We start from the raw sequence: 144,179 nt of genomic DNA, 5'->3' as shown, positions 1-144,179 counted from the left end.
TTATAACCTTCCATTGTCATTCATTTTTAGTTTTTCTCTATTTGTACTCATTCATGCCCTAGTTAATATGCGTACTCTCGGACTGAGATTGAATTCATATAGGTTTATGTATGTGCACCATTATTAATTTATTTTGGAAAAATTTTAGCAATGTATTTCATAGCTCGTACGACTATGGCAAGGTTTCGGATGGCAGAAGACACAAAAAGTCTTAACCAGGTACAAATGAAGACCATAATAGATGAGTGCCCGCCATAACCATTTATACCCGTTTCCCGACACATCACACACGAAATCTCACGAACCCTCCCGAGCGAACTCTCTGCGCGCTGTGACCGGGCAGGCGTCGCTCACTCCGCAGACGGAACGCTAACGTCAGGATCCCTTGACGCTCCCTCGCAAGCTTGATATCTAACCTAAGGAAGGAGCGGGGGAGGTGGATGGAGAGCCCCGATAAGTCTCCGTAGTTGCAACATGGCCAATTATCGCGGGCACTCATCCGGGATCAACGGTAAGCTTACGAACAGACGAGCATCACGATTGCAATATAACGTCAATAGGGAGAGGGGAGGCATTTGATGTCAGTCGATTGGTGAAGGGTAAGGAGAGGGATAGATGGCGGGGAGGAGAAAAGAAAGGAGACGCTAGATCAACGGAGTGAGTTGGAAGGGGATGAAGGGTGCGGGTCGCCCGCGAGGGGATGCAATCGCGGTTAAAACCCAGGCCGGAGGGGGGAGTGGGAAAAAGGGGTGTGCACTCGCCGTGGGTGAGGGAGGGTGGGACGGCTTTAAAGGGGAAGAGACGACCCGGGTAAAGGACGCTCGGAGAATCCAAAGCGAGTAAGAAATGAAGAGGCAGGGGATTAAGCTGCACAAAGGGATGACATCCAAGGGAAGAAAGACGGTGGCCTGAATCATAACGGGCGAGTGTGGAGATTAAGGACTGGAAGGCTAAAGTAAAAGAGAGAGAGATGATGATGATGGGAAGGGTTCAAGGAACTCCTGGGACAGTTTCCTTACATCCGAAATCTACACCGAAGAATATGAACTTCTATGGCAAGACAACGAATCAGGCCAGTTTATTTATGGTATAGTAGTTCATGGATAATATAAGCAACTGGAAGGAGAAACCTTTTACGGTTTTGGGCGACACACCAGAATCATAAAACTTTACTGACACCAGAGAAAAGTCAAACATTCCACGTTCCCAGAGCTAAAGCATTTCACTTTAAGTTAGCTGAGGCACAATGGTTCATTTTCGGAATTATAAAAAAATGAGGATCAAATCCCGAATCACTACGTCGAAAAAAGTCACACATTCACAAATCCTTTTAAGTTAAAAATTTAAGTAGTAAAGTTAATTTTTAAATTCTTTAAGTCGTAGAGTTAATCCAAAATGAAAGTTCTTATTTGTCTATTGTAATTTCCCTTTTTCCGATTCCAATCACAACCGACAGTGGTATAAGACCTTACGCCTTTTCCACATGACACACGCATTTGCTTTTAAGACTATTGCTCTTGGTATGGAAATTTAAATACTATTACATTACGAAGGTTTGCACACCAATGTCCCTCTCAGTCTTCTCTGAAAGCTTTGTGGGCATATTTCTATAAAATCAATACCCAATATACCCAAGGGAAAGAAGCTAACATCATTTATTTTATCCACAGTATTTCAGCTCAACGCCCGTAGATTCTGATGAAATTCGCCCGACGGTTGACGATCGTAGCTCTAAATAATAAAAGGCTCCGAATGAGTGCAATGGAAGGCATTAAATTTATATCATTTGTCTAGCAGACCAACGACTTGCATTGTGGGTATCGTCAAATTGCTATCCAGCAAATCAAATTTCCAAATGTTCCGGAACGATGCCATCAAACGAGACTTTAATATTGATCGTTCAAAATGTTTTTAGGACAAGGCTCCGGTGGCGTAACCCGGATGACTCTGATGTCGAATCATTTTTAATTTGTTGGAATCGCATAACTCTGCCATTCGTAATTAGGTCACTTTGTAATTAATTATCCACTAATACGTATCGCATCTGTTATTCTAGAGCGACAAGACTTTGTTATTTATTAGAGTGGAACCTAAATGTCAAATTACAGTACTAATAACTTCACAGCACAATTAGAAACACACGTTTTTCTCAATAAATCATCAGACTGCAAAAAAAATGTATTACGAACTGTGATGCTGAGCTCATTCGACAAAATTTTGAATTAGAAACATATGACAGAGTAACGAATGGACGGTACACATTTCAAATGTTCATAACAACCGAATTCTTATCTTAATGATTCCAAAGTCAAACGGCTGAGTACAAAAATAGAATTATTCAATCATTTTATTCATTCCTATAACAATTTTTCAATGGCAAATATTAACTTCCTATGTATTTCAATGCATTGAACGGATATAAATAATTGGAAATCGATGGCATACAAGTTTTAATATTTTATGAGCTTACGAATTTAAGCTTATAAGCTCGTATTTATACTTATAAAAAGACTGTTCCAAAAATGTTGCACTTATCGCCCAAAGCCATACAGAAATATTTTATTATTCTTACAACGAAGATCAAATTATGCATGACTTCATATAAATTCATTTGTTTTTTATATGAGAGGTTTGAAAAGTAAATATTTTACGATGCTGGCTCCTCTATTTGAACTATTGAACCTTTAATGCCAGGGCGAAGATATACTTAAACTATCAGCGGAATGCCAACAAACAACATTAGTTTAATTAAAATAGAGAGTTGTGGAAAAAATCCTTTCTATTAATTCAAAATGTACCCCTCATTGAGAGTTTAAATGACTTTTTTACGAGGAAAATTGAAAAATGAAGTAGTATTATGCCTAAAATTGCAAATTTGCTCAGAAAAATTTTTCATTTCATTACTGTCACACATTTCAGGCTGATTCCTAGCGAACAGTTTCATCGATATGTATCAGTATTGAATTACATTCACCATCGTCATATGAAACATTTTGAGATCGGAAAACAATATAATGTGTTTAAGTAAGCTAGATGACGACATCTTTATTTCGATTTCCTCAATATTATCCGGGTTTCGAAAACGGATTCCCCTCGGAAAAAGGACTTGGAAGTACGAGGAAGTCTTGGTTTACAAGATACGTAGATGTTTGCGAGAAAGAAGAAACGAGAATTAAGAGTTTAAGAGGGTGAATGCTGACATATCTAAGCAATGCACTCTGCAGATAAATAATTAAGGGCATGTAAAAAAACGTTTTACGGATAATCAGAAATATTACAAAAAAGTTATATAGCAAAGGTGTCCGGTTGTACCCACTAGAGACCTTAATTACATACAAAAACATATCACATACACACAAATATATGTCACGATTTGGCACAAATAATTATACGGAAAATCTATTATAAATCTAACACGTGGAGCGCCAAATATAAGTTTAAATTATTGAAATAAAATTTAATATAACAAAGATACATTGGGAAAAGAAGGTTTGAGATTTCAGTACGCGATTATTATATAGTATTCAGAGATATCTTTGAAAGAATATGCCGAGTTATAGTCCCTTACAACACACGAGATATTCTTTTGCCACAGCAAAGCACCTTTCACGCACTAAAAAAGTGATTTTAATCGGCAACTATGCATGGAGGTATTTAAAAGATTGAAGAGTCATAGACAGTCAAATGTTGTAAGATATTGAGTAGTTTCAGAGGTGATGCGGTGGATTTTGAGCATAGTAAAGAACAAACAGTAACAATTTTCCACTAGATAAGTTAAATTGTACGACCGGGTTTTGACGTACAATTAAGCTTATTTAGTGGTAAAATGTCACAATCTGTTCTTTATTAAAACGTTTTAAGACCTAAAATCACCTATAGAAGCACCAAAGGGCCGAAAGGATAGGAAACCGAAATCTTCATCTGCCAGTGTCGGCAGACCAGGCAAAAGCATCAACGTCGTCCAGTGATTTTGAAAGTAAGTCGAAACTTCCTCAGACTGCTTTGAGAAGTCATCTCGCTCAATATGTACACCAAATGGATTCAACTCATGGGAAGCGAACATACGGCCTAATTTTAACTGATTTTTGACAAAATTATTTTTTGAAAACAATTATCAATAATTGGGGAAGAAATATATTGCCAATATTGTAGACATACACAAACATTTCCTTGAGAGGGGGCTGGACTGAAGAGAGGTCACCCAGAGTTCACTCTCATACTCGCACAAAATTATGAAATAAGGGATGGAAAAATATATTTAGTTGTATAATAGTCATTGAAAAACAAGTTAAGAGTCTAGACAAATGGCTTTCTACCAAATAAGGACCTGTAAATCCAGGTATTTGACGAATGAAACTTTGATGATGAAATGATGCACGCTTTCAATCCATCTTAGTTTTCAAACGGTACTTGTCACATCATTTCAAGTTTTCTACCACATATATTCCGAAAAAAACAGCTAAAATCCTATTACGTGAAACAGTTTCATTCAGTACAGATTGACCGCATTAAAAGAGGATTCTTAGGGCTTTTCCAATACGCAAGCATCCTTAACTTAAAATTACTTAACCTCAAAAATTCCTATAATGGATTACAAATATTTCACTAGGAGTAGCTTAACTCAGAATAAGGGAAAAATCACTTGAAAATAACTTGGCCAAACTTCAGTTCAAGGCAAGATACGACAAACAAAACGGATATCAAATTATTTTAAGATAAATTATCACTACACCAAGGTCAACGAAATTACTTTAAATGCGCAAATACTTCATTCAGCGGAGAATTATAATGAACAGTTTAAATAGATATTCATAATTAGATCATTAGGCAACTAGAGCCAAAACTACTGACCAATAAGAAATAATTAAGATAAAAAAACAATGCAACACTGGTGTGATTGATGGTTGAGGCCGAGACTTTGTGGAAATCCATTGCGAACAGGAGTTTCACTAAATAACTTTAATAAAAAGACTACGACGGCAAACGAAGTAAAGTTAAATGGTCAGGTCGAGTGCCAGCGGACATTTTTGTGAAACTGGAAAGGAAGATGGGGTGGAAAGACATACGAAGCAAGCATGGGGGATTAGAATGTCAGAGGCATAATCGAGTGCCCTCTCCCCGTCTCCGCGCTGGGAATCGACGCCGGGCCCTGACAATGAACTCCTCTTGATTATCTCCCTTCAGCGAAGTGACGGCAGTATTTCGGCCGCCCTGTGTCGAATTGAGAGTGAGAAATGGGGTGCAGAGAGGGAGGCGGTGGGGTGGCCTGGATGCAAAAATATTTCCAGTGAGAGGTATGGCGGGGGGGTTATTCTATAATAACGAGTTTCATTCGAGCGCATGTTCTAGGGGTGAGGGTTGCAAGGGGTGGGTGGGCGTAGAATCATTTTGAATAGAGATAGGAGGAGGAAGAGGTGTCGCCGATTCCGGGTACTATGGGCCATAGGGAGGTAGGGTAGACCAGGGGGGAGGAGAGGGAGAGAGAAGAGAGGAGTATGGCCAGCAGTCTCCGGCGCCAGCGAGCCGTGCGGACGTGTTCGGCGTTCAATCCGAATCCCCAACCACGTTAGACCCGAACCCACTCTGCCGCTCACAGGTCCCCCGCATTCTCTCTTTCCCCCACCCCTTCCGCCCCCCGAACGGTGATCGCCAAATAAAATGACCCGCGTGCACCGCCGAACCAAAGGGTAAGGGAATCCACATGGCTAGCGCGGAAGTAACACCGCAATTTTGTGCCCTCGCAGTTGGGCATTAACGCCGCCCGAACGGTGTCAGGGGATAAAAAAGATAGCACTGACTCTAACGGGTCAGATGAGTAGCGAGGGAGAGGGAGCGCGGGACCGATGAGGATGTCACTAAAATCATGGTCAGGGTGGGATTATCTGGGTGCCAGGGGATAAAACAAGGAAAACGAATGAACAAACAGAATCACGCGCGAGGATCAATCGATTGGTTCCCACGCTCAAACGGCCCTTAGTGCCGTACGTACCATCTACCCTTCCCCTCACTATCTCCTCCTAAATCCCTGTGGAAAATGAGGGTCTCTTTCCCCCTACCAGCGTGTGAATGTAATTCTAATCCAAATACCAACGCTGTTAGAGCATGTCGTGAAAGTTAATTAAAGACCATTTCACGCTGCTTTTCACTGATACCGATCTCTTCGGTGAGCGCAAATATTTTTAAACGGCCAAAAGCGACATTCTTTCGGCATAGTCAAAGCCTCATCAGAGAAAGTTAATTTACTGCGGATGGCTGCTGCATATGTTGGCACGTTCAGAAATTGTCCCTATAGAATTGGAAATGCGAGTGAGCAGGGATATCTTTCAGGATAAGATTTAATTAGTTGAATATAATGTTATCACTGCATTATATAGGTACATTGCAGGGCGAACGAGGAATTGTGCGCGATACATAGGGCAAAATAATTACTAGGGACCGCCTAAACCTTACCTTTCATTGTAATGTTACATTTCAATGTGACTTCGTTTTTCGGTTTCGAAGTGACTTCGTTTCATGGTTTAAGATATTAGGTTCCTAAATTTTCTCATTCATGACTATAGGACTCGTTTCGGAATAGTTGAGTAACCACCTTTGTTAATGGTATAGATTTTCTTCGATCAGATGAGCCAGATCCAGAGCCCTGAGATTCTTTTTTTATCGAAATATGACCGTAAAAAATACTAAACGTTTTATAATAGCCTACGATGATGGCGGTAATCCGGCCAAATATTAAATACTACAATATACAGGTATACCTAGTTACATACAGGTTAAAACGGTATACCCTGTATACCAGATAAATGACTCAAAATTAAATTATAAAAAACAATTCACCCAGAATGCCCGTTCTTGAATGAACGGTTTGATATTTTCTATTACAGGCCTTTCTACTTTTTACCGAAAATATACGAAGAGTTATGTACACATCGTATTGGTCACACATTTAGAGTTGTAAGTTGAATACTGTTGGTTAGCATGCGTGTCATGAAAGATACCTTATCCCACGGAGAGGACGATAGAATGTACATAAAAACAGTAGTATTTCGTGAAAAATCTGTCCCCTTTCTTAATTCATTTATGTTGATTAATGGAAGGTAACAAATGTAGGTCAATGATTAAAAATCTATTTAATAAATACTATGTGTTCGGGATCCTAACGGCCAAATCGTGATTTTCACCTTCGCAATATACTATGCAATTATAAAAATGATATTACTTGAGTCATGTTACGATATAAATGAAAGCTGTGTCATGGATTTGAATTTAGAGTCTGTCCCCGGCACAAAGCATAGTTTATAGAGTATGGAAGAACTAGATTGAAATTCTTGGTCATGAAAATGGCACGACTACGACGTAAATCCTTTTAGCAACGACCGACATTTTTTGAAAAGGCGAATAACCTTAACATAACAGGCATTAGATGGATTGAGTCAAATAAGCTAATAAGTTAGCAGGTATGTCCACTACCGAAGGTTTTAAAACATCTTACCTTAATTTTAATATCCTCAGTAGGCTTATTCCATCCCCTTCCGCGTGGTTTAAACCACCTGTTTGCATAAATCTTAAATTTAATCCTAAAAGTAATAAAAACCTTTCATATAAAGAGTCAAGAGGAATACTTTGAATATATGTGCTACGCATACAACATGTTAAGTTCGTGCATGCAGTTACTGATTGGACTCTGAACGTAATTAACGCGCTAATATAAAAAAATAATCAAGAAATACGGGTGAATTTGCCTGAAGAAACTTTCAAGACAGGGAATTAAAGCAATATATTTAAAGGAGTATGAATGAAACAACGCATGAAGGTAATATAAGCGAAAGTATACAGAGATAAGTAAGTATGAAATAAATTAGACAATGATTATTTTGATATTACCAAATCTCAGGCTTTAATAATGCAGCAACCCGTAAAGGGAACGGAGTTTAGGGGTTGGTACATTATATAAACGGAGGGAAAGGTAAGGTACGGTATTTCCGGTGACTTTCGGTGCACTGGAGTTTTCGACTGACCTAAATGCGAATTAAATTACACGCATAGAATTTTTAGAGAAGAAAGAATAAGAATTTTTCCCCAGCAAATTAACCATAACCGTCTCACTAACTCTAAGTAAATTTCAGAACCATAATAATTAGGTCAACTTATCGTTGATTCATGAACTGCGTATTACTAGAAAAAAATTCCTACAGGCTGGAAAAGGTTTACCCACACATATCCCCATTCCCATGAGAAAGTTCCCGACGGCTATATAACGAAGAGTTTTCATTTCAAAAGCTTGCTATCATTAGTAAAATCTATTGCAAAAAAATTTTATTTTATGTTCCTAGTTTGATGTGTGCTGTATACGTAGCACAAGTTTCATTAAATTTAACCAAGTAATCCGGATGCGTTCAGTTCACCTGCGGTAGTGATGGAACAATAGTAATGAATATTATAGAAGAATAGTGTAGAAGAATGGTATAGTAGAATAAGAATGGATAGTAACGCCCGATGCTGCTTTAAATTTTGCTTTTGCATGAATTAATCGTCCACCGAAGTCTAAGTAATGCTTCAGCAGGTTTCTGGAGATTCTACTCTTGCCTATAGCACAAAGAGGGGACACAATAGCAACTTGAAGGTGACCAGGAACTCACTGCTTATTCTGAAATAAACATCACCACTCCTGATTTAGTGTCAGGATTTCGTTAATCAACGATTGAAGTTCTATCTAACTTGGCTACCTCAATAGAAAACTTAGCTACATCATTTTGATCCTTAGAGTAAACCTCAAATCTCAGTGAGGATATTTCCAGCATCATTAACACCAAAAAGCCAAAGAGCTGCTGGAAAAGTTGTCGCCATATCACTTTTTAATATTCAGGGAATGATGTATCAGTATGTCGTATCGGCACCAATAACATAAGGATGAATTGAAAATTCTCCAATTCCAAAAAAAATCAAAGTGATCAACCCAAATGTTATAGGTGAGGATAGAGTCCACTTCGCACTAAGCTCTAAACGGTCGTTAAATTACATAAATTAGGGTCGAGGGGGGGCAGTTCCTTTCACTGTACCGCCTGTGGTTTCCAAGGAACATGTCGCACTTGAAAATACACACAGCTTGAGTGAAGCTCAGGGAAGCTCAGAGGCGTCACCTGGGATGAAACCTAGACCCTCTGGTCAGTAGCTGTGCCCCTAAAAGGCCATATCAATCGTAAAAGGCCACATTTCAAAGCAACCGGCTGGATACTGCACCACAAAAGTGCATGGTTGCACATTGCAAATTTTGTAGCTGAGTATCTCGCGAAAATCAATGTGAAGTGTTCCTCATCCTTTTAGTCCTGACCTATTCCCATGTTACTCTTTACCGTTCCCCAATGTGAAGAAACACCTTTGAGGAAAGTGTTTTTCATTTTCAGAAGCAGTGTTACAGAGGTGATATTGAATGCTATTATATCAAGGCTACTGCGGCGATATTGAAGGATCTATCAAAAATTAACTCCCAGTATGTGGCTGTCAGCCATTTTTTCTGCCTCGAACGCTGGAAAAAAGTTGGACTTTCAAAAGACCCGCAATTTTATTCGACATATTGAAATCCACGAAACCCTTACGTAAATACTCTGTTATCCACAACTCCACACCGACACCGTGTAATAGACCCCAATTTAAAATGTATCCCATCTTCATCACTCCTTGCCTCCCATCCTACTGACCAATTTTCTCCCATCACATTCTACTTTTTTAGGCACATCTTACAATATAATTCAACTGAATCGCAAAACCAGCCACCCATCAACATCCGCATAAACAATCACCGCACCTCTTGCAACCCTCAGCCTCTCTACTAGTGCCTAGTCATGCCTTCTTCCATATTTTTTCTTTTAATGACTGTTTTAACGTATGAATTATCGCCATCCTTCCCGCCACAAACACCCCGTTAAAGCTCAACGCTCAACCTTAGGCGGGATGCGTTTGGCTCCTAGGAGCATGCTCGGATCCCGAATTGAAGCTTGAACATTAGGGGGTACCCTACCACTTCCTGCCGACCCCAACCCCAACCATTCACCCCCCCCCAAAATTCCCCTATCACCTTCCCCTTCTACCTCTTCCCTTCTGTCCATTACTCATGCGATCAGTCTTCTTCCTTCCACTAAAATGGTGATTGTGCACCAAAATATTCAAAGGAAAAAATCTTGAGTGTCCTATTTTCGTGTATTTTAGCGTTTATGTATTCATATACAAGTATGTAGATACTACTTATATATTACTATAAATACTACTTGTATACGCCATAACCACTTGGCAGGGGTCTAAAACTCAACCTATTATCCATGCACGAAAAATTGCAGGGAGAACCAATTGATACGGTGGTTTTTGCAAAGAAACCCTAGTCGAAGACTTAGGATTTGCTCTCGGGCCAATGTCCAGGCATCTCACCCCGAGGGACCCGGTTTAAACCCTGGTGGAGGATGAATTTTTTAGTAACCCAATCCTTACTAGACTGCCAACTTGAGAACACTTCAAGTAGGATGGAACGTTAAACTGAGGACCCTTTGGCGTATTTCGTTAAGAGTAGGCTAATACCGAAAACAGATTCTTCACCCTTCCCCATTCCCTGAAAATCCTACCCTTAGTACCTACCCATCACTAATGCAACACGCAAATTATCTCAGCTGTCGATCACTTCCCCCTAATAACTACTCTTACGACTACGACCAAGGTTTTATTACCGGGGAAAGGATCACTCAAGGTTACACATTTAGTTAAATTTCCACAAATGAGCGTTAGGGGAGGGATATTCCAAGATTTATTTTACCTTCAGTCACAAATAAGACTATTCCAAAACCTTTTCTTTTAAATATTATTCTAAAATCCATCATTCCCTACCTCGATTTCTTGCCCATGTTATCACTTCTACGCAAATTCGACAAGCATATGCTATCCCCTTTAACATGAAATATCACTTTAATTGTTATTTTTGTCCTCACCTTTTTACCATAACAGTAGTGAACCATATTTTTACTCCCTTCCTGTGAGGCTGGACATCTTCACCACGAAATGACTAAACTTTCTCAGTGAAAGTATTCAATGTGCGTATTAATGGTTAGAGTGATTAAAGCGGTTGCTTTTTGCAAATAAGTACTACTAAACAATACATGTACCCTGTACGTGGTTACATTCGTATTTAAACACGACGACAAAACTAGAACGTAGTAAAGGGCCATCACGTAGCCGCAAAACCAAATTATTGTAGCTGCTTGAGGAATTTGAATTCACACTTTTCCATTACTCTTATGCAATCAAAAACCTTCATTATTCTGCCTATTTTCCAACTACCCGATGACAGGTATCCTTTAACGTATTAATGACATTGCCACACTTTCAAAAACTTACCAATATAAACGAAAACTAATCACTCAGGACTACATAACCACCATAGTTACATGGTTATATACTTTATACCTGATTTTTCTTTATATTTATAGTAAAATTATATTACATTAAAAATTTTAAACTTCAAATTTTGGTAATGGGCCGTTCTAGTTGAATTTTACTGGAATGACATTAAACGCGATAATAAGTATTTAAAAAAATATTATGCGATTTAATTAGGTTTTTTCATATTTTAAACCAGTACAATACCACTTATGGAAACAATTCGTGGTCAACAAACACTAAATAATGAAACTTCTTTCCATTGAAAAATACCGTTTAGCTGTGATGGCTGCACCTCCCTGTAATTTGGTGGGAAGAGCATCTCGCGTGCCGGACATACTCTCTTGACGACTTAGGTAGCTTCACCCCGCACCTCACTTCAACGAAATTTCAATTCAGCACGGTTATCCAGAAGTTATGAAGGCCAGCAAAGCTATTGGTAACGCCATGGCCATCTCCTTGTGGCTGCAGCCTTGGCTAAAAGCATTTCCGCAAGCCGAGATGCGGGATAGATGAGAAAGATGCATAAAAATACAAGGAATCTCGATCTGTCAGATAGAAAAAAGTGAGTGAGCGGTATGTAAGATGATAAAGGGATGAGGAGACTCGAGTATTATTTCCGAGTGACGGACGACGGGAAATAAAAAGAAGCGAAACGAAAACCAACGAGTGGGAGAGCAAGGATCTCCGCCTGGCAACCAAGTGAGCACCTCTTCAAATCCTCTGTTTTACTTTTTTTCGCTCTCTCTCATTTTTATCCCTTCTCCTTCTCACCCCCTGGGACGAGGCCAAATGGACGGTCGATGAAATAGTGCCCTCAGCAACGCTTTTATGACAGAGCGGCAATAAAAACAAGAAAGGGTGAAGACATTTAAGAGGAGGAAAGAGGAAAAATGAAGCAAGTATGAGAGGCAAAAGAGGTTAGAGTAAGCCAACCATATTCTCGATCGAAAGTGCAAGGGCATCTGCCCCAATAATGCCGCCGCTCCTCTGGGGTTTTAACGCTGAAATATTGTACAAATTTACTTCAAATCAAACAGTAGCCACCAAAATTGCTATTAACTTCACAAAATCTCGAACAGGGACAAAAAATAATTAGCCATTTTCAAGGGTACAAATCGTCAACATCCTTCAACGAGTCATTTTCAGTTAATTTATTCCTGCGTTATTTTGAAGGAAGGAAATAATTACAGAACCTAACAACAATATTCACTAAGCTATAACCTGTAATTCGATGAAGCATTGCCTCCAGAAAACCATTGACTTGTATTTTCACGTAGGTACGTATTTAATCATCTATATGGCATATTACTCGCAGCGCAAAGGTTGATCGCTAATTTGCTGAAAAACCATGCCCAAACCAACTTCTTCTAATGTTATTTCCCAAATGAAATCCATTTATTTAAATAAGGAATCATCAAGAGTAAAACCATTAAAAGGAAATTTGTTGCTTTTAAAGTTTTTGCAATAGACAGATAAGACAAAGAAATGTTGGTTTCGATGCGACTGGTGGGATTCAATGAGGTGGCTGATGTGAAGCAATGGCCTTTCAAATTTAATAAGTATTATTTCAATTACTGGGATGAACTTTTACTACCAAGAAACTCTCACGATGGCCTGGCTCTGGCCAATACCTCTCGAGCACATTAAATGTTAATCAAATCTTTAGTTTTTTGAATTTATCAAATAAATATGACGATATAGGCAGGCACATAAAGTCAGCTTGAAACGCTTCGCTTCAAATAATCAAAGGCTAATCCAAATATTCTCTAAAAATATATGAACAACGATATAAACCCACATAAAACACGACATCGTTGTCAAAAACCTTGAGGAGTCACTTCCAAGGATGAGGAGACAAACCATGCTATATTCTGGAATTGTTAAAGGATTGAAGAGAGAGCTTAAAAAAGGAAATCACTAGGTAACGGATGAAACAGGTTGACTTGACAATAGTTATCTTAAAAGTGAATAATTCTACAAGAGTGTTAAAAACAAGACGGGAGATCAAGGTTAATTAAATAGCAATAGAAATGTGTCCGTTAAATTTTCAAGTGATGTTTCAAGTGTTAGAGTGCAAGTAGAAATATTTAGCACACACGAATCTCCCATTGCATACAGCGCATAGACATGTCATATCCAAAAACTTACTGAAACAAGACGGGCTGAAATGATAATGAAGCAAGCTCATGAGCGACATCTTAGGTTATTCAATGTTCGTCAATTTAGGTTATAGACTAAGCGAGGTATTTAACCTAATAAGTTCGACAATGATGTTTATTAGTATAGCTTCAATTTGAAATATAATATGACCTTCCGGTTACTAAAACATTTTCAAATATGTCCTCTACAGCGCTCGATACTTTTCCTGTGTCCCACATTCCATCAATTCGAGATAGTGGCAGTTCATCACTGTAAATCCGTGTTAATTAAGAGGCAGTGCATTGTTCCAAAAGTGTTTAAAATATAAATTAATGTATACGGGTAGAAATCTAAAAGAAATATTGCGCGAAACTTCAGCATGAAACAAACCGTTGCTTTTCCTGCCGAAGGAACTACGTGGCGAAGAGCCGGCGCATTATTTACCTCGTATCGATCAAAATTCCCTTATGAATATTCTGCCAACAGCAACAACCCATTACATCGTTCTCCTCTCTGAGAGGGTCGGAAAATTTGTCGGATCCCACTCAGAAAAGCTCCTTACTGCAGTGGCAGGCGATACGATATTCCGATCGAACGAGGAGGAAGAAAGCCCCTTTCAATAACACCCTTCCTACTCTGAACTGCGTCCGAGACCACTCATCCTACTCCCACTCCACTAGATCGCAGTGTCCGCCAATTAAGGCGTCTGCAGGAGTGTTTGGCAAGCAAACGGTACTAAACGAATCAATACGACAGAAACTTTCGACTTATATGAGATCACGAGACGTGTGCGACCGTGAATTTCCCGAGCACTTCGTCCCGGAAGGAAGGAAACGTTTGGGGCCCCGAGATAAAAAAATAAACGAAGATAAAATAAAGAAATAAGGTCGCATGGCCGACGGGGACCAATAAAGTTGGACGACGACTTAGCAACGCCACGCCGGACGGACGGAAGGAAATAAAAGGGGACAGGAAATCGAGAAATGTGGGGGAAGGAGCCCCCTCTCCCCCAGCCACACACCCTCTGGTGTCCAGGCCCCCACGCGAACCCTCTCTACATCCCCCCATTGCCACCTATTCTTCCTGCTCCGACACCCTCAACAAACCTCCGCTCTCTCTCCTTCTCAGGGTTCCTGCATCTCCCTTCTGAAGCTGCTGTCTCCCCCTCACCCCCGCTGTCTCTCTCTCCGCCCTCTACCCTGGAGGCCATGCACCAATCTCAACCAGAGATGGGGTTGGGACCGAATTCACGGCCCTAAGGCCAATAATAGGATTGGAATGGAGCAAAGGGGGAGACGGCGGAGGGTCGCTCGCTGCCTAGCGGGACCAAGGGTGCAGACGGAGTCATGCGAGAGGGAAGGGTGGAAGGAGAGGGGGTAGAGTGTTGGTGAGAAGGGCTTTGGGCGTGAAGGGAGGAGAAAAGACGATGGATTAGTTTCAACGAGGGTGACGGCGGGGGTGGCGCGGAGGAAAGCCCGTGTGACTGGATGAGAGGGAGAGCGGGGAGCTTTTCCTCCGAACCCCAATGAATGGCGCCGACGACGGGCAAGGACTTTCCCGACGCATTTTCCACTCTCCCCTCCGTCAGAAAGTTTGCTCTCCCCCACGTCAAGACTAGGCCGTTGTGCGTGATGCGACGCTCAGCAGTTACCATGCCAAAGACAGTGGTACGCCGAGTGAGCTTAATTAATAGAAAGAAGGATACATTCTTGGTAGCCATTTAATTTCCGATATATTGAGGCCCTCGTGCCACGATCCGAATCGAATAAACACGGTTCCTTGAAAGGAAGTGCCGTAAAGAGGAAAAAACGGGTCAAATTTTGACTGCGGCTAAAAATCAGTTACTGAGTCAATTCACAACCTTGAATTGGCGGATGTAGTGTATACTCGAGATATAATAGGGTGACTAAAATTCCGCCCTTAGACGGCTTACAATGGTAATTCATATTAACTTAAATAAAATAACTTGGACATAAATAAATTACTTTAAGTTCGAGGTCACAAAACAATGTGAAACCACTTACTGTTGTTCCCATAATGTATATTCGATTCCCTGGAATATTGAGTTTCCTTTCAATGGTATTCGATTTCCAGCAATAAAACTTCGTCAACTGTTTCTTCTATGTCAAATAAAACTCAGACTTTAACCTTATAGCAATATAATTTATGAATGAATCACCTTTAAATATTCGCTACATAATTCTTTTGCAATATAATAGAATATAATAATGAAAAAGAATGGATAGAAATAAAATGAGAATAAATATTACTGCACTACCTGACTCGCAAATATAATCGCATGATACTGGATATATATTGCATTTTATTTTACTATTTTGAAAGTATATTCATGAAAGAAGATACATTATATTGGTAAATTCTGCCAGGTAGCCTACGGTTATGAAGTGCATTGTACATGATAAACCACTTTTAATATCGATACTTATAGCGTAAGCCTTTAGATTAAAACTAAAATATAATCCACTGTCCTTGTAATGTGATTAAATATCATTTTATTAATATTATGAGGACACCTTACCTAGAGGCAAGTAACCAGTCGTTCGAGGTTACAACGGAACCACATATTGAGAGGTTGCAGGGATATTATTAATATGCAGACAATATGATAACAACAACTCCTTTCCCAGACTAAACTCACCATCAAGTCCACGAGAGAGATGGTACAGTCGGCTGGGAGAGACTAGTTCATGTGCCCATGACTAATAATGCAAACTGTTCTGCGATTTTATGCAACCCGCCAGGCCTCTGTATAACTTTCTTTTCGACTTCGCGTCTCTGTCGCCAGGAAACGTAACACGACCACGAGGGAGGGGAAGGAAATAAGTGAAAATGTGCGGAGTAAAATGAACCAAGGTTTCGAGGATGAAAAACTGAAAAAAAAGACAAAAGCCATGGACGCGGAAATGAGGGCGACGTTGGATTGGTCGATCGCGGAAGGGGGACAAGGGTGGAAATTTCGGGGGTAGGAGGAGGAAAGAGGATAATGCAGACGGCGTTGGAGACACCCGACCGATACGACGATACGGGAGAAACTCGGGAGTATCTACTGATTGAATTACGGCGTCGGGCCATCGATTGCTGATTCCGCGAATGCAAAGTCGACAGGACGGGGAGTGCGGGAAGGTTTCTCTCGTCGCAGAATGAGACGAGTTCATTTGCATGCCCTTTTTACTCATTCAAATATTGGGTTTTAGAAACTCCAAAACTTCATCACTCTTTCCCAAATGGTGTAACTGATTTACGTTTTTGCAGAGACTTGATACCAAGGCGAATTTATGACGAATTTTAGAAATAGGGATAATTTGTAAGCAAATCCTGTGCTTTGCTGTTTTATGAACATTTTATTTTGCAAATAATTAAACAGTTAATGCTTTGATTCCTACCTTCCCTTTCACTCGTGACTGTTAAATTATTTTTACATTCACAGTGCCATGCTTACACTGCGTCAATTAGCGTTGGTTAAGAGTAAGAATCAGAACGCTACTGTGATGAAATTGGATGCAATTGTTCGGTCACCGCCTATTATTGGCTCTTATATGAACCCCTTTACCCAAGTTCGGTAGAATTCTTCATGAGTGCCCTAGATTCTTTTCTATCTCCGCATCTTCTCGGAAGCTCATGTTATGATTTCGTTAATTATGTGACGTCGTGGAAATCGAGTTTTTCTGTGTGATCCATTCGGAGGAAGGGAAATTTGGGCGCACAAGCACACATTTCAACCGTTATAGGTTCATTACACCTGCCCTATTTTGCCACATTTGAATTGCGAATTTTGAACCAGAGAGTTCCGGCCAAAAAGTGCCACCGACTGGACATCCTTAACTCTATAGCTTTTATCTTCCATGTGCTATCATTTCCAAAAGTCTATAACCTTATACCACAAATACGCAGAGAATTGGGGAAAGATGAAAACATTCGCAGTGTTGACATCAATTGGTCAGCAAGCAATTCGGCATTTAAGAGAGATGTAAACCTATTGCAGCCTTAGAGTCTACCAGTCGTTGAATACTAGCATAACGAACGATTTCATCTTTTTCCAATTCTTTGCATATCAGGTCGGTGACTGAAATAAACTTTTGCAAATGATAATACCAACCACCCACCTAGTCCTTCACTCCCTTCCTCATTCTCTGACTTTAAGTTTTGGTCGCGTGTGGACACGCGACAATCCATGCCAGCAGAAAGATTAAAAGGATTAGGCAGCAGGTATACCCGTACATTCTCACGTATCTTAACAAGCGGTGATCAAACCGATATTTGTAGTCATAAAAGTTGAATAGACAGGCAGAAGATAAAATGGAAGTTAGATCTTTCCCGATCTCGATACAGACAGCAAAGAATGTTTTATTAATTACAATAAAAAATTGTTCATTAATGAAAGTACATGAATTACCTATTTAAATTAAGTGATTTAATTATGAACCTCGATGGCTCCAAGAGGTCCGCAGATATTTTTCCATACCAAAATTCAGACTGCCATTCGTTGAAATAAAAAGACTTGTAGTGTTTGACTGCCATTCATACTCAAAGTTACACAAACGGTGCTCCGTAATAGACCAAAATAATTCCATACTATCAGCTATACACTAGTTCTAAAAACCAAATGAATCATAAAAATTAGCTAAATAACTAAATCCAACATGAAAAGAATTATTTATGGTCCGTGTGATTAGAGATATACACAATTATAGGTGCATATATACATGGCTTTGTGGCATGTCTCGCAGACTTAAAGAATAGTCAAAATAAGCAGCACACGCGAGTGACATTTCAGAAAAATCGTCTGGAACTTTGTTATTCTTGAATCTAGGCGCCTCCAATTCTACAGGATTAACTACAGTGAGTAGTGATTGTTTTTCATAGTAGCTATTTTAATTCCATTTAGAGTATTAGTGGATTTTATGAAACGAAATATTTTTTATTTTATTGAGCAGGGTCAAATTTCCCGTTTACTAAAATAAATGTCTCTAGTTCGCATTCTAACAATAAAAACTGAATTACGCCGATACTGCCCTGTAGAAACAATGAAAACTATAAAACTAAGACTATAAAGTATTATATATTGTATAATAATATATATATATATATACACACACACACATATATATACATATACATTATACCTGTATATACATGTGTTACATGCAACTATGTATCCAATTAAAAAGTGACCGAAAATTCAAAACGAAACGATGAGTATCACTTTTTCAATATGCTGTAAACAATCGAAAGGGTAACTGCTTTATCGTGTTTTGGTTGTAGGTGATAATGGATACAAATTCAGTGGTCGTTCATTGATAAATGGTTACCAAATATCTATACCAAAAAATTAGCATTTTTACTTGAAAGCACAGACACCAGAGGCTTGTAACGAGTAACTGAAAACGTGATTCTAATTGTCCGGAGTATTCATGGTCAAACTTATGATTATCATCTCGGGAATTGAGATCTTAATTCTACGCGGCTGAGTATGCGGTTTGCGATAAGTTTTCATCCATTTGAGCAGCATAAAATTTAAATTTTGTTATCAATACTATAAGTGAGTTGTTGAATTTGAAGGAAATGGCTCAATTCTATTCCATTATAATTTGCTTGCCGTCATGTGTTGTTATCCTCTTATACTTCTGCTCCGATCGCGAACATTGCAAGAGGAACAACCTTTTTATAAAATATGCAGGGTAACTAATTTCCACTTTTTATCGTTGCTTACTACGCTTTAAGCTAAATTTGGAATTTGACTGATTTCTCAAATTCCAGCAAACAAAGGAAAATAGTACATTTCTCTGGAACTGGTTTAGCAATACTCCCCGTGTGCCAATATACACCATAAACGTCTACCAACGATTGCGTGACGCATTCTGTTTCACATAAGTAACATTTCTGAGGCCTAACGATAATTGGTCCCCTTTAAAACTAAGGATCTCCTCGATGAAGGATTGTACGCGCTTGGTTAGCTGGAGACGGGAGGGTCCCGGGATAGGAGGAGGAAGAAGCTCTCCATATCTCTACGTAGCATGTAGATGATGAGTTTGGGAGATGATTCCCTATATTTTGAGAAGGGGAAGAAGAGGCAGTGGGGAACAGGAAGAGACGAAGACGGAAACCTGAAACTCAGGGGAGTGAGAGTCGATAGCGATAGTAGACGAGCTTAGGGGGAGTCGCTCTGGATTGGAGAAGGCGCTCGAGATGAAATGAGATGCTTGGGAAAATTATGCCCTAAATCTCTTCCTCCTCGGAAATTTTTGTAGACTAACGATCAAATTTGATAATTTACAGATTACTCGGCTCACTTTTTCTACCGAAAAATAGAATGAGAAAATTCAGGAAAAAAAGTACATGCTACCTAATCTACGTTCCACGTCCCTAGGTTAGTTAACTGATGACCGTAATCTTGATTATAGACGCGAAGAGAAATTCAGGCAGGAATTTAATGCATAGTATGCATGCTTATAGAAATTTGGTTTTTGATCAAAAAAGATACGCCCAAAACAGAAGCATCTGAGATGTGATTGAAGTGATATGAAAAAGTTCGCCAAGTAGAGAGGAAAAATGAACAAATATTAATCGCCTGTCATTTTCCGTTTAAGTCCAAGATATACCTACAACTAAAATAGAAGCAGGGACGTAGATTTATCTGTAAGCCACATTCAAATATAATACCAAATAACGTACGAACGTTAATACACACATTTTTAGTCCAAGCCTAAGTTTGAGTTCACGCGTTCATCGGACAATATTGTCGTTTTAATAGATTATGATGTATGATTTTATTGATTAAAATACGCGGGTTTATATTTTTTATTGGTGAACGGAAGATTTCATCAGCGCTAACTATATGCATTTTTATCACAAAATACTGTTCTCTAGCAGCGTGCCTTATAAAATTCACCAATGATAGCTTGGCCAATCAACAAGGAATACACCGGTGCGTTGGCCGAATGGTTTGAGCAGATATTTGTAACCAAAGGGCTCAGGTTAAATTCTGAGGGTATTTCACATAAAATCAGCAAAATACAAGCCACTGATAATTCAAAATAGGTAAGATATCGATTGATAGCTTAACTTTAGGATAAAATGAATTATACACAAATGATGAAACATTTAAAGTTGAAAATGAACATACCCTACAAATATTTGTTAATGTAGGAGGCAGGTAATTGTAAATGAGGCTTAGGATAAATCGAACAAAAATTGAATGATTTTATTAACTGGCAACAATCGAGCGGCGTTGCACAAACGGCGTGATGAGCAAAATGTAAGAATTTAAGCATTCATTTATCGGCTAAGTCAACTAAAATATATTGAGAGACAACATCGTAATTTAGAATTTAAGATTTGCATTGAACAACGTACGTAAACTTGTAGTTGAAAGAAAAATTGACAAAGACGGAGGATCAAAAATTCAATATTAAATTTACAATGAAAGATTTGAAGGTGAATATAAATAAGTGAAGATCCCAGGAGTAAGGAGAAATAAGTGGAGGGGATTCAACAGACTGAACCTGGTATTGATAAGAGATGGTGATTTTTGTCAACTGTGTCCGTTATGAACGGCGGAGATGTGAGAAGGTGAGCTCATGCGAGAAGGGTCCATGCCACAAAGCTACATTGTTGTTTCAACCAATCACCGCATTCAATTCGATGGCAAGCGAAAGCTTAAGCATTCGATAAAATATCACGCCTGAATAATTGATGAAGTTTCAAAACTTTCTGAGCAGAGAAAAACCTTTTCGAAGACCAATATTAGGTTAGCCAAGAGAGACCCACGCCACAATTTTGAAAGCTTATTCACAATTAAATTATCCGAACTTTTACATCGCAAATTGCGGTAGGAAGCTCTGGGAATTCAATCGACGTATGTACATTTGCGGTAATGTGCGAGAGTTATTTGGCAAATAAAGGTGCGGTAAACAGTAGAGACCATGGCACTCTCTCAAGTCCACTAGCCCAATTACGATAGGAAAAATTAAATATACACCTGAAAATAAGTTTTACTCGAATATGAGCTAAACTATAACGAATGTTTTGCGAGTGAATGAAAGGAAAAAAATCCCGGTCGGTTTCTTTCGGAGAAAAGACTTCTGATGAAATAAAAATGAAGACTGTTTCAATTCAGCGATATTTAGTAAGTATTTTTAAGTTAAAAGAGGATATTTAATGAGTACCTTCCATGACTTAGATTAAACGCAAATGAGAGTCCTTAAATCTGAAAAACCGAGCACTGAAACGACATCTTTAATATTCCAAAAGGAGTCTAACTTTAAAGGCTTTTGGCAGTTCCACAAATATTTCATCCGCAAAAATACATTTTAATTGCACTTTTTACAATGCATTTTATATTATATTAGTCATGTAAACGATACAATCCTTATTAATGAAGTAGGAAAACACCTAACCTTAAAAACAAACACTTGTTACTTGTTTAGCTTTATGCTTATTCCAAATTTACTTTGAAATTACCAAAAATCATTCAGAAGAGAGATTAATTTCGCCGAAAAGTCACCATTAAATTTTTAAATTCTCATTTCTAAATGAATTAAATAATACCATATTCTATACACTTCTCAAAACATATCTGATAATGCTCTTCTTGTAAATATTTACGTCGTAAATATGTAGGGGTACTTAATCATAAGACTACCCCTGTTGTAGTTCAAAATAACTCCGAGATCAAAATATTCAGTCAAGTCCTAAAGATGCGTGAAATATTGATGGCCAATGTATCCTACACTATAAATAACACGCTTTACTCTTGTAAAATGTCGTGACACGTTTGTCTGACATATAACGAACGAAAATACCAAAACACTATAAAGTTAGATGCTTGGAAGATAATTAATGTAAAAATTACATAACTTTTAAGGTACTGACATGGCTCTGAATGTCCGAAGTTAATTAAGAAATACAAGTACTGAATTCATAGATGAAAAAAATACGGTAATAGGATACATCCAATGACATACTTAAGTCGTCTAAAAATAACAAAAATGAATCAAAAACACTTATAAAAGAATGAATTGAATGAATCTCTAATACTTGGTTTAATTAGAATGAAAACAGAATAATGGGAATTTTATAAAAGGTAAAAATGACCATCCGCTACATAGGTAATGTTTATCTTCTGAAATTTCTCCTCTGAAAAAATGTAATTTTTCAGAACAAATAAAAATCCTGATAAGCCATTGCACTATGAAGTAAATAGATTTACAAAAAGGGTTTTTAATCCAGTATTTTCACGCGAAATAAGAAAAATGAGTTAATGACACGCAAAAACGATGCTTGCGCCTATACATATGACTATAGCCAAGAGAAAGTCCGGGAATATTTTTTGCGTTCATAGCCATTCACTTAAGAAAGGTATTGCTCCTCAGAATTTGAGTGAATAGATGCAAAAATTATACATGAAATGGAAAATATGAAGAGGTTATACAAAAAGATACCCATAAAAGACGATTTCTTGAATAATTCTGCTGGTACAATTAGTCGACAAGGCCATTATATATAATACTTGTATGATAGCACAGTCACAACATTCAATAACATTAGTTAAGTTAATGATGATTCGGAACGTCTTTTTCCTCTAAGGTACTCCAAATAGGGAATTAACTCCAGATCAAGGACCGATAACAGCAAAAGATAGGATTAACATGTCGCCCACGTATTACATTAAAAGCAAAGAACGAAAGCGGTGAATCGTATCCACTACAAGCTATGCAATGCAAATAAGATTGTGATAACTTGATGTACTCAGACGGACATGAACAGACGCCGATGTATTTTAATTTGTGGTTGACTATAGGAATAAAAATTCTTTAGTTGTACTAAAACTGACATAAAAATGATTTCTTGGCTATTATGTTCATGAAATGTCACTATAAGTATACATTAACATAGTAAATGACGGCAAGAAAAGGTTTTCAAGTTAAAATTGCATAATGGGGTCCCTCTAGATCTGAGTCATTTATGAAAATTACATTTATTCAGTTTTGCAAACCAATTTTCATATATTAAGAGATAAATGTAAAATACATATATCTAGTGATACGAAAAACGTTTTTTGGTCTTAAGGAAATAAAATGAAAAGTACTGAACTAGTAAAACTCGCCAAGAAATGAATGTATAAAAATTCTTGAGAAACTACTCAAAAATATACCAGACGATCTATCTACGTGCTTTATAATAAATACGATAAAATATCCACGACAAGAAAAATGACGATTACTCGAAACGACCGAGCAGCACATGAACAAAAAGAAAATCGCAAACAACCATAAATAAGGTAGGCTTCAGGCCGAATTTCCCAGGGAATAACGACTTGTATGTACCGCACAAGAACTTCAGTCAACTCAGCCATTACAATCAACGAGAATAATAAATATTTACCCACATTAAAACGGGGATGACGACCGAATAAATCATTGCTACCTGCATAGGAAAACAGAAGACGAAGGAAGAGCTACCGCCAAGCCAACGAAAGTATAAAAATAAAGACCATAATTTCCGGGATTCAGAGCAGTATTATCGCCAGTAATAAAGCAACTGTAAACAAACCGAGAGCACTAATAAAAAAAGTTTAGAGGTACACAGGGGATAGGTGGGAACCAAGATGAATTTGGGAGACTAAAAACAGCTAACCGTCACCCGAAATAGGGAGGAAAGTGCTTTGGATATCTAGGTAGGGAGATTTATAAGGGGCGTCGGTGACGGAGAGCTTGGTGCTCGAAAGGTACTTAGAAATAAATTCCAGCGAGAAGCATTTAAGTAAATTTTTCCCCAACTAAGTCTCCACTTGTTTAATTTTGAACTCTTCTGATCATTGGGCCTTCCGTAATGGACAGAAGGTAGGTGGCAACAATAATTAGGAATGATAAACACCGGATCGGATATCTAATACACCAATATGAGCAATAATTGTACCTATGTATTTAATATAATACGAAGGTAAGTCAATATACAAGTCGCAAACATCTCTTACAAACTGCTTTAAGATGTCACAAATATTTAATTCGGAACGCTTGAAATATCCACCGTTATTTTTAACCGTACGCCCCCCGTGATTTTCAACCGTCCGAGCCCCAAAAACATCATTTAGGTGGCGGACTTTTGAAAATTATGGTGCAGAAGTCCGAGAGGCTACTCGTAGCTGCGACAGTCGAAAAGAATACTTCTTTGCTGCCGTCTATTAAGGACTTGTAAAGAAATGGGATAACTGTTTAAATGTAGAGGGTCAATATACATTGACTTTAATTAAATTTAGGAATTTACTTTGATATTTATCGCCTCTATCCAGTTTTGCGAGTTCATTATTGACTTACCCAGGTATAATAAATCGACTTAATAAGGGGAAAGGTTGAGACTAATCTCTTCTTCAATTTCAGAATTTTGCAAATGGTGAATTACGAATACCTAAGTAATTTTTCCCGAGGGCGTTATCAATAGAACCCTTAATTTAACAGGAGAGGCAGGCTTCATATGCTTTCAAATTAAAATTATTCTTCATTTTTATGATCTATGATATATACATATATTATAGCTTTCGTGAAAGATTTAACTGAATGGAAGCAGTATAAACTTAAGACGTCGCAGTTTTCTTTACAGTTGAATGTTCTCGGTCTTATCTTAAGGACCAAACTTTTTTCCTTGTATCCTTATAATTTAATATGATAAATAATTACATGCATGCATATTTACATACAATTCTGTAAATATGTATACATACATGACAGTAAACCTTTTCTCGAAAATGTCCCGATACATTTCAATAACTCCATATTTTTCTGTGTCAGCTCTAAAAAATTCATTCAGCCTGGTCTAACCTTTGGGAATATATATTTAGGTAGCGAAATCTACAGTGCAGAGGAATTTTAACCGTGCAACTATGCATGACTGTTTTTAATAAAATGGCACCAAGGATGTGCACAAAACTCATTATCGTCCGTAAGGATTCTTATCATAAGAAATATATTGAGCCAGGTCTCAAAATCAAGAAAATTATTTTAAGGAGTGAAATTTTCCGACCGTGTTGGTTGGATAATGCGCGTGCCTCCTAGCTCAAAGGCGGCGAGTTTGAGTGCCATGTAGTGACATCTCTTGTGGCTCCGCCCCGGGGTAACTCGATGACAAGTCAAAAGATTTTCGGGATCCCAAGGGTGGTCGAACCACCAGATGGTGGTGAGAAAGGGTAGTGGCTGTATGTGTGTGAAAATTTATCGAGAATAGCTCAAATTTATTTAATTAAAATGTCGTACCTTAGTTTCTGGGCAAAATAAATTCATTGAACTAGGACTCATGTTTGCGAAAATTCATCTATGGGAGAAATCTACCGCAAAATACATACACCATGCATGGTATATATGAAATCGGAACGCCCGTTTACTTCCACTCACTTCATGCCATTTACGAGAACATCCCGTCCTGGGTAACGTAAATCATTAATTCATTATTCATTTTTCGAGAAATGTTTTATTTCCGAGTTTTGAAATATTTCTTTTTAAAGTGTAGTTTTAAAAAATTCTTTGAACTGTTCCTGATTTTTATGGCACTGAATTCTGAATTAATGAAATTAAATAACTTACTCGATCATAACTTAATAATTTATGATCAAAACATTTCTAAAAATTGTTAAATTAGGAAAATAAAAAAATAAATTATCAAATACAAAATTCCATGCCTAAAAAAGTGACTATATTAAATTTTCTATTTAAAACTGGTCCACCGACTTCGATGAAAAAAATGAATCCTTTGTGCTCTGGTACAGGAAGCTATTTACTGGGACCCCATTTTGAGAAAGGTGGTTATTAACTTCCGCCAATAAGTTAAAGTCGTTACCTTCAGCTTTTCTTAAAAAAGTAAATGGCATTGATGTGCCACTACGCTGTGAACTCTTGGGAACTTAGAAATAATAGTGAATTAGAAGATAAAATTTCCCGTACCCTCTGGCCAGGAAGGATTTTAATGGTTTGGGGTGAAATGACCGTTTCACATTAAGAGTTAGCTTGTCTTGACTTTCGAGAGTCATGAGGGATGTGAGAAAATCACTAAGATAATCATTACGTTTACTATTACTAATAAGATAATATCGTAGTCCCGCTACTACGCTCAGAGGTATAAGTAAAATTTAGACATTGATAATTATAGGCGTGATTCTGTTCATACTTTTGGATTTCTAAACTTTTGCATGATGAAAAAATTGAAAAAAAAAATTTGTTAAAAATGCTCTCCAATGCATTCGAATGAAAACTCTCATTTATCTAAATTTTCGAATCCCTACTTGTCTCCAATTCATTTAACATCATTAACAGAGAAGAACTTACTATTACGCAAAGAAGACTTACTATTACGCTCTTTGAGAAAAATAAATTCAAATTTTTTATGGTTGAATGTAACTATTCGTTTAACCAGAAAAGTTGAATTTTCAATACACCTTTTTTACATACAATGTTTATATAGCTTTTGCGATTGATATATGAAATTTTGAATAACGTTCATGGTGTCGGCAAACTAATTAATTCCTCTCATAAAATCGCCTGAAGAAGAATTATCAAAACCTCTTTTATTCCGGTAGGTTAGCGCCAAGTTGAAAAATAATGTCATAAGGTCCCTCCAAGGGCTGGTATGATTTTCTGGAATTTATTGTCCATCGAAATTTGTTAAAGGTGTGGTATTACCACGTGAGTCAGAGATGCCCGATATTGGATTTTTAAGGTGCTCCAACGGCTGGGGTCACATTGCAACGTAAAACTGGCAACAGAAAATCAATTACCGGAATAGACATCATCCGGGGCCAAAGAAGGATAAAGTTGGATCCAAAGGCTAAAAATTGTATCCCACGTGACTTGAATATAATCACTCGGAACAAGAGTATGGGCAAGTCTGTTAAGGTCATAATAATGCTTTTACTATATTGGAGTGGACAGAGGTGCGCGTATTGTTAGACATAAGGGCCAATCGGGGTTTTTTATACAAGGAGAGGTAAAATGGAAAAAATGTCATTCTACTCTTCTCAACAGTTATGCTGGCAATTCGCTCCGAGTTGTCAGAAGGAAAAGATATTTTCCCAAGCAAAACATTAAATTCTGTTGTTTGACGTTCAAGACTTGCGTAATAATCCGAGCCACTGAAGAGAGGTAGGTACTTGTGAACAGATGGGAATCAGAGAGAGAGATAAGAAGAAAACTGAGTTCACAGCAGCGTACTCATTACGAATTATGATAAGACCTCATCGCTTAAGAACCCATTGCAAGCGAAGAAACAGTGAACCTGAGCAATAAACATATGCATCCTCCAAAGGATACCAAATTAGGTACCGGAAAAAGCCGACAGCTTTGGGAATAAACTAGACCCTCAACGCGGGAAGTCCTCTGAATTATACATATCGCTCAATGTGTCTCCAATTCCGACAAATTACGATCCAGTCAACAACGATACAGTCGTAAACACTTGTAATTCTACAATCACTGGAAGGTTTGTAAAGTAATCACCATCCAACCCAGTAAATCCTTTCATATTTTAATAGTTAAATTTCACTTCGGCGCTTTAAAAATATAATCAAATTTCTAGAGTTTAACTCAATTATGTTCAACCAACACTTGAAAAAGAATATCGTCACGATCAGGAATTTCTCATGAGGTCTCTACGGAGAAAATTTTCAGGTCAGTCGATAAATAATTTGGTTTTATTTACAACCCACATTGAAGGAGGAAGAATTTGAAAGTTTAATGATGGTAACATATGCATTCGTCCTTAGTCCGAATCAGGCGTACGCGTCAAGGAAATGAGATACGGCAAAGCAAGTTCCATCCTCGAACTCGTGAAGCATCATTCTCGAGTAGCCCGACTCATTCAAAATATTTTCAACAGAAAAAACTTAAAGAATAATTCAATAATAATCTTACAAGCTTTTCAGAAAAAGAGAAAATAAAATGTAAAAAATCCGTGATTAATGATATTTTTTTAAATTTGATTAAAAGCGGGTGGACTACGATCAGTATGTGAAGGGTCAAACTCACCCCACCCTACTTATATATGCCCAAACATTTAAGTATCACACTCCCGTTAACTGCCGCGTGGCTTGAAGTGAGAACAAGTCTATGTAGATATAGTACTGTCCTTCGATTAAATATACAGGCACTATACAAAAATCATTAGTATGCATTTAAACTCTCGTCATGCTAAAATAAAAGATTTACCTAAATAATCACACAATAAAGATAAGCGCAAATAATCATCCCGTCGAGTATTATTTTCACCCAACTGTTCTAGACGTCTGCACTCTAATTCGTTCAAGGAAGTAACACTTGCGATTTTCTTTCAAGAATCGAGCGGGATAGGAAGTTGGAGGCATGTTTCCGGGGTCAAACCTTAAATCCTCTCTCACACTACTCCGCCCCTTTGGCTGGATGCCTGGAGGGGAGAGAATAATAGGGAATATTCTTGGCGCAAATTGCATGAGGTAAGGTGAGGTGAGGGGGAAAGAGGATGGCGGGCGGAGGGAGGGGATACGAAAGCGGCTCTGCCATGGGAGAAAAGGAGTGTGCAGCGCAGGGTTTGAGGATCTGACATGGGGAAGATGGGCTGCGGGAATAGAACGAGCGAGGGGGGAAAAAGAGGGAGAGTGCCGAGGTCTATGGCGGGACAGGTGGGGAGAATGTTGGTGGACGAGACTTGGCCGGGAGCTGAGCGAGAAAGCAGGATCGAGGAAAACCAGAACAGGTACACCCACACACACCACTGGCGGTCGTCTGGCCGAGGGGGTGGACATCGGATGGAGGGAGAATCTTGAGGCAGTTGAGAAGTTATGGTTCTCTCTTGGGAACGGTCTGAGAGGGTGCGGGTGGAGGAAGGGAACGAGGAAACGGGAAAGAAAGGGGAGGAGGGGTCACCCGGATACGCGGCAGGGGAGAACGGAGGGGGACGGTGGGAGGAGTCTTGATGGGAAATTGAGGGAGATGTGAACGGAGAAGTCTATTTCGGGCACCTCGCCGAATGCGCCGCCGAGGAACACATATAGGCGTGGGAGGACTGGAGAGTTTTTGTGGCACAGCGAATTGGAAGGACAGGGGAAGATGGGAAGAATGTCGGGCCTTAGAGCAACACATCCTAGCACGAGACGTTTTTATCACTTCTCCGAATGCGTCATTATTTTTAAGATAAGCAAAGTAAAGAATTAATGCCTAGAATGGCGTCAATAAGGTTAGTCCAATGGGTAACACATTAAACGACCAACACAAAAGTAATAGGTTTAAGAGCAGTAATAGTAGATATCAGTTGTTATATGGTCCAACGGCTAACATTAATGCATCAAACTAGTCAAGTAATTATTTTACTAAATATAACAATCCCGAATGCGGATTTTTCGAACCGTCTATCGTTTCCCAGGTCTGGTGTCTCTTTCCACGCATTTATCTCACTTTTCGCTCGGTTTAGTGTAGGGGTAAAAAAGGATATCTCACTATTTACATCATTAAGCAAGAAAATGTATTGGTGAGCTCTGAGCTTACTTTAAAACACCGATTTTGAGAGTCCACTTTTCTAACAGCAGAAAAATCTAACAATTTAACCTACTCCGTATTATACTCATTCTTAGGCTTCATGCACATGCAAATAAAAGAAAGTCCTAATAAACCATAATATTACGCCAACCTTGCATAGCTAGAATGAATGATTATTAACTAGGTGAATATATACCCTGTGTGCGCAGAAGAAGAAAGTAAAACAATTTTCAAGAGCAAAAATAAAAATAATTAGAAAACTCTTTTCTTGAAGGGAACACTAGTTTCATCACCATTTTACGGATTGAGATGATCCATTCAACAGCATGGAGGAAATATTTATCGGTAGATTCCTCGAACATGGTAGGAAATTTGGGATTTCAGAGTATATTGAGATCCAGGATGCTATTTTTGCAATTTACGATTTACAAGGACACCTACTCTCAACTACAGTAACTTTATTAACAGACATTGAAATAATTCAATTTATATATCCTCCTCGTCCTAATCGCATTAAAATGGAAGTCCTGTCCAAATTTGATGTACCGCCAATATAGAGGGTATTGTAGTATTTTCGCCTCACTGAATTTCATCCCATAAGATTTTCACTCTCTACAATAGGCTTGATGTACGATATAGAGGTTGAATTCGGGAACCTTTCGATCATTCTGGTATTTAACGTGCAGTCACCAATCTTCTATAAATCATCTAGTAAGGCCGTAGAGAGATTTATTTTCAGAGTTCAATGTAAATAAATCTCTCTACGGCGAATCTTAGGAAGTCATATTTCCTTACTGATTAAAACAACATTACATTTACCTATTCATTTATTTAGTCTTAGTCCGAAAACGGCACTTCTTGGCCTTTACATCGGACTATTAACAGTGGAACCAATGGAGACGATTCCCTGGGGGAAGGAAAACCCACCCAGGCGGGAATCAAACCCGCGACCCTTGGATTAGCAGACGAGGACGTTAGCCCGCCGACCCCGCCGCATACATTAATGATTGTTATCACATCAGAATACTGACCACGATAATTTTTATCTCCATTGAATGTTTCTGTTCATTTCTATTACTTGTTAACAAAAATTTAATTAAATACCACTTACAATAATAAGAACATGTCCATCATTGGAAAGATAATTGCGTGTAATAATTTTTAATGGAGGGAAGTATTATCTGCACCATTTAGTCGCATAGGTAACTTGGTCTCTAATTATTCACTGGAATCAAATGGCGAGTTATGAATGCTAAAATTGGCATGTACGAAACCCTGAGGTTATCATTTATGAACATGACAATGCAAGAGAGCCCTAAGCGATATACCCTCCACACACCACGGGTTAGTTCGCGAAAGCCGCGATAAAGCGAGAACATTCTGTGGACGAGGACTATCGTCTCTAAATCAGAGCTCAATCAAACGCAGAGGCGACATGCCGAGCTGAGAGTGGAGGATAGAAGAAATAATAGAAGTAGAAGGGGACGAGCCGGAACGCCAAAAAATATACGATGAACTGAGATAGAAGATCCTCAACTGCGGGGAGAAGTTGAGGAAGCCATTCATTTAACTTTTGAGATAACAGTGAAACCAAATATCCGGAATCGACACGTACCGAAACGTGGACATGTTTAATACAACAAGCAACGAACTGTGTTACTTTTTTCCTAATAAATTATGAGAGTCAGAATTACCACCGTGTGCTTTCCAAATAATTCCTTTAATCATTTACGATAAAAATACAGGAAAAGTGTTCTAACACTCTTTTCTCCTTGGCCTTTCAAAAAAAATTAATCGAGCAACTGCCATAAACTTGGTGATAAACACCTACAATCAAGTGATGCAATCAACAAAACCAAAACAAGTGATGCAAGCTCCAGTGGGACGAATCCGGCAAGATACAAAGATACTGTGCACAAGAACCACCGCGTGTGATTTTCTGGGCACCAGGTCTTCATTGGAAACGATAACCGGCAGAGAAAAAGGATATGGCCGCCCTATCCTGTGTGAATTTTATATGCCGTTGGGTTCGGTACCGGGTGAACTCTACCATCAGCTACCAAACTGACCATCGGGTTGATTATTGTATTTATGCTTTTAGAGGGATAGACTTTGGTAATTACAGTACACAGCTGCTTTTGTAATCGTGCAAAAACAGAAATTATAGAAGTGTGTGGCACCCCATAACTTCATTATTTGGCAGGCCAGGCCTATGCCCAAAGACGCTGCCATTCCACCCTCCAGTATTTTATTTTACACATTAACCGAATGAAATTATTCTCACCACACTCGCCCCATTAATACCACGGTATTGTTGTGTAGAATTGAAGGAGTTACGAGGAAACACGAAGGCATTTTCCAATACCCTCATCGATTAGGAACATGTTGCCAGGGGTAAGAGTAATTTCAACACAAAGAAATATTTTTTGAATGTGTATTCCTTATAATAACAGGAATTTATAGAGTACTAACACATTTTAATTATTTTTTACTAAGAAAGAAGATGTTGAATTCCAAAAATCCTTCCTTCCAGTAAGTTTTTCGATAATTTTCATGAATGTTTTTCAGGATATTTTACATATAGGTACTCGGTGAGTCAATATCGAAAAAAATCTTAGTTGAAATCTAGTTTACGAATTTGAGTCAAAAACTACCGAGGCCAAAATTTACTGTTACTTACAGAAATTCTCATTAAATACTAATGGACTCTTTTAAAAATCAAGCCTCATGTTTGCAAGGGAAAAATATTTACTGCGGCCTGAAAGATACTATAAAAGAGTAATTAATGCAGCTTCCGGGTTTGCGTACAACATAAATGCTGGGTGAATATATTCCAACATGACCTCACCAAAAAGAAATTTATGGCTGTAATATTATAATTAATGAAACGTAAAAGATTATTCTATTCTTACATAAACCTTCTTTTACGGAATGATGGAACTCAAACTGCTTCACTTTAAATTGCAGATCATCTAATAAATAGAAACCAAACACATACTGACCCCGACAGCACTTGTGGGTAGGGTTGAAGGACTCTCCCGCCCAGATCAGGTAGGTGGGTCACTTTGATCTTGATTTTCTATTATTTGTAAGCTCCTTGGCAAGCAAGCATGAAAAACTGATTTAAAAAATTTTTATCAGATACACACATTTCGCTAATTATAAGATATTATTACGTAATCATAACAAAGCTAACAAGGTACTGTCAAAATATACAATCACAACTATCACCCAGCTCCAGCATACCACAGAATTATTCTCATTGAGAAGAAAAAACTCTTCCTTCCCCTCCCTAATTGCAGAAATCCCAAACAACGTCAAATGCATGCCCTTTAATGTTACTTCTTAAGGCACTAATAATTTAGCATTAAATTACCAAACGTTACCATTTGAAAGAAAAGTCATCACTACTTACTAAGTGAACATTTGCTTGGGTAACACGGAATCAATGTTATTACCAAGGGTCTAGAATGGAACGATAAAGTTACTTTCAGTAAATAATTTAATAACACCACATACATTCCTCATTTGCCACAGTACTGATTTAGTGTTTACACCCTGCGTCAAGATTGATCAATTATAAATCGACTGGCTGGTTCATAACCGATGTCACACACACAAGAACAGCATTCGTCCAATCGCATACGGCACAGGGTAGAAGGCTGAGTACGTCACTCAAAGGTCAATGAATTTTATTGCCAGTAAAGATTAAGATGACTCCACGGTGTGAATCTAATATGTTTAAAGTGGAGTTGGGTGTTGTGAAATTTTTTTTACCGGGAACGCGATTAAAAAACACAATGTACATCACAACAGATAACTAGATGGATCTGCGACAGTTAAAATATGGAACTGGTCCCTACGATGCATAACAGATGCAGCTATAGACGCACCACTTGCGGCTCCCTTTAAAGAGATGAAGATCTTTTTTTTAAACGCCGTCTCTTTCGTTCCGTTCACATTCCTCATCAATCAGCCATCTCCCCCATTCCGAACCAACGGCGATCGAAAATCGAACATGAGGTTGCAGAAGATTGGAGAGCGACATTATGGGTTCTCGTGAGAGCGGCTGGGTCGAGGAGTGGCTGGAGCCATCTTGAAGGATAGTACAGGCCAGAAAGCGGAAGGGGATGGCTTTCGGTAGACCGTATTTATTTCAAAAATCAGCGCGGAGCTCCATGTTTAACAATTAATGCGATCATTAAGTGTGGCGAATATTGTGAAGAGCGAATACATTCATATGAATCGGTCAGAGATTCAAACTACATAACCATTGCAAGTTTACCAACGGTTACACAGTTACAGGTCATCCTAGAATCATATCGGAGACCCGACCCCCAAGAGCTCATAAAAAACACACACGTTACAATCAATCCGTATTTTTTAATGGAACGGTATTAGCCGCTGTTATGAACCACCGATGATGAGAACAAATACCTATAACTAAGAGCCGGAAAGTGTTTATAAATTCGCCCATACAACTACGAGAAAATGGGTCAATTTGAATAAAATTTAAACACCGGCAGACCATTCAAGGTGCTGCATGACTGATACAATGAAGCGCGTCGATGGTCACTATAAGAAAGAAACACATACATGTATAACATGTTTTCAAATGTGAATTTCGGTGTATTCCTTCTTATCATTATTACTGGCAATTTACCGCTTTAGATAGGTTTTAGATGGACACAGATTTGTCATCACTACACTTTCCAGCTCAGTCAAAGAAGAAACAAACTTATATCCCACAAAATGTCAAACTTTTTTTCCATTCCGAGTACTTTCTATCTCGGTTCACTCTATCCAGTATACCTATCCTTATCCTCCCCCTCAGTCGCTTGCCTAACGTCCTTTTCTCTATCACAAACTTCAGCATTCCGTCACCAAACAAAATAATCTACATCCACATTTTCTACCTCCTTTGGACCTCTCCCAACAACCCTCTCTCGTGCCCAACCATACTTATCACTTCATTGGTTTTCCTTCCCGTCCATTCTAACATTACTATACTCTACACCCACACTTCAGAAGCCCCCTATCCAAGCCATCTTGCTTGAACGACCACGTTTCCAAACAGTAAAAGACAACGTTCCATATCGAAGTTTTTGCTAATCTTTTCTACATATCCTTAATCAACGTCCCTACCGTCAACTCGCTCATCCTAGTAAAAGTTTCTTTTGCCGAATGCGTCATCTAATGTCCCAACTTCTGAGACCATCTTCATCCAAGATAAGTTAACTATTACACCTGCTCTAATTTTTTCCCTCCTATTTTAACGTTAAATTTGCTTTCCTTCTTCTCAAAAACCCATAACATTTAATTTGTTCACATTGATATATATCCCATACCAATCACACATATTTCAATGCTCTCAGCAATGCTTACAACCCCTTGGCTGACTGGCAAACTAAAAATTCATCAACCAAAAACCGAACTAATTATATGCATTCCCCGCCGAATTTTATTGCTGTCTCGTATTTTTTGTACCTCTTTAACGTCAGTAACAATGACACTTCTGTTCTACCCCTCTTCCTAACACTGCCTATCCCGACTTTCCATCCGCCCCACGCACCAGAGCAGTCAGGCATTCACAGGTTGCGGATATCACCTATACCTCCAATCTACTCCTAGCTTCTCTAATGCGTTCATGAATTCTATCTGATTCAGCCTCTCAAACATCTTCTCGATATCTACGAAGCAAATAAATATATTCGGCTTGTATCCTATGTCCCTCTCTCTTAGTGATCTCATTATTGACATGGCATCACGCGTGGATCCCCCTTTTTCATCTCAAACTGATCATCCCCTAAGTAATCATTGGCCTCCCTCTTATTGATGATACCACCACAGCTACGTGAGAAATCACACTTATTATTGAAAATACAAGGAGTTGAGTCCAACGTCTTCTGGATTACACATGATGATGAATATAGATTATTATTAGATAATCTACAGGTTAATAAAGGTTTTGAATAGACACAACAACCAAATAAATATTTTGTCTCTCCAAACCAAATACAACCCAACTGCATAATCTAACATAGGCCCATCATCATCTCTGTATATTTCCTTCCTCCCATCATCCCGTCCAACATTCTTATCCTATTCCTACCGTTTCCTCGTTTGCCTAACATTCCCCCCTCTAATACAGTCTCAACATCCCACTGCCGATCAATATGCTTTTCATCCATTTTTCCTGCCTCCTTACGATTTCTCCCAACAAACCCTTCTCTTCGCCCACCATAACAAGTACTTCATAATTTGTTTTCCTTTCGGTCCATTTCACCTTTTCCATCCTTCTCCACACCAACATTTCAAAAGCCTCCAATCTACACCTATCATCCTGCTTCAATGAGCAAGTTTCCCCACCGTACATAACTGCGCTCCATTTCAAAGTTTTAACAAGCCTTTTCTTAATATTCTTATCCAACGTTCCTGTCATCAATACCCTTCTTGTGGAAGCTTCTTTGCCTTGTGCATTTCTCCTCACTACTTTGTCCATTTTGGTCCAATACACTTCCGAGATACTTACACCTGCTCCAGTTTTTGCCATCCTATTTTAATATTAAGCTTAGCCTTTCTCCTTCTGGAAAACCGCATAATCTTTGTTTTATTTATACTGATTCTCATCCCATTTATATCGCACTGAATCTTCAATTCACACAGCAATGCTGGCAACCCTTTGGCTGACTGACAAACTAAAGCTTGGTCATCAGCAAACCTAACTGATTTTACTGACTCCCCGCCCACTTTCATTCCTGTCTCCGGTTACTCCCATGCCTCTTTCATTATTTCCCACAAATAAGTTGAACAGCATCGGTGATAGTGGACAATCCTGCCTTACTCCTCTTCCTAACACTGCCCATCCGGACTCTCCGTCCCCCTACTCACGCCTGAGCAGTCTGAGACATGTACAGGTTGCGGATTAGCCTCCTTTCCCTCCAATCTATTCCTATTTTCTGCAATATACTCATTAGTTTTTCCCAATTAACTCTATCAAACGCTTTTTCTAAATCTACGAAACAGGCAAATACCTCCTGGTTGTGTTCTATATTCCTCTCGATTAATAATCTCATTACTGCAATGGCATCACGTGTACCTCTCCCCTTCTTAAACCCAAACTGATTATCCCCCAAGTAATCATTTGCCCAACTCTCTATCTTTTGTTGATGATTCTGAGAATAACTTTAGCTGCGTGGGATATCAAACTTTTTGTCCTGTAGTCCTCACATGATGCAGCCTTTACCATCTTCGGAATTGGAACCAACACTAATCTCACAAAATCTTGCGGCCAGATTCCTTCCTCATAGATGCTACGAATCAGTCTATAGAGACTCTTCCTCCCATTGTTTTCTAAACCTTTAAGTAGTTCCGCAGGAATAATACCTACACCCACGGCCTTATTCGATTTCATCTCTCTGAACGCCCTTTCTATTTTATCGACGTGCACGCCAGGACCCAAGCTATCCTCATCTACGTGATATTCTTTTTCTATGCCTATGCTTGTTGGTCTAAGTTCTTTATCATACAATTCCTCTATACATCCCTTCCATCTCTCTGGGATCTTTTCCGTTTCAAATATCATCTTACCCGACGTATCTCTAACCGTTAACAAAGATCTTCCCTTCTTACCTCCCGATATTGTTTCAACCTTCTTGTATAGCGCACCAATTTCAACCTTCCCCCGCAAACTTTCCATTTCCTCGCAATGCGTCTTTCACCACGCTTCTTTTGCTCTATTTGTCACCGGTCTCAATTTATTATTTAACTCTTTGTACCTCTTTCTGCCCAACTCTGTGTTTATATTCTTCCATTTCCTTCTCTCAATCATGTTTCTAACCATCTTATCCGTGATCCATGGTTTCCTAGTCATTTTCCCATTAATAGTTCCTATTATCTCTTTTACGGTTTTCGATAGCCCTTTTTTGATGTTTCCACTTTCCCTCGAGTATTCAGCTCTTTTCCCTCATTCATGATTTTCTCTACAGCCTACTGATACTGCTTCCTCGTCTATCCAGTTAATGCCTCTACATCCCATTACCTAGCCCGTCACCCCTGCCTTTTCGAACCAGACGCTACACATCTTGATTAGTCAATTGTGCCCCGATCTGTATCTGCTCCCAGAAATGTGTGAGTTGATCGCACTTCCTAAATCTGTGCTAACCATAATATAATCTAACTGATAACTTTCTGAGTCACCTGGAATTTTCTATGAATACCAACGCCTCTTGTGGTGTCTAAAGCAAGTGTTGGTGATGACTTACCCCCGTCTCCTGTAGAATTCAATTGCTCTCTCCCCGCAGGCATTCCTCGTACCCAAACCGTAGTCCCCCACCTTCTTACCTTCTTTTCCTTCGCCTACCGTCGTATTCCAATCCCCGATCAGTATGAAATGTATACCTGCTGGAACACGCGCAATTATGTCCTTTAAATGATCGTATAACCAATCGTCTTCTTCTTCCTTATGATTGCTTGGTGGCATGTATACCTGAAAAACAATTTTCGTTGGTTCTGCTTTTATCTCTACTAGTAATACTCTATCCGTTGCTTGCTTTATGCTGACTACACTTCTTCCTACCTTTTTATTCAATATTATGGCAACCCCTCGCTGACTCTCGTCCCCTCCGCTGTATACTACCCCACTATCACTCCAGTAATCCCCGCTACCCTTCACTCACGTCGCATAGACCTATCCATTTATCATTTTATATTCTCTGATTGAAATGTTCTCAGCATAGTCCTAACTGTCAAAGTTCCTAATCTAACTTATTCGGTCTTCTTCTGCGTCTTTTGTGCTACCGCTGTTGGTTTTGCTTTGCATGGCTTTCGTGAGATGACGACCGCGGAAACGTTGCCGCTCCCGCTGCCGGGCACGACATAGCCGACTGCGCTGAGTCCTGTATTTGCCAAGACTCATTTTCTCATAAAAATCATGAAATTAATAATTGAGGTGGTTTTCCGTTGCCTTCCTCAATAGCGTTTTAACGTGACACCATCACACGGCTGCCTCACTGAGGAACAGACGCTCCGTGGACTACCTATCGTCCGCATGGGTGACCCTTCCAGGAGCAAATACCATCGCTCCCGCCAGCACAACTGTATGAGTCATCGGAGCGCATGATCCCTTCCGCCACGCCAGGATTGTAGTCCAAGGGAGGGTGAATATATGAAGATATTAACTCACATGTTCAATACACTATTTAATACTAAATTAAACAGAAATATGGCATGGCGGCTGAATCTTATGGACATGACTGACTACTGACCTTTAGCAAAATATAATTTAAGATTATCGCAAATCAATTTAAAATAATTCGTTTTCATTTTTCGAAAGCCACCCACAATTGCCATTTTGATTTCTGTTACAGCACAGAAATACTTTTCTTTGCCAACAGAAATAATACCGTTATCACATAATTTCCGTGATGTATAGTATGTATGCGTAGTTTACACAATCGTTATAACTGTTTGAGATAAAATGTTCTTGCGTCCAATCCACAATGCAAAAATCTCGCGGATACCACTGAAATCTGTAGACCAAAGAAAATAGGAATAAATTAAAAATATTTTTAATTTATAATTAATAATTTTTTAAATTAATTTTTAATTTAATTTATAATTAAAAATATTTTTAATTTATAATCCTCAAAATAATCAAGGATGAAGATAATATATTTTAAGGCTATTTGTATGAACATTATTCCACCTGGTTCCGTTATGAAATTGAATTAAACCATCACCCACCCTCCCAAGAAATTCAAATTCTTGCTTTTGCACACTCTTCGAGTAAGTGAACCAGTGAGTACAACACTTTTCTACATGGGCCGCTATCGTCTCTATCTCCTTTTACGCAGGCATTCGACTGAGTGTATGGATATCATGTGGTTAGTCCACACAACAGATGGCAGCCTTGCACAGTTTCCCAGAAAGACAGGACAAACAGACCGTGAAATCAAGATTAGGAATTTAAAATACATTGCCATCAGCTTCCTAGAAGACGAAGAATTATTCATCACTATTGTGAACATCGTTCATCGTTCGATTTGGTTCCCAGGAAATCCGTTTCTTAAAAGATATATTCCGACATGAAGTTCGACTTGTGATAACACATCAACACAGTGCTAATAATTGATGTCAGGGTATGCAATGCCGCTACTATGCTATTCAGAATTACAGCAAAAATTATAGGAAAAATAAGTCCTCGATATAAGCCACAGATTTGTCCTCTAATATCTACCAAGATTGTTACAGTAGTAAAGATGTATATAGATAATGCTATTCTCTGCTACTATATAATTTACTGACAAAACGAAATCGATTATCAGCCGGAGACAATGCTAGAAAATATAAGTTCTGAAAACAACAAAAATTAATTTTAGTAATATTCCTTTAGTAATTTTTGGTGATGGCATTACCTAAATGTTAAGAATTACTTATATGAGGGTAGGCTGAAAACTAATGCACGGATGCTTGTAGTAGTAGTAGTAGTTTTGAGGGGAGGCGACCGACTGCTGAGGTCATTTGCGACCATGCTTGTAGAGCACAAAAAAAAATGACAATCATAAACACTCCTGGTGGCATGTGGAAATAACATCCCCCTCAAAATGCACGCGCAGATTTGAGGTCGTTTCATTCATTGTGTAATTTGAGAAACGGAAATAAGGAGACGTGTTCTGGTACTATGGCAAAGCAAGTTAACCAGGGTACTGTTCTCGAATTTTTAACTGCTGACATAGTGACTCCTAGAGAGATTCATCGTCGTTTAAAGGCTTTTTATGGCGACGATAATGTTGATAGGTCTACTGTAAATCGATGGGTAGTACAATTTCGTGGTTTCGAGCCTGGAAAAGCCATAATTATTGATGAAACACGCAGCGGACGTCCAATCACTGCCACAGATGATAAACATCGCAAACTCGTCGAAGATTTGATTCAAAATGACCGGCGAATCACTCAAAAGCGTATTGCATACCATATTGGAATATCCAAGGAAGAAGTTAGTCGTGCTAAAGGAAGCCTGGCGTCAATAATCTTGCAACATGACACCGCTCGTCCACACACCTCGCGCGCAACTGGAAAGGCTCTGCGAAACCTGAAATTTGAACCGATGTCACACCCTCCTTATTCCCCCGATCTTGCGCCTTACGATTTTTATTTTTTTCCCAACCCAAGAGACACCTCAAGGGTAATCATTACACCTCGCACAATGAGGAGAAGGCAGCTGTCAAGTCCTGGATTCAAGAAAAGTCGGAAGAGTTTTTCAGGGACGGAATTAAAAAACTTGTTACACGTTGGGAGAAATGTGTTAGCCTAGTTAACGGCGACTATGTTGAAAAATCAAATACATACGAGGGGGAATCGTTTTAAGTTATTATTAATAATTAATTCTACGAATTAATCGATCCTTATAATGCTGTTAATTACAGCAGTTAATGTTGATTTGTTTTGTTTCGAGAGGCTGCAGATTAAAGTAACTCTCCGCACGGAAAATATAGAGGGCCGCAGTGGGATTGAGTTCTTTCATTTAAAAGGTTACACTGCCAGCTTAGGGAATTGATAGTCCTTCATCAAACACAGTTGTGAGGTGAAAAAGGAATTTTCAAATTGGCCACATATCCATCAAAGACTATCCAAGATGTGGAAGGCCATCACTCACAGACGATGCTGCGACAGTGAAGAAAGCGGAGAACTTAATCGTATTAGACCAAACAGAAAACCACCAAATGATAATAAATGAGACAACTTAGCTACGGCAGTGTGTGAAAAATTACTCCTGAAGACTTGCGTTAGTCATAAATGTCAGTCAGCTGCTTTCCACAACTACCGACTGCTTTTCAGAATGAAACACGGCGCGACGGGCAATTAAAGCGGTATGGCTTTGAATTTTTGCCATATCCGCCCTGTTCTCCCGATGTAGCACCGAGCGACTTTTTCTTATCCACAAAACTCAATAAACCATTGCTGAGACAGATTTGACAACAAAAATGACTTCATTCACGAGGAGGAACAATGGTTTTCGACGCAATCGGTTGAGTTCTACGACGACCTTTGAAAGGCCAAGAATCGCTGGGAGAAATGTATAACTCTGGATGATGACGATGGAACAAAAATTAAAATTAAGTTTCTATCTTTATTGTAATTTTAATAAAAATCAAAAATCTATGATACCCACTAGTATGAAGAAACCTAAATTGACCAAAATAAAATCATGGCCTCATCTCTGTTTTGATCTGACCATAATAAAAACGTTATTTCCTGTTATTGAACTTTTAGAAAAATAAATAAAAGTCCAGATTATGCTGGAAAAGGGTCAACTAATTTAACCACGAAACTTTTTATTACGGTGTCGTACAAAACGATGATTTTTGTTGCTAGATTATGCAGCCGGACACCCACCCCAACGCTGTTTACGAAACTTGCAGATGAATGAGGATCGAGTAGTCTCATTTTCATCACATTTCTACCATTATCACTGACAAACTCCTAACCCCAAAAATCATTAGGCAAAAATCCTGAAAGCACTCGCCTTTTCTCGGAATGCGAAAAAAGGCCCAGTACCGGACTCCCTCACCTTAGGGGAGAGATAAATGCCAAAACACAGTTCTGGAAACAAAAGCATAACATGAGTGCTATGCACAACATGCAAACTCATCCACGGTACAGCCAACATTTAAGTGCGTTACAGATCAACACACAGAGTCATAGGCAAACGTGAAAAATTGATGTCATCCCACGCATACACCCCTCGAGTTCTGAATGTTTACTATTTAATCAAAACCTTAGCGTTATCCATAGTTTTAATAAAGTCCACTTGAAGATAGAATAGAGTATATCACACGCATGGTACGTCATAAGAACGAAGAATCCCATACTGGAACACTGACTTAACACATTCATTAACCGCATGAGTAATACCGACAAATGAAAAAAATGAGTGCTGCTATTGTAAATTGCGTTATCATAGATTATTTAAAAATTTAATTTAACCTTTAGAAACCTTAGGCTTCCAAAACTTAAGCAGGAAACGCTTTACTCATATCAGATTTGGAAAAAATATGGTCAAAGTCGAAGGACATAAGAATGAGAATTGCATTAGGGATAGAACCTTTCACAAGGAGGGGATCGATGGTACATACGGTGAATACATTAAGAAAAAGCATATTACAATTTTAATGTGGAGCGAAAAGTTGTACGGCGCGGAAATATGCGTCGTTGAAGCAAGATGATAGGCTTGGATTTAGATGCCTTTGATGTGCGAGGGTGAAGGATGGAAAAGGCGAAATTGACAGCAACGATAAAAAAGTGTTGGGTTTCCCGGGAGGGAGATGAGTTTGTTGACAGACATTTTAAGTATGGAGGCAAGATGGTTACAGAGTTTTGATTGGGATATTGAACACTGATAGAGGCAAGAACGTTTAAACAATTGAGGAATTAGTACGAATAGGAAAGTCATGTTGAACGAAATAAGGGAAGAAGTATGCTGAATTGAAGAGTTAATGTAGATAACTACTTCACCTAATCGTACAACAATCGAATTTCAGACACCTCAGCGGACAAGATGAATCAGTATTTCAGTTATAATTGAATCGACCCCATTCCAGGCTACCGAATAAGCGCGAAATGACGAGCCAGACATTCCTCATCCCGGCTGCAACAAACACTAGCAGGCCCACTGGCGATGAGCTGGATGGGACAGCATACTAGGTGCCAAAGAGCAGTAGTGATAAGTGTGCAAGCTAACATTGCCCCAATGCGGACTCACAAGCAATGTGCGCCAAATAATTTCCAACACGATTGCATTTTCAACCGTGGTTCGTGTGCTCGCTTCCTAGATCCCACTCCTGGGTTTGGACGGGAGACCCATCACACCCGATAGTAAACTGGAATAGCCGATAGGAGCAACCGACTTAATTTTACAATTAGTAATGCATTTTTTTGGTTGAGAAACGGCGCGCAGTAGAGATGGTGCAGATGTGTTAGTGTCAAAATTTGCATGCCAGAGTCGGGTGCAAACCTGGGATCAATCGTTAAACTTTTCCTTCGACCTTCCGTATTGCATAAATTGGAAGGATGTCTCTTCAGAAATGATGCTGAAAATGTATTATTACCTCTATCGTATGGGATATGGTATGAATAAAATTAGAGATTAAGTGAAGAATAAATAGAGATAAGATTTCAATTTTTCCACGAACTATGCATAAGGGACTAGAATAATGTTATCTGACAGAGCTTGGGAAGGCAACAGCTAACGTCGGGTCAAGAGTAGTCTGGTGTGTAATCACCCTGTCACACACCCTAGCGGTAGCTTTTAAGGTACCATGTACATCGGTAAATCAAAATTTAATTCCAAAAGTTTGTTTCGCCGAGTATTTAAAATATATGCGCGGTAGTCCAGGGGTAGAACTTTAGACCACTGACCGGTGGATGCGGGGGGATCGGGATTGGTGCGGTGGCTATCGTACTTGGTTCCCACCCATAGGGCTCCCGACGTTCAACTCCCGACGGTGTTGAATATTTTTCAGAGGTATCTCGCTCCCTACTTCAGGTGCTTTGTGCAGGGCACTTTGAGTGAGCCGAAGGTAGCCGAAGATGAGTACCGCGTCGGACGCCCGATGACCGCTGGCACCGATGCTCAGGTGGCCAAAGTGAAACAAGTTTTGGACTCAGACAGGCGTTTGACCATCGCCTTTATCAGTGAGGAGACCGGCCTTTCAGTCAGAACCGTCCACACCATTGTAACATAGGATCTTGCGATGAGAAAATTGTGGGCGAAGCTGGTGCCGAAAGTCTTGAGAGAGGAACAAAAACTGTCGCGGGGAAAAATTTCGAAATTCGGCGGGGCAACGGTTCCTCGCCCCCCCCCCCCCCGTACAGCCCCTCTAAGGATATCGCGGTTCGACTCCATCGAGGCGGTTCAAGCGGCGACGACAACGCCTCAATCGGGCTTTTTACGATTGGCTGACGGGTCGAACTAAGTATATCGATGCAGGAGGACTAGGAGGTATTTTGAAGATTATTAAATAATTGTAAATATAAATGGAATAAATTTTGATGTTTGGATCCAGTCCCGATACTTATTGTACTGATCCTATGTATTGAAACGCCGTCTTAAGCTTCCAAACCTGCTGTAAGGCCATTATTCTAAAGGTTATCTAACAAGTTCCCAACCCTATAAGCCGAACGACAGTTCCCGACTGCTCCGCTATATAAATGTGGTTCTCCGAACCAGTAGGTCAAACACCTACATATGTACAAAGAGAACAGGTCCTCGGCCTTCCAAACTAGCATTGACAAGTTTTCAGTCAGATTTTCACGCCTTTGGTCTAGGGGTGGAGCTAACGGATAGTTTAGTATTAAATCAGAATCAAGCGAAACTAGTGGTTTCGTGTTGTTTCTTCCCAGTGTGAAATGTTATACACTAAGAGTTTAGTTACGACCTGGGACGAAACGAAACTGTTTGCAGCTACTTTTCGCCAGTTGTGCCATTCAAATTAGGGTGATAGTGAGAGCGAAGTACAAACAGTACTAATCCATAATACAGATGCACGATCACTCGTAAGGTTCGTTTTACTCATACCCGGAAAAATTAAATAAGAGGGTCATCCGGAAAGTAGTACCCGTTCGTGCCGCATGAAGTGCTGACGACGCGAGTAGCCGCTGGACGAGGTCAGATAGCTTCAGTGGCTTGTCTGCCTTCTCTGAGCCAAGTTGCGTGACGCTAGCATTGCCTGTGTTGTTTCTGTGATTGTTTACAATGTTTAAAAAAATTGAGAACGCCGCCAGTTGTGAAGTGAGGGCAGTGATTAAATTCCTCAATGCAAGAAACGTTCGCCCATGTGATATTCATCGCCAATTAAAGGAGGTGTATGGAGACAATGTAATGGACGAGTCGTCTGTTCGGCGGTGGTGTCGCAACTTCAACATGGGGAGGGGGAACACACACGACGATGAGCGTTCGGGGAGACCGTCTGTCATTACAGACCAACTGGTGAGCTCAGTTGACGAATTCGTGAGGAACGATCGGCGCGTCACAATTGATGACATCTGTGAGCATTTTCCCAATGTTTCTCGAACAATTGTTCATGAAATTGTTAAACACCATCTGCATTATGCAAAAATTTGTGCAAGATGGGTCCCTCGCGTATCTCAATGAGCTGGCGGCGAAGGACTATGCAGCAGGAATACAGAAACTTGTCACACGTTATGACAAATGCCTTAATTTGCTTGGAGATTATGTTGAGAAGTAGTTTAAAGTATCCTCTTTCAAATAAAATTTTTTATGTTTGTTAATATTTACTTTTCTTTTTTTATTTCACGAACGGGTACTACTTTCCGGATGACCCTCGTATATACATCTCACAAATGTAACAATAATAATTGCTCACGAATGATTATTCCTCTGATTTTAACCTTAACTAATGAAGTAACTACATATAGCCTGTATTTTGTAATTAATCCTACTCAACGCTCATGGTAGATCCCAAGCCTTTACCGATATTGGCATATCGTGGTACTCGAAGTTAAACTAATGCAAATGAGAATTTCGGAAAATTAACCCATCAGTCCATCGAAGTATGACCTATTTTATAACATGCTGCTAATATGAGATCCAGATGAAGTTGGATTAGATCGCGAGCAGGGTAGAGGAGCTAGATTTGTTGCAGTTTTAATGATAAATTGATCATACAATCAAATTATAAAAGGAATAGATTGTGCATCACTAAGTGAAGGTAAAACTACAGATTAAAACTCTTGCATCAATTGCAAGCTATGCCTCTTTTGTGATGTTGAAAATGTATTATTAGCCCTATCGCATTATAGGAGAGATCATGTAAATGAAATGAGAGAAAGTGAAGGGTAAAACGAACTGATGAAAGATATCTATTTTCCCAAAAACGAAAAGGGATCAGAATTATGTTTTCCGACCTAGTATTTTGTCAGTAGCCTGGTGTGTAACCAACCCCTGCCACACACCAGCGGTGGTTTGCTAGTTACCATGTGTGTACTTACCATTTGACATGTGGTACGCAACTAAATCGATCGATGGGGGGTTACGTCATCCTACGAGTAAAACATTAAGAATTTTCAAAAGCGTTTTATTTGAGTAACAGAGCAGGCATTTATTTCGACCCACCGTACCTTCGTCCTTGTTTCTTTTCCTTATTTCGCTCACTGTTACGAACTGTTGAAAGTTTACAATGATTTATTACCCTTTGTTTCGATTGAAATCCCTGCTATGAGCCTGTTAACCATATCTTGTGGAGCAATCCGTCTTAAGGTTACGCAATGCTAAGCAAAGGATGTTGCTTAGCGTTCAAGAATTCAACAAGGAGTCAATACTACGTTACCAAACTTCAAGCACCTGATCAACAGACAAGACCGATACGCAGCAGAACTAGAGAATTGCCTTAAAACGAAAGAGGTACCAAAATTTGACGGGAAACAGGCATATACGTCCAAAACAAAATGTGTAGTCAAAAACAGATGTGTCACGCGCGGACACAATCACAATTGCCAAAAAGGGAGAGAAAGAGTCCGGAGCAAGGTAGGATAAGTGTCTAAAGACACGGTCGACGAGTATTAGTATACTTTCCCAAGAGCAAGGTTAGATGCCCGACTTTGTAAAAGATACACTGGAGAGATCTTGACAAAACATGAAAAAAATACCCTAAATCAAATGCGGAGAAGAATTGAAGTCTTGCCTTCTTCGACCTATATCCATACTAAAACGAAAGACTTGTACTTTTCCACAGATTTTATTATATGGTACAACGCAATTCACCGACTTGCGGCATCAACAGGTACAAAAATCTTTCAAAAAATATCTTTTTTTTGTACCCGATGATGCCGCAGGTCGGTGAAACGCGTGGTACCATACAATAAAATCTGTGGAAAAGTGAACGTCTTTCTTTTTAGTATGGATATTAAATACTTCCACGAAGTAAAGCCTGAAACAATAGAATATATTCTTCTACCTACTTTGAGAAGACTATCCCGCGGCTAATTTTCAAAGCATTACCGTATCACATGGCCCAACGAGGTGTCAAAATTAATATGGTGTGTTACCAGAGCTTGCAACACAACCTAGCGGTAACTTGCAGGATGCCATGTTAAACGACTACTCGGGAGTATCGATGGAGGACTCCTTTGCTCCTTTATATATGGCATAGAACGTATAATTTCAAAATTTTAATACACTGAAAACTTTAAATTTACCATAAGTGACGAATTGCACATGCCCGTTCCGGGCACATGCAATGTTATGCTTCAGACGATAAATTCATTAATTCCTATTATAATTGAATCATATGGCATCTAAGTATTATTACTAGCGTGAAGTTTCCAAAGCACCACTCCTGGGGTAATTAACTCAGAATGTCAAGATTTAATATCAATGGTACGACAAGAATGCCTCATTTCCTCAGATGCATCGGGGCTTGAGGACTTTCAAATTAAGATCCCCGGTAAAACGAGTTCAGAAATCTACTAACATCCTCCTACAATCCAAACTGGTCGGCACAAAATGGGTTAACATATTTCTCGAACAGAAACCCTGGATTTAAAATTCTATTATTCAGCGGAATAATATGAAAGAACCGTGATGAAATCACAAGCAGGAAACTAGGTTGATGTGTCCGTCTATGGTGTGATTAGTTCACCGAGCAACAAATTAAAAGAAACAACTTTACTGGGAAGCGCAACCATTATATAAGAACTGTAGTCACCGAGGGAAAGGTTGGAAGCCCTCACACCTTCCGTGTCATATCCTAATGTTCGTTTTAAGGCCTTCATTCAGAGCTTACCGCAAACTTATTACCCCACCTCAAAAAACTATTCGGAGCGACAGTAATAGTATACGTGTATGTCCCCTAGAGGCAATTGTTCCCCATGAATGGCAATCAAGCAATTACTAATAGAGCTATTCTACTGTTTTCTGGAGATAAAATGCAGAGAAAATCGCTTGAGCCATTGATATTTTGAACTTACGAGAATGACGAAATTTCATTGCCGCATAGTTCAGACAACCTAACTCACTCCGAAACCTCTAATTGATGTATGAACTTCCATTGCTATAATGGATGTTGGCCCTCTGGGTATGAAATATATCAAGGTGGTATATGATATTACAAATAATTGAGACATTTACATGAACCCTATACGTCAACATTAAGCATGGAAATTATAAATCGCACACCATCACAAGTGAAAATTCAGAAGTCTCAATCAAGGGAAGTTTAGAGCGCGTCCAAGAACCAACTCGTGGGCAATGAACGACCGAAAAATACAATACCATTTCTGGTACCCTTAACCCAAGAGAAGAAATGTTCACAAAATATTCACTACCAGCATATCCCACCGCTTAAAGAGAGTCAACTACTGACATAATTAGAAATTATCCAGCACAAGTGGGTATCGAAAGTTACGAAGTTGAAATTTTGATGCATCGAGGCACGCACCAAAATCAAGGCATTCCATCGACCTGCGAGGATTTATTAGCAAGAATTCTCAATTTACTACAGACCCAAGAAATAACCAAATAAAAATTGCCTATGTATAAAACTTACCTTGCGCGAAGACGCTGCAACAACGGGACACCACTGCACTTATGGCCACCGTAAATACGTTTTCTTACACGGTTAGCTCTGATTCGTACTTTTTAACCCTCAACTTAAATACGTATACTTGTCTATGGATTTAAAAAATTACTTACACGAAAGCGGCATTGCAATTTCCAGAGCAATCTCTACACCAATATTTTCATGCAAAATTGACTGCAAACCCACGAAACAAATGGCATCACAAATTTCATTTAAAATACTGTCCTAAAACTCAGCTCTGACAAATGCATGAGAATTGACAGTTTCTCATTATATTTGGGATCTCGGGGACTGAAACCAATACTTATTCGACAATGAATCTTTAAAGCAAATTACAACCATGGCAAAACTGCAGAATTCAAAATTTATCCGAAAAAAACCATCCAACAACAAAAGCAATTACGATGCACATTTAACTATTTCGTTCATTTTCCACCGAAAAAAGCAAGCGGCCACACGCACACAAAAAGCTTTAAATGCTCTGTGGTCAAATTAAAAAAGGGCAATACATTTCCCTTTGTAAGTCAATCTGATTTGTATCAAGCCACTTCAACCGGCAATCGGCGTCAGCCATCCGAGCGCAATCACCATTCGAGAGAGAGAGACAGACAAGACAGAAAAAGGAGAAAGATCATCACCTCGGAACAGGAGATGCCACTAAGTGAAGTTGGAAACTTCCATACCTTTTACATTTTCTTTCAAGGCATAAGACAAGGGGATGCAGGCGCGGAGGAGGTTGCGCTTGGGGTATTCTGGAGGAAGCCTTGCCGCCCATCGAAATAGGCGGGGCAGAGAAGGGGAAACTCACGGGAAGGCTGGGATCATAACTTGGAGGAAAAAAGAACTTTTTTCCGCCAAAATAATAATAGAGAGGTCTTGGGAGCGGCATCATGAGGGAGAACAAGAGGCAAGAGAAAGAAAGACAGAAAGATAGAGGTGTAGAAACAACGGCGAATCAACTCACTTGACGCGGGAAGGCGCCCGCACTGAGAGACAGACACACGGACAGACGGACGGACGTCTTTGGGGCAGTCTTCAGCCTCCGCCCCTCCTGGCTACCCCCATCTCCGTCCCCCGCCCACACGCCCTTCCGTCTCTCCGTACAGTAGGGGTAGTAGTAGTAGAGGTAGATGTGGCAGGGGTAGAGGTAGTTGTAGCAGGGGTTGCAGTAATCGGGAGGGGGAGGCAGAGGTTGAAAAAGTACAAGTGAAGGAAAACGAGGGAGGAAGCTGGCAGCGGAGTAGAGGATTTTATAATCAGGAGTTTATGGTTCAGAGGAGAGGGCGGACAAAGCGAAAGAGAAAGATGTGTACGTGGGTAAAGCAGCCCACTTACCTGGAAGATACAAGAGAATTCGGGGAAGGGAGGGCGGGGGAGGGATTCGTTGTTTTTTGTTCGTGGGTGATGGATTTTTGGAGAGGTGAGGGAAGGGCGGGACATAGTATAAGAGAGAGAGATAAAGAGAAAGAGAGAGAGAGAACGGGAAGGACATGGGAAGGGAGATAGAGAAAGACGAATCAGAAAAAGAGGAGAAAATATCGAAGAAGGTACTTTTTGTGAGGCCGGGTAATAAGAGGTACATCATTACACACACAAGAGACACCCATTTTTCTTTCTTTTCATCAATTCCTTTATTATCACAGTTTATTTATCCATTTCAGGAGCAATTCCAAAATCCAGCGCCAAAGAAAACACCGGGCGCGGACGGAGCGGCACGGTCCTTGTCTGGACACAAGCACGCGTACTCCACACACAGAGACACTCCCGGCCTATCAGGAGTGTTTTACAAGGAGAGTGGGCAAAAGGGGGAGAAGGGCACACACCCCTCCCACCCGCCACTCAGGGCGATGGGCGTGGCGGAAGTTCTTCCCAAAATGCACTCGGAGGAGGAGACAACTTCACACCAGTTCTGACGAATTGAGCTGACAACTCCGATTCCGTTTAATACACTACCCATTCATGCCTCCGTTAATTTTCCCCAAACAATGCACGACCACATCTTATCAAGGGCTGATGAAAGCAACGGTCAAGAATTGAATTCGGTACTAGATCGATTTCTCGAGAATGGTCGAGCGACCGATCCGGGGTTTATCCACAAACTTCGAATGAGAAAATATCAAATCAACTTCCAAAACATTCTTCTGAAATAATCTCCAATCACGGTTTAAACATTTCAGTGAGATTGGCCGTAAAATTGGCGTCGCAACGCGACATTAACGATGACCTCAAGCATCCTGAGAAGAAAACAAACATTGAAAAACAGCTGTCCCCAATTCTGAAGAATATTTCAATGGAGCATATGACTGAAATACCCGGAAAACGTACAATGAATTAGCAAATAAATAAAACTTTAACAATGAACACAAACGAACCAAGCATATTCCAAACCAAAAAATCACTTTAAATATGTCATCAGCCTTTGATAATTTACTTATCTATGAATAAGTGCCTTACGCAATTAGACATTCACACACTCCATAAGTTAGAATATTATATTTGCCGAATTATTTAATAATATTTAATTAGTTAAATTCTAAAATTAGTACATGGAAAATTTGAATACATTCTCAAATATATTTATTTCTATGTTAGCATATTAGTAATATTACATATTCCTCATTTAATACTCTACCATGGCTGTTGACTGTACAGTGAAAGATATTGAAAATGGGAATGAAAAATAGCTTTTAAATGATTCTTATGAGATGAACCATTCATAAAGGCAACAGAGACTTAAACGTACAAATTACAGTGTTAGTAAAATTAAAAAACTGGGGAAAAGGAACAAAAACTTTCCCAGGGGACAACATAACAAGAGCAAGTGTTAATAAGCGGATACCTACTTAAAACAGGATATATTTCTTAAATGAATATGTTCTAGTGTAGCAATACCCCCAAGGTTATATGTTTAACTTTAGCATCACAAATAATGTTTAGGCTTATGGAAAATTACAAAATTTAAAACAATATCTTGGATTAATATATTTTGAGTCTCAAGCCAAGGTCTAAAAATACTGCAAAAATATTACGGAAAATAAAACTGACAACACAAAATAAAAAAACTATGTCAATATACACTACCAATTAATTATGCTAAGGCTACTACAATACCAGAAAATAATAAAGGTAATTCAGTCATATCAAGTGAGCCAAAATATGTTCGAGCAGGAAACACCAGCAGAGCTTAGACCACAACTTACTGATTCCAAGCAAAAATCTAAATCAAGATTTCAGAAGGAAAAACCCCAGGTTGAAATAAGAGAGGACCAAACAAAAGGTCAACCATCCACAACAGCACGTACCCCATATGCTCCTGAAACAACATGTTCATATTCCACAACAATTTAAGTAAATAAGGCAATTAATACCCCTGGGTAACACTTATTTTAAAAACATGGTTTATAAAGCCAAAGATAAAGTATTCAAACACATCACATTCCATAGTTTGAGGAATCCAACTACTACAAAGGAGGTAATCATTGACAAGATTCAGTAAATATATACTGCACTTAAGTATAAATGAAATGTTTGCGTTCCTTTCCCAAAAATGTGATTAAATATAAAAAATCTCATTTTACAACTTGGGCAAGTTAATGGATTTGAATGATATACTGAATATGTTACTGGGTGCTCCTTTGACACAATAAATACTCAGTCACACATAAAATGATTTGCTGACATAAAAGCATTAGAATAGAAAATGTATGAACACGAAAATTGTATATTAACCAATAAAATAGTGAGTATTATCTTCACGGTGTCCTAAAGATTCATTTAACTAAAATACCGAATTGTTAAAACAGTAACTTTCTACATAAAATCAGTTTAATATACTCACGAAACAAGCACAAGTATCCCTCACCTCTCGAAAATTCCAGTGATAGAAGAAAGATGAAAAACTAGAATTTCAGCTTGTTATATGCGACAATATACGTTTATAAAGCGACATGACCACCAATTAAAACATACAGAACATCAGCAATAAAATAAATTTCACTTCTATCGTATGTTGAGACTTAATAAGGTTACATGGTGATCGTTATAAATTTTCAAAAACACACTTCTCTAGGCTAGGTGAAAACAAGGAGAAAATTTACCATTCACAAACCAACGAAGCGTTTCTATTAGGAATACACTTTTCACGCGAAGCGTTAGAAGCTCATTTGCTACTATCAACGCGATGTCATGTACAGACATATTGATGATTCAAATATCCATTCAGACATTATCTTTTGTGCACTATCAACTACCACCTATCGTCTATTTTTACGTCACCTTACACGTTAATTTGACACAAATTACTTACTGGCGATGATGGTAATTATCTCACAGAAATAAACGACAAAAATTACCAAGGAACAGTAACAAATTTCCTATGATCACTGAATTCTAATACCTAGTTATGAAGTGTAAATAGTGTCGTTAGCAAAATGAACAAGTCAAATTAGACTGTTTCCAGAAGAAAATTCGTGGATTAATAGTTCACGCCAGTAGTCACTACAAACAAGAAACATCAAAACAACTAACCCCGCCACATCTAAATTTACACCGAAAGCACATAGTTAACGTCATAAAACCTCTGTATCACTAAGTATGAGAGAAACAGCAACAAAATACTTGTAATAGTAAGACTTGATTAGTTTCTGGCAAAAATTATTCTGAATATTTTCCTATAATCACAAACGCATCGCCAGTTAACAGAGCACGTATTTAATATTCCCGCTGGAGAATACATCAACTAAATAAAATAAAACACCATGCAAAACTTGCCGGATCTACGTCCAAGTACGTTACACCACAATTCATCATTAAATTTTCTAAACACCAAATTCACGGCCACTCCTTAGTTCAAAAACAAAGTCGTTCACTTCAAAATGTTTACATTAAATAGCTTACATCCAATGTTAACAATAATAACTATCACCGGAAAAGGGCCAGCCAACAGCATATTGACTCCCCTACCTCAACACGTACACAAAAACGAAAATAAGCAGTTCAATTGTCAAAACTTTAAGAATAGACCAACTACACCATATCTAGTACTAGATCAGAAAGAGTAACATTATATTTACAGATCCATACCCGTTCATCATCTGAAGAATATTTAACACTGCTGTTCCTCTTCCAATCCGTGACTTCGGGCCTCACGCTGTCACACCTATACAACAAGTGGTCTGGCGGATTTCCAATATGGCGGCTTGGCATCATCAACAGTTGAGTCAAAGCAACTTCAATAATTCCGTTATTTTGAAACTCAATCTACTTTAATATTCTAATTACCATTTTTAAATACAAAATTGTTTTAAAAACGGTAAATTTGAAAGCGGTACTTTTATATTTATTTCCTAAAAAGATATTGAAATAGTTCATAAATAATTGGCGCCAAAATTGGAAAAACAAAAAATATTACATTTGCATTTCTATTTCGTTAATTCTGGGCCATAGAGCTGCACAGTAATACCTATATTTAATAGAACCACGTCAAACTTTGCTAAGCAATAAAGGGTCCTGGATCACACGAATTTAATTTGTCAAGTTATGAATTTCTACACGTCCGGCACTTACTATGTCATTACTACGTACTGGATAGAATTCTGCCCAGTCCAATAATAATAAATATTACCCTTTATGAGTCATTTAAATTTTAGATGCCTCGATGAGTTAGGTGATTAACAATCCTTCTCGAACATTTGTATTTTTAAAAGCCCTAGTTGTGCTCCATTCATTGCTTTCATTTAGCCATTAACATCGAGTAGATAAGTCGATTACTTTACACCAAGACTTGAGTCTCTAAAATTAATTTTTGTTTCAATTTATCAATCCAAGGGTACACTAAATGTACAAAATAATCTTGAACTGCATGACTCCACTAGAAATGCTATTCCAGATAAAATGGCCTCCATTCTCAAATCTCATAAAAATCCGTTACAGTAAATTCGGCTAATTATTTCCATATTACAAACACCATGCCATTCATTGTACCTATTCCCGTTGGCTATGGCACTCACCAACATTATCAACCATTTCCCTGACAAATTTAATCCTACGTTTTATGGCATCCCATAGATTGTCATTAAAAGGCTATGTAATACAATTGAAGATAAGCTGTTATTCTTAATCAATGAATCCCTAAAAATTGGAATTTCCCCAAGCCTCCTTAAATCAACCAGAAAAGTGACCAAATACAAAGTATGCAAAATGGCCATAGATTCTTATGGACCAATATCCCTGTTGAAGCAGTTGGGGGAAATATTTGAAATAGTTTTCCATCATCGTCTAGTATCATATCTTAAAATACATACCCTGTTCTCCACATGGATTTAGAAAAACAAGGCCCACTACAATAGCTACACAGGACAAGGTGAAGCAAATACTTTTAGCTTTGGATGACAGAACTGAAACTTGGTTATATTTGTATTTCACCTAAGCTTTTGAAGGCATGGATTATCAGCTACTCCAGTATAAACTCTGTATAAGAGGCAATATCCAAATGAATCTGGATCAGTGAATGAATGAGCTCTCAAGATATTGCTCCAAATTAGTTCCTCCTGATAGAAAAGTAATACTGGGTATTCCCGAGAGCTCTGTAATTGGCCCTATTCTATTTACATTAATGACCTAACAGATAATCTTCAGCCTGTTATCCATACTAAAAAGAAAGACTCATACTTTTCCACAGATTTTATTATACGGTACAATGCGTTCCACCGACTTGCGGCATCATCAGGTATGCATGATGTACCTGATGATGCCGCAAGTCAGTGAAATGCATTGTACTGTATAATAAAATCTGTGGAAAAGTATGAGTCTTTCTCTTTAGTATGGATATTAAATACTTCCATGAAGTGAAGCCTGAAACAGAATATATTAAGCCTTTTAATTGAACAGATCCATTACTGGATGCTGATGACACCAATATTATTTTGCCAGCCTCCTCAATACTTTGACAGAAAGAGCAGCTGAAGTAGCACAGATTTTCAATGAATGGTGTCTTCTTAAAACCCACTTTAAATAAGTCCAGCCCGATTTCACTAACAATATTCTATTGCTATCTCAGTAGATGCAGCAGGTGTTATCACTCCCCTGAATTCCAGAAAGTTATCCAGCATAGAAACATGTCTTGGGAGGAACAAATTTTCAAAATACAAAGGAAGTTGTTCCCTACACTTCCTCATTAAAAATATAATATTCTGTACATTTAGAGGCATGTCTTACCAATTTATTCTGGTGCTACTTTTCGTATCCTCTTCCAGGATTCTTGTCCCCACATGGGCATTGTCTTCAAAATTCAGAGGAACATAAGTATTACAAGCAATGCTGCTTTTGATACACCATGTAAACCTCTCCAAGACATGATTTAATACCAGTACCAAGCATTTACAGGGTATACTGTAAATGCAGGGCAGTACCCTATTCAATTATTTAATGTCATCTTACATGCAAAGGGTAATATTCTCAGTTCAGGTCCAGCCACTATTATCATAGTCACTGTATAAAAGGACCTACACCAGCCATTTGTCAGGACTTCTCATGGGTCCAAAGCAAGGGGCAAACATTATTCAATTAACTTCCCCATGAAATCAAACATGAAACTTAGTACCCATTGTCAAGAAAGCTATTAAACCAATTAAAAAATAACATGCTCTATTCTGCAATCGCCACTACGCATCAATTCAGACTTAGCCAAATAATATAGTAGTATATTGGTACATACACATTTGAATACTGCATTTTTTTTATTGTGAAGATTACATCAGATTTATCCTATATTGGCGTCTTCATGAATTTAACGGACAAATAAATGCATTGCGATTAAATTTTAAGGAGGAAGAGTAGTAACCAGGGGAAGATAAATAATATACAGTAGGGGATAAAAAACAAGCTTGGTTTATACTCAAGTTAGCACAGGCAAAAAGTACTGTATATGATTGAAGTGGAAAAAATGACCCTGGAAATAAACACTTGATAGTAATGGGATCATAATTTCTGCCTAGTTAAAACACCACATTAGATATAGGTACACATGGAAAGTACCAGAATATACAAATGAGATTACATTACAGCAAGATGATTCAGGAACAACTTCATCCATAGCAGAAGTTAAAGAAAATGGATCATGAATCAAATAATGGAATGAATACGAGGAGGCCAATGAATAAGGACCAAGGGACGGATGTGGGAGTAGAGAATTCAAAATGGCATAAAAGTGGATGCAAATGAAATTATGTACCCCGTAAAGGAAAATTATTCACAGACAGGTATTTTAAAAGGCAAAATCAACTAGATATAAAAAATTAAGATGAAAAAGATACGACAAAGAAATGATTGGGAATAGCAGTGTGAAATATGCATACAACGAGAGTTTACAGAGACATGGTGAAAAGGTTGCACTTCATGGAAGAGCAAAACTGGTAAATTCACTCACTATGAGAGCTACAACAGGAAATGTAGGAAGGATTCGGGTAATATGAACAGCATATATATGAATTTGGCAAAGATATTAGGCCATCAAGATTGGAAGAGGATAAGAAATACACCATAGTCATTAAAACAGACAATTGCCCACATGAAAACTGAGAATAATAAATATATAATGAATAATGTGAATTTATTTTTATCTTTGGCAGAGAATTTGCATTTTAAAAAATTAATGAGGGGCTATAGTGATCATTTGCTGGGTCATCTTGCTGGTTCACTGTTGATAACAAAACCTTCATTGAAATTTGATTTGGCAATTGGAGGGTTAGAGTCATCCTGGTTAGCAAGGACTGAAAACTTAAAAATGAACCCTATTGTATCAATCAAACACTAAAACAAATAAATAGATTGAAACACAGTTAATTTCTAGAGTTTTCTAGCCATCCATTTCAACCTATTAGGCAAGACCATACACAGAAAATTATAAGAAACAAAATCATTTACTGACCATTACTCCTTCCAATGCTACCAATTGAACGGAACTTGAACACAACCTACCACCTCTGAAGTTTAAACTGTATAAAATGAAAACACAGGCCACAAGAAGAAAACTAAAAAAAGAAAGAATATTAAGAAAATACCAAATAAACATCCAGCAACACATCTAAATTAAAAATAAAAAGTAGAGACTCACACCAAAGGCAGTATTTAAAATGCAGTACTGCGTACTAAAACATTTACAATGTGACAAAAACCAGTTCCAGGGAGAGGGGTTCAAAATTTTCCAAAAGCAAAAATTAATTCAATAAAGTAAACACACGTTTAACATAGTACCATTCTTTATTACTTCCTCAAGGCTTTCTCAACCGTTCATAAGGGATCACACAGTGCCCAAGTGAAATGGGCAACATGAAAGTATCAAGGGTAATACATCCCTTTGATTCAATATCTGTTATCCAAGATGTAGCCATCATGTCACTTTCAGTCTACCCTTAAATACTCTTCCAGTGGGACCACTTTAACATGTTGTTAGCCAGCTAATACAAGATACCCAGGGTACATTTTTATCCAATTGTTTTACAGATTACAATTTAGATAAATCAATTAAGGTATAACTATAGAATATTATCTTTTTTTGTTTTTTTTGGGAAGTTCAATGATGATTACATTTTAAGGTTCAAGAGGTACAAAGACTGCTCCAACCAGCACACAAATGTGAGCCAGTCACACTGTCAATTTAATGATACAGGGAGAATATCTGGCAACAATACAGACAAGATAAACACAGGAGCAACATGGAAGCATACAAGTTATCTAATGAAGGAAAATGCTTGATAAGACCACAAAACTAGCTGAGTTTATACCAATTGGTACTCTCATATTGTACCATACCAACACCCAGACCTAAAAAAACAATTCTTCTTGCAATTTTGAAATTTTAAAATGATTTGGACAGCAGCTTGTCTGCTCCATTTGCTGTCACTCAAATACCTAAAATTACATTTGGAAAATTAAAACAAAAATGAAAACTATTTTAAAATGAGCTCAGTTGAGTTGTTAGGTTTAATTTTTTTAACATTTTTTGTCTTTGGAAAAAAGATACAAGGGGCCCACTGTTTCAGTTTTAATTTACTGTTATTAAGAACCATTATTTAACCATTGCAAATTACCTTACATCATAAGTCAAAAGCAAATTACTTACTAGGAAATACTTTGATAAATCAAGAACAAAAATGTTTTATGATTAACAATCACACACAATATAAATGTGAGCTGCAAATGTGTATACAATGCAGCAACACCCAGATGCATAAATTTCTTAGCTTCTACTTGGACAATAGTGCTTCCCCCAAAATAAGTATCATAGATCCAATAAACACTATAGGTGTCTGACACTTAGTTTTACATGTAAATACAGTCAAACAAGGTATTTTCTTTTACTTGAACAATGAACAATTTACAGCTACTTAATAATAATAACAACATGAGCTTAGTTCTACTGAGTCAGATGTAAAACTGCCATACAGTAGGCAGAGCAAAAAAACAATTGGAATCCAATAGTTTGATTTCTTTTCACTTTCAGTAGCTCATGAGAAAATGTACAATATAAATTTGAGTGAATGAATTGACATTCCTGAAATGCCTTGACATTTCTTTCAAAGTTTGTAGTTAATCTTGTCTCAAACATTTTGGTAACATTGAAAAAAGCAGCTGGAAAAGTGAATAATTAAAAGTGCTTCTCAGTGAATAACTGAAAAGTCAATCTGCTATGCAGATCCTTTCTTAGGAGATATTTGTGGGAAGCACAAATTCATGAATGACTCTTCCAAGCCACTTAGGCATTTTCTGAGAAATTTCACTACATATTCTGGCAATTTCACTGATACATTTAATTGAATCAATGTAACACCCAAACAATTTTAAATTTTGGGCTAGTACATTCAAGCTTATATTATAGTTCTTCCTCAATTTCATTTCTATTTTACATAATGACAACCATTTGTCACTTCCTAACCTAAATGAAGGAAAGGTAATACCATGACCAAAGACTAAGTGGGCCCCTCACAAAAATATTTAGTTACTCATTACATTTCTCCATTTTCAATGGAATACAGAAGGGAAAATGAAATTCCCGGGTATTATAAATACCTGTTGTGTCAACTGTCCCTAGATCCGTCATAAAATATGCTTTAGAAGGTTCACACATAATGAATGCGTGGGTGTTTCCTTATGAAAAGGAAAATAAAGATGAAAAATTACACTTCATTGCAGTTTGAGTTATGAAGATATTCTCTTCAGATTTAAATTCATTTGTGGTTCTTTTTTTAAGATAGTGATACTTTTGGCTCTCTTTGAGGTTTAAGAACCTATGCCATTTAACATTCAAATTTGTTTCCTTCAGGCTACTTATTAGTATATTGGAATTTTTAGTCAGTTTAGCAGTATGTAGTCATCTTTGATCGGGATTCTATTAGTTTGTACATTGTCACTGGTTGAATAAAGTCGGCAAACAAAAATGTCGCTAGACTTTTCTCCTTAGGGTGTGGGAGTATCGATTACAGGCAAATTGCAGGGTGATCTGAAAAAAACTGAAAGAATACTGGTATCTACTGTACTCTGCCTGTATATTTATATTTTATCATCACAAATCATATGTGAAAACTTCTTCCTGCTATATTGCCAAAGTCGTTTGCCCTTAAAGGTTCTTTCTCAAAATGAAAAAAAGTATACTCTGTAGAAATAGAGTAGCTTTAGTACTTCCCTCAAGGCCACTGGGCAAATAAATTAAGAGCATGGCAACAAGTTTTCCCTCTAACTCTCTGGAAAAAAAGGGCGGGGAAAACATGCTAACTTTGCCACTATCCTGCAATTTCACTCTGACAATGGGCTCTTCTTCCCAGCACCACTGGTTTCTTTCCACTGTACCCAATCGCTTTCTTCACTTTGGCACTCCCCTTACTTGACAGAAGGGAAGAGGAGGAAATTACTCGCACAACACCATAACCATGACCACTCCATAACAATGTTCCTTTCACCTAATTAAAATACGGATGCATTTGCCTCCATCATTCCCAACCATTCCATCCCTCCTTCATCACTTTAACACTTTAACAACTTTTCGACTGGTATTACATCATATATCTTAGTAACAAAATAACAAACATAGAAAAATAGACATCTCTGCATAATTCTCCTTTTACTTCTTATAGACTTTATTAGACTCTTTTTTGTCATATTCCTTTGTCACCCTTGGGGTGCAATCCCAGCTACACTGGCTTGGGTGAAAGAAAAGCTATATTTTTGTTGGTATCTTGACAGTTAAAAATTGATTCTTCAAAACCAACGTGAAGCACTCCCATATAGCTTGTTATATAGGGACCGTTTATTCCCTCATACGTCCGATTTTGAGATATCAAATCATCCTCACACTCATTGGTGCTTGGGCGTCAACAATAAAATTGCAACAAAAAAAATAAATGATAACAGAATTGAAGTATACTTTTCACTTCCACCAACAGCTTCAAGTCTATGCCCCTTATGAGGGTAAACAATTCATGCCAATGGGGGAGTGAATTAAGAGAGTGGGGCTGAAGAGAAGCTTCATATGCTGGGAAGGGCTGTGCCACTAGAAGTGAGAGACCCAATGTGGGCCTCTACAATAAATGACTGAGACTGCACAGCCTGAGCATTCCCCACTTGCCCCTACCCTACAACCTAAAGGCTAGCCAATGAATTGACAACAGAGGGAGGTGGCACAGCAGCCATTTCATTTTGGCAAACTGAGTCTCCACTGGTCCCTGCTGATGATGACACAGTTAGAGCAGCACTCACACCAGGAACCTTGGAAAGACTAGAGTGGCACTGGTGCTCTGCATCCTCAAACTGGCCAACGTGAGCTATTTGCCCCTTATCAGCTGCATCTCCACTTCCAACTTCAGCTGCACCTTCTCTGGGGCCATTCCCTGCTGATTCATGGCCTCCAAGAGCACTGTTCCCATCAACAGCTGCAGAGACTGCAGCATTCAGACCAGTTTTGCTACACCAAGATAATAATTTTAAAGTGATAATTAGCATACAGCATCATAAAATATGCCTAAATCAACAAGCTAAGATTTAGTGTCCATTTCATATTTTTTTTATTTCATTTATTTCATATTTTTTTTTATTTTAACTATTTCCTACGGACAGGTCTATTCTAACCTATTGCATCAATTCTTTGCATCTTCATTTTATTTTTTTAATTAGCTTTCCGCAAAAAAACACTGCTTTTTCATTTGAGTTCTCACATTACTTTTGTTCTAACAAAAATAGTATCAAATTATGTTAAAAAATTAAATGATAAACGATTATGGCACAGAAGCATTTTAAAGTAACAACAGTAAAATGGTCACAATTGCCCCTTTACAGTTAGAAAAAATTCCAGATTTACTGAAATATAAGATTTCCCCAAAAAGTCTTATTCAAGCCAGCTGCTTTTGCCTGAAGTAAAACTTTCTATAATTAAATTTATCCTATTATCATTCTGTACATAACCTGAACACCCAAATATTTTGGGCAAGAAAAAAAATGAACTTTTGCTTTTCACACAAGTGGTTAGATCCTTGATGGTTCCATTCCTACAGCCTTAATTCTACAATATCTGAGATATTCTGGAGAGCAGCAACACAGTGCAGCTTGTGCAATTTAAAGATCACTATTTCACAAACTCTTATCAAGTCTCTGTATGTAAAGGCTAGATGGAGAATGTGAATCAGTGAATGTTTTTTCCGCAGCAATTGCTTTGTCTCCCCTCACCTTCTCACAAAGGGTTTCAACTTCACTAATGTCATTATCATCATTGAGATTTCTAGTTCACATTTCGCATCCGTTAAGTTTGCCACAAGCACACACTTTACTTAAACAGAACAGCAGATTAATTTACACTTGGCAATAAGAACGAAAGTGCCCATATGGTTTTCCTTCAGGTTTAAACTCTAACAAGCCATCATTGGGAGGAAGTTTCGTATATGACTGAATAGAGGAAACAATTGTAACCCTAGAAGAGAAGTAGCGGATATTGTAGAATTTAGCAATATCTTAATACCAGGGGATACAAATGAAACATGATGTACAGCATATAGGAAAATTGTTTGGAAGACATAGATTACAGAAGACATATGAAACAAGAAAATGGAAGAATGTAAACATAATAAGAAGGAGAAAGCATCATGAGAAAAATGAAAAAAACTAAGATTAGTAACTAGAACGTCAAAAGAATTGGAAGGTGGGAAGAGCTGTGTGAGGATATGCATATACAGTGAAACCCCATTTTGAACTTTTACAAGGACCCCAGAAAAATGCAAACATCATAAAAGGAGAAATTTTACTTTTACATGCTTCATTTTTTAAGTTCGTATCCTTAGTAACCTCATCACCCCAAAGAACTTCAACTGGAATTTCTTCACCACAATCAACATAAAATCTTGCCTTAATAAAGCAGTTTATATGCTTATACAGTATATAGCAGTAATTTGATTCTTAACTTGCTTCCAAACCCATAATTGTGTAAAGCATTCAGGATATTTTTGATTGCCTTCATATTCCTATCACAATCATGCTGAATGAAATGAATTTCTGTATAATCATCCTTTAATACAATCCACCTTAAATGAGCACCTAAAACCAGTGGTATCTTATTACATATTACACCTAAAACCAGTGGTTAGAGCGCACTGCTACAATTAACAGGAAAAATTCAAACTACATTTCTCAAGAGCGTATCCAGTGAATGGACTGAACATCAATAAGTAGCAGAAATTTCCTAATATTGTTTCCTAGTTACTGAGAAAAGCTTAACACCAGAGATGCTGAGCTACCTCCTCATTCAACTAGTGCAAACTTTCTAACTTCAAACTTGTTTGAAAAACAAAATTATTTTTGATTCGATGAAGTTTTGACACAATAAAGCAAGTTTCAATATTTTTTGTTATTCAGGAGCCCATAACTGTTACATTTGTTGCTTCAAGAAGTACAAGTGATAACCTAGGACGGAAGACACAAAAAAATCAATATGTTTGCAGAGTAATACCATCAGCATCAGAACTGATCCATTATAAAGCAATTGAAAGTTAACAGAATTTTACAGATTAGCCTTACGATAGGATGTCATAGAAAAAAGACAACCAGGTGAAAGAAAAAAACGGCATATTAGACTGAGCTTCCCCACATGTAAACAGTTCAATGTAAAAATTAAGGTAAGACTTAAACCTTATGAGAAGTATTTAAAATAGAAACAGGAAGCAATAAAAAATAAATAAATTATGGCAAATAGCTTACATTCGAACCGATATATCGACCCACCACTCATTTTGCCCAAGATGCAAAAGCTAACACACCCACCGACCAAAATAAAAAGGGTCAAGTCTCCCTCAGGTGTTCTAATGAAGTATAAATTAAGTAACTAACCCAAAGTCGTACAATGTACTCATTTCATAGCACAAATCTTTTCCTGGTAGAATGAGATTACAAGTTTAAGTAGTTAACATTTTCATTCATAGTGGTGCTCTGTACTACCACCACATTCAAATTCGTCACTAAACCTGTTCATATGACAGCTATCTCTCATCTTTTTAAGGTGATATGCATGGAATGAAGTAAAACATTTTCATTAACGTTGATGTATAAGAGAAACTGTTTTGCAAAGTGAGATATTTTTTCCAGCACGTAATCATGCAAATAGCAGCAAAACTGAAATTGGAATTGCGTAAATAGAGTCCCACATACGATGAAATATAGGAAATTGTATAGAATGTGATAAAAATGTAAATTGTGGGAAAATAAATTCCAATAATGGAATAATAGGGTTTTGCAGCAAATGAATTTCACAGAGACTTTTCAGAAAAGTCTCTTCAGCTTTCCAGATTTTTCAGAGCATAACTTCAATTTCTTATGTGTTCCACATTCTGAATAGTTTGTTTCTGTCAATAACGGCTGATGATCAATAAAAGTTAGATGAACAGTTAATCAGTCTCATTGTGATATAGGACATATGATATACTGCTTGGGCTGGAAGTGTAGAGAATGGGAAGAATATCGAGTTAGTCCACTATCCTAAACAGAAATTCCCAGAATGACAAGTTATCAACAAAGGAACATTGAAAATAAAACCAATATTCAACTTAAGTGCTGTGTTTTCATTAAAATATAACGCACAAATATAAAAACCAACGCTAGCAAGCCAAGAATCATTTCAGACAAGTTAATAATGTATTGTTCTCATTGATCTACAGGGAAGCCTGAAAATCACACACAAGCACAAAAAAATCACTTTTGACAATTAAATGACTGAAAAACTACATGAAACATTGGGATTAAAGTCACACATATTTTAGTAATACTATTCAATTAACCAAGTATGACTTTTGGGAACAAAAAAAATATCTGGGTATTTACTAAAATGCTTGTCTTTTCATCAAGGTCTTTATGAATCAAAATTTTTGAAATGCTAAGAACAACCAGAATATGGCATTGTGATTCCTCACCAGCCAACCAACCCAATTTTTGTGACATCAATGACCTTCATAAATGTTACTTTTCTCAAAACAGCCAATACTACTCTCACACTCAAGAGAAACTCTTTAAGAAGACTGAATTATATCCTGACGATTTCAATCTAATTGTAATAAATACTAACATTAGTACTCACACAAGAACTGGAGAATCTGTGGTAGGAACATTGTTTCCTACAGCATTTTGCTCTGAAGCTGCAACAGCATTTCCATCACCACGTGCAGCAAACTTCTTCGGTGCAGCTCCACCACGTCGCTTGCCAAGAACCTGAAATTAGTTTATTCGTAGCCAGCAAATATTATTTTTTGTCTCAGACATGCAGTGAACCAAAATATTCATGAACTGGTGGCCACAGATACATTTAACACGAACTTCTTTAATGTTTTTAGAGCATTTGTCAATTTCACTAGTTTCCAACTATGATTCTTGATACTGACCAATCATTTCACTTTTCTAATATTAATTTATTGTTTTTTTTTAAGATACAGTATGATTGGTTAGGTCAGTTCAGGTAACTTGCCAGCTGATGCATGTGCATAATTAATAGCCCTTTCATGAATTCTTTTGGCGTGGCCACCTATTTTCTGGATTTCAGCTGATTATTTTCTATTTCACCCAACATACGTTTTGCCTTTTCTCAGATTTTCTTCCTCTTTAGCCTTGAAACTTGATGACTTTTAATGGTAAAAAATAGCAAATAATGCATTTTGCTATAAACAAATAATTTAAAAATAGTAAAATAAGTTCTTCCAAGGAATTGCTAAAGAAAGTGGTAGCTACATATGCTCTAATCATACTTTTCCCAACTGCTTCTCTTGCTCTTATCTCGAACATTGGTTCTATTTCAGTTTAGATTTTAATCAGTAGAGGAGCACATGATTTCCCAAGCTATGCTTATGACTGTCATCAAAAATAAAACACATGGGGTTTTTTTCAAGGGATTTCTAAACTACACATTATATATTTCACTTTTCTTTAGAAAGTTAATCCTTTTTTTTCAGCTTTTCCAGAGAACTTTGGTTACTCTCAGACTTCTTCCCAATTATGGTCACCCTATTTTATGCTAAATTTAATAAGAAAGAACATCATTAACTGATAAGAATTTACACCATTCTGAATGTCACATCCTTGGGGGAAAAAAAATCACAACATTGGCAATAGTAGAGGAGATAAATTTTAAATCCATTAAACATTGTGGTCAGAGTTCCTTTGATCCCTTCATGGCCTTAAAATTGGCTTTAAAGGAGAACTATTGGAATCAACAGAAGACCCATAAACGAAGCAGAGTGAACCTGATAACTTTCCTAAAGAGGCTGATTGCACCTTACTTAATCCATACAGATATGACTGGTTAGCTATCCAAAGGAGGTCAAAACCAAACAATAACTTATAAACTAAAATTAAAATAAAAAATTAACTCATAAAAAAATCTATAAAAGGGTATTCACAAGGAAGAAATGCGTGAACTCTAAACTCAAAGTTATCTTCCATGACAAATATTTATTTAGAGATGGTTAAATTCTATCGCAAGGGCAATTGAATTAAAAGTATGTACATTTTCCCCATTTCAAATGCTAATTAAAGAAGCATTAGAGTGAGAGGCATTTGACACATTTCATCAAAACTAGAAAACTATCACAATTTTCCTAAGACCCTAATCAATTGAAAATTTGAAACAAAAAATCTATGCAGATGACAAACAAGGTTTCTGAGTACACATAAAATTTCAGGAAGTTATTTGTTTGCATTACGAAAATTCAAACAAGGTTCCCTTTTCCTTTCCTGCTGAAACTAAGTTTAGAGTTTTACTTTTATCTGCAGTAGCCAACACAACCCAACATCATATGAAAAAATCATGTCTTACCTGTGGCCTGCGACCTCTTGAAGCTTTTCCACCACGGTTTTGGAAAGAAGGTGCCGAACGAAGACCAACACCTATTGGATACCCTGCAGGAGCTCTGAAGTTCTTCAATCCACCAACAGATGTCACCTGTTATTGAAAGCACAATTTAAAGACCACATTGATACAAGCAGGAACCAGCAAATATGTTGATACAAATTAACATTCTATTGGGACAAATTAATGTTATGAAAACACAGGGAAGGCCTATACCTTAAATACTGATGGCAAACAAATAATACCTGCAGATTTTTAAGAAATCTAAACCACAAGTTCCTCCCAATTGACTACAACGCTAATAAGGTGGAAGGGCTAGTGAACGGGAAACCACCTCAATTATCATTCCCAAGAATATAATGGACACTATAGAGAATACTAGTCCTGGCAACTGTGGGTCTCCGACCAATCAGCCATGTAATGTGCCCGGCATCAGGAGAGGCAAGGCTTCCAGGGTCATCATCTCATGAAAACCTTGAATGGGAAAACCCTCAGCAACAAAACAGAATTTGTAGAAGAAAAGGTCGAATAAGTTAGAATATGAACTTGGAATGTTAGGACAATTTTGAGGGCAGGGAAATCAGAGAAAATCAAGAGAGAGATGGAAAGAGAAAACCTTGATGTTTAAGGTCTGTATGAGGTAAGATGGTAGGATTGCAAGGATTACTGGAGTGATAATTATCAAGAAATATACAGTGGAGGGGACAAGAGCTAGCAAGGGGTTGCCATAATACTAAATAAAAAGGTAGGAAGAAGTCTAGTTAACTTCGAGCAAGCTATGGATACAATATTAGAAGTAGAGGTAATGTTCATTATTCAGGTCTACTTGCCACCAAGCAATCATAAGGTGGAAAAAGTCCATAGAGTACGATCAGGATCAAGAGGATATAATAGGGTGTTCCTGCAAGAAAACATTTGATAAAAATAGGGATTGGAATGTGATGGTATGTGAAGAAAGAGAAGGTGATTAGGTGAGGGGTTATGCATTAGGTAGGAGGAATGACTGTGGGGAGAAGGCAATAGAGTTCTGCTGCAAGACAGGTTTTAATCATCACCAACATTCGCTATGTTGTAGTTTTATATGGCAGGCAACAGACAGCTAAGGCCAATTGCACCATTAAGGATGTTTGGGAAAGGAAGGGTGGAGAGAAAACTGGCATTGGCATTAGCCTACTCTTGTCGAATGGCACCATGAGGTCTATAGTTTAATGTTCCAACCGATGGACAGCGTACTCACTCTAGCACTATCCATTAAGTACCTCCAGTAGGGTTCAGGATACCACTGAAATATATTTTTGTTCTTCTTCGGGATTTGAACGTGGGGCTTCTCAGTAGGAAGCCAGTACATTAGCCACCGCACCATACTGATCCCCACTAACACTTGCTTCTAACACCACAAAAACCCATGGGATTCAGGAAGGTAATAACAAGTGCAGTGTTCGATTTAAAAAAAGACAAAACAGGGAAGACTGTTTAGGAAATTGAACATATAAGCATGAATTGGATTGAAACAGAAGAAGCATTGACAGGCTGTTGAGTCATGAAAGAGGAAAGAGAGCAGGGTAGCATGAAGGAAATATGGAAACATATCTAAATAGGTGCAAAGAAAGCCATAAAATATATTATTGGAATAGTAAATATAATAATGACAAGGAAACCGTGGATCACAGATGAAATGATTAGAAAGATGGACAATATAAGAAAATAAGAAGATTATAAATACATAGTAAGGTAGAAGGAAGTACAAAAAGTGCAATAATAATAAAAAAAAAGAGGTGCGACACAAATAGAGCAAAAGAGTATGGAGGATAACACAGCGCGAGAACATAGAAAGTTCAAAGAGGAAGGGTGAAATTGGTGCACTATACATTAAGGTTAAAACCATCAGGAAGTAAAATGGAAAAATCATGGCAAACAAAGATATGCCAGGAAAAATATTAATTTAACCAATATATAACGAACAGAGGTGGATGGGAAAAATATAGATTAACTAAATGGTAGAGAAATTAGATCAGTCATGTTACACAGAGAGAGAATAAGACGTAAATGAGGATAGCTTAGGTCCAGGGTAACTCAATGGTGATATAGAAAGGGTTTTAGGGTAAACTAATTCCAATGCAGCTATGGGAGTAGACAACACACCTGTTTAGGATTTAGGAAAATGTGGACAGAAGAGTTTTCATGGGGATCGAGATGGTGCGGGGGCTAACGTACTGGCTTCCCACCCTGAGGGCACGGGTTCAAATCCCGGCGGTGTTGAATATTTTTCAGAGGTATCTCGATCCCTACTTGAAATGCTTTGTGGAGGGCACTTTGAGTGAGTACGCCGTCCGTCGGATAGGAAGCTAAACTGCAGACCCCTTGGCGCCTTTCGTAAAGAGTAGGCTAATGCCGACGCCGGGTTTCTCTCCACCCTTCATCCTTTCCTGTCCATCCCCTATGGCACAAATGACCTTAGCTGTCGGTCGCCTCCCCTCAAAACTACTACTACTAGAGTTTTCATAGACTAATTCATTGCATTTATGAGGGAGGGATATGGCTAGAAATCTGTCAGATGAGTGCTAGTTCCTATTCCAATTAAGCAAAAGCTACTTTATTTGAAAAATACAGACCAATAAATTCCATTTCATATCCAGCTTATTCCGTTATCACCGTTGCTGTTCAACTTAAATGTGGAGGAAATGATAAGAGGGGCATGGGAAGAACTGGAGAGGGGAATGAAATATGGCCAGGAATTTGAAAAATCAGTTTGTTCGCTGATGACCAAGCTTTGGTTTGCCAGTCAGCCAAGGGGTTGCAAACACTGCTGAGTGACTTGGAAAATCAGTATGACAAATATGGGATTAGAATCAATAATTAATAAAACAAAGGTTATACAATTTCCTAGGAAGAAAAAGGCTAAGCTAAACATTAAAATTGGAGGGCAAAAACTAGAACAGGTAGAACAGTTTACGTATCTCGGCAGTGTTTTGGACCAACACGGTCAAAGTAGTAGGGACGTAAGGAGAAGAATTGCGCTAGACAAAGGCTTTCACAAGGAGGAGGGAGTTGATGACAGGGAAGTTGAGTTAAGATATTAATTAAAGATAGACTCATAAAAACTTTGATATGGAGCGTAGCTATGTACGGCACGGAAACATGGTCATTGAAGCAGGAGGATAGGCGTAGATTGGAGACTTTTGAAACATGGGCGTGGAGAAGAATGGAGAAGGTGAAATGGACTGAGAGGAAAACAAATGAGGAAGTACTTGGTATGGTGGACGGTGAGAGGGGTTTGTTGGGAGAAATCCTATGGAGGCAGGAAAAATGGATGAATGGCATATTAATCGGCATTGGAATGTTGAAGTCTGTAATAGAGGGGAGAATGTTAGGATAACGAGGAGAGGGCAGGAACAGGATATGGATATTGGATGGGATGAAGGGAGGAAGTAAGTACTCATAGATCAAGAAGGGCCTAATGTAGAGTAGGCTGCTGGATTGTGTTTTGTTAGGAGTCTCAAAATTATTATTTGGTAGTTGTGTCCATCCAAAAACCTACCACAACCGGTAGATTACCTTATAATAATAATAATCCAGCTAATGTGGTTTTCACGATCCTCAAATAAAGGATCAAGAGCAGGGCAAATGATTATGTAGAAGATTATCAGTTGGGGTTCAGGAAGGGGAAAGGCACATGTGATGCCATAGCAGTAATGAGGTCAATAATAGGAACATAGAAAACAATGAGTGTGTATTTCTGTTTTATGGATTGTGCAAAAATACCAGAGTAACTTGGTAGAATTAATGAATGTTTTACAAATAATAGGAATAAACACAGGATCGGAGACTGATCCACAAGCTCTACACATTACAGTGTGTGCAGGTATGAAGGGTAATATCAGGTAGATGAGTAAGACAGGGATGTTCATTATCACCCTTGCTGTTTAACATATATAAGTAGGAATTATTGAAGTTGCACAGCTTGGATTTAACTGAGGGTGCCCAGAAACGTGTCTGGGAATCAAACCCAAGTCATCCAGTCAGTAGTCCAATGCTCTACCACAGGAATACTGTGACTGATCAAATAAATGCATTTGTGTAAAATTGTTCAGGCTGTGTCCGTCCAAAACCTATCAAAACAGTAAAATACCAATGATAACAATAATAAAACCCTAGTCATTTCCTAAACTGAACTACCAGTGCCTCTAAAATTATGCAGCGGTAACATTGAAGTAAAATTATCATATCAAAATATTTAATTCGTCATTTATACATTGAGGGTGCTCATACTTTTTTATTTATCAAGAATAACTTGTATTTAGAGCATTTCTAAGTAGATCTTACACCATGTTCCAGTTATCAAGTAAAATAGAATATTTCAAACTTTCCTTAAATGAGTAATCATATGATTATTAGAATGAATTTATGGAGCTTCACTTTTTTGATAGATTATGAATAGAGTAAGTATGATGTGAATGATTTTGTGAATTCAACTACTAACAATAAATGGTAAAACACACCAGATATTTTTCCAAGTAGTGAACTCTTGTCTATTATGGCACCTGTGTGCAGGCCAAAGTAGCATTAAAAACCAAACAATGGCCGAAATCTGGTGCCCCACCTAACAAGAATAATGCAATGAAAGTCAAGAATCACATCACAACCTTAAAAAAAGTATTTTGAACCTACTATTTGGTCATAATATGGGATGTCACCCATTGCATGTAAAATATTTCTAACAGAAAATTTATGGAGATATAGAATAAGGAGCCTTTCCAAAATATATAAAATTTGGGATTCCACTACGACCATTAACACAGCCAGCAATAACCAGGATGAGAAGAACAATGTAAATCACAATAAGAAATTAATTCAAATCTTTATAACTTTGTGATCCTGAATCAAAAATTAAGCCGCAGAAAATAACCAAGAAGTTTTTATCATTCTGCCATTGTGGTACAAGCATAAAACTAAAATTAATTTTGTGGATGGTTTAAAGGGTATGGATGAGCATACAGTGTAGTCCATGGGATTCAAATTATGCTAAGAATCAACATTCCAGAATAGATTTAATGAAATCACAAGTAAACGAATGAGGGATCCCATTCTCACAAAACATGTACTCCTTGGATTTCTACTTGGGTGGAATATTATAAAACAGATATTGTTAAACTTTTTAAATGCAGCAGACCATAACATACTAAATGAAAGAGAAGCTAAGGTGTTGATGTTTGATTCACATAATAGCAAGGTTAATTTACAAGGAATTTACACTATCAATACATGGCAGAACATAAACATTGAAAATAACAATATCATGGAAAAATGGAAATACACAAAATTTTTTACTTATGAACCTGGCCTTTTCAACAGGTGCAAAAATTTGTCCCAAATGTGAAAATAAACCAAAATGAATTTTAAATATATGAGATTTTACCTGAGGAGGAACAGCTAAGGGCCGAGGTGGTCCTGCACCTCCACGGTGATGGCCAATGGGAGCACCCATGTTGTTGCCACCCCCACCAACTGCATTGCTGTTACCACCACCTCCACTTCCAAAATTTGGACCCCAACTACCCACAACTACTCCAGCAATTTCCAATTGCCCGCCACGAGCTAACACAGATCTTCGTCCTACTAACCCACGGCCAGATCCCACCACACCTCCATTATGATGCGGAGGATGATGATGATGCCCTACACCACCAGTCATTTGCGAGCTTCCAGGTAATGCATTTCCTGGTAATCCTGTCATTCTGAGGCCTATGAGAATAAGTCAAAAATTTAACAAAAAAATTATTTTAGTAAATAATATTATTTACACCAATACTGTTTGTTTTCCTAAAACTAGCACTACGATATGAAGACTTATACAACTGAGAAAAGCTCTCTAATACATTTTTTAATTCAAAGTGGTTTTCAAGTACATGTTTTACACATAAACAGCAAATCAATTCAATTTACTATCATTTCCAAAAAATACAAAATGATATTGCAGGTTACAGCAAAATGATAAAACATATTCAGCATTCACATGATGCCATGAATACCTACTCTTACAAAAAATCATCCACAAATCACACTCACCGGCAGGCATGGGGGGAAGTGGAGGTCGGGCAAACTGTGGAGTGATGTCTTCCAAAATTGCTTTTCGCATACGTTCCACTTTCATAACCTGATCAATGCGATGATCACAGAGCTCAAGTAGGTTTTTCACAGATGCAGCTCGAGCCAATTTGTGATGAAATAATTTCCCATCAAAAAACAACCAAGGGCAGCACATGAGCCATGGGATAGGGGCCCCACAAGCATCATTGGCCATAAGAGCAACTTCAACACCTTGCATCAATAGAGAGGCAAGTTGCACTCCACGACTAGTTACAAGAGGCAGCTGTAAAGAATGTGAAGAGTTATCAACTTAAAAAAGCAATATGGTAAATTTCTATTCAATGTTAGGGATTTGGCAGATTTTAAGAAATGGCAATCGATCAAATATTTTCAAAGATTTTTCTCCAATGCCAGTCGCTGACAGTAACATTATTAAATGAAGGTTCGTTCTGTGACATTAAGAACCCACAACCCAAATGAAGTCTGCCTTCTCTCAAAATTTACTTTAAGCTTTCATGGTCAAACCCAAGACCATATATACACACTTCACACCAAATGGTACAAGCAATTAATAATTCATTCATTAACAGTTTTACCTGGGTAATCTTAGAATAAAACAAATCAGTTCTTGATATTTCTATTTTTTATTTTGCAATGCAATTTCTAGATGGATGGGCAATGTCTTTACTATGCACACACGAAACTTGACAATGTACACATACTATATATCTTGACAAAAGATTAAGAGATAAATAAAACTTTTACGAGTAATTGGAACTGATTACAGCTTTACATTTCATCATACTAATACTTCAATCTGTCCCTTAGGTAATTTTTAATGATCCTTAGAAGCAAACTTCCTAAGATTAGGGTCTGCTCTTAGTCCTAAATTACATACTTATTAATTTGAGGGCAAGGGAAGCTGTACTGATACCGACATCAGTACCGACACATACTATTAAAAAATAGTCAAAGTACATTTCATCTTATTTACACTTAAGCTTCCTCCATAACATTAAATGCAAGAATGTAACAACTCAGATTGGGGTAAAATAAGATTTCAGCTCAGTTACCGCACCCAGAGTTGTGTTTCTCTCCTTCCATTAGACGGCCTGACCCACATACTTATCAATGTGGGAGGTGCTTTTAGGAAGTACTTATTACTTAATGGACTTAATTAAAGGTTATTTCACAATTAATAACTATGCAAAGATCTAATAACTAAGCCAATATTTTTTTCATTTACATGATTTAACCCTCATAATTCAAACCAATTACAAAATTAATAAACTTAAGTTACACTGTCTTCAATACATGAGACCGTGTTCTTTCCTACAGAATTCCCATGTGAAATGAAAACACAATTTTTATTGCACTGCCATTAGGATTTGAAACAATGACAAAAAAAGGAAAAATTAAAGCCTCTATGTGAACTTTCTAAGCAAAGAAAATAACCCTCGGCATTTGCCACTCCATTGTACATTTTATTTACAAATGTTCAGGCAGGAAAGAGATTTAATAATTATTAAGCTATCACTCTATTAAATATTACAAAGAATTTTCTATTAACACCTAATTGGAATCCTGATTTTAACGAACAATCCATTTTGGATTTTCTGATCCAAATTGTTTGTCACTCAAAACAATGTCTCCAACTAATACTCATTTCTCTTTAATTAGAGACCAACTAATGCAACTGACATAGCCGGTATTAATTATGTTTCAACTAATGCTCTCTCCTGAGAAATTCAACTGAAAATGGCAGATTCTGTGACATTCATATTTTAATCCAATCCAGTCAACAGATGGAAATGGCTGATGTGCAGAAAACAAAACGGCCAAAAATGTACAAGCAAGCAGGCAAATCATGATCAATTTGTGCATTTATCCATTAAATAATAATGCAATGTAACACTTTACATCTTTACAAAGAAGCTGAATCACTCCAAATCAAACAATCACTTGCTAGTACTATAAACAGGATCCATGATTTATTCAGACTTAAACCACAATAAATGATAGCTCTGGTAGTACCAATTACACTAGATTCCGCAATTTTAAATGTAATTGTATGGTTTTCCTTAGTATTCTAATCATATATACCAACCATTTACTGCTATTAGGTATCTGCACATTAGTAATATCTCAAAGGGTTATTCACACCCCTCGCCTATGTGAGTGTTTTCCAGTAGTGAGTTGTTAATTTAGGATGTCAGTCCTCAATTAATACACTTTCACCACAAATGTACGTATATTTTCACACACTACTCAATTTTTTACCAATGTAGCATTGCAGTTTAATTGCCCTTACTTATTTTGTGTTATCCTTTAATTACTTAAAATTAGTACACTCATTATTGCAGTTGCATCGTAGATGCTTAGTTGCAAGAAACAGTGAGTCGTATAGATACAGAAGAGCCCATCTCAGAGACACTAGAGAAAAACATTTATCCTAAAGAATGTGCATCTAACATGGTCTCACCAGGTGGAACTTCAATAGATATGAAAAACCATTAAATAGAGTTAGTGCTGACAGCAAAATAATTCCTAAACTCACCTACCATTACCTTGTAGAATATGTGAAGCCAAGAAAAAGAGAAGTGAAAAAATTTATTTGTGGATTTTGTTGTGTTCCACTTCATAGAGAGACATGATTTAAAATATACCACACACTAGTTGACCACTAGGGTATAGAAGCTCTGCGCATAGTAAAACGCTTACACCTTCCATAGAGTGGCACAAAAATAGCCGGTCCCAAGGGTTGGTAAATTTAAAGGGCACCTGCAGAGTTCAGTTCCCTGGTTTAGTACAATTGTCTTGAAACAAGAAAGAATGGGTGCAACTATGTCAACGGCAAATACCAAAGGTTGGCTAACAAATGTATTGGGATATAATCACAGTTATGCTGAAACTTGCTTCCTGAAATATTCATTTTTTGGGGGGTTTCTAGGTAAGCAACTAAGACAGGAAAATATAATATAAAGGAGTAAGTACTACCTTACCTTTACCTTAGGAAAGAGATTATTAAGGGACTACATTCATAAGATGTTTAAAAAAAAATGAACAAAAATGATTCTAAATTAAAAATTTCAACCAACCTGTAGTTCTTGAAGATAGTGAGCATTCATTAACTCGGGAGAAAACGCTTGGGCAATAAAAACATCAAGCTCTGGCTTTCTTAATACACGCTTATCTGGGAATGACATGATGTACCTACAAAAAATAGACATCACATCTTATGAGTATACATGAAAAATAATTGCACTCTTCTTACTGAAAGTAAAGAACACATTTTGTACCCAAAATTGCTTTCCTTTAACTGGCATCTATTAATTTACGTATGCTCACTCCTAACAAAGAAATAACCACAAGTTTCAAATGCTTTATTTGAGTTTTTTAAAGGATTAACTTCAGCTTGTCTTTATTTCTGGGATTCATATACCACCTACTTTAGCTAATCCCAAATAAATCAGAACCTAGAGTCTAGATTATGAAATTTAAATAGAAGATACTTGATGCCATACCTTAATACACATGCTATAACCAGTAGATGTTGAGGAACATAAGCTGGATTGAGCATCAATGGCGTATCTGACCGCATGCATGTAAGGAAAGCTCTCAAACGCCTTCGCTTATCATCAATGGCAGACCTGAAAGAATAAGAAAGATGAATTTTAAAGAGAAAATTCATGCATGCTAGGTATTGTTCTTAAGCTTTGCCATAGTTAACAAGCAAAATGAAATATTAACTTAGGTAGATTCCACCCAATTTTTAAGACAAAAAAATAACTAGAAAGGGCCATAGCATTTTAAGCTTACATGACAACAAATTTGCTGTTTCTATTATGACATTGTACTTTTTCATACAATCTATCAGGTACCCAATGACTTTGTTATACATAGGAACAAATTATTTTTTTAAATTCAGTTGTAAAAATGTTTTATTTCTAAAACCTTTCATTAAAATTAATCTCACACAATATTCTAAAAATGTTACCAATTTTCCAATACTGAAGAACTTCAACGACTGCTATCTCCTCAAGGGTGTAATTTTTACAGAACTATATTCACCACAAATATTAAATGAAGATTTTAAATAAACTCTTAGCCTTTGGATATAATTACTCCTTGAATCATCTATAATAGTATATAATAAACAATTATACAAAAAAGCATAAATTTTGAAACTGGCTACACATGCCTATTTATATTTTTTTAAGTGTGAAATATTGAATGTATTTCTTCAGTCAAAACATTGATAGAGGTTGAAATAAATTAACTGATTTGCACTAAAATATTTCTTTATTAGTAATTAGGAAAGATACCTAAATGAACAACTATAAGACAGCAATAATAAAAAAATGCCATAATGTATAATACTCTGCTCATTTGCAAGTACAGCAGAACCTTGCTTAATGAGCACAATTCATTCTGGAATACTTTTCGTAGAGTAAACCAATTAAGATAAAATAAGGTAATTTAGTCTATGCCAACAAAATAATTTGTACACATGGTTTCTTCAAAGAAAATTAAATAACAATCTTTCCATCCTGGATAATCTTCATTTTTTTCTATTATGGATTGAACCGATCAGGAAACCTTGCAGCATCATTGAGAATACCTAAATTTTCATCATAAAGCTTTTGCTTTTGGGACATTTTGCAAAGATTATCTGACTTCACACGATTAATGTCTGAACAAAAGTTTGGAAGAATGCATTAACAGTAGCAACGCTAAGATGCTAGCAGAAAGAGGGCTAAACACAAACTGAAGTAGCAATCACTCAATCTTGGAATTCTCATCTCCTTCACTTGTCCTGCAAAAACAATGCTCGTTACAATGTAAGTCACCTTTTAAAAATATTTTTTGCTATTTGAATGACTCTGTGTATCGGTGCTCGTGAAATTTTAGATTAAAGATGAACTATTGGGTTAATATGAAACAAAAATTATGTCGCCACCAACTTAATGAAAAATTCATGCTATCATGAAATATACACACTGCTGTGTTTGACAAGGTGAATGAAATTGAGTCATTATGATCTGTGCCAAGAAATGAAATATTTTAAGTTAGGTTAGTAATACTTGTATTTAATGCTCAAGTTAATGTGCTTGGTGCTATTTCTTTATTCTCACTTGCCCATTTTTTCCTAACAAAATTTGAGGGTACTAGAGAACTACAGCACTTCCCATAATCAACATTTCTCTTAAGACTAAATTTAGTGGAAGTGATTCCGCTTCCATAGCAATCAATTGAAGAGGTCAGAAGTTTATCTAGTCTGGCATCCGAGCAAGATATATCCTACATATTCCAACTAATGGGTTAAATACAACATATTACATTTGATATGGAAAACAGCACTAGAATAGACAAAATTATCCACAAATGAATACCCCACACCAAATTTGTCATGGAGAACAATAGACAATACACAATAACATTCCATACTTAGAATATTAGATTGATACCTTACACCCTTTAGAGCTTTCCATAATGGGCAATCATTTCTCAAAATACATATCATAACCTTAATGATAGCATAAACCAACAAATACAACATACTTGAAAGACTAATAACCAATCAATCCCAAACAAAAAACCAATTCATGAAAGACTAAAATCATTAGTTACAGTATGGAATAAAATGAAACAAATTGCACTCTACTTCTTCACTGTGAATCACATGCATTATTATCCAGGAAATAAATCTTATCCAATGCAAAGCAATATTGGAAAATTATAATTTACTTACCCAAACCACAACCTTTGAATTGTTGGGACTCCCCAGCCAACTTGTTCTGCTTTCACAACATCTGGGCGCTGAAATTCATTGCTCTTTGACCACACCCACTCCTTGACACTAACCTCAGGAATTTCAAGTTTTTCACTATCTACATTGAAATTGGACAGAATTACACGACCATTAAAATTCTGCAACTTCAAGGTCATTATCACAAGATTCTAATAAAATCAGAAATCTATAACTTTAAGACTTCAATTTTACAAGTGGAGAAAACAAAAAAATTGATAGTTTTAATATTTACTTGGATATGCTGAGCTGGATAAACATGATTCCATGTTTATCTATGATCATAAGATCAAAAAATTTACGGTAACAGAATTTCAGTAATATAATAGTAGTAAAACCTAGCAAAATCATAGCACAATAATCAGTAATCTTAAGCAGTGGAATAAACTTATCATCAAGAGGAGGTAAATGATATTCAGGCTTAAGTTTCTTTGCCATTATTTAATCCATATGTCCCTTTATCTTCTCAACATGTGTAAGCTTCCCATATAAATGAAAGAATGTAAAGCATAAATGTATGTCTTTGGGGCAAGAGGATTAAACAGTTTATCAGCTTCAGAAATGGGATATGGAAAAGAATGGAGAAAATAAGCTGGATGGAAAAAATAATTAACAAAGAAATTTTAAAATAGGTAGGGGAAAGGGAAAGTTAAAAGAAGGGAAAAACCAAAGAAGAAAAACAGGAAATACTATGAGGACAGAAAAGTGGACGGCTGTAACATTGAGGAAAATTTTTGGATAGCACAGTAGAGAAAGAAAATAGGCTTTCTTAACAGCATGAAGGTAAATAGAAGTTATGATATAAAAGTAAAGAAGGAAATATACGGTGAACACCAGGAAGTTCTCACGATACGAAGAAGATAATAGTCCTTATTTATTTATTTTCTTTATTTAATTAGCCGTAGTCCAAAAACAGCGCTCTGGCCTTTACATCGGACTATTAACAAAGAATAACAATGGAGACGATTACAAACACCCAAGCCCTAGGTGGAAGAAACCCACCCAGGCGGGAATTGAACCCGCGACCCATGGATTGGCAGACGAGGACGTTACCCCGCCACCACCGAGGCCGGCCTTAAGACACTGGACAAGACCTAGCATTCATTGATAGAAGAACTTGAATGAAAATTAAATATTATTACTCCCTATATTCAGAGATATTCACTTCAAACACAAAACAACATTTTTTCAATCTAATTTAATTTTACAAAATTATAATTTAATGAATTAATTCATTTGTCCCTTCAAAAGTCTAAATTTAGAGTTTCACACTATCTCCATTTCAACATTAGTCACTTGTCAAAGGACTATGAATGTACCATCCCATTATGAGCTGTTTATCTGTCACAACACTGATTGAGGTCACATAAAACATCTTTATTAACCACACCCAGAGCTGTTATTACTTTACTTCCTTTTGACGACCTATACAACCACAGGTTAGGCAAATAGGCGCTTTTTGGAAGACATGATGGATGCATAACATAGTATTGTTCATACCAACTAAAATCATCCACTTTTAAAGCTGATATTTCTATCTTTCAGTGCTACTCAACTATTCACAGAGCAACAATGAAGACGTCATCCTGCAATTACCTCATTGTTAGATAAGATAAATACATAACACAATAAATAACTTTTTCTAGCTTGGAATGACTCTGCAAGAATCACTTATGTTACAAAAACAAATAAAACAAAATGAATGCCAAATTTTTAATGAAATTGAAATAAAATTTCAGGAACCAAGTCATGCAGAGGCATATTTTAACCATGGAATATACTGTCACTATCTTTCAATATTAAAGTACATGACAATTATGAAAATCTTCCAAGAAATTCAATGGCCAAAATGCCAACTAAAACACAATATTAAGCAAATGTATCAAACAAATCACCTCAAATCATTAGATACTGTCTATCTGAGAAACTACTTAAGTCAACTTGCACATCTAAACCAGTTATCAATCAGAATTGCATTACTATATCAAATGAAGGCCTTAAAAAAACAATTCAGGGCTTGAATGTTACTTCTCTAAACATTATATACCACCTAAATTGTTATAATAGCTGTGAGGACTGAAGAAATTGATTTCATTCTGAGGTTCTATATCACATAAGCGGATTTTCACTCAAAAATTATACCTTTTTTATGAATTTGCATGTAACATTCAAAATCATTCACCCCATGAAATTAAGGAATTAAAAAATATCATTAATATAAAAGATGTTCATTCAGTCACAACAACCTCATCACTGCATTTTAACTTTTCTTGATCAACCCTTAAAAAGGAGATTACATATTATAGCTGCTAGATTATTGCAACATTCCATCATTTGATTTCACACAATATTATTCTTAAGGCCAACAGGAGGGAGATTCTAATGAGATTAAATATACAAAATGACACATTTTAAACAACTTACCTCCTTTTTCTTTATTTTTTGTAGCCAAGAAGGTGTAATGATGTAAATTAAACAAGATAGCATAAATCATTTGCCGAACAGGACGATAAAATAGATGAATACTGGGAAGTTCTTTATGATTTTCATCTTCCATTACAACTGGTAACTTAATCTCACCCTGATGATAAAAAAAACCATTTCAGAAGAATTATTAAACAAAATCTATATACACAATAATCACCAAGGCATTAACATGAATAAAATGATAAAAGAAGTATCATACCCTTGTTAGAATCTGATATATGTAGGGTGACATTAATCCTTTCTGATGCCTTTCACTGGCTGTACGCATTACCTCGGGAGGAATAGCAGGAAGCGTAGGGGATGGAGTAGCTGCAACCACTGTAGCTGGATCACTTTTAGATGAGCCACCCTAAAGAAAGTAATATGCATAAGTTAAATAGATACAATCAAGAGGCTGATATTTACTTTTAAGGTATTGAACGTACTAAGAATATAAAATTATCACAAAACCAAGGAATTACTAAATGACACCATGTATACCTCAGTATAACTTTAGTTCCTATTTCTTTTGCCTAAAACTTGTCACCTTCAAAAGTTGGCTAGCTCCTTAATATTACCCTTATTATTTTATATTAGAGTTCAGTCCACTGCATTTTTGAAAATGTCTTTGATGCATTTCAAACTCTATGGTTAGTTTAATATTTTTGCTAAAAAATTCTTTGAGTATTATAAATAAAATCCAACATTTAAAGATACTGACAACCAATTGATTATACATATACCACAAAGAATTCACTCGATAATTAAGTAGACTGAAATGTCCCATATTCAGCATTCATCCTTTTAACCAAATAAAAATTCTCACTCGCTCCATTTTGAAGTAACATTAAGCGCAAAAAAAATATCATGTTAAACGCACAAACCTGAGCATTCCAGACAGAGACATCTGGAGTGAGTCTGCTTGGTGAGGCAGCATTGGAACTACTACTTGAGCTGGATGAACTGAGCAACAGTGAAGATTGGTTACCATTAACTGCACTTGAGGGATCTAAAAGTCACAAAAATAAAAACAAAAAGATATCAAAAGCCTATTTACTATCACATTCACAGGATTGAGAGACAAAATTATCATGGAATAAATACTTATTTCAGAAACACTGAGGATTAAGTAACTAACATTCAACTTTGAAACTTACTCGGTTTTGCGGCACTTGCATCTTGAGCAGGAAATTTCCCCTCCTCATCCTCACCACCAACATGATTTTTGGTAGCTTCTGTCCCGTTAGCAGCCACCTCAGGGTTGGTCTGTCCTTTTGGACCATCTATCACAATCTGAGGTGTAACTGCTCCAGCGGTAGCTTCTTTATAAGCTGCTAGACTTTCTTGCTGTTAGATTGAACATGGAATTGGAAATTAAAACAACAAAATTAGCACTAACCATCAAACTGACAAACCCAGTTCAGTTAGTTTTAAAATATATAGAAGTCTTCCTATACATTTAGCATATAAATAAAATCTATATTATTGGTGCTGTAAAAATAAAAGTTGTAAATTTTTCTGTAGACTTTAAAAAATTCAGAAGTTATTATCACTATTACTGGATACTTCAATTTTACCAATAAAGCAAAATGAAGCAACATAGGGGACATATGGGTTAGAGATTCATAGACTTTAAACATAACATCAGTAAAACTAATTAGGACAGGACCTTATGAAGAAGTTTAATTACACACCCATTATTCTTTTAATGTGCAACCATTACACCGAGATTCTGATGACAATGGATTGTGCAAGTGCACATGGGCTTTAGCCAGGATATGATTTGGGCCTTGATATTAATTTGCCCAATTAAGTAAAACAAACTGTCCATAAAAAATAAAAAATTATACTGGCAAAATATATCACCAACTCCAGAATTCAACAATATTTCACAGTGAAAGTTTCCGGTTTTTTTAAGGTTGGCAGAAAGAAATTGAACTAACATTTTCTTACCTCACTTTCCATAGTCTCAGATGCAAACCGAGATGTATCAACATCTGCAGGTGGCTTCACTTTGACACCAATCTGAGGCCCTTTATTTGGAATACTATGAATAACATCTTGGCGGCGACCTATATAGAACAATAAGATTTAGGATTTCAGGGAGAGTAAAAGACCTTATAGAATAACAAATTTCTTAAATGGAAAAGATGATTTGAAGGATTATTATTAAGAGTAGTCTGTATTTGGTGAAATCCTCTCGGGTCGTAGTGTCTCCATTGCTGCTGACACTTCGAAAACTGACTCAGTCAGTTATCCCCTGCGTTAGAAAAATGCCATCGCTGCTTTATCTAAACACTTTGATCTTTCCGGCCCAAATTTAATGACTTTTCCAAGCTTCATGAAATATATTTTCATACAGCATTCCTGATGTAGGTATAGGCTTCAGGCGTCCTTCCTTCCTCCTTGATTTTCCCATTGTATATGTATTATTATTATTGAACTCCCAGCCCAGTTTTTTTAAATTTCATTAGCAATAGCCTTTCTGAGGATTTTCCTAGTACAAATCTTGCGGCTAGTCACTTGACTTTGACCAATTAATTAATATCTCTGGCAAGCTAAGGATCTCATGCTGTACTCTAAAAGAGACCTATTGAAATCTTTTTAAGGTGCAATCATTTGTTTTAGTGGAGCTTTATCCTAGATAGCTCTAGCTACAAAGCATTGGATATGTGGTCCCTGCATATCTAATGCTTATAGTTACACCTAGATAACTACAGTGAGCTGCTTCTTTCAACACTTCGCCCCGTAAGCTGTAATTGTTCCACCTAGTAGCCTTAATGAATTTGAAGTTTCCTTTCCTACAATTGATGACTATTCAGTAACAGGTTTACCCAAATTTCCAAATTAATAGACAATTATGTAATATCAATATATCATAAATTGTTTCTATTTCCCTGTAAATAATGCAATCATCCTGATGGAAGTTCTTATATTTTCTACGATATCATTCACATAAATTATAAATAGCCAAGGTCTCAGTACACTTGAAGTATATCAGAAGTAGCATCAAATTCCACAGAACAAACACCGCTGACGTAACCCTTAGTGATCGACCCAACATAAAGAAGTAATCTAATTTACTACCCTCCCATCTTTTCTATTAGAACCTCATGATTTACCTGGTCCAATGCTGTTGAGAAATCGATTCACACTAACAATTTGCTTGCCCTTATTTAGCCCAACTAATTAGTTCTGATGAAGAAAAACTAATTGACTCTCACAAGTATCCTTTCCGAAAGCCATGCTTTTTTTCCCATTACCATCTCTTTCCCATGACCTCCTTGACATATTTCCGAATCAAATGCTCCGTATTTTGAAAAAAAATCATGCCGAACTGGTCAATAAGAATAAACACTAATATGACACCCTTTTTGGCAGATCAGAACTAAGATTGACTTCTTCCAGTCATTAGGCATCTCTCCATTGTTAATTATAGAAGTAAATGATTTAGGATAGGGACCAGTACATTCCTTTATCTTTTAATTAATTCACTTGCTACCCAATTAGAACCACAGAATTCATACCTTTTTATTTTATTTAATCTTTCCCTGATATCCCTGTCAATTATTTCGAAAAGGAATGGTGAGATGACTCACTCATTTTTTACCAATGCCACCGTTATACTGATATATACTCTGCAATATAATTTTTGGAATGCTGAAGCTTTTAAGGAGTAAATGTAAAACAATGGAACAGAAAGACTGAAAATAATGCCATGCTTATGTCCTTCTACTTTGGGCAATTAGTGATAACATTCAATTTTCTGATCACTCTCTATTGCTTGACTGATGATAAAATCTGGCCATTAAATAACATTACACCTTTTCTCTGACAGTATAGCTACGTGATTACATTCCTTTATTATCTTTTAGCTGTAATATTTACTGAGTTTAAGGGAAGAGGCATTACTGTTTACGGTATTTACCTCAGTTTTGAATCTTAATTCTAGAAGACTGAAGGATTTTGTTCTTTTGATTAGTTTTCAGAAAAGCTGCAGTATATGGATTGCCTCTTTCTGCTTCATAGTAAGACAGAACATGATTCTTACACAGAACAATAATATACAACATACATTTGCACATAATTCCAATTGAACATAATCTAAAAAAACATCTTTCTAAACTTCCACAGAAAAAAACATTTGTATATTGGGAGAAAAAAATATTCCAAAAATATTTTCAGTCATTGTGCAACTCCCATTAAATCATAACCAAGAATTGAAAAATCAATGTTTGAAATTATCTCTCTCATTCTCTAAGGTCCAACCACCTGTAAAATGTTTACTAAAACTTCTTTGACGTATGTAACAACTCAGATTGGGGTAAAATAAGATTTCAGCTCAGTTACCGCACCCAGAGTTGTGTTTCTCTCCTTCCATTTGACGGCCTGACCCACATACTTATCAATGTGGGAGGTGCTTTTAGGAAGTACTTATCACATCTGTTCTTACTTGGCTATTAACTATATCTAATTATTATTACAGGACTTCCTAATATTTATTGATCACTTATATAATTGGTCAATAATATAACCATCCCATTATCAGGTTAGTAGTTTTCTCAATAGAATAATGCAATAAATCTTATTCTATCATCATCCAACTATTCATGAAAAATTGAGTAGTTACCTATAAATTTATACAGCTTTAATTGTTTGAAACTGTTCTACTTAAATTCAAAATACATACTGGATTCATTGCGCAAATCGATCCATCCTCTACCATTTATGAACTTGAAAATAATAAAAATAGGTATAAAAACTATCACCAAGGAAAAGCATAGAACTAACATACCCAATTGAGTATTAAATATAATGCTTCAGTCATAACAATTCCATCCCTTGCTAGATATTTACATGAATACAGAGAACAAATCTGCACCCGGTTAATCCTGACACCTGCTTAATCTGGGTAGTATCTGTGCAGTGGGGGTGGTATTTTATTGGGTTAAAAGATGGCTGCACTATAGTACTTTGCTAAAAAATTCATTTTGTGGGCACATTTCTCTGACCATGAAGGAAAACCATGTTTAAATAATTCAACATTTTTCTAGTAGCAATGCATATTATGAATTCACAATGCTAAAAATGCAAACGACTCATTTGTTCATCAAATTACCACTGCAAACGTAGTTACGACATTGTTTACGACAGTTGGGAATTTCTTTTTATGTGAATTAATAACTTCTGAATCATTTGTAATTATTTTGAGCTCTTCTTCCAGTAAAATAGTGCAACCAAGTGGCACCAAAAAAATGTGGCAACATAAGAAGACACATCTTTGAACATTGGGTGAATGTTCTTGATAAGTTGGAAGCCAGGGCATCACTCAATTGACGTAAATACCTAAAATATAGACTTGGAAGCCTGAGAAAATACTAAGGTTACCTAAAGAAAGCTGGAAGAACTGTTCCTCGGTGATCCACACAGCAGTGATTACTTGGTGTAGAAATGTGTGGCACTGATGTTTAAGATGCAGCTCAAAAAATTGCCAACCATGTATAGAACTTGATTGTAAGCAGTGGTTGGTTACAGTGAGAGGGGGAGACAATTACTGGTTTAACGGGAGTTCCCATAAATCAAGAGGGCTAATAGTGATGCATTTGAACCATTTAGCATAAAATTATATGCACTGATAGCAGAATATGATTTATAATTACATCCAATGCAAAATACAGATTATATGATGCACAGCTTTTTCAGAAAAAACAGCAACTGTCTACCAAAGACTTCTGGGAGAGAAATCAGGAAAGGGTCTCTGAACTTGCTGTGAACTAATGTAAGTGGCTGCTAAAAGCAGAAGAGTATTGTCGTAAGAACATTTTGACAAGCTCTAAGAAAAACAATCAATGAACTCCCTGTATGTCATAGGCATTCAGCAAATGGGCAATTCCAGCAAAAATCTTCATTGCTGATTTTAGTTACCTAAGAATAATCTACATAATTTCAAAGGACATTCTGTGATTTATTTTTTCAAAAATTTTCAACTTTATACACGAGGTGTTTTTACAGCTGAGGTTTCCTCTTCACCAAATGTCATTTGAATTTTCCAGCAATCAAGTGAGCACAAGATTGTGGTGAAACATTATGCAAGATTAATTGAGTCAAATCCCCTGTTAATTAGATTTTGCTCATCTATGCTATGAACCCAAGGCTCAGCACAGGGTTTACAAAACTACTATCCGGTGCCAAATGTAGCTTGAACATTGTCCTCCAACTAAAAAGGACCCAGGATTACAGACACCAATATCAAGATAAAAGTGGACTCATCTATAATCTAATAAGGTTAATCTATTCCCAAAGGTGAATGATAGATTGCCATATTTCCATAACACTAATCCATACTGTCCAACACCTTTTGGTGGTACAAAACCCAGCAAGTGATTTGATAAATGAAAAGGCATGCTAGGAAATTACTAGTTAGGAGACTGAGATGATGGAAAATATATTCACTTGATCATTAACCATTGATGTAATTATAAATCCCTTCTTCACATATGCCTAACATGATTAGACATTGGATATGGTAAAACAGGGAGTTACAACTTGCATCATTTTTTTGTAACATGATTGGTTTGAGAAGTTATGCTAAGATTATCAAATTCAATATTGACACGATGACTATTACAAAATTTACAATGACCTTATGTGTAACGTACCTGGAGTACTTGTGGGCTTGTAGCGAAGAAAACCTTCTTGAGTTCCATTTTGATAATATTGAACACTTTGCTTGAATTTAGCTACTCGTTTATCAGTTGCAGATCCAAATACTTTAGTTGCTACGACATCCAAATTATCAATAGATGGAAGACTGCTTACAAAAGTGGCAACATTTTTTACAAGAATTTCTGCTGGTATCTGTAAAGTTAAAAGTTACTTTTAGCAATCACAAAATGGCAAGAAACATTTAGTAAGAGACACAGTATGTAAGCATTCATAACATCTTACCTTTCCCGTTGGTTTATCAGGACAAAGTGTACGATAAAAATCTGAAAGCTCTTCTTCTGTGAGCATGTAGTTCCCAAGCAAAGCTGCCAGTATGCAAAATCGATTAGAGCTTAATTCCAGTCCCTTTGATAACTCACACAACAAGTATTCCTTAGTTTCTAAGCAGCCCTGAATTGAGAAAATACATTATTAAGAACTTTAATATGTATCATCAAACATGCACTCAATTATAAACTATACATATAAACTACAAAACATTATCAAGCTGTGATATATATATTTATCAGAAAGACATTACTTAATAATAAAAGTGGCAGTTAATCTACCAGTTAAGGTAGGTTTTGGATGGACACAACTATCAAATAAATCTTTTGTGAATCCTAACAAAACACGATCCAGCAACCTACTCCACATCAAGTCCCTTTTCATCTCTGCGTACTTCCTCCCTTCATCCCATCCCAACATCCCTATCCTGTTCTTGCTCTTTCCCTGTTTGCCTAACATTCTCCCCTCTATTACACTCTTCAACATCCCACTGCCTATCAATATACCCTTCATCCGTTTTATGTCTCCTTAGGATTTCTCCCAACAACTCCCCTCCTTGCCCACTGTGCCAAGTTGTTTTCCTTTCGGTCCATTTCACCTTTTCCATTCTTGTCCACACCCACATTTCAAAAGCCTCCAGTCTACGTCAATCCTCCTGCTTCAATGAACAAGTTACCACGCCATACATAATTACACTCCATATCAAAGTTTTAACAAGCCTTTTCTTAAGATATATATATACATGTACATATACGTGTGTATTCTCACCCCAAAGAAGAACAACCACGGAGAAATTAAAACAAATAAGTTGTGTGTATGGGTCTCATCACCAAGCAAAACCAAATGTGGCAGAGTCAGTACAGATACCCATTCCTTAATAAGATTTATTTGCAACAATTAGACACCTTGCTGCACTATGAGTAAGTGCACAAGGAGAGATTTGTTGCCTAGGTATGACCAACCAAGAGTAGCCAAAGAAAATTAAAGTATGCTAGTGCACCATTAAATTGGGGAAAATGGAAACCTAATAGTATTTTTATCATAATGTACTACATTAACTCTAAAATCAGTCCGCATTCCAGGAAATTGCATAAACCATACTTATGTGGTGAACCCTCAATACGACGAAGCATTTCAAAACTTTTTCACAACAGACTCTTGAGAAGCTCGAAAACTAAAAGCATGATCTAAGTTCACCGCAGTATTCATCATTCAAAAAAGGAAGCCTACCAAAGGAAAACCATCACAATGAACTTCACAAGGAAACTAGGTACTTCAGTATTTTTAAGTATGAGGCAAATGATTAGATAAATGTATGCTTCCTTATTTGGGGAGGATTTAACAATTATTAATGAAGTGATTAGTAAAAGGACTCCTGCAATTAATACCAATTTTAAATATTTGTTACTATGGAGGAATATCTATCTACTTGCAATGGATATTTCACAGCCAGCACAAGAGGTTTTACATGGTCATACATCACAATGAGAAAATGCATCTTTTTGAAATGCAAAACCAAGTCCATGAGCAATAGGGTCCAGCACCCGTGAATGTTCCTACTGTTCTAAGGCACACACAATAATGCTAATTTTCCAAGATTAGATAGTGTTATGGTAACAATATTTGTGGATTAAAAATTCACATGGAAGCTATTAATAACCTCATCTTTCTAACACTAAGCACACAAAATTAAATGGTGCAAGTTAATTAAGTGTAAATAATACAAATCTGATATGAGAATAAAATCAATTAATTTCTATTACCTTATATGTTAACTTAATTTGTTCGGAAGAAAAGTATCTAGGAGGGTCAAAAACTGCATACTCAGCATCCTCCGCCATCAAGCCATGGAAATGGTTCTCTCTACAATAAGCAATAACTTCTTGATGGTGATCATCCATTGAGCATACCTGGAACAGTCACACATGTTATTTATCACTGAAAAATTTTATTACTGACAAAATCTTTTCCTAAACATAAAAGTACCAAGTTCCAAAAGTTACCCTCAAATTCTGAATAACAAGTGATTTTCATTATTAGCCCCAGAACTTACCACGCTGACACTCAAATGACGAAGGGCCATTCGAAGGCAAGTACGAAGGCAGACTGGAGGAACCCACCATATTTTCGGCGGTGGTGTTCCCTTGGTGTTAATATGCTTAAGCACCTACAAATAAAGATCATACATTGAAAATAGGAGTTAATATTTTTACAAAATTGAGGTTCCCTAAACAAATAAATGCACTGCTCTTGCACAAATGCAGGCTTGCCCTTGCCAATTCTCTATTAGCCAATCCCAATTGCCAATGATTGGTGTAAGGGAATCATTGGAAATTTTCTTGTACACCCATGCATTTTATTGACATGGAATAGAAAAAATGACACACTCCAATACAGCTGTCTTATGTGCAAAATACATATTTAACTGTCATTTAGCGCTAATTATGATTTTTAGAATCAATGTCTTGTCAATTTACACAATTCAACAAGAAGTTTGACAAAACATACTAATGCTCAAGGTTACAACTAACATAAAATTATTAAGTAAAAAAAGAGGATATAAATGTATTAGTTGCAATTTAATTGTTTACAAATTGCTGTCAAATAAGTTGATCAAATTACAGCTTACCACATCCAAGTAAAAATATGAACCCACAATTTTAGGACTAGAAGGTGATAAGTAGTCAGTCACATCACCATGGATGAAAACTAAACTTTGAAAACCTAAGAAGGTGAATTTTCAAAAACATTTTGATTGCCAGTACTGTCATATACCACCCAGTTAACTATCTAGAGCATTTAATATCTTAATATGGGGCAAAATGTATATTATGTGTTCATAATGGATTTCACATAATGTTACAAGAATTAGACCAATGTTTGTTTTGCATTCATAGAAAAATATGAGTTTGAAATGAAATGTACTCACTACTAAAAATAGGATGAGTGCATTAAAATCACCACACCTGGGGAGAAATGCATGTAGCACAGGCGACAATAATATGAATATTGCTTTGAGGAGGGGAGGCCAAGAAGAAGAGAATTAAAGACTAAAGGGATACCTTATGTTGGACCCAGACCCAGTACAACACACCACAAACATCGCCAAAACAAATAATGGCATTTTTAGACAACAATTATTATTACAAAATTGTCTAAACTGAAATGAACAACTGCTGCAAAAAATGGTGAAGGCTAATTGACTATTTTTCAGTTTTCCATACACTCCAATTATAAGAGAGTCTACTTGACAGGACACAGTTCTGAAAAACTATTACCTTGACAAAATATGAATAGCACAAGTTAATAAGCTGCATTACATTTCTCTGCCCAAGAGCTTTCAAGCAGCTGAAAAACTCACTGAAATTGTAGAACCTAAGTCACATACCAACACTTCAATAAAATGCCTCTCATACATCCGTTATTCCAGGTTCTAAACCTAATTATTACGCATCGTAATGCTAACTAGAAGGGACAAAATGGCCAGCATCTGGTAATGAGAGATAAAAACTTTGTCATATTAGACTTGGCACTACCAATGATACTACATCCAAGAAGCGCTCAATATAAACAGGAATACTACTTTTTGATTAATGCTGGTTTTAATCAAACTAGACAATGCTGATATTCTTAATCATTTTATCAGAAAAGAATACTATTGCAAATGTACATAGCATGAATGTTAGGAGGGGACCACTTTTGTGTGGTGGCATATGTACTGGCTTCTCACCCAAAGGGTCAAAGTTTGAAACCTAAAGGTGGCAGTTATTTTTCAGTAGTGTCCTGATCCTCACTTAAGGTGCTTTGAGGAGAGCACAGAGTGAGTACGCAGTCCACCTGATGGGACATTAAATTGTGGACCCATTGGTGCCTTTCATTGAGAGTAGGCTTATGCCAACACTGGGTTTCTCTCTATCCTTCCTCATCCATCCATTAATGGCACAAGTGGCCTCAGCTGTCAATAACCTCCCCTACAACTATTACTACTAGGAGGTATTTGATATAATTAATGGTTTCTAGTGTAACTTTATGGAACCGATTCATTATAAATAAATGAAAGGACTAACTTTGTAGTTCCACACGAAAACGATTTATTCACACGACCCGGGTTTCGAAGTAAAACTTCTGATGATTAAGTTTTACTTCGAAACCCGGGTTGTGTGAATAAATCGTTTTCGTATGGAACTACAAAGTTAGTCCTTTCATTTAGGTATTTGATAGTTAAGATCTCAAATAATAATGTCAAAATATGAAACTTCAATATAACACAGCAGAACCATTGTAACATATTTAAATTGTGTGCTTAGATAATATCCTCTTAGAACTTCTAGAATGAATCGACAGATGCAAATATTAAGATTTGATTAATGGTAAGTAAAGCATCAATTATGACCAAAATTTACTGGCACTCTTTTTAAATTGGGCGCAAACAAATTTGTTGTGTTCAGTAACTGGAAGTATATGCGAATAGTTATGGCAACAGCCACCAGATATAGAGCCAGTGAATGACAAGCATTGGTTCAAAATATTTATGTAGTGATAGCAGCTAGAGAACAAGTTAGGAAAATTATGTTGTTTCCTTAGAAGGGATGGACCTTGCAAGAATCGATGGACTTGAACAGAACAAAGAAAATGAAAGAACTAAAAATCATGATACCTACATTTCTGGAAATATTAACCTGAAGTCATAATACCGTATTTTTCCATCGATAAGGTGCGCATCATCCATACAAAAATGTTCAGATAATCAAAAAATTGATGTGTATTGTGTAATGAAAATTGAAAAAAATCCAAATAGATGTATTTTTACAAACACTATAAATAAGTTTTACACACATATACATGCATATACAGATGCACAGCATCTATACACGTTCAAGAGAACGGTGAAGCCCTGGGTGCGCAGTATCTATACAAATTCATGAAAACTACGAAGGCCTGGGTGTGCTTTATACAGAAGGTACACAATATCAATGGGAAAATACGGAAATGTGTTACCCAGGGTTTATAAAGGGTATTATTAATTGCTCCATATAACTTAACACTTGGCAAAATCAAAACTTATTGTCTGACTATGAAATTAAAGTGTTTTGAGGAGAACCCTGGCAGCATTGACGCATTACTAGTGACTAATATGGGCCATTAAAATGTTTGTAAATTAAAGGATTCATGGGTTGGTACATCACAAAGCAATAAAACAATTTGCACTTTTGTATGCTCAGTAGTAGTTGTAATTTTAGGGGAGGCGACCGACAGCTAAGGTCATTTGCGCCATAGGGGATGGACAGGAAAGGATGAAGGGTGGAGAGAAACCCGGCGTCGGCATTAGCCTACTCTTTACGAAAGGCGCCAAGGGGTCCGCAGTTTAACGTCCCATCCGACGGACGGCGTACTCACTCAAAGTGCCCTCCACAAAGCATTTCAAGTAAGGATCGAGATACCTCTGAAAAATATTCAACACCGCTGGGATTTGAACCCGCGCCCTCAGGGTGGGAAGCCAGTACGTTAGCCGCTGCACCATCTTGATCCCATTGTATGCTCAGGAGAACTGGCCAATACACTAACCTGTCACATTTGTTGGCATCATGCAAATGAAGGACATTTAGATGAATTTTCCTGCTTATTTGAGGAGCTTGCTCTCTCCACCTCAACTCCAAATATTACTAATAAGTCGTTATCAATAGAATTTAAATCTGCTTGCATTCTAAACAGTGAAAAATGCTAACAATGAGATAAAATTGTTCCATATCCCTGACATTAAATGATAATTACAAAATTCAGAATATATTTTTGCCAACTTGCAATTTTATCTCCCTAGATTTCACAGTTAAAATGGATTACAAAAGTTACTTTAAAGTACTCCTGTGGACCATAATGCAACAAGTTTTCTCTAATATCATTGGAAGGGTTTTACGGAGATGTGATAATTTAATTTCTGAATGTTGTCCTTAAAATATGCAACAATAAGAATAATTTTACAATAACAGAAGAACATTGTAGTAAGCCAGATTTGGTACCTACAGTAGGGAATAATTACACCCCTCCAAAAGACTCCCTCCTATGTGAAAGAAATATTAAGGCATAAACTGGAACAGAACTTGACCACACTTATGAACTTGAATATTCAGTAAGCAGGCTTTCTTCATTAATGCAAATCAAAGCCATGGAAATACTGAAAATATCACCACATGCCACCTTCAAAATAATGTTTAGGTTGGAGTAACACTATTTATTTGTTAAGTTGGGGAAAAGTGAAGGAAATTCCTATTTTTATAACAATATGTCCTTCTTAGGCAATAGCTTCTTAGTCAAAGCTAGCTAGATTGTTTACCTACTTTATAATTCATATATTTTTTTGAGTGCCCAGCCTTATACACATCGACCCAAATGGAAACGGGTCAGGTTAAATTTGATTAGTACCACTGGGCCTAAGCGAACTACTCATGTAGGGCAGTATTTCAGCAGACATAAACAACCATCGAATCAGAATTAAGTGCATGGTGACATTTTCATTGCAGATAAATCATTCAACTTCTATTTTTACACCAAATGAAAATTTTACAATTTTAAACAAAGGAATATTTTTTGGCGGTCTTGTAGTGGGACAAATCTGCACACCAAAATCCCCTATACCAAAAATGTATACTCCATTTCCCTGCTAGGTTATGTCACCCTATATACCCTGTTGAGGGAAAAATAGCACATTCTATGATCATTGTCTACGTGATGTGGTTTCTACAACTCTTACTTCTAGGTATTGACTTAGTATTTCTGTATGAGTATTTCTGGTGTTTATTCCTCTACAAAGCACTCTCATCCATTGTGATAACCACCAACAAGCTTTTTTATTCGACTTGAGTATGTGTTGTAAACTCATAAATTTTACATGAATGACATATGAGGGTAGTTCACCCTTTAATTTAAGTGCCTCTTTCTTACCCACAGCAAAAGTGGCAACCAATGCTATGTGAAAAAAGTGGTAGGCACAGATAAAATTTCATGGCATACACATCAGCGTAATACATACATTTCCACAGAGAATATTAAGGAAGACTTTGTTAAAATACATTGGGGCAATGGCCATCATTAATTAAAAAGTATCTTTTCAAGCAATAGAAATAACAAATTAAGTTATATACATATAACATACGGGGTTCAACATGAAATTGAGTTTGATAGGAAATTATCTTATTGCATCCAAAAATCTTAATTATGAAGAGACCTGAAATCCTCTACCTCAACCTTGTGTGCTAAATGAAGATGTACTAGTTACATTTTCTGGAAAAAATCAATTTCTGAATGCTGAAAATGTAGCCATTAAATAATAACATTCAAATGAAAAACGACACCTATTTAATCATGAAAATTCAATAGAGTAAAATTTTCAACAAAATTTTGGGTAAAATACTACATACCCCTGACGCATTAGCTACAAAATTAAAAATAGACTATATTTATGGTTTATAATTATGAATGGAAAAAAATACAAGATAAATACAGCTGAATATGTAGTAATAATTCACATACAACAACCTTAAATTTGGTTGAGCCAAAAGGATGAAACTTTCAATGCACAGACGAGCCATCACTACTTAATTATGAAACACTTTAACTAGATCATAAATCTTTAATTTGTATTTAACAATATTGATCGTTTATTAACTACATGCAGCTCACTTAGATATAAATAATTTTTTTCTCAATTGAAAATAATCCTAGATATCACCTATGATGCCTATAGCAAATGTTCCTAAATGCACCAATGATAATTCCAGATTAGATAACAGAGAGCACATCACAAAACAAAATAACATGCCTGTTTCAATTTTCCTTGACCATTTCAAAGTTAGGCCACATTTACATTAAGAACGCACACTTTTTCTGGACAGAATAACATATGAGTATTATTAGATTCAAGTTGACGTCCTTAGCAAAATGTATAAGGTCCCCTGACAGTTTATCAACATATAACTAATGAGGAAACACTACAATATAAAGAATAACTGGATAGGTAAAACCATGCAGGTGCATGGTGACATGACGAAGACCACTTCCCTTAGTTTTACAATTCATACAGAACAAATATACATCCCAAACACCACTAAATTTCCAACAAAAGATTTGCCACTAAAACTATGCCAATAAATACACCAAACGCATGGCATAAATAGTTGGCTTGGGCACTAAAGGACTTCAAATAAATTTGTACATTGCTAATTAATTCCTTGAAAAGCAGACTATGATTCATATAAGTTAATAAACACGTCAGTAAAAACACTCCCAAAAACTTGTGTTCTGTGCTATCTATTAAAACACCACAATACAATATCTACGAACTCACCTGATTGACATTACGCCGCACAGCCTGCTGTGCTGCAATCCATTCATTCATTCTCTGAGGTTCTAAACTTCCATTAAAAAACACAGCAAGCTCTACATTGGATGTCTGAATGGTCTGAATCAGAACCGCTAAAAATTGAACCATTCTATTCCATTGGCCACCGCATGCCCAATCTAAGGACCCACAGGATAAAAAGTAACAGGCTATATTAATTAACTATAAAGGCCCGCAAAATGACGCATTATGTTATAGGAGTGAAGTACAGAGGTTACATCAAATGTAAGGGAGGTGAAATAGTGACAAAAGATGTCCATCTGCCACTTCGGAATTCCCTTGTTGATCTTGCAATCACATATTGTCAAGTGGAAATAGAAGTTCCACCCGAGGTTTTCCAGATTGCATTTTAATTTTCCAATAAATAACACCCTGTACAGATATGTTAGAGAAAGAAAGGTGAATTTACCCGAAAAATAACCGCCATATAGTCTGTCTAAACAGCATTCTCCGTCGACCACAAGGCATAATTTACTAGGTGAAGGTGGAATTTTTGGCCCATTGGGAGGTACACCAGGTGGATTTCCTCGCCCTTGACCACGCCTTTGTTGCTGGTGGCTTGCGATTGAGCGTGCTATTTTCAATATATCCACTTGCACACATGCTCCGGGTACCTGCGTCTCCAAGAATACTTGCAAATCTTGGATTCCCATGATGCTCTATTGGCTGCAACTTCTTATGCCGTATTTGTACAATCCAGGTGATTCCCCAAGCCTACTGAATAGAAATATTAACCGCATGTTACGACCTTACCAACATAACGCTGCCAGGCAGATTTGTAAGAAAAAGAATTTACGCATAAAATCAACTAGTAACATCGGGCTGAAAAGCTTAAATGAGCTGGAAATCATTTAAGGTTCGTTAACTTTATTCTTAATGATGCTTAACATTACTAATTATTATACGCACTAAATACATTGTTTATATTGAAGCATTAAAAGCTCATATATTGAAAATATGATTAACTGTCCCCTTAATGTTAAAAACAAAAAATGGAGAATGATAGAGGTGAGCATGCGACATCGCAGGAAACGGCCATGTGTATCCCAGGACCACTACTAATTAACTAATAGTTTCACATTCATTGTCAAGTGCTCGGGAAATATGCTGAAACATTGAAGCAATATGAATAAGTTCCCAAAATACAATTAAATGCAAAAAAGATAGTCACGCATACAATCGTTAGCTAGTTAGCATAGCGAACTATTGGCCTGATGCTTTCAATCTACGACACAAAAATAGACCCCTTATAATGTTAATGAAAGCAAACTATATGTGCAACCAATATTTGATATCAATAGACGAATAATATAAATCATGGAACCTTAAGTATTTCGCTCACGGGGGTATTAAACGATCATTCTCTCTCTTTCCGCCGGCATGGTCAAGTAAGGTAGCCACTCCCCAGTCCAGCCATTACCGATAAACGTAAAACGTCCAATTAGTATATAAACTATTGCTTATAACTGTTTAACACTGCTACAAAAAAAACAAAAATTGCTATTTATCTCTTACCAACATTTATTTAAGCCATTACTGCACCACCATTTTCTCAGTCTTGTTAACCCACGAGTTGATGACGTAGAAGAGAAAAGGCTGTTCGCCTGTAGATGTCTCTAGCCACAATATACTTTCGCGCCCATTACTGAACAAATTCAATCGAATCTAAAAGCTTCTATTAAAATATACATTATATTCTAATTAAAAAAATGAATGCAGTACATCCATTATAAATATTACTAGCGTTATTTTATCGAATGTCCTACACGATCAAGCATACAAAAAAATGGCGCCTTTTCAATTAGCAGCAGGTGGCAAATCAAATTTTACATTTGTGAAATAGCAATCATTTAACATCGTAAACAACGGTCTCCTTGCATTGCTACAAGATGCAACCTTAAAAAATAATGCAATGTGAAACAAAAATGGCATTATGCTCAAGGGTTTCACGCAGCTCTTCATTTAATCAGTTAGATACTTCGGAGGAATAATACAATATCATTTAACGACGATGACATGTGAAATAACATCGATGAACAATATTAACATTGTTTAAATGCTGTAATAATGACAATACCAGTATAATATGCATGTAATATCATGAAAATAATACTGCATTGTTCATTTACCAAAACATTATTTAATCTATATAAAATATACTTATCGCGAGACCAGAATATAAAACGAATTTTGACAAGCTGAGCAGCCAACACTACTTCTTCATAAGAGGACCCCCGACATATATCATTACAATTAGGGTTATGGGTAATGTATTTGGCAGCTCTAAGGAGGAACGGAGATCAAATTTGGGTGACATTGGGCACCCTCAGCTGCACAATATCGGAGGGATTTTTTCTGGGGTTCGGGAATTCTTGGGACCCCAAAAACGGCGCACGCAAGGAATTGCCCTGTATCCCCTCTTATCTGATGTTTGAATTTTTTATGTTCTTAATTTAAGGATGACTGTTGATTGAGCTTTACCCTCACCTCTTAGGGTTGATTACAATGGTATTTATCAAAACATAAACATATTTTTCAGGATGTCTATTGTGCGCACTTATTACTTTATTCTATCCCGAGTTTCGTGGAATTTAAGAATAAATAACTGTGGTCGCTCAGGTGGCCTCTTCCTCCATGTTACTCCACCTTACTCAATTAGCTAACTGAATAGTGTAGAAGAGCGTTGGTGTGCGACAATATTTAGAAATGGCATCAATGATTTGTGATCAAATAAAATATTACTCTTTTGGAGTAATTCACTTTATTACAAGTTTTACCGGACACTAACCTTTTTTGTTCCCAATACTGCACTTGCTGCAAAATTTGACAATACATTTACAGGTTTGCAATATAAGCTCCATTCTGTCTCAATAATTTATAATATTGGATGCAATTTAGAAAATTGTCAGCAAAACTTTGGTGAGTTTGTCACTTTTTAGATACCATTTCAATGTAATGATGACAAACTTCATATGTGGTACATTCTTTGGCATTAGGAAAAATACAAATATTGCTGGGAACTTGAAACCTTAATGATATTGTTATGGTACGCAGCATTACATATACACACATAAGGTGGAGCATTGCGAATCTTAGATTATTTTCTAAGTTTTTGATTTTTTAGTGTAAATGCAGACCTCTTTGTCCAACTTGAATCACATTCATCCTCCAATTTGAACAAATAGTTTATGAAATTTAAATACTGAGAGTAGTCAATGGTCTTACGTATAAATATGATGTTCTCAGGAGGGGTATCCATTGCAAAACTGATAATAACTTAAAACTCTTATTAAAACAGATCTTTGGGTAGCGTGGAATGTTTATTCAAATGTTGAGAGCAAAACTTCCCTTATAACAGGGCATGTTTTTTGGCTAATAATTGTTTCAGTCTGCAATATTAGGTTCAAAAGGGGTTGTACAAATGATAAAGATAAAAATGAGATTTTAAAATAGCACAAAATGTTTGTACCATAATAAGACATTTACATAAGATCTACCAGAATGTGATGGTGTAATACAATTTTGTCTAGGTACACTGGTAAAAAATAGGATTGCACCAAATTGTATGCCGAGTGATTGAAAAAACATGACATGCTCAAATGCCTGGGTTTCCATTTAAAACATTATTACTTCTATCTCTATACAATTAACTAGTTTTAAGATTGAACCATATGAAATAAAAAGGCAGAACAAAATTGTGCTAGGGTGACATGTCAATGCAGTGGAAGTGCTCTAAACATACAGTTTTCTGCTTTGGTATTTATTCACTAGGTTAGATGTTAAACATTGATTTCAAGTTACATGACTTAAAATTGATAGCAAGTAATCATAAAAATATAATCAAGGGCATATATAACAATCTTTTCCTAAACAAGGATAAAACCCACCAGCCATTATTCACCTCCAAATTATAGTTAAATATAACAAACCTGCTGAACTATTAGGCTTCATCTTTGACACTAAGCTAAACTGGGATTATAATGTAAACAGTGTATGTGTTACATTACCAAGTCAAATTTTTAATAAGGATATTAAAAATATTGATACTGCGGGCATTCCAAACCTTACAGCATGCCAAAAAATCTTTCAACAACCTTAGACTTACCAATGCAGACAATAAATCTAGAGAGATTTGGAAAATTATTAACGAATCCAAGGGTCCACATCATGTACAAGATCTTCAACTGCAGGACTCCGCTGGTAATGCTATATCAGATTACTCTAAAATGGCCTCCATCCTGAATGATTTCTATCTATCCCATCAAAATCCCACAGTTTCAGTCAATTCAGCTAATTATTCTCAAATTCCTAACTCATGCCATTCATTATATATATTCCCATGTTCAGCCATGGAACTGACCAACGTAATCAATAAATTACCTAACAAATTTAGTCCTGGATTAGATGACATCCCAGGGATAGTCATAAAAAGGTCGTTTAATGCTATTAAGGATCAGCTGCTGCTCTTAATTAATGAATCCCTAAAAACTGGAATTTTCCCGAGCCCTCTTAAATCAGCAAAAATTGTGCCAATATACAAAGGGAAAGGTTGCAAAATGGCAATGAATTCTTATAGACCAATATCCCTGTTGAACCAGCTGGAGAAAATATTTGAAATTTTATCAACGTCTTGTATCATATCTTGAGACATATAAGCTATTATCCACATCTCAACATGGATTTAGGAAAACAAGGTCCACTACAACAGCCACATATCACATGGTGAATCAAATACTTTCAGGATTGGATAATAGAACTGAAACTTTAGGATTATTTTTCGATTTCAGTAAAGCTTTTGACTTCGTCAATCATCAGTTACTCCTATATAAACTGAAATGCTATGGTATAAGAGGCACACCCTACAAATGGATTGAATCTTATCTAAGTGAACGGCATCAGTATGTTGAGCTCTCAAGAAATGGCTCCAAATTTGTTTCCCCTGGTAGAGAAGTAACACTGGGTGTTCCCCAGGTTTCTGTACTTGGTCCTATTTTATTTTTAATCTATATCAATGATCTCCCAGACAATCTTAAGTTCTTTAAGGGGATAGACCCAATACTGTATGCTGATGATACAAATATCATTGTATCAGCCTCCTCAGTAGACAGCTTGACAGAAAGAGCAGCCGAAGTAGCTCAGATTTTCAATGAATGGTGTCTTCATAACTTTCTAAAACCCAATATAAATAAGTCCAGCCTGATTTATTTTACCAATAAAAAGAAAGTTTCATCTGCAATCTCAGTAGATGTAGAAGGTGTGAGCATTCCCCAAAATTCCAGTACCCAATTCCTGGGAGTAATCCTGCAGAAAAACATGTCTTGGGAGGAACATATTTTCAAATTACGCAGCAAGTTAAGCTCCCTATGCTTCCTTATTAGAAATATTAGGTATTCTGTAAATTTAGAGGTCCTTCTATCCATTTACTATGATGAATTTTATTCTCGTGTTACTTTCAGTATCCTCTTCTGGGGTTCCTCTCCCCATGTGGGCATTATCTTCAAAATCCAAAAGAGGATTATACGTATTATGAGCAATGCTCCTTGCGATGCCCCATGTAAACCTCTCTTCAAAAGACTTGGTTTATTACCAGTACCTTGCATATATATATTTAATGTCATCTTACATGCAAAGGGTAATATTTCCCATTACAAGTCCAACCACAATTACCATAGTCACTACACAAGGACCTGCACCAACCATTTGTCAGGACACACAATACCGCCCATGGGCCCAAAGCAATGGGCTTAAGGTTATTCAATAAACTTCCCCATAAAATCAAATATGAAACAACAGTACCTGTTTTCAAGAAAAAGCTGTTTAACTTTTTAAAAAATAATATGTTCTATTCTGTAAATGAATACCTTGAATTGTCGCAATGCGTCAATTCCGGCTTAAACAATTGATATGTAATTATACTAGTGTATTGGTATGTATATATATATATACCTGTATATATATATATGTATATATATATTGTATCTCTTCTATTGTGGAAATTATATTTGACGTGTCCTATATTTGTGTATGTATGAATATGCAACAAATCTCCGGACAAATAAATGTATTATTATTATTATTCTTTGTTAATGCCATCTATGAATTTTTCCATTGCCATCTTATATATGGATTGAAACTATCGATTATGTAATAGCAAAGAAATTCCTACGTCAAGTTAATACTTCTACAAGGGAAAGATACAAACCACCGTACAGTGATAACTGTACTATGACAGTTAACAGTCTATATATTTATGTTATCTTATGTGCCATAAAAGAAAATTTTATAACTCTACAGACAAGATCCAATGCACATAAATACAGAACAGATACAAGATAAATATTTCACATTCGAGTAGGATTTCTATACATGATGATTATGCATTTTTAGAGCAAATTTAGTTTGGTCATTATGAGCTCAGCAGTAGTTATTTACCAACTTTCTAGGAATGGTAAATGCTACGATCATTTATTTTTACCTTGCTAATTTGCAGTTTAGAAAACTGCAACATTTCTTTCTCTTTTACTATTAAAATATAACCCTTCATGCATAGGTGTTTTTTGTAAATTATTGGCCGTATTTTTTCCTTTTTTGAGACTGCCAGCAGGTCATTTACTGGAATTGTGTTAAAACATGAGGGGTTTCAGTTCAAGGCATTATCATCATAAGTTGCACTAAAGGTACACATTTTTCGTTGAACAATTGATGCTTTTGAGGTACTCACATTTTGAGCTGCTCAAGTGTTTTTCAAGATTGCATTCCGAACTTTTGCCAGCCTCAGTGTGGTTATGTCCTGGGCCGCCAACCCATAGGACATGGATTCAAATCCCACCCAAGTGGGTTTTCCTCCATCTGGGGGCTAGGTGTTTGTATTGTTAATTTAATATCATGGGAAGCAGCTTATGAGTAAGTGGCATTACCCACACTTGATAAGAGCAGATGGTGAGTTCAAACATTCCACCAGTACCTTTTGGTTAAAGTGTGGCCTTGTCATAATTGTAGTTGTTCATCACAGAACTACCCTTTATTACTATCAGTATTTCATAATATTGGTTCACCAGCAATTGAATGAAGCATTTGAATTAAGAAGGAAGTTTCATTTGCTAAACATTTTCTTCTGATCAAGGCAAGATTTAGGTATTTCTAAGAACCCCTACTTTTCCCTTTGACAAATTAACATTTAAGCAGGAAAGATTCTTGTAGTTCAGGATTGCATTGTAACAATATTTTTCTATATTCCTTAAGGGTGACTGTGAAGGAAGAAGACTCATGGTACATCTGAACTCTTTGAATAAATGAAGTTATAATAACTTGTGAGCAGTGTACTTAAAACCACCAGGGAAATTTCAAATTGCCCATAGCTCAAATTAGCATAATAGGTTATATGCAACAGCTTAATTTATCATCTCTGCTTCACAAAAACAGGAAGTTTTCAAATATATACAGGATAATGATTTCCAAAATTGACTGACCTGATCTCACGAGTTAAATATTTTCAAAGAACATTGTTTTTATGTTCCGGCACAATTTATCTTAGGTTATGATTAGGATCACTGATAAACTGCCATTCTTTAAGATGTAGGATAAAATAGGCTAAAATGAATGCAAAAAATGTAACCTACATTTTGACATTGAACTTGAAATGTAAACACTTGGCTTTTCCACATGGAAAATTTTGTTATTTACTACCTAGGTTTTGTTATGGTTTAACATCATCCGGTAAAAATACAAGTCAAACACAGAATATATAGCTCTGGACTGAGGGGAAGAGGGAGCATGTTCTATCCCCATTCCAAAGGAACTGCTGGAGATGCCGCAACAGTAACTTTTAACAGAGTCATTCACTAATGTGCATTTCAATGCAACAATTTCAGAGTGTAAAAATCATTCGCCTTGACCAGGATTCGAACCCGGATCCCTCTGTCCCACAGGTATCAGGCATCCCTCAGGCACCTGAAAGATGGTGGCCACAGCAGTGATTTCATCCCCGAAATCCTGCACTTTGAGAAGAAAGGTCATAGCCTCAGTGCGCTGGAGCAATTAGATATACTTCAGCACATGGATTACGGAGATGTTTTGACCAACGAATTTCTTTACCCTTAACGATCCCCATTATTGTCTTTTCCTTGCCCATCTGCCAACCAAACCGACACCAAGCAAAACTTTTTCAACCATGAAGTAGCCCCTCCCAGCCAGCTACTTAATCACTTAATTACCCAGTGCCGTTCGCATTACCCATTCCTCAGCCAACTAACCGATGCCAAGCAAAACTTTTTTCAACATTGTATTAATTCCTTCTCCCAGCCTGCTAATTTATCAACATTACCAATCATCCTCCTCCCGAGGAAAAATGATCTGAAACTGTGACGCCCCTCCTTTTTCCTTCCATCCAGAGCTGTATAAACTGTGTTTGACTTTTATTTTTACCTGATGGTGTTATTCCAGAATGAAACCTAGGTAGTAAATAAAAAATTCTATGTGGAAAAGCCAAGTGGTTTAATTTCAAGTTCAGAGTTCAAGTTTTTCCTGACACTCCAAAGCAACAGGAGTGTTCCATGGTCTGCCAAGGTTGAGAGAGACAGCTGTAGATTACCTGAGATGATGGACTTTAAACATGATCAATTCGCTGAATTACATGGGAAAAATGATCTGAAACTGAGACAACGTGCATTTATAAATACAATATTTTTAACTATGAGCAAGAAGAGGCAAACAACAGGTTAAAAACATCTCATTAAGAGCTCGTAAACAGTAACTTCAAGTAAAATGAAAAACTCTTGTAATAGAAAATTACTTTAATGTAATCAACCATGTGGCATACCATTCATATGCAACACTAACACCTCTCTGAGGTAATATTCACTGACCATTCGTTCATCAACTTTCACTGGCATTCAAATTACCTATCTCTCAGTACAAAATGAATAGAAAAATGACTTCATGTAATTTGGTAAATGGTGAACTCCTGCTAGCAGGTGAAAAAAGAATAACAGCTGTGAAAAGCAGAAGTCCATAAATATGATGTATATTACACAACAGGAGACAAACACATTCACACATTAGACAATTTCACACCAATTATTTCATGAAAAAGGCAATTTAGAGCTCGTCATGGTCCTCTGAAACCTCATCTTCATCCTTATCATCTGCCTCAATGTCTTGCTCACTGTTTTTTGCTTCTTCTAGTTCCTCTGGCTCTTCTTCATCAGGCTGGGAAATGAGTGCTTCAATTAGTTACCAACACAAACAGCAATTCCCTTACTTAGCAATTGAAACATTACTCATAAATAATAACTGTTAAAAGAGTTATACCATGAGATCAACAAATTGACACTCACCTCTTCATCTAAAGGTATCCCTAAAGTTGATCTCATCATCTGCTCTACACTTTGTGCAAAGGTGGCCGTGTCTTTAAGCATGTAGCCAGATCGTAAAGTAGCTACAAAGAAAATTTATAAAATAATTAGTAAAAAAATACTATGACACAGTGAAACAACACAAAGTAACTTATTACATGACACTAGGTTCAGTATGAATACAACTTGCATAGAAATCTATGTTGCAAACAAGGCAAAGTATCACAGTGGACAGGGTGGCAAGAAGTTTGCATAAAATAGATTTTTACACTGAAAAATGTTGCAGCTAATTACTTATTTTAACAATTCATTATTCTTAAACTATCATCCCATATGAAAACCTAGTATTTCACTTGGATAATTTAGTTTTGATATTCATTGGTATTCACTTGCACAAGCAACCATGCCATCTCCAACACTGTGACTGATGGGAAAATCAAGAAGTATGCAGTTATTCAAAGGATACGGGGGAAGAATAGCGTACCACAGAGAGAGAGAGGGAGTTTGAATCTTTATATCTTTCATGGTTTCCAACATGCATAGACCATAATGAGAGCGCAATTATTGTCTTCCTAGCCAAGAAATATTTATTTTTCAAAAGGTGAAAGATGAGCTTCCTAGAAAAGAACTGGTTGATTATGCTCAGTAAAGCACAGAGTGAGTGACTGAAAATAGCCATTAAATATTGTTTTATAATAGGAAACCAAATGTTGTATGAATTTGGTTATTCGAGCGGTAAAACTTAGGGAGCAATTATTTATTTTCATCAATGTGGTTACCATGGTTATGTAGCTTGAATCTAATTGAAAAACAAAACATTGCGGACACATTCAGATGTCTATGAATTGAATGACTGCTTTGTGGAAACAAAGAACTGGAGAACATTGGGATATACTTCTCAGCTTTTGTTTTAAATGTAATCAGCCAGCTGCAACTCGCAGAAAATTGCTGGAAGCTTAATGCAAAAGGACATGAAATTTTCAAAATAGATTTACAAATGAAAGTTTTTACATTAAAATGAAGCATCTAAGAAATAAACAAGTTAGAGGCTGAAAAATAAAAACTACTATCACATGATATTAATGCAGTTTTTCATCTATCATTTAAGTCTATTGTACAGTGATATGATTCTTGGTTGAACCCCACTTTCACAATTTCGTGAGGAACAAAAGAATAGGAGTAAATAATCAGAATATGCATACTAAGGGAAAGTAGGAAATGGAAGGAAAACCGTACATATGTGTCCCATAGTTTTATGGATTTCATGTAACTACAACTTACTTTTGAATGCTGACCATTAAGAACACTAACATTAAAAGTCTCTGGATCTCTCTCATTGTCAATAAGACCATGCTTTTTGCAAAGAATCTGTTGATAATCACCTTGAAAGGCATTACTTTTACCTGCATCTAGTATCTACAGGTGGTTAGCACAAATGGCTGACATAAATTTCAATCTAATATTCATTTCAGAACAACTGATTTGGCTTGGCACTAATCTAATAAAATAAATTTGGATTTTGATCACCCAACCTTTTCATTAAGGGTAAGAATATCTTCTTCAAAATTACTTTGACATCACTTCTGGCCTTCATAATGCTGCATAGATTGCAGGCTACGCCTTATGAGCTTAAACCATCATGGATATTTGGATTACTAGTCTAGGGTCTAGTGAGAGAGCACATTAAAAAATGCACCTTCCACAACAGTTTAAAATGCCTACCATTAACAAAATTATATTACGCAGTAAACTCTCGATTATCCATGGCAGATTATCAGTGCTATTCTCTTCCTAGCACTCCAAAATTTTAATAAAATTACAATGATTAAGATAATTATAGGCTTTAAAATTTCGATATACTTTGTTAAAATACGAATTTAAAATACCTGGACTTAATTAAAATTTGCAGCGGCACAAAATAAAATGAAAATCAAAAGCGCATATTTAATGTTTTGATTTAAACATTTTTGTACAATCCTTACTTTCCCATTATTGTGTGCCCTTTGCATTCATTAGCCCAGAGAATTCCATATTCCCCAATAAGCTGAAGAAATAAATAGTTTTACCATGCAACATATAATTTATTAACTCTCTACACTGCATCATTTTAATTAGTATCATATAATGACTTTGAATCCATACCAGCAATCCTTAGTCAATATTCGTTCTTCGCCAGTCATTTGTTATTCCCTGGCTGTGATTGGTTCAGCTTTCTGAGAAAATATGTTCGGGCATTCACTTGATAATAGTTCTGTGTTCTTGTAAAATTATAATTCCACCCTAATAAACATAGCTGAAAAACAAGAAAAAGGCACTTTCCATTGCTAAAAAAAAATCGCTTGTAACCACAAGGAATGCAAAAAGTCTCTGTATAATCTGCTCATATCACTACTATATTTTTCTGATATTTTGGTAATCCGAGTTTTTTGATTAACCATGCTTTGTCATGCAACCATTAGCATGATTTCAATTAGCCGTGCTTCATCATGCATCCTTTAGAATGGATAATCGAGAGTTTACAGTATACATACCGTGTCTGCTTCAAGAGAGTAACTTTTTCTATACCTACATGCTTACATTCACCTCATGATTTTGTAAAAATTATTATACAACATTTTGAAGCAGTGCATCAAGCCATTTGATGCTTTTTAGTTCACGACATGTCTTGCATATTGAGCCATTTCCCTTAGCAGAACTCCACTAATAAGTATGCTAACAAGTTTGGAAGAAAAATTCAGTCCTTAATATATTCTTAACTTCATCATTCTTAAGGTTGGAAATATTTCCATTCATTAACCAATGGACAGTATTCCACAGCACACAAAATGGGTCCTTGAGTTCCTTATCCAGGGAAACTACTTGGACAAGAGCTCTCTGCAAAATGCTATTTTACAATATTAAAAATTCTATCTCGCATTTGTTTGCCAATTTGAGGTACATTTTCTTACTATTATTGTAAATAAGCATTCTATGCTTATTATATTTGCAAAACAAAAAGCATATTAAAAAAAGAAAAATTAATGGAACTTTTAAGACAAAAGAAAAAACAGAATTCTTCAAATTACAAGCATGAATGCTTGCAGGACTCTAATTTTTTGCCTTTAAGACAAAGCAATGATGACAAGTGCCCGATTGACCTTCAATCAAATATATATTTACCATCTTCACTATATTTCTCCCACTTATTTACAGTGATCAACTGGAAGACCGGAAATGTGAAAACTGCCTAACAGATACATTTTTGTAATCAATCCACTAAATAGCAAACGGCTTTGAAGATGGACAAATATTATCACAAGTAACAATGATTTCAGTTAAAATTACAGATTATGCTAGTCATCGCAGCATTTTTAAGGAGAAACCCTTATGACGAGAAGCACTATAGAATTAGGTCACAGAAAAGAGATATGAAAGAATATAAGTCCATGAGTGCAAAGATGTACAATACTTTTACAAATGTGCATGAGAGTATAGACGTACAAAATTTGCACATGCACTCAAGAGGAACTAAAGGACATTTTCGGCCATTTTACAGATGAGCAATTTCAATCTTTCAGCAGACACTACCATGGGTGTAGCCACCCTGTTATTCAACACTTTTCACTTCCACTCTGGTGACTTTTACCAGTGAAAAAATGGAGTATGACCTTTAAAAAATTGTTGCATTCAACAGATAGTTGGCGATATTGAATTGACTCTTTAGTCTGCAGGAAATGACCATTACAGTAAAATGTAAGGCTACTATTTACCAGTTTGGAACATCATGGTTGCTATGTCCTTTGCAGACTGGTCTGATGGATCCATCTCAACCCTCCGCAACAGCTCCTTAATTAGTGGGTGCCTGGGATTGATCTCTAAAGTCTTTTTTTGACTAAGATAATAGCTAAAAAGAAAAAAGACAACTATTGTGTACTCCCCAATCATCAGCAGAGTGAATAATAATAATACTTGATTCATTTGGAAAAATGATTCAACCATATTAAATGTCGTCAATATTAATATTATTTAATACATACACAGAGTTCTTAAATGTGATGAAGATGGTTACAAAAGAATTCATCCAATGAGTTAAGTGGGTGAACAAGTAACCAGGTATATACCCTATTCTAGAAACTCTGGATACTGTCTGATTACAACTGAGAAGGCAGATAGTTAGAGTCTTATGTTCAATTAAGAAACGTGTTGTAAGTTGATGACAATCTACAATAAGTAGTATTTAGATTTGATTAGCCTCTTGTGGAGTAGTTATGGATGTTAGATCTTAATTGGTAAGTTTCTAGATTAACTTTCATATGAATCAGAGCCTTAAAGATATATAAACTAAATACAGTCATGACTCCATACTTAATAAAAAATGGTTTGCATGATTCAAGCGGTGGTATATTAGCAAGAAAGCAAATAGCTCTTTTGTAGCAGAAAAATTTGGTTAACATGTGGGGAATGATCCCATAACTCAATGCTATGGGGTCATTCCCCACAGCAAAATTTCAGTAATGCATTGCAGCATAGCTTTTGTTATGCAGGCTTCCACACAACAAACCAAATAATGTTTTAGGCTGAAAAATGTTGTAGTTTATAGACCATAATATAAGGGAAAACTTAAAAATGTACACATAACGCTCGAAATTTAGTCAATTAATGATGTTTAACTCATTCTGTAGTGGACTAACAATTCAGAAATTAGCTCCATGCCAGTTCTGGAATTTTCCAGGGTGCTTAACATTTATTTTCTTTAAGCAATTTCAATTCTATGAAACATCAGGGTAGAAGATCACCATTTAACCATAAATTTAAGTCTTAAAATAAAATGGGAGGATATTTATATTTGACTTAAAATTAAAAAATATTTTACAGTGAAAATTTGAACATTTTTTTAACACCATCTACAGAGCTATATCAAATCACGAGCAAAAATTTAAAATTCTGTGAACATAACTCTGCTTTATTTACTAGATTAAACCAGAAGCAGAACCGGTTTGGAATGTGAAAAAAGTGCCTTCCTGCATGCACAAAAATGATCAATTCTCTCTGCATGCAGTATGTTAAACATTCCACCTTCCTAATGAGATGTTCAACTTATTCATCTATGTCCCAGGATTGCCAGACTTTAGTCAACAAAATATGACAGTGAAGTATAAAAAAAACATCATTGTTCTAGTCTAGTCATAATCAAGTAGTTTCGTAGTAGAAAGTGGCAGAGTTCAAATATGTTGAGTGCCTAAGGATAGGGTTGACAGGTACAGAGCATTGATAGGTGACAAAGAGTAACAATTACTGCTCCCATGCTTGCAGTCACAATAAAAAATAAGACATTTCTACAGTTCATGGAAGTGGAAAAAAAGGAAAAAAGTGACATTTAAGTAACAACATAACTTTAGTGCATTTGTCCACTGAAAATATATTGATAAAAATGCATTTACTGCTCTATGAATCTTCTAATGGAGAAGGTAAGGTTTAGCTTTTATGTGCACCTCAATAACCGAGTCTTAATGAAAAAATTCACATGTAGTGCATGTTTGCAACCAATCCTGATTTCTCATAATGAATTTTAAATATTCCCTTTAATTGTTTTTGGGTAATGCTCCCACAATTCACTCTTCTCATATGATTGCTTGGTGATTCAACTCCCATCCATTATTTCATAAAGACTAAATCAGCACACTTTTTACTAGCATTTTATCAGGGTGTTCAATCTCTAACCCTGCATCAAAATCCTTTCCTCCTCCTTCCAATGAGTTATCACATATTGTCAATTAGGGGGAAACTTAAAAAATCTATGCATAAATCGTGAACCTTTAACATATATCACTACAATTATAGAGAGTTAACTCTTGTCAACTTTTTAAAAAGTCAGTCAGGAAAGGTCATAGAAAAAGGGTCTTTTACAGTAAAAATCTAATCACCTTCTTTGTGGGTCGTCTGCCTTTTGGTGAGCGTTGGAAATCGCAAGCCTTTCCATATTGCCAGTCCAACCAAACATGCTGGCTACTAAGGCACATGGAGAATTGGAAAGTCGTTCAGATACGGTAGCCTTGAGTATCTGTTTCAGAGAAAATAAGCAATGAAAATTTAGAAACAAATTCATCATGTTAAACAATTTACAGTACATTTTAACACATACTTTAAACTAGTGATGGATCACTTCAGACCTCCAGTCAACAATAGCACTGGTTCTTGAGATTAGGAACCAAAAAACAGTTTCAGAAACAATACATACTGCTCTGGTGGTTTTAACCACAGAGTATTAAATATTCCATGAAATGTTTATGTATCAAAGTATTAATACTGTTGCCCTTACACCATAAAAATATATACATATACAAATAATGATACGTGGTTAACAAAAGCAGCCTCCAAATACTTTTTATTGCCTCAACCAAATAAATGAAGCATCTAGATGATAAATCTGAAACCATTTGAGCTTATCCTGATCTTTCTTATTTGTACAATTGCTTAGTTACACCACACCTTTCTCTCATAGCCTGATTTTTACACCATAGTACTCCAGGACATGGCAAGAGGACCAACGCTGGCTCTGCCCTCACCCTCCTGACTGGCCAACTATCTGCCATTGTTTTACATATACATTTCATATTTCCTTTTCATAAGGTTTTAATTGTAATCCCTATTGAAAATTTTCCCAGAAATAGCTTGCTCACGATTAGTCAGAGCATACAACATCACATTCTTAGTTTCAGTTTTATCTCTCTCCTCTTTTTAAAGTAGCTGGTTAGGTGAGCCTCTGCCCCCAAGGCACTTAACGCTTAAGGACAAAAAGGGAAGTATCTTGTTTCATAGTTCACCATTCAAGCCAATTGGCACTAGCTCTTTAATACCCTTTTATCAATAGTTGCAATAGCAGATAAGGGCAGAAGAGCCTTCAATGGATAATTTACCAGTTACACATCTAAGTCCACTGGCTAGCCTAATGCATTAACATGACAATTTGGTTTTGTATTGGATATCAATAGAAATGATTTGGCTACATTTAAATGCAAAAAACTAAGTGCTTGTCAGAGGTCATTGTAAGTTGGTTGCTGAAGTATTAATACTGCCCATGCAACAGTTACATACAGTGGCTTCTTACAATAAGAAATTTTAAGTAAAAGCCATATTGTACATTTTAATGGATGAAGGTTTTATCCCTGATAATAGTGAACCACTTCTTATTACTGTCTACGCATTAAAATAAGAATTTGTCAGATTTCACAATCTAAAAGACATTTCAGATTATTACATTGATTAATTCTCAAATATTATATAGTTTATTTCTCAAATAAGTATTTGTATACCTAATACCTTTCAAGTAATTTCCCACGCATCTCAAAAATTGCAGGAATTAAAACTTGTGCAGTTACTTGCCTTCACATGACAACAGTACTATAAAATGACGGGAAATGATACAAGGAAACTATTTCATGTCGCCTTAGAAACATTAAATCACACATTGTACATAATTTTTGTAATTGCATGAAAGTTCTCATATACCAAACGTTTAACACCTGATACAGTGGTAATATCTTTGAAATTGATACAAGCATTTGCTTGCCATTGCAAGTCTTCAAGTATTGAGAGCTCAATAGTTATCCTCTCACTGGAACTATAGGAACCAAGATCCAATGCTAAGTACCGCAAAAAATGCGACTGATTCATCACTTCTTGGTATTCAAAATATGGCTACAGTAAACTATTGATTATCCATGCTAATGAATGAATGTAGAATCACTAATAATTGAGAAGCACATAATTGATATAAACTGAATACATGGTTTCGGTAAAAATGGATATATATGGAAACTCTTGCGATTAATTTTCATTTATTTAGAAATGGGAAAGTACAAATTATTAGTTTTCACACATTTTTATAAAGGTGGCATTATAGTTTTCCACAGCAGAACTATCATGAAGCGAATGGCAAAACCTTCCACATAAAGCTAAACCAATCACATACTCAGTAAAAACAAATGACTGATGAGAAATGAATATTTACTAAGGATATCAGATATAGATTCATATTTTTCATATCATGCTGATTGAAATAAAGCTGAGTAAATAGTTAATGACTTAATTGTTGCACAGTAAAGCCACACATTTGCTTGCTGTAAAAAGAATAAGGATAATACGGAATTCTCAGGACTAATAAATGTGAGCGAAATGACAATGGGCAATTATGGATAGTACAAAAATGTCTAAATTAAAATATAATATATGACCGACTGTTTATTCTGTGAAATGAAAAACTTTTAAGGAAGCCCAGGTATTTCTAACTAACATCTTTCAGAGTATATTAAAGTTTCAAGGCATTTAATTATCTTTATAACAGTAATTTTAATAAAATTTTGAAGTGCCAGGAAGACAATAGCACGGATAATCCACAAACCAGATAATCAAGAGTTTAGTGTATTGTAAAATTAATGAATGGAAAGCCATTATAATTCATCAGGTATTTTTCAATTCCATAACAAGTGGCACAAAGGTAGTCATGCAATTCAAATATCAATACTCATGGAAATAGGTAAATAAAAAATTTTCATTTATGTAAATAAAAAACTTGCATAAAACAACAAACCTGATCTTTAAGGGCATCATCTGCCAGCCACTTTGTTAAAGGCTCATACTGAGTCTTCAAGGCCTCAGTCTTTGATGTATCTCCTAGAGACAGACCTTCCTTGGCTACATTTTGGAATTTCTTGCCATCAAACTCAGGAATGGCTGAAATGCAGTACTCGTCAACAGCCTCCACTAAGTACAGAACCTCATATCCCTTCTTGAGCAGCCTTTCAACAAATGGAGATTGTGCAACCTGAGATAATGAAGATAAATATGCTGTTTCACAAACCAAGTAAGAAGGACACTAAATTGAGTTATGCTCTCAAAATAGTTATGTCACAGTTTCAAATAAAAAACAACAAAAGTACTTGGCTTGAAACAAATACAAAAAAAACTTATTTACTCATACTTATGAAAGACAGTCAAATCTAATCACTGCTTTACAAACTGCACCTATAAATACTATCTTTTGAATCACAATCTTTTTGAACACCCCATATATTCCAAAAGAATAAGAGTACAGGCTTGATTTAAAATCAGGGTAGAATAAAATGACCATGGGGCAGTATTGGGGAAGCACCTCACAAAATATTTCATGGTGAGAAGGATGCAGTATTGCAAATGCATATATATAAGAGATATATAAAGAGAGACAGAGCATTAATGACTATATCAATGGGTAATTAACACCACCGATCATGGAGATTGTGATGAGTAGCCGGAGGGGTAAGAATTTAGACAATTTAAAACAGAAATTCATAAAAAGTATCTGTGAAGACCTTAAAAAAGGTAAAACATGTGAATGGAGAATACCAAAAAATAAAATTTCCCAAAATAGGCTAATTATATTTCAACACATTATTATTATCAGTCATTTACTGGGTTAGGGTAGGTATTGGATGGATTCATAAGCCCTGACTGACATAAAAGATTCTTAAACCCCATAGTGCTTACATAGGCACTCTTTAGAATATTCCTTAGTCGCACATTTTCCTTATTAGTGGGGCCTTCCCTTCATGACAGTCCCAATGAATGTAAATAGTTATGGTTTCTTCTCTTTCGAACCTTTAATGAAAGACCAATATTAAAATTGTCTTCATATTTAAATAATTCACAGGAAAATATATACCCAAAGATCTAAATGGTTTTAGTGGCATCACTTCCAACTACATGTACAGCATTTTGCTTTGAAATTTGAAGACTCAAAAAATTCAAAACCTCTCATTTTGGTACAATTTCCGGGATCTGTCCTGTCCTACACTGGTTTCAAAAAAAATTTTGAACAAATAAGGATTTCTCTATCATCTTACAAATATATGCCGCAGATTATATTCCAAGATTTAAAAAGTTATTTACATGTATTCAGTAGTTTAGATGCTCTCAAATTACCTGATATCAGACATCTTTGACCATTAGGCTGACTCAATCAAATGCCATTTCAAGTGGTTTCCATGTATTTTGGCACCTTTTGAAACTCAAGATCATTATATTTAACATGAAACCAGTTCTGTAGATAAAGAGGATCATCAAAAACTGATATTTACTTTATGTTGGTTAGAAAAACTATTTTCTTTACGTTCCTCATTCTTTAACAGCATGAGTCATACCTCTTCTCTCTTTGATCCAGCCATATAGTAGATGTGTTCCTGCTTGTCTTTCATCCTTTCAACATATTCTGCCAGTGAAGTGAGACCCTTTTGACTGGAAGAATGGAAGCGTAGTAGTTTTCCAAGCCTGGTTCGATTTGCTGGATCCTCAATCACTCCCAATTTCATACTGAAAGATAATTAAAAGTTCCAGTTTATGTGAGCAAAGAAGTAGCATAAGAATTTAGAAAGATTTATAAATAACAAAAATAATCATAAATGAACGAATTTCATAATGCAAAAATTATTTACCTTGACTAGGATTCAAACCTGGATTCCTGAGCTGAGGTTGAATCCTGATCAAGTAAAATGATTTTTGCATAAGAAATTCTTGCAATAAATGAAAAAGAAACACTTTGTTCCAATCCACCACTTTATTACAGGTACGACTAGTTTCGACGCTACGGCGTCATCCTCGGGTACCTTAGGATGACGCCGTAGCGTCGAAACTAGTCGTACCTGTAATAAAGTGGTGGATTGGAACTAAGTGTTTCTTTTTCATTTATTAAAATGAACTTCCACAAAGTTGAGGCTGAAACTATTGAACTAAGAAATTCTTGCATTTGGTGCAAATAAGCAAATGACACCATTTAAGTCATGGCAACTGTGGCTCCAACTTTGCAGCTTAGAACAAAAAAAGCATATTTCTGTGTGTGATAGGAAAAGTTTATTTCATGTAATATAATGAAAATATCAAGCCCATAGCCATTAATAAAGTGGGAGAATTTCCAAGTTGATTGAAATTCTTAAGTCAACATATGTTTTCATGAAAGCAATAGTTCTTTAAATATGCTGTGAGAAAGAAGAAATGCACGACACTGGTAACATCCACATTATATTTAATCCAAAATCATTTTGAACTATTCATTTGAATTTCCATTATCTGATGCATTAATTTATGAAATGCCAAATAAATAAAAAATAATATTGAAACATGGTTAACCCACAAAAAAACCACATTAAAAAAAATATGAGAACATCAATATGGGAAGCTTTTTGCAAATGATATGGTTTTCATTCCCCCTAATACCATCAAATTACAAGAATTACGAAATATTCAAATAGAAGCTATAAATACTTACTTGGTAGAGTACTCCTTCCAGAACTTTTCATATTCATCTTTCTCCATTTTCTTCAGCATATCAAGTGTTTTTCTCACTAATTTTTTCTTTATCACCTGAGAATACAGAATAAATATGCAGATGAAAAATTTTAATGAAAGCTGCCCAGTAACAGGTGAAAATGTGAGCTGTAAGAGTTTAAGAGTCTACCCCTTTTCAAAGACAGTACCAGACTAATAAGTTGAACATTTTTTGACCAATATTTGTAATACAATTGGGCTTTCAGATCTACTCCTACTAATTTCTCTGCGTAATATATACAAGGCCAAGGTTTTTCAAAATACTGTAGAGGCATGTCTGCCACAAAAAAGGCTGGTATATTGTTTAAGCTTAATACAAATCACTGAAGCACGAATTATAATGTCACTGAGGATGTAGGAGTACCTTTATTAGCTTATGCTGCTGAAGGGTTTCTCGAGAAACATTCAAAGGAAGATCATCTGAGTCAACAACACCTTGCACAAAGTTGAGGTAATTAGGCATCATGTCTTGGAAGTCATCAGTAATAAATACACGACGAACATATAACTGAAAGAATAGGATACACTAATTGAGCACCATAGCACACAACATATGTACACATAAAAAATAACTACATATTGTGAAAACATGTATCTCAAACTGCCTCTACAAATAGTACAATATTCTTACCTTAATGTTGTCAACCTTACTACCATACCGGTTGAAGCTTTCACTTGGCTGAACTTTGGGCACAAACAATACAGATTTGAATGTCACTTCACCCTCAGCAACAAAATGGCTCTTAGCAAGTGGTTCACTGCTATCTTTGGTTAGAGACTTGTAAAATTCGTTGTATTCATCATCAGTTATATCTGCTGGTCTATGATGAAAAATTAAACATTTTGTAATGAAAAAAAAAAACACCAGCCATTACTGACATCTTTATAAGCTAATAGAAATAGACATGGTGATTCACAATCTTAACTGGTCGGGTTCAACTGGTCTATATAAAAAATATGCAAATTTCACTCACTTCCTTGTCCAAATTGGTTTGCTATCATTCAGAACTTCCCAATCCCAAACGGTTTTCTCAACTTTTTTCGTCTTAGGCTTGTCCTCCTTTTCTTCCTCAACCTTGGCATCATCATCTTCATCTTCAGGCTGTTCATCTTTTTCTTCCTCTTCTATGGGCTCTTCAACTTCTTCCGTCTACAGATGTATAATCGTTTTATTATAGCTATGCAATACTTGAAAGACAAATAGCACAACTGCCAAAACAAAATGTTTCATGCAAAGGAGACTAACCTTACTAGCCCATAGATAAATAGGGAAATTGATGAATTGTGAGTACTTCTTTATTAATGTTTTGATAGTGTCTTGTTCCAAAAAGTCCTGAGCTTCCTCCTTCAAATGAAGACTGAAAAACAAATGAAAAAAAATGAGAATTTATTCTACTCAAATACTATTACAGCACACTAATTAATAGCATGAATATTGAAGATGAGTAAAACAGATTTTATGTTTCACATACTAAAAATGCAGGTGCTGGCCCAAATCTTGTGGGCCTTCAATTTTATCATAAACTCCCAGCTGAGATTACGGCCAAAAAAGTGTGGCTGCATTTAAAGTCAATCCACTTAGTTTAGATTGTCTGATATGCGTCTTGTATCCATATATGTATTTTGTTACTTTCCCCTTATATTTAGTGTAACAGTTAACAACTTGATCTCTGGACAAATAAAGTATTATTATTATTCAGTTCAACCAGGATTTAAAATAAATCTACCATTTCGGTAATTTTATATGAATACATATTATTATAGCTATTACAAAACATAGCAAAACAAAGTTAATCCAAATGGAGAACATTGAAGCACCTGGATATCTGTTCCAGGAATAGTTTCTTAAAAGATACTTTCTCAGGTGCTACCGGGTGGAAGTCTTTTCATACTAAGTGTAAATGAAAGAATACTAACTTGGCAGATAGTAGTAGTTTTTATGGGAAGTGACCAACAGCTATGGTCATTTGCACCATTAGGGATGGACGGGAAAGGAAGGGTGGGAAAAACCTGCCATTGGCATTAGCCTATACTCGTCGAAAGGCTCCAAGGTGTCTGCAGTTCAACGTCCCATCCAACATATGCCCTTCTCACGCTAAGTGCTCTTCACGAAGTACCTCCAGCAGGGATCAGGAGACAACTGAAAAATATTTGTCTCCAGGATTTGAACCTAGGTTCTCGTGGTGGGAAGCCTGTAAGTTAGCCACCACACCACCTTGATCCCTAATTGGTAGATTTCAATGGAATTTTTGTTTTTCGCCACTCTGGTCAATTGAAACAATAGATAGTAGTGTATTCCACTATTCATTGTTGTTAGAAGCATTTATCCTTATTTATTCACGTACATGGAGCAACACATTTCAGCAGGAGGAATCTGACACACAGCCTCATCCTTGTGGTGTGTTTTGGGATTTTCCTATAAATTGTAGCAGGCAAAGAGTTATATCAGCATAACAATCCTAATCCAAAATATGCTTGACACCTTCCCTACCCATTCAACAAATTTGTTTGATTCCCTCAGCATCCTACATTTTAATAACTTCTAACATTATTCACCTACTTTGTGGTAATATCCAGGTATATACTACAATATATGAGACACAGAAGCCTTTCTTACTAATTTCAATTTTTTACTAAAATTGTAATCTTAACATAAAACTGCATACCATTAAAACCTTTCAACCACAACATGGAGCCAGGGGACTTAGAGTTATAATTTACTAAGCAATAACTGCATCTGCATCAAATTAATTCTGCTCATTAATTGATTCTTATGTACAATCTCTTGCAAACCACAGCCATTATTGTTGATTTGTTCAGCTTCAGGAAGCTGTGGAATTAACTTGCAGTATGGAAAAGTTACAAGGCTTGCAGAGTGATTAAGTGCCTTCATTTGTAAGGTTACAGTGCCCAGTAAAACTACAATGTAGGGATGGCTATTTATGGAAATGATAGTCAATCATATGCTGTAGTTGTGAGTCAGAAAAGGAATTTCTATACAGGCCACATGTCCATCAAAGACTATGCAAGATGAGGAAGACCATCACACACGGACAATGCTACCACAGTGAAAAAAGTGGACTATCTTATTTGACCCAATTATAACCAACCTTATGGTCAGAGACATTGTAGGTATGGCAGTGTGTGGTAAATTATTCCTGAAGACCTATACTTGCCAAAAGTGTCAGCATGCTGGGTTCCACGACTACTGACTCCTTTTCAGAAGCATAACTGGCGATCAAAGCAACATGGCTTTGAAATTTTGCCACATCTTCTACTGTTCTCATCCCAAGCAACCTTTTCTCATTTCCCGAACTCATAACTATTACAGGGTCACAGATTTAATAACACAAATAATGCCATTCAAGAGGTGGTCTAATCTGCAGAGATCTACAGCGCTGGCCTTCAAGAGGTCAAGAATCATTTGGAGAAATGTACAACTCTGGATGGTGACCATACAGTCAAGTCTTAAGAATAACAAATAAAAGTTTGGTTTTATCTAGACCGCCTTTTTGGTAATTTAAGTATAATATCACCTCATGAAAGTGGGACAAGTATTTTTTTATCATATCTTTGAATAAGCCATAAAGATTTTTTCTTACCCAAGCTAAAATGAACTTGAACTAAAATGATGATCACACCTAGTATTAACTCTCAAACTGCACTAGTTTTGATAGTGGATGAAAAACTAGGATAGGCAGGAAGAATTGACAGATAAGGAAAGAAAATGCAAATTCAGAAGATCTAGAAACAGTTGAAACAGTATTATATATTAATATTATGGTATTAGAAGCAGAATTAGTATTTAGAAATGAAAATAATTAATTTTAGTCTATTGTGTCATGGTTTCCAACAACTGTTAGGTGGGGTAGTCTGTACCCACCAAACTTGACCAGTAAACTACTAATGCTCAAGCTTTACATCATTCATGAGAATGTTCATCATTGCCATTCTAAATGCGACCATTCTTTTGAGCTATAAATCATGGAAAAACATTGACTGAGGAAATGGTACTTTATAACCAAAGTAGAACAGAATTCAATAATATTGATCTGGAGATAAAAAATTCTTGGTTAAAGCTTATGAAAGGAAACACCAATGCACTAGCTACTTTATGTTAGGTAATCATATTCGTAAATATAAAATTACTTGGGGCAGCAATTACTCCCTTCCTAAATGTACCGTGAATTCAAGCGGTAAATTAAGTAGTAGTAGTTTTTAGGGGAGGCGACCGACAGCTAAGGTCATTTGCGCCATAGGGAATGGACAGGTAAGGATGAAGGGTGGAGAGAAACCCGGCGTCGGCATTAGCCTACTCTTTACGAAAGGCGCCAAAGGGTCTGCAGTTTAACGTCCCATCCGACGGACGGCGTACTCACTCAAAGTGCCCTCCACAAAGCACCTCAAGTAGGGCTCGAGACACCTCTGAAAAATATTCAACACCGCCGGGATTTGAACCTGGGCCCTCTGGGTGGGAAGCCAGTACGTTGGCCCCCGCACCATCTCGATCCCGCAGTAAATTAATAGACAGATAACATGGTAATACGATTTTTTACAAAATACAAAAGTATAAGTGCAGTTATTCAAACTTGGGAAATTTCAAAATCCATTACGTGCACTCGAATTATAATTTGAAAAAAGGTTTTACTGAGAGTTATCGCTGACATGGCAGAAAATATGCGAGAATGTGTCAAGCATTCTTCATTCACAATTTTCATACACAAGCACCGAAGAGAAGTATAGACAGACTTCTGGCCTTGCTTTCGGAAAATTCCTCACCACTTCCATGAGTGGTTAGCTATTGGGTATGCTTGGGAGTAATGCAACGCTTAGTTGGAATTTGAAGTTACCATTTTGTGTAATGGTACTAGGAGATCTATTGTGGTGGTGGACAGTTTGGAGGTGAGGGTGGAGACATGGTTCTGGGCATTGATTAATATCTTTAACTATGCAGGCTATGCCAAATTTAAGGGTACTCTAGTAGACCAGAGGGTTTGGTTAACCAAAGCCTCTTTGGTTAACCAAAGGTTAACAGTTCTGACACTGGTAGATACCCTAACAGATCTCCAGCTCAACTTGAGCTGTAGCTATTTGCGGTCCAGAAATTTGCGAGAAACCACAGAAGGTACGAGAAAAGAAACTGCCATATTACTACACTAAATGTGTGGATTTCACTTTCTCTACACTCCAGTACTGGGTAAGGTCTGGATTCTTTTAAGAGGCAACATTCAGGTCAATGACTGTGCCTTAGTTTCATCATAAGTATGACTTTACTACTGCATTGGCTCATACTCAGGTGAACCCCAAAGTGAAAATTAATCTTTGATATACCATCAATTTTTTGCAATTTCTTTTCCTAGTTTTTTTCCACAGAAAATATAATTCATAACTATTCTACAGTATTTAAATGCTACATCATCTGTTTATAAATCTATGCACCCAAAGATGTCTACATATAAGAAACCCTTTTTACTTTTAAATAGTAAATTTATACAAAGAATTAGTAGGTACCTTATTTGAGTTCCTCGTTTAAGAGTATTTCCTCTGGGGTCTTCAACAATACTGAAACTTCCAGCATCAGATTCCCAAATTTGCTGGGTATCGTCATTGTGTTTCGTTGTAACCACCACACGGTCAGCCACTAAAGATTAAACAAAGCGCAAGAACTTTAAAACTGACTGTCAATAGCAAGATGATTTTGTGATAAATAAACATTTTTCAATGGGGAAAAATTAAGGCGTAAATAACGCCTGCAATTACCATGTCAAACGCCTTGAGCATCAAACTTTTGATGGAACATTTACATAAATATATATCTATATATATTATTTACAACGCCACAATTACACAACAAAGTAATAACCATAAGTAAGTATATAAGTTGCGACGAAAGTTAAGTTTTACCTAAAAATGATGAATAGAATCCAACTCCAAACTGGCCAATCATATCATTCATTTCCTGAGCGTTCGAAGCTTCCTGCATTTTACCAAGGAACTCCGCCGTGCCTGATTTGGCTATTGTTCCCAAATTGCTGACCAAATCCTTCCGTGTCATTCCGATACCGGTATCAATAATGTGGAGAATTCGATCTTCCTTATCAGCCTGAAAAACACATTATTACAAGTAAAACATTATTTTGGTTCCAGGTTATAATTACAACATTAATGACCAAAGAAAGGGAACTTGAGACAATCAAGACTTCAAAAGACTATATTTCGGCGCTATGAGCATAGCAAATTCTATTGCCCTCTCTAATAGTAAAAGCCGCATAGTTATTGTGAGTACATGAATTCATGAGAAGTTCTCATTCATTCCTTCCTACCTTTATTTTTATTGACATCTCCTCTGTAGCGTCCAGGACTGATGAATCCGTCAAAGATAGCAGACGAATTTTATCCAATGCATCTGATGCATTGGAGACCAATTCCCTTAAGAATATCTGCAAAAGAATTTTTCAAGTAACGGTATTGGGTTAGCGAAAATGAGACAGCAGGTTCGTACTTTGGCGAATCAACTTTTTTACGTGATAATTTACCTCTTTGTTTCTATATAATGAGTTGATGATGAGCTTCATCATACGATTAACTTCAGCTTGAAATACGAACTTTTCAGCTTTATCCCGCAACTCTTTAATCTGTGCTACATTCAAACCATCCAACTTAATTGCTTCCTCTTCCCTCTTAACCACCTCATCGTCTGTAACATAATCGTCATTCATGAATAGTACATCACGTGTAGAGCATTAGATCGAGAAATAATTCAACTCACCGGTCCTCGATGCTTCTCTGCTGGCTCCAATGTCAATATCCACAGAATCGGCATCATCTTGAGCACACGCAAAACCTATACAAGGAGTAACATCTCAATTCACAACGTACACGTTTTCATAAAAATGACGAAACTGAGTACACATCATTCGTGTGCACAAGCCACCTTTAATCAAGAACACCGCGCATACTTGCCTGATAAAAACAAAATTCCCAAAAGAACAGGAAGAGAACTTTTTAATTTAAACATTTTTAACGCTTCACCTTTGGCATAAAGGAATGTAAGTTTCTACTGAGAATGACAGAACCCACCGGCCTTTCTGGAACGTTTGGAGCAGACACAACAATATAAGTTTGACCAGAGACGACAACCTCCCCCATCCAACAAATATAAACCAATGATTTCTCACCACGCAAGTAGTCACAACCAATAGAATCTCAGAGAGTGTATCCGCTTAGTCTGTCTGGCTCATTGTCATTGGCGTAAGAATTTTACGTAACCAACGGTTAGTTTATCACTCGACCAACAGATGTCTACAGCAGGAACAAGTGGTAAAATTATTTTGAATCAGTTATATCGTGGTAGATTGTGCCAGTTTAATCAGATAATGCGACAACTCTTCGAGAACATACATTTTCATTCTTGTTTTATGAATTTAATATTAATGATATTTTCAGTATTCATTCGTTCCATTTGTATATCACAGTCGGTACGATCATCTAAAGGTAGTTGACCTTTTGAGCATGTAAACCGGGAAAATATTCGTATTCTACGACAAACACTTGGGGTGCAGATGTATGCGGCCATTCTTCGCAATATTCGCTCATTTCACTCAAATGATGTTGCTTTTAATAGAATACAAGTCACTTAGCACCAGCAGTACCCACCAATAAGACTTTTTGAGTCAACTCTACGAAGTATCTTAAGGTCATCAGTTCTTCAAATTAACATGATCAGAAAGACAGAAACTGTGGCCAACTTTTGTTTTTTGCTGAAATTTGGGGAAAATCCGTTGAAATTGCATGGCCTTTCCTGGGAAAACTGCACTGCATAGTATTATAATCCGTACAAAGGTTATTTAACCGGCCTCTTCCTCATCTTCACTTGTCCCAAGGGTAGAAGATGGAACAAGCGTTTACTCACTGCATAGGCTATGTAAGGTTTTCATTAGTGTAAAAGAAATTAAGCAAATATTTCAATAAAATCTGATACATGTCGCAATGTCTCTCCATTCCTGTGTGGGGAATATTACTCTCAGAATTAAGTCTCATTCCCAATTGTTTTAAAAAGTGCGTATTTGCCACTAATTTCTTTTAAATTCTAAACCAAAGTACAAAATCTGATAATTTTTTTCCTTAGTATCAGCCCAATAAGATAGTTTTTTAAATTAATTATTAGTAGAATTTGAAAATGAGCTATTCAAGTCCAATTCATTGAATTGAAATGTTCAAGCTCCCCTCAGTTGTCCTTTAATGGCTTTGTTTGGGAGAGAACTGACCGATTGAACTGACATCTTCTGTTGATAGAAACTCATGCTAATTTCAGGTCTGGTCAAGCTCCACTCAATTATTCTTTAATGGCTTTGGTTTAGTGTGAGTCAACACCAAACTAAGGTGTTTGATCCATTCAAGGGACAGAACAAGAATATTTGTGTACCTATAGTATTTTCATCTCCCTCCCAATCCAAACATCAAAGTTAAATTCCTGGAAAAGGATAGGGTCCCATTGACATGGCAGCTAGAGGAATGGCTTTTAAATTGAAAAGTGTGTGTTCAAATCCCAAGGATGGTAGATTCTTCAGTTAATAATGCTTGTGTTTCTTGTGAAGAGAATTTCAATTTAGATAATTATTGATGGGGATAACCCATGTACAAGTTATTGCAGTACTCTACTCAGTGGATGATGCATTTAACAGTGGATCTCTTGGGACCTTTCATCAAGATTAAATTCAAGCTGATGCTGGTTTTTTCCACACTTCCTTATTTCACATAAATCCATTCAATTGCAAATTACCCAGGAATTTCTTAAGGGCACGAATGACTTTTGTCTTTGCTCACCTCTAAAATAGCTTCTGTTCCTTGAGACAGTGATTTTAGCTAAAAGCAATGCAAATTATTTGTTAACATGCCCTACCTTCACATACGTGTGATTTTAATTTCATGATATTGGCCCATGACTATAGCACAATTTGCCTAACAGAGTAACTAACCTGAGCGGCTAATGAACAAAATATGTATTGAAGCATGAATGACTAACATTGAAATTGCTTTTGCCAAATACATATATGTAGCCAGAGCAAAGGGGGAAATAATAACAAAACAGAAAAGCCCATTCAATTATTCGGTTAGTAACATTTTTCTTGAAAAAGGACCAATATCTTGATTTAACTGATTGAAATGACTTGAGCTAAATCATTAAATGAAATATACTTACTTTGCTTTTAAACTAGATAATATTTACAAGCAAGAAAGTAGAGCTTAATCGCCATTAATGGCCTCATACTTAAAATTATAATACAAAGTACTTACCTTGAAAGGGATAAGTAGAAGCTGGAATCCAATATTTTATCGATGAGATGCATTCAAGCTGATGAGTATCTCATATCTATAGTGTATAGTGGGGAATCTTTACTTGTAAATTTTTTGAAGGCATGACTTGTTCAAGTTTTGTCCAGTCAGTTGGGTGCTGTAACGGGAGCAGTGACCATGGAATGCCTTGCTGTAGTAAAAACCCTTCCAATTATATGGCATATCTAATATTGAATCTTAAGGTTTTGATACCTATTGTTTTTCTCATAATCTCAAAATCCAAACTGAAGGACAAGGTAATGTAAAAAAATTCAACAATTTTTAATGCTAAATAGTATTAAAAACATATTATACTCAAATAATCTGAGAGTTTCCTTCTCTGCTGTGGTTTCACACTGCAAAAAATGTCTTTTCATTCACCTTGAGAAAAAATTCTGCACATGTTCAATTTTAATTTTTTATTTAATGATCCCATATAATAATACCTCCATCGTATATTGACAAGTTGACTTATTGAGTCAACAATAACAAGGAAGAAAAATATATTCAAGAAAAATTATTTCCTAAGACCCCAATTAAGTTAACGATTGGGGAGGAGAGCATTAAAAAAAATAGAAGCAAGTTCATTGAATTATTTGCCATTTAGCACCCATGTTGCCACAGTGGAAGATAGGTAAATGTTCCATCACTTAAATGTCTGCTTCAGGTAGGCAGAGGATGACTTTGACGGAGAAGTGGGGGTGGATGGAGAAGATCTTGGTTGGGTTGCTGGAGGTGAAGGTGAAGAGGCTGATGAGTATAGTCCAAGTTTCACTCCTAATTCCTTTGGTTGTCTCCAGGAAGACCTCTGAGGGAATGGGTTGAATGACTGCTGGGGCGATGTCACTGGAGGTGAAGGCAATGTCCCTCCTGGGGGCATTGCAAATGTTCCTCTTCTCACTCCCCATGAGATCACATCTCCCAATGCCACTGGTGATGTTGCTGGCGACTTGCTGCTCGCAGATGCCGACATATCTGTGGACATGTCTAGGGTCCACGAGGATGAGGCGGGAGAGGCAGGTGAGTGGGGTGACCGGTCCCCACCATCCAAGCTTGGGTGTGCGTCGCTTCCCTCGAGTGGGTGCAGCCTCTCCAGTGGCAACGAGGGGAAGGAAGTCACTGGTGACGGGGGTGATGGAGGGGGTGGTTGCCTCATCATCCGCTGCAATATTTCAGAGTTCTCTTGTATGATTCGCAATGCTCGCTCACTGTGTCGCCTTGGAGCATGGTTTTGTGAATTTTTAGGTGGAGACGATAGAGGAATACCCCCCTCAGTTATTGTCCTCGAAGATGCACCGACAGGGGAGGCAAGGAGCGAAGAAGGTGATGATCCTGACTTAGGTTTCTTGAGAACATTCGACTCCCTTGGGAGCCAATCCCAATTGAGTGGTAATGACATGGGGTTTTTCTGTTTTTCTTCAGCATCTGAATCTGTATCACAGGTTAAGGGGAGTGTAGGATGCAATGGTAGAGGCGGCAGGGGAAATGTTCTACTTGAGTGAAAGGATGTGGTCGTCTTTGGCAGCGTGGAAGATGATGGCACAGACTTGGTTGTAATTGACGATGGTGAACTTTGATGAGAAATCAGTTCAAGGGCACTTGCAGCATCCTGCGAAGGTGCAGGTGGAGAAGAGAGTGATGATGAAGGGATTAAAGAGGTAATGGTGGAAAATGTTGGATACAGTGGTGGAGTGGATGAAGAGACTGTCAGGGGTGGTGGTGTTGACAGAGATGAATAGAAAGGTGGAGAGGTTGTAGATGGTGTCATTAGTGGTGTTGTTAATGCTAAAGATAAGTGAAGTGGTGAAGAGGAAGATGTAACGAATGGCTGTGATGTTGATGATGTGGGATAAAATGGGAGAGGTGAGGCGGGTGATATATTAGATGGTACCATGGTTTTCACAGTGGGATGGAATGAAATGGAACTCGAAGGAGATGCTAATGAGGATATTACATTTTTTGTAGTTGGAATGAAAGACAAGGGGGGTGATGGTGAGGTGGTTGATGATACTGTGGATGACATGGTGAGATGTAAGTTGATGGAACTGGGGGGAGACATGTGCGATGGCATTGAGGTTGTGCTGAGATGATAAAAGGGTTGAGGACTCAATGGTGATATGGTCTGTGGCACTGTGGCTGCTGTAGCTTGGTTATATGAGAGTGGGCTTGAAGGGGAGGTCGAAAATGGCACCGATGTGGTCATGATAGTTTGGAATGATAGTGAGCACAGGGGTGTTGTGGTGCTGGCATCTGTAGCCATTAAAGATTGACTGCTATATGGTTGAGTGATTGATGATGAGGTGAAATTTGAGGGCTGTGTGCTTAACAATGGTATGTAAGCTGGAGTTGTAGATGGAGGAAGTAGAGGTAAGGTTGAAGTTGACATTTGAAAGAGTTGTGGCATTGATGGCATTGTGAAAGGTGTTTGAGAAGTAGTGGAGGGTTGAAGGAGAGGAGAGGGTGTACTGGAAGGCGTATACAAGGGTGGAGATGGTTTTAATGCAAGGTGGAGAGTTGAACTTGTAGATGATGGTGTGAGGGCTGGTGGTGGGGTCAATAATGACTCAAGCATGGGAGGTGGAGATGAGGAAGTGAGAAACTGGGATGTCTCAGGCATGGTTATGGATTGAGGAGAAGGTGATGGTGATGGAATGATGGGGATGTTGACAGAGGTTGATGGGAGAAGAGTTGAATAGTTTGATGTGAAAATGGATTGGGTCATTGGCTCACTTGATGATACATCAGGTAACAGTAGGGTCAGTGACTTTTGGTGGGTTTGGAAGTTTGGAGTTTTGTCATCAACTTCACTCACAGATGTGTTAGCACTACTGTCCCATTTCTTAGTGTTTAAATGAGGCCATTGCATCAGGAGGGTCTCAACACCTTGTGGGGATTGAATGTTATCAGTGGGTTTTGCTGCGCATACATCTGTCCAAGATGTATCATCCTTCTTGATTTCTGGGCTTGCATCATCTGAGAGTACATCCAAACCCGGTTTATCCAAGGGAACATGGAAATCTTTGTCCTCATTGGAATCATCACATGCAGCTTTTCTGAGAGAGGTAGCCACCAAGGAGGATGGTGCAGGAGGCGAGGAAGGAGGGCTGGGTGTGGTGGAGACCACTGGCCCAGGGGATGAAGTTGTTGAAGGAGACTGCTCTGAAGCAGAGGAAGTTGTGGTTGAAGAGGCAGGAGTTAGCTGCTGAGGAGATGCAATAAGTAGATTGTTCAGACTTGATTCTGGGGATTTATCTTGGTCACTTAGATCTTTATGAGGTGTAGCAGGGGGAGTTAAATGTGTTGATACCAATGGTGATAAAGGTGGAAGGTAGAGTTCAGGTAATTTAAATTCTATAGTATCTTGTGGAGAGAAGGGGACTTCCTCTACACCTGGGGTCATGGTTGAACTTGAGAGCCTGCCTTCCTTTGGATTAGTGTCCTCTGTTCCTATGGTTTCCCAAATGCATTTAGATTTTGGTGATTCTTTCATAGGAAGGGGTTCTTCTTTGCCAGTGGGAGATTTAGAAGGGGAGAAAACTCGATCATTGTCTTCTAAAGATCTGCCAATTGGAACAGGGCTGGCACCTTCTCCTGAAGAGTCAAGGTCACTCAGATGTGCTGCATCATCATCACATAGCTCAGTAGAAGAGCTGCTTCCACTTTCACTGCTGTAAGTTCTTCTTCTTTCTCTACCATTATTTTTATCCCAGCTTAACTCTTCAGTCTCAACCTCCTCTTTTTCCTTATCATTAATGACCTCTGGTAAGGCTTGTTTAACTTCTTCTGTCTCTTTTAAAGGAGACAGTGTTGTAGATCCTGTGAAATGCAACATATCATTTAATATTTGATATTCCAGGAAAAAATATTTCTATCAAAGCAAAGCAGAAAAACAAAGAATGAATTTGTTTTGTGACAGAAAAAGTGGGCCATCTACTTAGCAAGCTATTCCAAATTATTACTGATTCAGGGTTTTACATGAGGCTCAGAAATTAATATTGAAATATAATTCAAATCATACATTGGCATTTAAAACAATGATACTTGTGGGATGCAAAGTGATTCAGTAAAAACTTTTCTTTAGAATGGTAAACATTTCTGATTGTATTATACTCTTGTGTTACAATATTTTGATGTTAAAATTTAATAATATAGTTCAAATAAACATTTTTTCAAATTTTTTGAATTTATTTTTATGTGTAGACATAAAAAAAGTAACTTTTAGAATAATTCTGTATCAAAAAAGATCATTTTGACCTTACATTTGGAATTATTTAAGGTATATTTTATTTATTACACATATTTTTCCGAAGGAATCGGCATATATTCTTGAGATGATATGTTGTGCAATTTTAAACATTTTTTAAATTCGAGAATGGAGCAATTTATAGGAAAACAAACATTTTTTTAAGCAAACAGTATAGTTATATAGGTGAGTCATTCATTAATGATTGACATTTACAAAAGAGAATCCCAAGAGGAATCCCAAAAGAGAATCCCAAATATGTTAAGAAATACAAAAATTTTGACCAGTTTATCAGTGTGGGTTTTTTGGTTGCTCATTAACAATAATCTCTAAGGAAAATGTGGAGTGTGAATTACGGAGGCATCAACCATCAGAAAAGGCCTTTGCCTAAGCAAGAATGTACATTATCTAATGAGGTATAGTCCCCTTTTCAAAGTTAATTCCTCATTGACTCGCACCTTAAAATTTATATAGTGATGATGGTAGTCAGGTGATTGGAATACTGATGGAAGAATGTTTCTTTAAATATATATTGATTTAGAATTCTCTTCTTAAATTAATCACTCATTGTGGAAACCGCGAGTTTTTTAAAATTTTTATATAACCTATTCTAGCGGGGTTGAAACCATTTGTTTTCGATTTTCAACAAATTGGTATTTATATTTCTTTATAAACATACAGCCTTGTTTATTCATGTATTTTAAGATGGTAATTGAATTTAATTTCTTTTTGAATGGTGGAAACCACACAAATCACATTTGATGGTAAATTTCATATTTATTTTAGTCAAGGTTCAATTCACAAATGAAAGTTAAATTTATTTTTGAAAATGGCCAACACCATGAGCAATACACATCAATGCACGATACATTAAAGATATTGCATTCTTAAATATCCATTGTTCTAATGAACACAAATCTTGTGTGACCTCAATGGTAGATTACATAAGTGGATTAAGATTTTCTGTCTTTATGGCGTAGACCAGTGTCTTTATGGACCTCCAGAGATAATTCATTTGTTGGTGTTGAAAATCCAATGGAGCATCACAATGCTGTTGATAAAACTGTACCCACTCATGCTTAAATTTGAATTTTACCTACGCATGATGTGCGAATCTGAATATAAACCCTATTAGTGAGACAAACATTGAAGGCATGAGGCCTGACCAATATTTTTTGTGAATGATGTGACACTAAACTATTAATGAAAACCAACATTTGAAGTTAATGCCGACAGTTTGAGAGGACTGGAGTATTTTTATTGCCATTTGTCATTAGTAACAATCACTTTATCAGTGAATAAAAAATGTGGAGAAAGTTAATTAATGGCAGTTTTCTATTCATAAAAAAAATTATCTCACATCACAGTCTCATTGTTGAAGATATTTAAAAGATTGAAATGGTAAGTACAGAAATATTAAGAATATATTAATCTCTACTCTTTTGTATTGCATTTCTAGGCATACACATTTCTCTAAGTTGTCTCAGTTGGGCAATGTATATATTTGATTTTCCTAGATGACAAAGATAGTTTTATTTGGATACTTAAATCCTTAGCTGAATGTTTGAAAAAAATCACTTATGATTGCTAAAATAGGACAATCCCAAAATTTAGGGTCAACTATCCAGAAAACAGGACTCACACAAAACACCAGGGCTAGCCATGCATATTGATGTTATCTACATATAAAGATGGGCAAGCTGCTGAAAATTAGGGTCAGCGGTTGAAAAAATTTTGTGCTTTGGAAGGAAGGGACAGCTTTAAAAACCTGGTCATCTGCCTAAGAGCAGGGCTGGCTATGAAAATTCTTGGCACGCACCCCATATTCATGATACAAGCCTTAATCATGACATTCACATCTCTGTATCATGATACAGAATGGTATTACCATTATTCTAGTATTATATTCAACTAGACTTTTTTATATATTTGCTTTTATCTTTCTCTGTATTACGAGGCATATTCATAAGGTAAGGGCCATTTGCTTGTATTTAAATATTGGTGCTTCAGAGTCTGAGAAGCTATAGCAGCATTTGTTTTGTTTCAGAAGTTGTTTGCTTGTCCATGCATGCAAACAACAATGTCTGCAACAATTGTTGATCCGGCCAGCTGTGAAGTGCTATCATACGATTCTTGTATGCAAAAGGATTGTCAGCTACTGAAATTCATTGGGAGTAATGCTTATGGGAGCTGCAGTTATGAGTGATGTAAAGGTTAGACAATGGTACCATGATTTTGAAAATGGACAAATGAATGTCCATGACAAAGAGCAAAGTGGCAGGCCCAGTATTCTGACTGATGAAATTGTTTTGCAAGTGAAGCAAAAACTGCAATGTGATCGTAGAATGACAATTAATGGCCTGGCTGAACAATTTCCTCAACTTGGATGTACTACTGTCAACGACATTGTCCCAGAAAACCTTGGATACCACAAATTGTGTTCAAGGTGGGTACCGAAACACTGCTGCCAGAATTAATAAGAAAATTCATGATTTTCTTTGGGAACTCTTTGACCACCCACTGTACAGTCCTGACCTTGCACCTAGCAACTATTTCCTCTTCTTGCACTTGAAATAGTGGCTCAGTGGACAACGTTTCGAAACTGAAGAGGAACTCCAGAACGGCTTTGTCAATTGGTTCAACTTTCAGGTGGTGAGACTCAATGCAGAGGGGTTAAAGAAGCTGGAGCAGCGGTACGAAAAATGCTTAAAGGTGAACAGAAATTATTTAGAGAGATGAAGAAGGTTTGTTGCTAACTATAAGTGCCAATAAAATGTGTTTCATATGAGTATATTTTTTCCTGTGACCAAACGGCCCTTACTTTAGGAGCATGCCTTGTATTTTAATCATGGGAATTAATTGGTATCAAAGGTATACATGATTCTTATTATGTTCTAAAAATTAATATAATTAATTTCAACACATAATTCACTCTTCAACCATAGGGTTTTACAGCCTTGTTAAAGATTGAGGATCCTCACATACTCTACATGAGGCTAATTTATTGAGATAACTGAGCCCTTCTTAGTCTTTTTCGTATACAAGTTATTCTTTTAAAAGAAATGAAATTGTCAAAACTAGTTTTAAAATACCGCATATGTTCAGAGGATACTGGAAAAATATGAGCCACTTACAAAAGCTTTGCCTCAAAATTAGTAAATAGATTGCTTATAAATGTATGTGGATCAGGATGGTGGAGTGGCTAATGTACAGGCTTCCCACCGAGAGGACCTGGAGATTTCAAATCCTGGAGACAACAAATATTTTTCGGTCGTATCCCAATCCCTATTTAAGGTGCTTTATGGAGAGCACTTTGAGTAAGTATGATGTCCATCGGATGGGACGTTAAACTGCAGACCCCTTGGCGCCTTTAGACAAGAGTAGGCTAATGCTGATGCTGGGTATCTCTGCACGCTTCCTTTCCCATCCATCCCTTATGGTGCAAATGACCTTAGCTGTCGGTCTACTCCAATAAAAACTACTACTACTATGTTCAGCTTTCAGTATATCAGATATAAAAGGCTCTTCAAAGAAGATTCATCTAAGGAGGAGATTTGCAATTGCAGTGCATTATAAAGTTAAAGAGGAACATTTCAAATTATTTATTTCAAATTTGGGTGTTCAACAAATGAGAATTGCAGGAATTATTCTGGTTTGAATGAACTGCAATTCTTCCTTTTCAGCTAAGAGCACCTTATAATGTGAGGATTATTATTAGCAAGAACAGAGCACAATGAGAGAATGACAAGTTATTTAAATCATACCTCCAAACATCCAATAATGGACTCACTAAAAAATTCTGACCTGCGAATAGATGAAGTAATATTTTTTCTTTTGGGTAGGAAAATTTTCTTTGTTTAATCTGAGAATTTCAACAGAGTATTTGGGAGATTAGAGCAGACAAAGCTAATGGAAGTATTTCTGTATATATAAGTACACTGGAGGAATTTTTGGCTTCTTTGAAACCTGTCTATAAGTCAAATAATAAAATTAGGAGAACAAAGTGAAAATCAGAATGTGCCGTGATAGGAGAGTGAAATAGAAGAGTGAGATAGTAGATATTGCTGAGGAAATATAACGACTGGTACAAAAGGGCTTGAGTGAGGAATAAAAGTGGGTTTCCAGTCGATTTAGTCAGGTGATGAAGCAATGGTCAAATAGCAAAGGGAGTGCAGAAATTACCATTGATTGCTTTACAGGATTGAAGTGAAAAGTATGGCATGGATATTAATCACTAAAAGACCAAAGTTATGAGATTTACCAGAAGAAGGAAGGCTTCATGAAAAATTTCAGTAGGAGAAACTGAAGAATTGGTGATGTAGTTCACATATTTGTGCAGTATTATGGATGAAAACAGGTATAGTAAGTAGTAGGGGAATTGGGAGAAAATTTGTGCTTGCAGAAGAAGGATTCAAAAGAAGAAAATAATTGATGACAAGTATGCTAAAAGAAGACAAAGTAAAATTTTGTCAGACTTTGGTTCCATTCAGTGTAGCATGCTGTACGGCTATAAAACCTGGTTTTGAGATAAGAGGATGAGAACTTAAACTAGAGGCTTTTCAAATGTGAGTATGGAGAAAATGGAAAAATAATATGGACGGAGAGGTAGGCAAGTGATGGAGTTTGAAATATGGTGGGAGGAGAAAGAAATTTGTGGGAAAGTGGAAGAAAACAGAAAAAACGGTTGGAGGATCTAGTAAGAGGTGATGGTGTGTTGGAGGCTGCGATAAAAGAGAGAATAATGGGAGACAGGAAGAGAAGAGGCTTTTTGAATGGTGTGAAGGTGGATAGAAAATATGAGGAACTGAAGAAGGACATGATGTATACGTAGCTCATGTAAGAGGAATCCCACATGAAATATAATACATGATTGAAATTGGGTGCATCGTAAACCTACATTCAATTAGTTGATTACCAATGATGGTGTGGTGGATAATTAGGTAAAAGGGCCAAGAATTTTACTTTGAAAGAACATTCTTTAAAATTCTTGTTCAATTTAAAACATGTAAGTAGCTGACAAAAGAGAGCTGTATTTTTAAATATACAAATTTTTTAATATGCACAAAACAGTTACAACTGCTCACCGAGAATGTGCCCCTGGTCAGTTAAGCATTTTTAAGGTAACTGTATTTTCAATGTGAAAAAAAATTTTTGCACTGCAACAGCTCAGTAACTTAGGCATTTAAGGCATATGTTCATAGAGAGAAAGATATTCCAAATCACATCCCCTTTCACCTCCAGAAGTTATGCAGATTCCTTCTGAAATATGTTGATATTTATTAAATCATTAGTAATTATGTTGATTAATCCTAAGGGATCAACAGACATAATTACATGCAGTATTTAGAGTGTTCTTTTAAAAATATAGTATCATAAATTTGCAGAGAGAAAATAGAAATATAGGGATTAATAAATATCAGTTTGGACAATCTTTTAATTATGCCGCCTAAATAGAAAGGAATTCTGATAAATTAAAATTATGTAAAGATTAATTTAAGTTTTATAAATTATATAAATGAAAAAAATATTAATCACACCCAAAGCTGACCTTATTAACATAAGTGAGGCATGTACAGTGTTATTTTTCCAAATATCTTCAGAAACTGGTTGTTGATTTTTATTTTCGTAAGAATAATGAATCTTGTGTTTAGAATCCCTTAGCAGAAAACTGTTTCGAAGATACTCTTTCACTCAAATTATTCTATATTTACAGATCTAGTATTACAGAATGTTGTCATCTAAAGCAAAATATGCTCCAATTTTGAAAGCCTTTCTGCCTCTAGAGCCACAAGGACAACATTTATGAAGAGCAGACAAAATGCATCCAAATATGTGATTGTTCATGATTGTATTATAAATCAGTTTTCACTGTAGTATGAAATAATAAAACATTATTCACTGGTAATTACTGTGAAATATACCTTTATGATAAGCTGGTCAAAACTATAAATTGTTTTATTTTCTGTCTGTACTTTCAAAACAGCGAGAAAGTAATTCTTTTTTAGTACTTGGCGAATTCATAATTTAAATTCATATAATCTGTTTTAATAAATCTTTGTAGATACTGATAAAAAGTAAATCAGGAAGAATACCTTTTCTTGTGTGCCATGACTATCTCTACCTGTATAATCACGCTGTTTTACATTGATATTTTGGATTCTTATCTCAATATGTTTAAACCTTTTCAGGATGAGCTCTAAAAGTTAGCACTCAATGAACCATGTACTTCAGCCAAATATTAAAGTGGATGATATAAACTTATTACATGCCAGTTGCTTTGAAGTGAAGACAGAAAAAACTTCCTGCCAACACATTGGGTTTTATGCTGCATTTTAAGTTATAGATGGGATATATTTGACTTAGATAGCATATGGGTATGCACATTTTTCAGGTAACTGCTGATGGTTCAATGAGATTGAAAGTTAGTATGCAATTTGCAGTTGCAATAAAGGCCAATATAAGCAGGAATAATGATTTTTAAATATATTCCATCTATAATTTATCATCTTTATATGTTAGTGTCATTAGATATTCATTTTTATGAATGTATTTTGCATATTTTATTGGTAAAAAAACAATGAATAAACAAGATTACCAGGGAAAATCTTAATGGCATATAGTATAATCTGTCTCTGTTTATATTGTACCCCAAACTGTGCATAAGTGTTTACACTGATATTGCGTAGACCAAATTTTCCAGATTTTGAACTGAAATGTGCAATTTTATGAAGTAATTAGTATCAAGTAATTGTATATACAAGTTTTCAATGGCTAGATATGCATTTTAGAAAGTTCATAGGTTTATTACTGTTATTGTTTTAATATGGAATACAATACATAAAGCACATGCAACTCCACTCTAATGGAGGTTATTACAAAAATTCACTTACTGCAAAAAATCATAGCTAAAATATAATAAAGAATAAATCTAAAGTATAGTAAGTGATGCAATATTCATTAAAATAACAGCAAAGGCATCCTAGCAAAATCCTATTATTTTAGTCACACATAATAATAATTATTAAACTTAGTCAAGCATACAACAACAAACTAAGCTTCTAGAACTAAGGCTTAGATTAAAATATATGAGTGCCACAAGATCTAGTAAGAATGGCTGATTGCTGGATGGAAAGTAATATTAGGCAACACCTAGATTTTAAAATGGGAAAATCCACAAATTGAACAGCAATAAGAGTATAATATGTAGCAGAGGAATTTTTAACCCTTTAACTGTAAAAAAGTGTCAATATGACCGTGTTAAAAAAATAGGCCATAAATATAAAAATAATGAAGTTGAATTCGAATTCATTCAGACAATCAGAGTTTCAAATGTTCCATAAGCCATTGGAGGTTAAATTGAATGGTAAAGGGAGGTTAATTTTTCATAATGAAAATTAATGCTGCCAAATAAATGAACAGTTTGTAGTTGGCATGTCTTGTTTCCATTTAATGATTCGAGATTTCATTAAATTGTTGGAACTTCTCTTTACAGTTGATACACACACACCATACTTCTGCCAATGTAAGCAATAAAATCAGAAAAGTAGCGTTATGAATTTGAAGATGGCATTATAGAAGGATACACACATTGCTTCCTTCTTTGATGCAATAATAGTTACTTACAGTCAACTTATTCTTAAGAATGTGGCAATATTCAAGCTGGCATTTTCTTTTTAGAGGAAGTATTTAGGCACATAATTGGTGAATTAAGGCACTGCTTCTTAAAGGTCTTCCTCTAAAACTTTAATAATTATATAAAAAAGATGAAAATATGCTTGTTCTTGTAAATCAATTTTGTAATTTATTTTATTTAAATTAAGTGCTTATATGATAATTTAATGCATTTTAAATTATTGTGGCACAAACTGTCTACATGTAATGGGAACAGTTAAGGGTTAATATATTATAAAAATAAATGAAAATGACTGAATAACAACATCAATGAGATATGAAAAGGAAACTTAAATAGCATGCTTTAATGGGCAACAATTAAATACTCATTCCATTTTTTAACAATTATTTAGTTTTTTAGACAGAACTGAATGCAAGGCAATTCAACTGACTGGACACTCAGATGTCATACAGGGGTCATATGAACAGGATGTTTGAAATTTTTTTCCATTTCTAAAAATAATGCAAAAGTATAATTTGGTCCACTGTAATTAATACTTTTAGGACTTACTTCCTGTGAAAATTTTACTGCTAACTGGTCTGATGTCAAAGAAATAGATAATAGAAAAGAGTTTTTTTCTCCAGCAATGAAAAGCTCCAGCTTCTTTGGAAATTCAATAAAGATATATTTGTAAGGATTTTCACAAAATTTCACATGCTATAAAAAAGGACCAATTTTTTGTAATATTTTTTCATTGGGTTTAAAAAGTAGAAGTGTATATTTAAAGGGAGTTTAAAAGTCTATATAAATGTTTGAAGTAAATTGAATATACTATAAATAAAATATATGGTGGAATTAATTTTCATAAAATGATTATTTATTGCTTCAAATAAATATACATGTTTTCCATATTGTATTCTAATCAGAGCTAGAGTGAACCTGTGCACATAGTTGTGCTGAAGAAAATATGTATCTTAAGTGTCACTTTTTAGAATAGTTACAAATGGACTGGTTTATAAGGAACTTAGGTTATGTGAAGATTACAATTTTTATTTTTTGTTAGTAACAGTGTTGTAATATTTTGAGACAAAAATACACACAAATATGTATAATCAAAATAACTTCCTCTTGTTTTAACACATTCATTGTTAATGGCTCAATTTTGACATTTCACTTATGATGATGACATTCAAGCATCTGAATCGAGACAGAAGCAATGGTTTAGGCACATATGAAAATGTCCTCCTGTGATTGACATATGGGTCAATCAAAGGAAAATGTCACCATTGCTTACTTTTAAGCCACACACTCTGAAGGTGCTAAATATTAAGATGGAGAAGAGAGTATAACAAGATGACAGTAAGAGAAGATTAGATAAAACATCAGCCAACAGAAACAGCAAACATTAGAAAAGCATACATCAGCAATGCCACAGGCAAGGAAAACAAAGACAAAATTAAGTATAAGAAAAGAAAATAGTATGTTTTTTCTTGCACCAATAAAACAGTCAACAAACACCGAAGTAAGATTCACATTGCTTGCAAAATAATTGTTATCAAGTACCACTGTTGTATTATGCTAGTCGAGAAAGAATATGAATCTTGAATGATTTTTCCAGATGTTTTGATATCCAGCACTGTGGTTTTGATACAGTAGAGCAGGTACTAATCTTTTGATATGCTTTGTACTCTTCTCAAAAAGCTATGTCATTTATGATGAATTACTAGTGCTGTCTAATATTAAAAATATTGGTGTTGATACTTTATTATATTTGTACTGAAATTTTTAGAAGTTGTTAGTGTATTCCCAAGATCATTACTATCACTGAGTTTGAGAAATTAGGGTCTTTTTCACTGATAGATTTAGACCAAGACCCATTTATGTTACCCTGTGTATGTTATAATATATGACTGCTAAATATCTTGAAGCAAGTCAAATATTTTGTTGTAATCATAATAAATATCAATGCTATCCTTAAAATATGTGTCATAAAATACAGTGAAACCTGTGCTCTTTGTTTTAGTGGTTTTAATGTGTCATACTGTAATTCTAATGTGGACAGAATGCAGAAGATTGTATCAATACCTGCTATGTATGAGTCACATTTTACCTTTCATGCAAATCTGTATAGTATGGCACAGTTGCTTGACATAGTTATTTGAATGTACTACTGATTTTTTAAATGGCAAAATACACTGTTATTTATACCAAAATATGCACACGAGGCTATTATGCCGATAGACTTTTAAGAAATGACCTCTAAATTATTGTACTCTAGATAGTAATGGACTAGTTTCAAAATTAATATCCCTTACAAATTTTTCCTTCATAAATTTCAACATATCAACTTACTGTGAAAAATATCCCAAGTATTTTTTTATACACATTATGCTTACTACATTGCCTCTAACCTAATTCCAGTCATTGGTTTCCCTTGAATTTGAACTATTTAAAATGTTTTGGTCTATTAAGAAGAAAATAATCCAAAATTATGAATCATGTTAAATTCTGCATATTTGCAAATTTGAAAATGACAGTCAATGACCTTCAAATATGTCTGAGAATGTGCTCCAACTATATGCTCACTAATCAATAGAAACAAAATTGCTTGATATTTTATGAAATAAATAAAAAAGTAATAATTCACATTAATAGCCCTCTGAACTGGATGCAATTTGAAATATTAAGGGCTAGAGGTACTTCCACAGACAGAGAATTTGCTTATTAGCAGTAAGCCTCTCTCATACCAGAATCTGAGTCCCTCCTTCCCTTTCCCTGTAGCTTTTTGGCATCTTTCCAAAGGAGTGTCTCGCCGGACTCCTCGGGTGGTGTGGGTGGAGGGGCTGTGGGGGGTGGCGGTTCTCTGGCAGGCGGTGGAGGGTGGATGCGACGCAGGGGTGCAGGTACAGAGCCAGGTGGTGGACCTCGACGCCTTCCTCTAGGTGGCAGCAGAGCACTCTTTCCCAGCAAGAGGTGGTTCACTGCAGTGCTGTGGGATGGTGCTGATGGGCTCGGACCCATTTGCCGGGCACATGCCGCTGCCAAGGAGGAAGTTTTAGGTACCATTGGTGCACCTGATTCTAAAGAACTCCCCTTCAGGAATATGGAACCCGGGGTATGCAAAGACTATGTGAATTCCACTGTGTGATATATTATTGGAAATTCACCAGGTCTGATTATTAGGGCTGGCTGGTGGCCACTCATCAGTATCATGAATTTCACCCTATGAGTTTTCTGTCACATTCATCCCTTATCTGGTTTGGTGAACAAGTTTCACTTGTTGCTTAATCGTGGAGACTATTCCACAACTTAAAGCTAATAAATTATTCCTATACAGATGAAGCAGCATTCTAGTAACACATTTTAATATCTTCAATTGTTGATGAGACTCTCCGGCTTCCAATAATGGGGAAATAATTTACATGGCCCAAAATCCTTAAATTATCAAATGTTTCAATATGTTATATAAAATGTAATTCAGTAAATACACTCCTTCATTCCTACTAACACCACCTGCCTAAAGCTTTTATTAAGTTATATTTCAAGAATATCTAATAAAGTTCTTAATTTTCAAAATCAGGAAGCTAAATTTGCATCTCTTTAAAATAGAACTGATTTCTTCCAGTACATGTCTGTTGTTCAGGACTGAGTATCCATGATTAAACTTCCCATTCAAGAAAAATTAGACAGGTTTGATTTTTTATGCATTTTATCCTTTTCTCAAGACAACCGAGTACTCAATGTGAAATGCTACCAGGAAGTTGATAAAGTTGCAACCACCATAAACAGAAGCATGTTAGGCACCAAGATTCCATTCCAGAAAGTTTACCAAGTTATTGTTGGAAGTCCTGATGTGGGTACAGCAAATATCAAAGCTATGAGGTTGACATGTAAATTTTATATCATCTGAAGGGGTCAATCCAGAAACTAAAATTTTTTATTCATCATAGAACAAACTAAAAAGAGAAAAACTCCATGATATTAAAAAATGAGTTGGATGATTTGAAGCTAGATGCCTTATTTTCTTGAATTAATTTTCCCTCCAAATGACTTGGTTGCATGCAGAGATTTGGTGAATCAAGTTGAAAGTAAGGTGAATTATGCGGTTACTACTTAGAGGAATTATTACTAAGATTTTAGCCACATCGATTTCCAATTTCTACCCTATCTACAATACTTAAATGAATACATCTGTGGACTGTATGCCTGTTCATGGAATACAAGCAGCATTAGTCTTTATACCTTTAGGGTAATGAATATTTATAGTTGAAATAAATAACCATGAATGCGACAGTGGAACAAAAACAAAAAATAACATGATTTTGAATGTTGAATATTTCACTTGCAAAACCATATTCTTTATAGTAAGAGTTAGTCTGAGGACATCATTGATGGACCAAAGAAGAAAGAAGTGTGGATGGGGAAATAACGGGATTGAGCAGTTGATGTTGGGATGTGCAGTTCAGAAGAGGGATGATATTTCTTATCGAGTCATTTTTAGGCCTGGGTAAAAGA

The 144,179-nt window shown here is 36.5% G+C and overlaps 3 protein-coding genes across 8 annotated transcripts; all 3 read right to left on the bottom strand.

The window, feature by feature from the left end:
- Positions 1 to 58,908: 58,908 nt before the first annotated feature.
- On the bottom strand, positions 58,909 to 99,360 carry LOC139689512 (constitutive coactivator of PPAR-gamma-like protein 1 homolog). 6 transcript variants are annotated; one of them, XM_071586676.1, is made up of 20 exons: positions 99,299 to 99,360; positions 98,193 to 98,497; positions 97,730 to 97,902; positions 91,442 to 91,555; positions 91,152 to 91,298; positions 89,344 to 89,511; positions 89,055 to 89,253; positions 84,349 to 84,467; positions 83,553 to 83,742; positions 83,280 to 83,404; positions 82,616 to 82,765; positions 82,354 to 82,510; positions 79,873 to 80,011; positions 77,645 to 77,770; positions 77,219 to 77,333; positions 74,100 to 74,403; positions 73,450 to 73,775; positions 68,001 to 68,126; positions 66,273 to 66,403; positions 58,909 to 62,624 (listed from the first exon to the last, which is right to left on the bottom strand). In XM_071586676.1, exons 2-20 carry the CDS (start codon positions 98,434 to 98,436, stop codon positions 62,303 to 62,305), a joined length of 3,375 nt encoding a protein of 1,124 aa, XP_071442777.1. In that variant the 5' UTR covers positions 98,437 to 98,497; positions 99,299 to 99,360; the 3' UTR covers positions 58,909 to 62,302. The 6 variants fall into 6 exon arrangements, with proteins under 6 accessions (XP_071442777.1, XP_071442774.1, XP_071442772.1 ...); XM_071586673.1 differs by having other exon boundaries at positions 98,193 to 98,500; positions 99,299 to 99,359; XM_071586671.1 differs by lacking the exon at positions 99,299 to 99,360 and adding an exon at positions 99,108 to 99,205 and having other exon boundaries at positions 98,193 to 98,500.
- Positions 99,361 to 106,557: 7,197 nt separating this feature from the next.
- Gp93 (heat shock protein 90 Gp93) lies at positions 106,558 to 125,612 on the bottom strand. The gene is made up of 17 exons (XM_071586649.1): positions 125,437 to 125,612; positions 125,243 to 125,317; positions 125,010 to 125,170; positions 124,797 to 124,913; positions 124,378 to 124,576; positions 123,985 to 124,114; positions 119,720 to 119,831; positions 119,448 to 119,623; positions 119,105 to 119,294; positions 118,838 to 118,981; positions 118,415 to 118,509; positions 117,294 to 117,462; positions 115,706 to 115,939; positions 113,040 to 113,176; positions 110,886 to 111,019; positions 107,119 to 107,219; positions 106,558 to 106,990 (listed from the first exon to the last, which is right to left on the bottom strand). The coding sequence occupies exons 1-17, from the start codon at positions 125,489 to 125,491 to the stop codon at positions 106,880 to 106,882; spliced, it is 2,340 nt and encodes a 779-aa protein (XP_071442750.1). The 5' UTR covers positions 125,492 to 125,612; the 3' UTR covers positions 106,558 to 106,879.
- A 2,639-nt stretch (positions 125,613 to 128,251) lies between these two features.
- Positions 128,252 to 131,660, bottom strand: LOC139689474 (uncharacterized). The gene has a single exon (XM_071586613.1). It carries the CDS (start codon positions 131,639 to 131,641, stop codon positions 128,456 to 128,458), a length of 3,186 nt encoding a protein of 1,061 aa, XP_071442714.1. The 5' UTR covers positions 131,642 to 131,660; the 3' UTR covers positions 128,252 to 128,455.
- Between the last annotated feature and the right edge of the window lie 12,519 nt (positions 131,661 to 144,179).

The sequence above is a fragment of the Hetaerina americana genome, unplaced genomic scaffold (assembly GCF_022747635.1).
Source record: "Hetaerina americana unplaced genomic scaffold, ioHetAmer1.1.p SCAF_24, whole genome shotgun sequence".
NCBI lineage: Eukaryota > Metazoa > Arthropoda > Insecta > Odonata > Calopterygidae > Hetaerina > Hetaerina americana.
The sequence above is the reverse complement of the archived record's forward strand: the minus strand, read 5'-3'. Positions and strand labels throughout refer to the sequence as shown.

Bases quoted from the DNA above. Each gene is read 5' to 3' on its own strand.
- LOC139689512 (XM_071586676.1), bottom strand. From the start codon at position 98,436: ATGGGAATCCAAGATTTGCAAGTATTCTTGGAGACGCAGGTACCCGGA. The intron at 83,405-83,552 runs GTAAGTTTCAAA...TGTGACTTTTAG, and splicing joins TGCAAGTGCCGCAAAACCGA to ATCCCTCAAGTGCAGTTAAT. The intron at 77,334-77,644 runs GTATGGCATCAA...TATTTTTTGTAG, and splicing joins GTTATAGCATGTGTATTAAG to GTACATCATGTCATTCCCAG.
- Gp93 (XM_071586649.1), bottom strand. From the start codon at position 125,491: ATGTTTAAATTAAAAAGTTCTCTTCCTGTTCTTTTGGGAATTTTGTTT. The intron at 124,577-124,796 runs GTAGGAAGGAAT...TGTGTTTTTCAG, and splicing joins AGATGTCAATAAAAATAAAG to GCTGATAAGGAAGATCGAAT. The intron at 111,020-113,039 runs GTGATTAGATTT...TTTTCTTTTTAG, and splicing joins GCAGACGACCCACAAAGAAG to CTATTATCTTAGTCAAAAAA.
- LOC139689474 (XM_071586613.1), bottom strand. From the start codon at position 131,641: ATGTTGCATTTCACAGGATCTACAACACTGTCTCCTTTAAAAGAGACA.